This window comes from Gobio gobio, assembly GCF_949357685.1.
Source record: "Gobio gobio genome assembly, chromosome: 21".
NCBI classification, from domain to species: Eukaryota; Metazoa; Chordata; class Actinopteri; order Cypriniformes; family Gobionidae; genus Gobio; species Gobio gobio.
Genome location: NC_137117.1, coordinates 19,470,411 through 19,609,638, shown reverse-complemented (window position 1 = coordinate 19,609,638; position 139,228 = coordinate 19,470,411). Strand labels below are relative to the sequence as shown.

Sequence of the window (139,228 nt, the reverse complement as noted above, 5' to 3'; positions counted from 1 at the left end):
GTTTTCAGGCCCCAAAAACGCTGTTGTCATGTAAATTCCGCAGTGCTACAAACCACACACACCCCTGCAAATTACACCTACTAAAAGTTACGCCTCCTGCGAAGAAACAAGCGTGGATGTCATTGACTAAAACAATCTTTTAAAGTAAATTAGTTTATGTTTGACATTTTTGTAAGTCTAAGTTATATTGCTTTCAAATTTTGAAGTATGAAATAACCACTATTGGTAAAACATAAAATCAATTCTACAATAAAATGATTACAGACTCATGGTAATTTTAGCTAAAATCCTCCTGACCCTAAACCTTACCCTAAACCTACCCCTTCCATAAAATTTAAATGTACTGTAGTGTCAAATACTTAAAAACTGAGGAAAACAAACTGTATGCCTTTTCACAAGGTGGCGATAGTGAAGCTTAAAAAGCGAGGAAATGGAAATAGAAGAAGAGCAGTACTAGTGACGACATCAGCGGCTGTGTTAAAAATCGCCCCCTGTACCCTTAAATAGGGCATTATTTGAGAGGACAGCCATTTGTTGTGGTGTCCGAAACAATAGTTTCGACGTTATCGAGTGCACTCATTCTCATTCACTCAACCAATTGGATTTTCCCATAGGCTTTTGTATTATCGCAAAAAAACAAGCTCTGTGATCAACAAAAGTTTATGATACTTACATGTTTTGTCCATCAAGATAATTATCACAGATAAACACGTTTATTCATTTTGAATCCTAAATGCCTAAATTTGAAGCCTAAATGCAGTAGCCAGAACTACACCACGGTCACATGACTTCAACATCACCATCACTAAGCTTCCGACAACTCTTTCAGTTTTTATCTAAAAACATTTTCCCAGAACGTTTGAGTTAGAATAGTTTATAAGAGCACAATTATATGCATAATGAGGCTGTAAAAGCGGACTGAGGTCACCTGCTCGGCGTGACTAAAGGGGTGATGAATTGAGAAATCAACTTTCCTTTGAGCCTTTGGTATATAAAAGTTCATCGTGATATAAGAATATCCTGTAAGTTTCAGAGCTGAAAACGTCCTTGTTAGTCAAAGAAAAGCTTTTATAGACACCAGGCCCAGAAAACGAGAGATCTCACAATATGTCAACCACTGACGTAGTAGGACGCAGAAGCGCCGCCTCAAGCCCGCCCACCGACTCGTGAAGCTAAACGATGCGGAATCGATTGTATTGTAAACAAGATAGAGGTCGAGACTGGATTTGCAGACATATTTTTGATTAAAACACAATGCTGTGCCTTCTATATTGGATCCGACAGGAACGGTGCAACACACTTATGCGAGTAAAACATGTTTTTATATGTGTTAGTATTGCATTGTTACAGATCGTTTGATATCTATTGATTACATAGCATGCGGTCACAAGCTGGAGAAGGTGTTATTGGTTCATTCATGATCAGACTCGGACTTGTAACGCCAGCTATGTGCTTTTCAGACGGGCTCGTGTGTGTGTGTGTGTACGGTTTGCGGTTATATTCACTGATGATCGAGCAAAATGATACAGAAATAACATTCCAATCAATCGCGGGTGGATGAGAGATGAATCATTGTGTTTGTTTGATAAAGACATTTTGCGATCCCTGGCTGTGGGCTGGGCGATTCATTCCGGTTGCCGTTTGCCACATGCTGTCACTGACAGAGGAGCAGAAGCTCATTAAATATGCAAATCATATCCAATCCTAGCCGTGGGCGTTTACTTCCAAGTCTTCAGTGCGGCACACCCATCAAAACCGATCGTTTTTCAGAGAGCCTCAAAACCATGGCAGAAAATAGCCTATTACTTATTCATTATGATGTTTTTGAATGTAAAAACCACGCAAACGTCATAAGTTGACCACAGACAACAGTATAAAATGTTTTTAAAAGCCAGTTCACGACACCTTTAATCTCCTCGACAGCCTCTGCAGTCTTAACGAGTGGGGTAATACTGATGTATTTTATGTCGCAGAATAAAACGTGAAAATGTGAAAACCTCATTTCCGCCATTTAAACAAAATCAAATCAAAATTAAAAAAACCCCATTGACTTTCATTGATGGAACCGGCAGTGCTAAAATGCTAACTTGCTTCCGCATTTTGGCCTACAAAGGTGATGTCATACCTGCACCACTCTATGGCTTTAATTTTAGGGGGTGTAACTTGAGGTAAGGGGCGTGGTTTTTAGGGTGCGGCTTGTAGTACCGCGGGACGCAGACGACACACTTGAAATGAATGACCAAAACGCATAAAAAGTTTTCAGTTTTTAGCTGAAAACGGTGTTGTGTAAACGGCCCTTAGTCTTGAACTACAATAACCATCATGTTTACACAGCGCACACAACGCCTCTGCACTTACTGCTGATTTTTCTCAACATGGGGACAATTCCCAATAAATGGGAAAACAAAGTAATGTGCGTTACTTATTTGAAAAAGTATCTAATTGTAAATTTAAAAGTAATGCGTTACTTTACTCATTACTTGAAAAAAGTAATCTGATTACGACTTGCAAAACTTGCAGGGTACGCCCACTCTAAGCCACAAATCTGACAGGTAGTAAAAATGGCATAATGGCACAGTAGTTTCTGCAAATGTACAAAAAAAAAACCTGAACTGACTGTGGGCGAGTAACTTAATGTTTTTTTACCTTTTGTATGCATATGAGCAAATGCAATGAGAAAGAAAGATTAAAAAAAGAGCAACATAAAGCAATAAAACAATATGAAGTAAGTCGCCGCTTAAATGTGCTCAGCGATTACTGCTACGTTAGCCAGACTTCTCCTCAAGTACTGAAAAATGATGCTCCTGAGGGCCACATTGGGCCGTGTTTGACTGACACACTGTTACAGAAAGAAAACAAGAATTTCATGCTGTTGAGTGGAATGTAACTAGCAGGGGGCTGCTGTTGATCTGCAAGCTTAACTCCACATGTTGCATGAGAATTTGGCTCCATAAACATCAGGAAAGAAACAACATTTCCCCACTCTCTCAAAACACAGGGGAGAAGAACACACGCCTCAGCTCATGTAATTTTGAAACTGCTTTATATTTAAGAGCAACTTAGTGAAATCGGAAGTCGACTATTGAAAGCTACTAATTGAAAGAAAAAAATGCAATCAGTACTAAGGTCTTTAAGAGCAAGTGCAGGCAGGCAGGCCATACTTTTGGGTTAACATGCGCTCAGCGGGGTCTTATTTATAGACCTGTGCAAAACTTTTGGCTGCACACTGCACTGTGCTGACACGGTAGAACCAGAAGATGCCTGTCAAACAAAGAATAAAAATACACCAAGAGGGGCGCGAATGGGGTTGCATCTGGCATGCTGGCGTGAAGACGCACGGTTTATGCCCCCTCCCCCACAGCACGCACATAGGGCCATGTTGCCCAGATATTGTGCAATAAGTGCATGAAAAACAATAAGCACTGCATGAAATCTTCATTTACAGCCTCAGATATGTACTTTTTATAGCGATAGGAATTTCGATTAAAGCAACAGTGCACCCAGAAATGAAAATTCTGTCATCATTTACTCACCGCTCTTGCGAATTTCTCTCTCCGGCGGTTTAAAAAAAATGATATTTTGAATAATGTTTCAGCTGTTTTTCAAAGGTAACATGAAATTAAACTCAACTGATATATTCTAAGTCTAAAACATTATCACTTTGTGTGATAAACAGATCAAAATGTAAACCCTTATTCACTTTCAAATCAAATCAAAACATTGATAAACAAATGTGGTACATTCTACTTCTTTTGTGTTCCACAGAAGAAAGAAAGCACATGAGTTTGAAATGACATACGGGTGAGTAAATGGCCAGATTTGATTTGTTTTCATTTACATGTATTTACAATTTTATCCAAAGGAAATTACAAAATGTTAATGGCTAAAAGAAGTTAATGAACATTTCTTAAAGGCTTTATAGTGATTAACTTGGTATAATTAAATATGACTGTTTATCATCTCTAAAGGCTTACAGGTGTTGTGTAAACACGTTGTCTGAGTCTCATTTTTAATTGATGTACTGTGTCTTGACTGTAAAGTATAACGTGCACTAGTTCTCCTCTGCATTTTCAACAGTGATTCAAGCGTCAATGACGGACTGTAATGAAAAGACATTATTTAATAGATTTCATTAGTAGTTCAAGTGCTGTAACCAAACTCCTGATAAGTGCAGAGAAGGGAGACAGGGGAGGACTGTGGTCACTGAGCCCCAGAGACAGGCTCCTTAAGCAGGCTAATGAACTCGGCCCGGCCGTGTGGGCTCTGATTGTTCCAGCAGCTGCCTGCTCGGCGAACAAAGGAAATATTTAACACCTCATAAATTCTGCTAATACCTGAAGAAAGGAGCCCAGAAAATACGCTTACGATCCAAAGCACTTACAGAATGAATTCTGCGAGTCAGAAACAATCAACAGAGGCGGAGAGTGAAGAGGAGTGTGTGACAGAAATACTTTTGACATGTTTGTTATTTTAGAATTGTCGCTGATGTAGACGTCTTGGTATTGGGTTCCATGTGTCTTTGCATGTAAGGGGAGAGAGTGAAGTTTCCCCTCAGGAAATTGTTTACGACATTTCCTCATACAGTAGAATGCATATGCTTCTGTTTGACTCAGAACATTTATTTCTTGCTGAATGTCAGTTTAAAAATAAGCCATCATATCTAGGTACACGTGGGAGTGTGTGTATTCATGTGTTTGTGTACACTCTGACTACTGTTTTTTGCATTGAGACTGGATACTCTGGGTCAAATCATAAATATTTGGAACTCAACTAACAGAGTACAGTTTCATTTGCCAGGTTTTAAATACGTTGTTCATTAAAAAAGTACTACAGGCAAACAAAAAACACAGAGACAATAAAATATTTTTTGGAAACAAAGAATAAGAGGGCAAAGTTCAGATCACTTAAACATTTTCATTGTCCTCCTCAAGCTAACAGAAGTGTGGAAATAAAATCTGCGCCAGCGATTAGACTAATTTTATGTGAGGGGAGTATGTGAGGTCTGGAGGTCACAACGGCGATGCATGATCTACAGTTGCACATAAGAGTTTAGAGGGCACATCATATCCGAATAGCGAGACAGGGGAAGGACAGCGACAGAGAGGAATTGTGTCTGTGTCTGTGTGCGTGTGTGTCCTGTCCAGCACCATTGTTATTTCATTAGGGTGTAGGATTACTTCCATTAACTCAGCATGTCGGCTGGACCTAAAGAACCTCTCTCTCTCTCATGGACACATGGACTTTCCATTAAAGTATCACAAGGCATGCTTAGTGCTAAATGAATAAAGCGCTTGACATGCACCTTAAAGATGCATCAGGGCTCTAGACAAATAAAAATGACTAGGGAGCCATTGACTGCATTAAGTTGATTGTTCAGAATATGTGAACAACACATTGTACGTTCAGAAAATATTATATATTTTGACAACTTACAGTTTTTGTAGAAAAATGGAAAAGGTACTGGTAATTTTCCGCTAGGACATTATCCGTTAAGTTCATGGTAATTTCCTTCAACCTTAAAACAAAACAATGCATACGCTGGTGAAAAATAAATACGGAAAATTCATGCATAACGGTTATCGATTCATTTCGAAACTAACACATTGGTTCAAGGTTTATTGAGGGAGTCAGTTGTGAACTGACTGTGCGAGTCTGATTCAAACTGCTAACTCATGAGCGAGGTCTTAAACATTAAAACGAACCGATTCATAGGAATCATTGGACACCACGGCTTGCGCTGTTAATTGCGGCATGCATAAAACATTGATGTGTGCAGTGCACTGCACTCTATCGAGATATATGACGAAGCCACATATGGACACACACAAATCTTGCTCGACTGACTACTCTAAATGGTCACAAATGTTTATTTTTTGATGCATTCGGGATCATTTTGGTTGCATTCTGGAGCCAATGTGGTCTTTTCAGCAGGGAAATTTTGTTGAATGGTTTTGAGTCAGACTGTGACTCAAAGAGTAGTCAATAATGTACTGTATAATAAGGTGAATTAGTAACATACCTCCATGGCTCAGCAGCACTCCAGATCATTACTTCATGCCAGACTGGATCCTGACTTGTCATCTACGATTCGAAGAAACCCTCAGCCCACTGGAATTACACTGGCAATTTATTTGTCTCTGGAAAGGTAGCAGAAAGTTTATATACCAAAGCATGATGTCTTCATTATGAATTGGTATGTTTGTGTAGGTGGAGAAGAAATTATCTGACATAACCAACATCTGTACTGCCATTTTAATGACTGTTAGAATATGAATGCATTCCATTATATTAGTCTGGTCAATTGAACAAAACCACATCTTTGTCTGCCAATAGAGCCCCATGAGTTTGTGTCTGACTACTGAGCTGTTTTCTGGTGACTGAAGTCGGCGTGTGCGTGTCCTCAGAGTATATACAAATTACTGGGCTACCACAATTTAAAGTTTATGAGCAGTCATGGTGAAGAGCTAAAAAACTGAAAGCGAATTAGATGATTTGTTAACCAATGAGTCATGATCAGACACAGTGAACCCATCTTACCCACAAGCCCCAAAATGACGTGGATACAGTGGAATGCACGCAACTCCCAGCATGCTTTGAGACTGCAGCCCTGGCTTCGACGTCCTGGCAACAATGGTCATCTCCAAGGATAATACAGGACTGGCCGGTCTCAAACTCCGCCTCTCTCTGCAATCCCTGATAGAACTCACACACAAACACAATGTTCTTCTGTCAGTAAAAACGCGCCCAATGTTTTCATTGCTAATGAGTGCATGAGGGGAAATAAACACTAAGGGTTATATTAGCAAGGAAATGATCAGAAAAGAACTGCATGAAAGAGTGAGAAAATAGAGTGGTTCACGTTTCTATTTTCCATTAGAGGCACATTCCTTCAACATGCCTTAATAATCCAACTAATTAGCCTTCCTAGCTTTAATTATAAACTTCCAGCACGAATATCAACAGAAATGTTTTCATTTTGATTCTAGGTGTGGTATATCTCCACTGCTAATGACCTCATGTTTGAAAGGTCCCCAATTACTCTCAACTTCAGAGTTCAGTGCTGGCAGTGACAGAGAACAGGTCTGCCCGACCAGCTCAAAAAAAAAAAAAACACATTTCATACCAATGACCTGCACCTGCAAATATGACCGTAAAAATTTTGTGAAATGTCACTGTGAAATTAAATTGACAATTACAGGCCCTGTGAGAGTCTTGAGACACCAAATTAAGACAAACCCAGAGGCCTCAATAAATCAGTCTGACTAAAACGTACAAGCACACTGATTGCACAAATTTTGGATTCAGCTTTATATCATGATCAGCTTTTGTATGTTTTACTGCCTTTTTTTTGCTGTACAAAGTGGGAAACTGTGAATCATGATTATATATAACAATAAGTATAAACAGCATAAAATAGTACTCTGATTAAACAATAGCTAAAACAAATTTTTTTGTTAATTAAATCTTTAAAAACACCAGATGTTTCATGTTCACTCACTCTCTTGACAAAGGGTTAAGACAAACTCACCTTTCCTTTTTTATAATACTTTTTACAACTCAGTCAAACTTGTTCAAAAGGAAAGTAACTTGGCTTTTCTTCAGAATTACTCTGACATGTTTCCCTCTAGAACTTCGCATACATAAGTCAGAACAGCCATTGTGCAATTTTGGGGGGTGGGCAGGGGTTGCATTTGTCACTATTTATTCAGCAAGACAGTAGAGAGATGATAAAAAAATATGGGAGACAGTCAAATTGGGATTGATACACAAAACTCCCCCTCCAAGAAAACGGCTCTAACTTTGGTGAGATCTTTGAAGCACTTTAAAACATATCAGATTATGCACATTTATCGAGCATGCATTGAAAATGCCTCTCGAATGTCGCTTTCTAATTATACCTCTCTTGCTGTAATGCCCCCAAAATAATGTGTAATTCTTCAAGCTAGAAAAATTGCATAGGAACATCATTGAAAGATGTGCATTTACCTTCTAATCAGTACTTTCTTAATCCTTACAAGTCTCTCTTATAAGGAACTGATGTGCAAGAATCACATCAAAACATAATACATTTGAGAGATCTGAGGTATCACTGCATATGAGCACACAACGATGTTGTTGGACACTGTAATTTGGATCACTGCTTATGTGTCTTTGATGATGGCTCTGTTAGACAGTACTCATTATTAAACAAAGATCTGTAGCTCTCTTTGACTGGCCCAGTGTTTAACTAGTCACCGTCCACCAACCAACCCTGCTGCACTTTGACACCTGAATTCATTTCCTCAGTTGCATGTGTGTGGGTGTGTTTGTGTGTATGGAAGAGTAAGAGAAACAAAGATCAAGAGACCCCCCCAAAAAATACTAAAAACAGACTGGAAAACAGAGGACATCAACCCTTTAATTTACGATTACATTATGATTTAAACAAAGGGAAGGTTTTTCTGGGCGGGTTGGAATCGGCTAATTTACCATTGCAAATATAATATCCCATACTGCCCTCTCGCTGACTTGCACACATATATCTAAACATGCATACAAACACAAAACCAATCCCCCCAGCGATGGCGCCAGTATTGACACACAAACCAGAGAGGGAGTCAGTCTGTCATCGGACGATGCAGACCGCTGGACAAACACATTATACTTACCACTGATTTGATTGATAACCTTACATAAACTATTTCATTTGAAACCGCTCTTTTTTTAATGATTCAGTTCAACCAATTTGAGAAGCGTTGTCACTCAAGAAAACCTTTAAATAAATAACTTTTAACCTTATTAACACTGCGACAAAATAAATATTTCACTGTAATGTATTTTACTACCAAAAAGCCTGAAATGCAGCATGACAATCACCAAAAACATACAGTGTACCCATATTTTCCTTGTTATTTAAAATGGGGTAACTTGGTCATCATAAAAATTTCTAAAATGACAAATAAAACATCTGAAAGCTTTTGAAGGAGAACATTATTACTATTGTTATGATTTTATAGTAGAAGCAAAAACTGTAGTAACTAGTATTTTAGTGGAAACAATGGTATCCATTGACATTTTGTTATTTTTAAGTGAGAGACTTAAGAGAATGCTTTTGAGTGATCATTTTTTTTATCCAGCTCAGTAAAACAAACCATCAAAAAAAATTATTCACTATAATAAATTTTACTTCCAATTACCAATTACTGCCAAATACCAGTAATAACATTCAGATTGATGAGGGAGCGCAAAGCTTGTTTGAAGTCCATCATTATTTCTGCAATTCCGTTTGGTGCCACTTGAAGTGCAGAAATTACACACTTCATGGTAACAAAACTGAAATGCCATAAAATGATATTATTTGAGAACTGTGTACAAATATTTTTTACTTGAAGCTATAGTATGTAAGAACATTTCCACTATTCAAGCCATTTAAAGGGTTAGTTCACCGAAAAATGAAAATTCTGTCATTAATTACTCACCCTTATGTCGTTCCAATCCCATACAACTTTTGTTCAACTTCAGAACATAAATTAAGATATTTTAATAAATGTCCCTTTCTGTCGAACCATTGACAGCAACGCAACAACCACTTTGACGCTTCAAGAAAATTATATAGAAATCCGATCATATAGAAAACTAATCCATATGAATCAAGCAGTTTAGTCCACGTTTTTTTAAGGGACTTGATTGCTTTATATGATGAACAGATTTCATTTTATTCACATATAAATTTAAATCAACTCACATCAGTTGTGGTAAATGGAAGCTCAAGCATGTTCGTTGATGTGCGAGAACCAATGAGGTTCATTCTCATGTTACGCAACATGTTAGAGCTTCCTCAAGAAACAATTAGGTTCATTCTTGTGTGTTACGCAACACATTTGAGCTTCCTCAATAACCAATGAGGTTCATTCTCATGTTACGCAGCACGTTTGATCTTCTGAAAGAACCAATGAGGTTCATTCAAATGTTACGCAGCACGTTTGAGCTTCCTCAAGAACCAATGAGGTTCATTCAAGTTCATCAAAAGTTCTTGAACTTTGAAAAAGTACTACCTTGCAAGCAGGGACTTTTGGAGGGGAGATATTTACCCGGAACTTCATTTAGACCCTGGTTCCTGCGGTCGAAACACACCGAGTCCCACCCCAAAGTTCCTAGTTCCTGGGGAAAGTTCTTGCGGTGGAAATGCGGCTAATGAGGGTAATTCTCGAAGTGGTAGTTGCATAGACTGTCAGTGTCAATGGAGGAACAGATTCTCTCAGATTTCATAAAAAATATCTTAATTTGTGTTCCGAGGATGAGCGAAAGTCTTAAGGGTTTGGAGCAAAATGAAGGCGAGTAAATTATTTTTCATTTATGGGTGAACTAACCCTTTAAAGCTCAAAATAAAAAAAAGTTAATTTACATCTGGAAAAATGTTCCAATTGTGATCCAAAGGCCACTGTGATGGTCAAGTGTGCTAATAATGACAGAGTTGGCTGTTTTAACCCCAGTGAGGCAGTCGATGCACAGGCTCATATTTCAAGTAATGCCCTCACTTCTTTAACTAGGCTGCAACTGAACAAGTGTGACCTGAACCTGGCTGACAAGGACCAATCCATATCCTTGATTCAGGGGGTCATAGCTAATGCTATCAAGGGAGTGCTAATGATTTTTTCATTAGCTAATAGAAGCTCCGGTTTCTTTTATGCTTGTGTCTGTGAGTGAGTAAAAAAACTAGAAAGTTTTATTATTATAATTTTTTTTTGAAGATTATTAGGTCATTTAAGTGTCATGCAGCAAGTGGAACGCAAAAATGAAAATTGTGTCATCATTTACTCACTCCCGCAGAAAACAAAATAAAGATATTTTTGAAGGACGCTGGGCGTCTGAACAACATTGGTACATGGCACAGAAGACAGGAAGTCATACACATTTGGAACGACACAAGGGTGAGAATTTTCATTTTTGGGTGAATTATCCCTTTAATACAATAACCTAATTCAGATTTACCTGTATTTGTACTGTATTTGTGCTATTTATACAATGAGCTGAAACAGATTCTGTTAAGAATATATAAGAGCAGTACTTTTGGTCACAAAGTTCCTAGTTTTACTTATTTGATTACTTATTACTTACTTTATTGTCAAATAAATCTTAGTACACAGTCTTGTTAACATCACACATACTCTCACTGTGCACTTTTAAATCTGAAGCTATGATGTTTTCGTGCAGCCTCTTATTATGTTCTCTGCAAACTGCACAGAATCCACCTACAGTAATGTTACACCTGATGCACTGTCCTTCAACATGCCCCCCAAAAAACATGGGATCCCATGCACAAACAATGCACATGCATACACACACCCTGTCCCTCTCTCTCTCTCTCACACACACACACACACACACATCGTGCACTCATTCATACAGCAGTTCAAAATGATTAACTTGTTTTACCTCTTTTTGCCCTCTTGGAATTACCTCTCTCTCTTTCTCTCTCTCTCTCAGTCTCTGTTAATGCATTCTTTTATGTCATCTCGAGTTTCCTGGATTCTGCCATCGCCGTGGTAACCCCTCCCTCCTCTGGTCCCTCAGGTCCAGCCGGATGGGATGCTTTTGTGTAGCTGCCACATTTTTGGGGTAAAATGATCCCGTCCCCTTCACCCACACACACATACACGCTCACACAGTCTAAGTATTTGTACAAACTTGGCATCACTTCAAAATGTAGGATTTAAAAAAGCATAGAGAGAGCGAGAGAGATAACCTCTCGCTCACAAATACTTCAGGCATCTGTCCACAAATTCATTCGTTTAAATATAATAAATCATTACTTATATTCATGCAACCATGCTTGCGCCATCTGTGGTGCAGGTCATCCCAGCCCTGACTACCTCAACAGCTGCTAAGCACACTCACAGGTAAGGACAGGGACACCAGGTGTGTGAGAGACAATATGTACGCGTTTATAAAAGATGTGTGTGTGTGTTTCTTTTTCTCCTCTTCGAACGATATCGCTATAATCTCAAAAACCTCATTGTTATAAATATTGTATTTCAGGACATCTCTGATTGTGCAAATTTGTTTTTGTGCCTCTTTAAGAATGTAGGTGTGTGCTTGTGAGCACATTTGTGCACGTCTCTGGGGGGTCATACCGTAATCCTCCAGTGTCTCTACCGCCGAATGAAGGTCCCTTAACGTCTCTAGTTTCTCTTAGTAAATGATCTGATTAAAAAAAGGTCTTTTCAGCCTGGAACGTCCCAAAAACAGACAGCTTGAAAAGAACAGAAACAAAGGGAAAGAGTGAGTGAAACGAAGACTTGGAAATGGGACAGAAAAAGCCATACCAACGCCTGAAGCTAGAAACCACCAGACAATGGAAACATGGCTGCAAATAACACGCACCTACACGTTAATGTTTTACTTTATGTAAACAGGTAGTTAACATTTTATTATATTTTTTATATATATTAATGTTAATGGGGTTACATTTTATTACATTTTTTATATATTTATTATTTGAATACTCACATTTACTATTCTGTAGTCACTTCCATTTCCATTCAAACCATATTCAGACCTAAACAGTAAAGCGCAAACAGTACTGATAGTTATTTATATATTAGATTAGATACTATATTATACACCCAAGTCGTTGTAAAGAGATATTTTCAAAATATAAAACAAATTTCTCATTACATTTGATTTTGGTGATATATTTTAGTTCCAAACTAGAATGCATCTGATATGGCACTTAATCACAGTTCCTGGCCAAGCTCAGTATTGATTTGTAACAGGAGACTTGCCTGAGTTGTGACCTTTTTCTCCTCAGGCATCATGGGAAATGGAGTTTAATTGATGAGATGGTATAAGTGTGGATGACATCACTTTAAACTTAAAGCCACAATATGTAATTTTTCGCCACTAGAGGTCGTTTATTCAAAACAAAAGCGTAGCTTGATAACGCCTTGATTTCGCAGAGCTTTTATTTTGCTGCAGACAACCACTACCGCTCATGCGTATGTGGGGTAACGCAGGGCTGTTTTATCATAGTAGATACATTTGAGTGTGTTGAAAGTGATGTTATAATGCTACCCTGTGCGTTCACCCAGCGGCTACTATGAGACACTTGTTACACACTGAAGTAAGCTAGATCCATATTAGGCATGGTACTCGCAGTAAATCAAGAAAACAATGTTTAAACAATAAGACTAACTGTGTTGAGCTATATAACAATGATTTGTTTTCTGTCGATGAATGTATCCAAACAGTTGCTCACCTGTCTAATAAAACATCATATATTAAAGCGACTTTGGTGTGTCCATGGTTTCTACAAAATAATGGAAATCAAGGGTAATGCGGGTATGATTTAATTGATAGACAACGCACGGTCCGTTTCCTGGTTAAAATTGCTTATTTCTCTGGATTTAAACATTCTTGGAAACATTTGGGATAATGTAAGTAGGCTACACAAGTCAACAAAACATATAACTGTTCTACTAGTTTTTGGATACTTTAATCCAAAAATCTTACATACTGTGCTTTTAATACTATGTCCATCCTGACTAATAAGGCCCAACGTCAGCTGCCAACTTTTAACATGACCAATTTACCTCTCACAGATTTCACTAGGCCTACACATCTCCAATGTCAATGAACAGGCAAAGGGCATTAAGTGGACCTACTTTAATCCATACAAATTAGACGAAAAGTCTCCATAATCCCGAATTAATGAAACTGTCGCGTCCTCCTCGTGCGGTCAGCGCAACGCTTGATAGTTTTTGGCGGCAAGCGCGTGCACCGGCGTGGATTACGTGCGTCGTGCCAGAAAGTACTGGGGGGCACGAGGCTCGTTCCCGCGTCCAACCATTGGCTGTGACGACCGGCTGCTCGACGGGTGTAACTCGAGCCCGCGGCCGCCCGTCAGTCAGAAATAAAAAATCATTTGTCCGCAGCGGGCGCGCGGGCTTGATTAAATATTAATAGCGGGAGGGAGACTGTTATCCGGTGTCGCGTGAAAAGTGATCCTTGGCCGCTCCGGAAGGGCATCGTGGCCTCACGGGTGGACAAACGGAGACGCAGTGAAAGAACAAAGTATACTTGAAGCACTCACTCGAGGAACGAATAATGATAGTTTAGTTAGTAGGCTAGTCTCGCATCATTTTCATTGTGTACAAACTTCAATACATCAAAGTAGAGCCAAGGCTACTATAAGCCAACAATATTTAAACTATTTGACTAATCAGGGTTATATCTCATTTATGCAGGTAGGCCTATAGCTTAGTGGATAAACGTACACACAAAGGATCAGGAAGTCCAGCTGAGTTTGTTTTTCACACTGCTTTCAAAAGGATTTACAATTCTCTGGCTTGTTTTCTCTTCCCCTTAGTAGGCCTATCTCACCTCACTTCCCCTCTACCTCTTCTTCGATCCGTCTCTTTTGTCTTCCTCCCTGTCTGTCTGTCTGTCTGTCTGTCTGTCTGTCTGTCGCTCTTTCTCCCTCAGTCTCGATTTGACCTTCACCATCTGCTTTGAATGAGAGCACTGTTCACTTTTGTTTAAAGGAACGCTAAAATCAGACATTCTCCCTGTCTCAGCCCAAACACAGTCTTATTACAGCGTTCATTGCTGGAGAGTGGGAACCTCACCCGCTCCCAATTATCCTCAGAATTCCCCTCTCACACACACACACACACACACACACACACACACACACACATTTGCATGCTTATGCAGAAGTACTCTCAAACACATGCTGTCTTGACGCTTCGTGCACACGTATAAACACAGAGCACATGGTTGGGGACACCCTGGAATATCACAGAGGTGGGAGACGTGAATGATTCCAGTCTTTAGGTTGGGAATTCCAGCTTTAATTGGATCCGTGTGGCTATCAGGGAGGTGTATGCTTAGGCAGAGAGCAGCACACACCGTAACATATGCACACACACAGCTGAGCTTCAGTTAAAGAAAAGTGGGCGTAGAAACAGCATTGGTTAGTTAGGAAAGAGAGGGATTTTTACAAATGTTGATAGAGGAAAGAGGGAAATAGTCATGCAGGAGTTAAAGGAGTATTCTGGGTTAAAACTGTGAGGTACAATGGCAGGGGATGTGGCTAATCTGTAAATGTTAAAGTTGTTTCTTCCCTATTGTGATGTATATCTGAGTGAAACGGCTTCTCAAACAAGAAAAAAAAATATTTTGCCCATCGGGAATTGATCGGATTGTTGTGGTTTGCTATTACTGTAATGTCATGTGAGTGACAGGTTGTCCCATCCTCAGAGAATATGTCGCTGCAAGAAGGAGGGAAAGTTATTTTGATTAAAGATTTTTTTTTAATTATTTGCACAGATAAATCATTTATAATAAATACTGCAATATTCCATAAAAAAATAAGAAACGTCCATTTTGATTTCATGGTGACTTTAACATTCTATTTTAATAGTAAGTCGCAAACAATATAATGTTAATGATTTTAGTGTGATAAAGTCGTTTGATAAACTTTTTATGTGTAAAGTTATATCCAATTTTAAAAATGTGTTGCCATCACTAAATAAACACCCAACCCCTAAAACGACCAGGAAAATAATGAGAATTCAAGTTTATTTGTATAGCACTTTCACAATATCGTTTCAATGCTGCTTTACAGTGTTACAATCAAGAAGTATTCAGTTATCAGTCAGAGATGAGTGTGTCAAAGTAATGTCCATATGGCAGTAATATACAGCTTTAAGAAGTTATGTTAGTAAACATCTGCCCGGTTTCACAGACAAGGCTTAAGCCTATCTCAGACTAAAATGTAGCTGTTTTAACTGAAACCAACTTGTACTGTTATCTTAAAATGTCAGTGCCATTGTTTTGTCTCAAGATGCACACCAGTAATTTTTTTTTTTTAAAGTTACTTAAATGTCCTACTAAGGCCTAAGCCTGGCTTAATCTGACCCCTGTTTGTGGAATGATGTATTACGTTATTGGACATGGTAGAAGCAGGAAAGGAGAATAAGTGTAACTGCTGTTCATAACATTTCAGGCAAAAGATGACCATATTTCATCAGATATAATGTCAAGAGTATGAGAAACATCATGGCCGGGTTTCACAGACAGGACTTCGATTAAGTCAGGATTAGGCCTTAGTTCAATTAGGATATTTAAGTAGCTTTTATGAGCTTGCCTTAGAAAAAAACATTAATGGTGCATCTTGAGACAAAACAATGGCTAAGATATGCATGTGCAAGTTGCTTACAGTTAAAACAGCTCAAACATGCATTTTAGTCTGGGACTATCTTAAGCATTGTCTGTTAAACCGGGGTGTGAGAATGCTTGCCTAAAGAGGTGTCTTTAATCTAGATTTAAACAGCGAGAATGTTTACAAGAATAAATAATACACAAGTTATAACAGAATAATTAATGTAAGCAATTTTATAAAATTATAAGCATCACATTTCTGCTTATAAATCCTCTAAGTATTGACCCCCATTCACTTTCATTGTAAAAGCCTTGCGTAACTTGTTTATTTTTTTTGAGAAAACAAGGGACAAGTCTAATAATTTTTCATCTGAGCTTGACTTGTATTGAGCCCCTAATATTCCTTGAAAATCATATCTTGCATTTACAAACACCTGCTTATTCTCAAAAGACAGGATTCACAGTGAATTAGTCTTCAACCGCACCGCTCAATCAGTAATCACCCCCACCTGGACAAACATTTCACACCCTGTACACACGCACACGGTCATGTTCCTAACATTTACCTTGTGTGCCACTTATTCGCTGCACTTTCATCAGGGCAAAGTTTACAAGACTTTGCTATGACCCACCCCTGACTACACACTTATCCAAATGAGTCAAAACACAGACATATTCACTTCAATTTATACACTTCTAATGAAATACTTATGAGATGAAGGTCAGTCTTTGTGTGTTTTTAATGTGCAGTGGACTGGGTTGAATTTAAAGCCTAGTGCATATGGTGGCGGGGGCAGTTGGTCAATTTCACTCAAATGGAAGTAGTTTAGCATTGATTCACCAGGCACATGCACACACACACACACACACACACACACACACGCACATGCATTGCCAACACACTACATATAGACACAGCTGTGGGATGAAGTTTTGGGGGGCTAGATTCTCTTAGGCTTTTTGGGGGGGGGGGGTTACAGCTTTATCTTAGAGTGTGTTTTTATATTGCTTAAAGTATTCATTTAATAGCAGACACAGATGCATACTGCATGTATGCTTGCCATGGAAAGCCTCTGGCAGGATTTTATATGAAAGGGTTAAAAGAAATAAGAGCTCATACTGGTGTTGCCTGTAGTCTGTAGTCTTACTGCCACCCAGTGGCCATTCAAGACACATTCATGCACTCATGTGGTGGCACAGTTCTAATGTATTGTGAAGAACTGTATTATAGCTCCCCCTGCAGGACATGGTCGCTACATCAAGGACCCATGCAGTTTAAATATCAAGTGTGTCCAGCACTCGACCCATTGTAGTGAGAAATGATTTATTTAATACTTATTTTATTTTAAAAATGATTAAAATACACGTTAAGAAGGGAAAATGTACGATTAAAGTTTCTAAGGGAAAAATAGATAATTTTAACTCTGAAATAACTTGGTGTTGGATTTATTTTGAAAACATTTTACTTAGAAATTGCTAGTAAATTTCACTAATAATTAAAAAGCTGCAAGTAGCACATTGAATTAAACATGAATTTTGAATAGAAATACTGAAATAGTACTTTCTAAACGTACTCCAAATCTTTGTAAAAAACGTTTGTTTATATATATATATATATATATATATATATATATATATATATATATATATATATATATATATATATATATATATATATATATATATATATATATGACCTCAATGTTATGTGAAAACCTGAAACTTTTGCTAATAGTTAATAGCAATTTTAATTTGTAATCCCCATGCATTCAAACACCACTTAGGTAAAAGATAATAATAATAAAAAATCTGAGTATTATGTCATAACATCTGTTTCTATTTAATTTATAGACGCATAGAACAATAATTTATATGATTTTGTTAATAATTCAAAGCCCAAACAGCAAATCAACACCTCATGCAGGTTGTCAGCACTTTGGATGTATTAATCAACAATTAGTAATTAACAATTAGTTATTTTCTTTTTAAAACTTTTCAATTTTAGTGGGTTGAATTTTTTTAAGTACTATATAGGCTATAGGCTTCTCTTGAATCAGCATCTGCAGTGAAACAAAATCCTACATTTGTAAGTATTTGTGCCTTCCTTAGTCTGCATGTGCACTTGGTGCTAATCCAGCCTGTGAAATGAATGCATATCGCTGCAGTGTTGTTTTTCACGTCTCTGATGTAACAGTAGTGAGACCGATCGAGCTCTTCAGTCGCTGTTCAGTGTCTAGGTGCTGAAATTGATGATTGACGGAGTTTCTCCCAGACTGTAAGACAACATTGCTCTCAAAAGAGCATTTTAAATGTTCTTGGTCATTTAGTTTCTGTATTGTGTTATGTCTAGTATGAATAAAGTTGTTAAGCCACTGGAAAAACTATTAAAGGAACGGAGTTTTGAGTGAAGGGTGACATACCAGATCAGATACAGTCCAGATACGAGCAGTTTAACATGCTTTAAACCAACGTCTAATGCTCATCATAAAATGTAGCTGACACACACGCACTCTTATCTAGTTTTTAGAGTATGTGCATCTAGACTACATGCCAATGTTCCCTCTCAAGAGACTTTAGGATCTCTATAAAAGAGAGGTTTTGGCAGCCGTCCAACAAAACAATTAGCTATGGGAAACCGGGGTCCACTTTATCTTTCTAATGGCCGACCCTCCGGGCCTCCTCCTCCTCCTCCCGCTGCCGGGCAGAGCGCAGCTGACCCGGGCAGTGTTCAGTGTTCTCTGCGGTGGTCTTGCGGTGATGGAGCGACATGACTTATCCGTGCTGATATATATACGACGAACGTGCGCTTCGCACAGGAAATAAGGGGAACTTCTTCAAATAAAAAAGAAAAAGACGTTCCTTTGGTTTTCAGGTGATGACAGAAAAAGAAGACGAAGAAGGAGAGAAAGAATTCTGTCTTATTCTCTTATAGGGAGGTGTGGAGAGCATTCCAGCGTCCCAAGAGAAAAATATGTCCAATAAAACTAAGGCCTATTAGCATGAGATATAAATATTTTTACAGTGCCTCTAAACGTTTTTATGGAAAATGTCACTTTCCTGGTCTAGGCAGATTGAGACAATTATATAATAGAACGCTCCAAAATCAACACACGTGCGCGCGCACACACACACACACACACACACACACACACACACACACACACACACACACACACACACACACACACACACACACACACACGTAAGCAGTCTATAAGAATCTATGAAGAAAATCCCTCTTGATTGTCATAAAAATCGTCAAGATGCTGCAACAATTGTTGCTTAAAATTTGGCAATGGAATAAGAACAACATTATTAAGGTTATTATGTAGTCCAAAAGCCAAAGAGAGTATCATTTTTAATGTTCCCTCTAATGGGTTTTGGTGTTGAATTTGTCTTTTTTTTTTTTTTTAAATAAAGCCGGTGACTAATAACTTAAAGAGACTTTCATGCTTTGTTCTACAACATAAATTACAAAAAAAAAAAGGTTAAAACGTCTTTTTAAAAATACTTAAGCTCATATGAAGTAGGCCTAGATAAATAAGGGCTAAATAATCACAAGCGAGTTTTTCATGAAGAATTGCAAGCAGCTTAAGTTTGTGTGTGTGTGTGTGTGTGTGTGTGTGTGTGTGTGTGTGTGTGTGTGTGTGTGTGTGTGTGTGTGTGTGTGTGTGTGTGTGTGTGTGTTGCAACTATGTAATTTAAGTGAAATTTAAAACAAAAATCACAAATCATAATCCACCATCCCAAAAACCCATAGAAATGTTCTGAGGGAGCACAAAATTATCCTTGAAGGCGGGCCAACAAAATGGCGTCACAACAGCTCTATTTTAATCATTTTACGTTAATATTTTGTCTGGGTTTGCCTTTAAAATATGATCAAATAAATCCCAACATTGAGCGTCAAAACTTAACAACGAATTTAAAACAATAGGCTAAAGCAGGACTATAACCAAATAAACTGTGACAGTTAAAGTAACCGAAACATCACATTTAAGAACTCGTACACTGTGTAAGTAGGAAAGTATTCCTATAATCATATTTCATTTGAAGACTTATCAAAAGATTTCACAATGTTTAGAGCTGCTTTATTGCCCAAGCGTGCGTGCATGTGTGTGTGTGTGTGTGTGTGTGTGTGTGCTTAAGCCTCCCTCGCTCTCAGTCTCGCACAGATCACCCCTCAGACTCTCCTTACAATAACAGCGCGTGATGGATGGTGGCGGCGAGCTTGTTATTGTCTTGCGCCATCAAACCGTTTTGTCTCACCGCGCGCGGATTTCTGTAATTCTGCGAGAGAACAGTGATGACTAGTTTAATGTGGAATACGGTTATATGCGCGGGGGCAGTGTTTTTCTAAGCTGTAAGGCCGCGGCGTGGCTGTGACATCGGACGTCCCATCATCGGTAACTCCGGGTAACTCGCGCTCTCGCGCCCCTCAGAGGAGTGACGCATAAATATCTGTCCGCGCGCTATAAACATAACGGTCACAACCCCGCGCGAAATTAAACAACGGCTGCACAGTGAGATTAAGAGCCGCGCGATTTACTGGTGTAAAAACAACTGACCTTAAACACGGACCACGTCAGCCTAAATTTTGTTACGGCATGACTACTTAAAAAAAACAAAAAAAAAACAAAGACGAAGAAAGTTTTTGGAGAAATATGGTTCTAGATCACTATTAGAAGCGCTCTCTCTGATTTCCAAAACGGTTAAAATATGCTTATCTGATGACAGATATATCATGATAAAGAGAAGGTTTACGTTTCTTCCGATTAAGGGAATTAATCATGTTATCTCTTGCGGGCCGGGTGACAGGGTGACATGTCCCCTCGCCGGAGATCTTGAGAGAAAAAGGTGGGGCGAAATGATAACAAGGTTCACACAGGTCAAAGCAAAGTGAATAAACATGAACCCTCCTCGTCCATGCGCGATCAAAGAGGCAACTTGCATCATTTGAAACTATAACATCAGTATTTTTTATTTACAATTAGCCTATTCTAATGGCAACAGTAAATGCGCGTGCGTGGAGTCACGCGCCATATCACGTGTAGTAATGATTTCTCGTGTTCTTTAATAAAAAAAAGTGATGACAGAATATTTATTAAAAACAGCGGAATAAAAAACAAAAACACACATTGTTGCCTTGAACCAGCAAGGCCCAAGTGTGAATATTTAAATAGATATCAATTTCTCTTTACAGGAATGCGAGTGAGGATGTTGTCCCCAGTTATTCCCACTCGTGTGTTTGGATAGGAGATGACATGTTATTCTTTTTTAACTAAAATATTTTAAATAAGTCCATGTTTTAAGTCCATCTGTTGTCTCAGGAGGCTGTAGTCCCACATAAACGTGTAGAATTCAGCATTTCTTTAAGTTCATTTTCTGGTTTGCCCGCCACCATAAACGGCCACGTCTGTGTAAAAAAAAAAACATGAATGAAAGTTAAATTAAAATTAGTAAGCAGATCAAATAGCCTAACTGAAAAAATATACGCTTGCTTTTTAATTTTATATAGGCTATGGTAAACACACTAAGGATATTGCATAGCATTTTGTCAATACTGCAACTGTCTGTAAACTATTGAAATACAAATTTGGTCATGAAAATAATGTTTTCATATACATTTCAGAACATGCTATCATTTTAGGGCTGCTAAATTACCATTTATACACTATAAATAAATCAACACAAATAGAACACTTTTTAAAGTGGTGTCAAGTTAACATTTTCGACCATTTAAAAAAATTCTGAAAACTCAAATGGTTTGTTAAATGATTGGAAATAAATATTTTGTTAATGATGTAAACATTTTACATAGGCTATGCTACTAGGCTATAGGCCATAAAAAAAGTGTGTGTGTATGCAAATTTTCACAAAAGTCTCTCACCAGGTTGACCGGATGTATGTAGCCATTCTCGTATTTGTCATTGGCGAGTATCTGTCGCAGGTGCGCGATGTAGCTGGAGGCCAGTCGCAGGGTGTCCAGCTTGGAGAGTTTGGTGTCCGGAGGAACCCACGGTAAAGTCGTCTTCAACCGGGAGAAGGCTTTGCTCAGCACGCGCATCCTCGCCCTCTCGCGCGCGTTCGCCGCGTTCCTCTGGACCTGCTTGCCCTCTTGGGCCACACCATTGGGCGCTGACTTGCGCATGGCGGATGATTTGCGCCTCTTTCCCGTGCATTCTGTAACCGATGCCCCTTCGCAGTTGGAGCTGTCCTCCGTGCTCTCGTTTGATGTCCCCGGGTCTTTACCAGAACCGAATTTCAATAGACCATCCAGCAGCTCAGACTCGTGAAATTCATCCACATCGCTGATGGAGCCGGTGGACATGTTGAGCTGGAGACGAGGATGTAGTGGAGAAAACCAAGACCGAGGAGATTCGACGTAGTGGTTCTCTAAATGGACCTGGAGATAACGCAACTGCCTTCAGAAATTAAACGTGTCATGCGCGAGCTGAGGATGACCGAGACTTGTAACTCACGAGCTAAAGGATCTTACCATTTATCTCTCGTGCTCAGGGGCGTGCCCCCGCACGCGGCAAGATATACTCCTAGTGGAAGCAAAAACTAAACCTGCTCAGATAACACAATTATGCACCAGTTTTACTGCGATTTAGTGCACTGTTGTCATTTATCACGCAAAGCAGAAACAGAAAATCTCTGGTTCAAATTGTGGGTTTTAATTCACTGTGCAATAATTCAGATTATTCTGAATGATTTGGTATATTAGTTTGAGGTATACTAATTTAACATCATAAATATTTTAAAGTAAAAAAAATGTAAATGTTTCTACTAAAGATTTTTTTTAAATCCTTTGTATTTAATAATAACCTAATTTAAATTAAGGGAATGACAATGTTTTAAGAAAAAATGACAATAAATATAATTCTTACATTTTTAATTTCTAAGAAATAATTAGCAGCAGAGGACAACAACCGTTTTCTTTTTTCCTGTATAGCCAATTTACATTCACACTTATTAATGCAACTATGCCATTTTTTCAAAAAACGTCAACATAATAGCGATAATAATCAAAACAATTATTATTATTATTAATATAATTAGGCTAATATTAAAACGTAACATTAAAATATTTTTCTACATTTTTAAAACCAAAATATATATTTTGTATTCCTCAGTTGGAATTGTTATAAATGTACAATTTATAAATGTACAATTTATAACTGCTGACAAAGGTATTGGCAAAAAAAAAAGTTACACGTTAAGCATCTGCTAGGGGGATCCGCACATGCTCCCTGGATTTCTTGTAGTTGTCAGGTGGCATGTGACCGAGGATTTTAATGGTGGGTTTCTGACCGGAAATAACGATTGCGCGCACTGGAACAGTGGGGTTTATAAAATGGTACAGTGATGACCGCACGCGTAATCGCGCGTTGCTCATGGGACAGTCCGTGCAGCTTTCAGCACCGATGCCCTCTAATAGGATCCCACGAGAAGCGTCTCAAATGGCCCACTGGCGCCTCCGGAGGGGCACGTGAAATGGATACTCCGCGTCCCCAAACCCCATGTTTTGCTTTTTTAATGGTACCCCACACCGGTCTCTAATACAACCGACTAATTCAAGCCAAAACATCCCGATCTGGGCGAGCTCTAAGTGGCGAGGTTGAAGGCGACTCGAGAGTGGTTTTAAATCAGGTGATGATTGCTACGACACACGCGGGTGTATCCGCTCTCTCCTCAGCATATGCTAGTTAGTGCCCATCATCCTTATATATAGTGACGCACAGATTAAAAGAACGCGTAAAATTGCAAAAAGAAGAGACATTCACGTGCTAATTGCAATCTTGGAGATAACCAAAGAAGGAGAGAGAGGATCTCTAGAGATCTGCCCTCTGACACTACAGAGTTCCGGTGTCTTAGAAACAGCATCCTCTCCCTCTAACACAACAAATTACCAAAGGTATTTTAACCTTGCCATAGTTCTTATTAACCTGATGGATGAATGGACAGATCATGTTTCCTGCAAGAGCATATCACATTTTACAGAGATTACAGGTGTGGTAAAGTTTTTTTTTTTCAAGTATTTTAGGCAGAAGTAACTGAAAGAATTGAATGCTCAGTGCAGGTAGGTTTATTTTAATAGGGTCATATACAGTCTTTGTGACTCTGTGAGTCTCTCCCTCCCTCCCTCCCTGGTGGGTGGGCTGGTCAAAAGAAAATAAAAGTGGGATATAAGATTAATCGTCCTGTCCTAATGCAGCATTATGTGAAGAACTTAAAATAGCCTCTGTTTTCTCAGACTGAGCTCTCTCTCATCTTCACCGACACTAAAAACCCAGTAAGATGAAAAGACAGGCTAATCCAGAACAGTTCCTATACTGCATTCAAAAACATTATAAAAACGAACTCAGACATGACCTGCAGAAATAATAATTACACATTTATTTATCATTTTGATATATTATTCACATTTGGAGCATCCATAATCAAAATGTCTACTGTTAAAAATGCATAAAAACAGATGGGCATTACTGCTATGGATAATAATAACAATAGCAACAATAAACAGTGAGAGTGTATATGGCCATAATCATATCGTCTTGATTTTTATATGCACTGAGCAGTCATCTATACAAATCTTTAAATTATGTTTGTTAAAAATAATAAAACAAATATAATAAGAATATTGCATTTTATTTATTACGTAATATATGGAAATAACAACCATATATGATATCAATTTCAAAATTCTTTTGTAATCACTGTCTGCAGATCTCTCTGTCTTTCTGTTCCTCTGGTGTAACAGTGACAGACAGCAGCAGGTGAACCGCAGTCTTTGTAAATGAAAAATGAAGGAACAAATGTCACAGAATGTGATGTTCTCAGTGGTGTTAGTGGGGATATCACTAATTAGCTCTATAGGGTCAAAGGTTACTGGAAACTGGACACTCGCATGTCCACATCCGACTTAGAGCTCAAGCACACACACACACACACACACACACACACACACACACACACACACACACACACACACACACACACACACACTGACTCTTACTCTGAGACACACACACACACACACACACACACACACACAAACAGGAGTGACGGTCACCCAACTCGCAAGATGACAGATAACAGCAACTGCACACACGCTTAATCTTACATGTACTTCAACGACACACTCGCTACAACGTGGCGTCTAACAAATGGCGTTTCCAGGCCAGAACTATAGGAAGGGAAACAATTTTAAGTGACAACCTTGATAAAAAAAATAGAGATGAATTAGAATAACAAAACAAGACAAAAACGTTGATTTACCGGCTTGAATACAAATGATCCAGTTAGGCAGCACTTGGGTCAAACATTGTGGAGTCACTTAATAAAAACATAACACCTCATGAAAGACTTTATATCTGACAAACTGTTTAATATAGATGGATGGTGTGGTTATAAATGCTGCTTAAGGACTTTGTTTTTAAAAGAGGAAGCCTGACATGTACAATACTTTGGAATGTACCAGACAAATCTGTGGGTTAGCAAAGATGTAGCTGTTTTGTTTAGATAATCATATACAGTTAGGTCTGTGCATCTGACCTTGGATGGTTACTGGGACACGGACGCAAGCGAGGAAAGAGATGAGGGCATGGAGTGCAGTCTGGGATGAACGCTGACCGGGAATGGATCGGCTGTCAGATATTATCAAGATGTCTTGCAGCTGTGTATGTGTTGTATTTGTGTATGTGTGTGTGTGGCTTGTGTTTGTGTTTGTGTGTGTTTTAGGGTAGGGAAGCTGGGAGTGGTGGCGTTACTCCCCTGCATTGGAGCTGCTAACTGCCAAGGTCAATGTCCAAAGTCGGAATGCACAAGTGTTTTGCCTTGTCACAAAGTTTTAGGGAGGACACACAACCCGGACATGAATATGTTTAAGAGATGAATACTTTAAACAACACTTTGCAAGGGAGATTCTGTACATAGGAGATTCTGCAGTCTTGCTGGATGTCATTAGCAAAACAAAGCTTTTCTAAAAAGTCAAACAGTGATAGAATAGAACTAAAAACATAAATATAAAATTATAAATATGGTAACCTAATATTTCACCAAATAGTCTTTGTAAACATTAAAGGTCCCATGGCATGAAATTTTCATTTTATGAGGTTTTTCAACATTAATATGAGTTCCCCTAGCCTGAATATTGTCCCCAAGTGGATAGAAATGTTGATCGGTGTAAAACCGAGTTCTGGCTGTCTTTCTCTGCCTTTGAGAAAATGACAGGCCAGACTAGCCAATCCTGAAGTCTCCTGGTTTGACGTCCAAGCAGGCACGGTTTCCTCCCTTTCCTCCGCCCAGAGAATCTGGCACGCCCATGCAAACGCTCGTCGAGAGATCATTGCATCATTGCTTGTGAACGAGTGAACGCTGGCAGTTTCTCAGTGTTTGGATGTACAAATGAAAACAGAAGTCAGTTCCTTCTGATCTGTGATCAGTGATTTCTGATGTGTAGCTAATTATTTATTATTCGTGCACACAATGCGGCTTCTCTCTCTCCAGACAGAACGGTGTTTTCGTGTTTTATATCTTGTGAGTCAGTGTTTTTGTACGTCCTCGTCGCGTCTATCGGTTCTAAAATGTGCATACAGTCATGAGTTTCTGCTCAACATCAGCAGAGATAAACCTCACACACGCCGAAGCTCGGCCTTCAACATCCCCGACCCACAGTACTGCATCTGGCCCACAGCGGAGGCACCAAACGCGGCGTTAGATTAAGCAGAAGGGGGGTAAGCTTGAGCATATCCGGGCTAGCCAGCCTAGCCCCACAATAAACTGGATTACATCCGATTACTGCTGTTGTGTCTTTGTTTGCGCTGTGTACTCAACGCGCGTCACTGACGCTTTTATTTTATTTTAAAAATAATGCTATTATCAACACTTACTTTTAACTCGTTCATCTCGACAGCTGTAATGGTACTTTGCATGTGTTACAAAGTTGGTAGAATAATGATGAAGAGACGGACTCGGTGTGACTGTTTATTCAGAACTCTCAGATACAAACACAATAAACTCGCGCTGACTGACAGCGCTCTCATAACTCAGTAGTTACTATAAATAACTTTGTTAGCAATCGCTGAGCTCAGTCTCTGATACATTAGTGATGTCCGGTTCGCGAACGATCTTTCTTTTGAACCAGTTCTTTTTAGTGAACCGAATCAGTTCACCAAATCGGACTGAATCATTCTAAACGGTTCGCGTCTCCAGTCAGCGCTGATCCATAATTTACTAAAGTTACTAACTTTCTGACATGAGTGACAGTCCCTCCGACTAGAAATAGACTAATAACCTAAAGTATATGCTGTAACTAAAACAGTTCAGACATGCTGAGAACTGATGTGAAGTGAACTCAGGTCCATCCGTCTCTCTGGCAGCAGCTCGTGCCTGCTCGTGCCTCGATAAACCACGCCCCCTCCGCTCATATAAAATGCAAAGATGTCAGCCAATCACAACAGTGGGTGTTTTTACTGAAGTCTCACAGCAGACACGCCTCTTGAAGCAGGGCATTCAGCCACAGGGCAAACAGCAGTATAGAAAAAATGCCTTTTATTTCTAAATTATGACATTTTATGATGTAAAAGTCATACTAACAATATAAGTACAGCTCAGGAAACATTATAAAATAATAGAAAAATGCCATGCCATGGGACCTTTAATTAATCTTTGGGGTGTATTTACTCCTTTTTCCGAAATGTCAGAACTGTGAATTTTTCCAAGCAGACACAAACACAAACATTAATAAAAATAATAAGCCAAACACATTCCATGACAAAGTGCAAGGAAATACACATACATACGTGTACACACACACACACACACACACACACACACACACACACACACACATGGTGTGCCAACTTCTGAAATGAGGAGGCAAAGTCCTCACGTTTTTTTGTGTGTGTGTGTGTATATTTTATATTTTAACAAATCAAATGTAAATTCGTGTTTGACAAATTCCATTTCACATTTGATTTTGAAGTGACATAATGCGGTGCTTGATGTCGAAGTGGCTGAGCTCTCAACGCAATAATTTCGTTAATTCAGAATGATTGGCGAACGCGGAACACGCACGAAAACAAGAGGCGGGATATAGCGCACGAACCAATCATAGCTAATTATAACCAATCACATACAATCATAGCGCGATGGAGGCATTGCTCCTCTCAAGTGTTGAACAGCGTCACTTTAGAAAAACGAGTGATTTATACATTTTTTAAAGTCGACTGCCTTTTAAAACAGTATTGTATTACTTTTCATATTTTCATATTTGTGTAATAAGATTACATGGTACCAGTATTATGCCATGTATAAATGCTCAATAAAATCATGTGGCAATGAAAAAAAGTCACATTTTGTAATATTTGATCCATTTTATTTTTGTAATATTGTTTATTTTCTCAACTTATTTTATTCAGGAGGCACTGCATCCCTTGCCTCCTCAGAGGAAACACCCCCTGCCTGTTTGTTTTTTTTACCCTAACTACATTCAATCACAGGCTAATATGCACACACACACACACACACACACACACACACACACACACACACACACACACAACATTAATTTAAAATATGTGAATGGAATTTTTACACGGCATGCAGTCTGTGACCTTCAGAACTGTGAAAACAATGGCGGCCCATCCAATCAGGAGGTAGTAAAACAGTTCAAAATGTAATAATTCTCACCAGGCAGTTCTTTTAAAGCTATGTTTATATAAAAGGAAGGCAGGCTTTCTTACGCTCACACTCTATGGGTTCATCTTAAAGTTTTGCACGTGGGGACGGCCAGGTCGGACAGATGTTGGGTCACCCCAAAGCTGTGTTTATGGGACGGTTTGTGAGATTGAGCCGGGGGTCTGATAAATCGATCGCGCAGGGCTGAGGTTATTTACATTATATCTCTCACACGGCCAGAGATAAACGACTCTCTCCTCTATATGAGCTTCATCACACTCAACCTACTGCTCCTCTTCTCATCGATTAAAGTCTACGCGCACACACATGCTCAAACTCACCAGGTGCATGAAACTTCATACTATGTGAACATGTGTAACTATGATGGAGACGGAGTGGGACAAATAGAAAGAGAGAGACAGTAATGGAAGGACACAATCTTTGCATGAGAGTACTGTGGGAGGGAGTCACATGGGACATATTTTCATATGAGCAGAGCCAGCACAATCTATAAAACTAAAGGTTTCTGTGTCTACAGAGAGTGTGTTATCATCAGGATGAGAGTGCAGACCAGTGAGGATCAGACAGCTAACAACCCCCAAACATCCGAGCAAAACTCCAGTATCAAACTTCTTCATGTCTTCCCTATTAGGCTGTGGAAGAACCTTTTGGTTCAGATATATCTAGTCAATGAAATGTAGCCTATACTGGCAACCACCCAAAGCACTAATGCCCTTGTAATGCCCTAAAATTTGTTCGGAATACCTTAGCAACCACATAGTAACCGTGAGCCGTGATTAATTTTCATTCCTGAGATCTACCTGTTACTTAAACCCATCCTCAGTGTTTATCAACAGGAAATATTCCTTATATATTTCATGTTTGTTTGTTCTTAGACAGTGCACAAGTTGAAATAAGCCTAAAATGCGACACAAATAGCAGAAACACTCATAAACTTCTGTTTTCCACTCACACATACTGTACGTCTGATTTTTCCCAACATTAGTGGCTGTGTTTTTGCCAGTCGGCCCATTAGCGGGATAATGAGAGGAAGAGAGCTGTCTCTGTGCGGCTCGTTTCGTAATGCTGCATCTGTGACTCATGGCTCAAACACTACAAACACACATACAAAACTCACACTCCAGCATCATACTTCCAATCAGTCTGTTTGACAAGCCTGACACCACTTGTTTATGTCTACAAACAGGAATTAATATCATGCAATAAAAATATGAGGGAGATTCTAGAGTGAAAGATTTGAATGGATGAAGCCCTTTTTTTCTCCTCATCAGAGGTCAAGGGTCAGTTTCCCGATGGAAACTCTAAAGTCCTATCTTGATGTCTACCGTTTAATGTGATGGGTTCTGCGCTCATATGTGTCCGTATGCTCCCACATTCACTCCTCACACTGTCTTATCACCAAAAATTAGTCTGAAAGCAGTACCTGCCAAATATCTTTATGGTAATGAGCAGTTCTGGTTGGTTCTGACCCACTCCCAGGAAGCCTAGATATCAGTATGGCTCAGATGGAGCTCTCTTGGGCTTCTGCGGCGCTGAGCTCACGGCGTGGAGCTGATAACCAGGCAGAAAGGCAGACTGGAGTCCGCCGGGTGTCCGCCAAGCCGGAGAGAAGCCCTATCGCAGCAGTGATAGAGAGGACATGACGACTGCCTCTAATGCAATATGTCTCAAACTCCTACGTTATGATACTGCACAGGACTGCCTCCCTATTCTCACACACAAACACACATGGCTTTCTCTTTATTTTCTATAGATTTCCATTCACATGGCCTATCAGTTCATAAATGGAGCCCCTCCTTTAAACTGCTTCGCTCCATGCTCTATACATCTTAATTAAAACGTGTCTTAAAGGGTTAGTTCACCCAAAATTGAAAATTAGCCCATGATTTACTCACCCGGCCTCAAGTCATCCTAGGTCAGGTGTATATGACATTCTTCTTTCAGACGAATAAAATCTGAGTTATATTTAAAAAGCTCTTCCAAGCTTTATAATGGCAGTGACTTGTTGGTTAGTTTTTGAAGTCCATAAAAGTGCTCCACACGGCTCTGGGGGGTTAATAAAGGACTTCTAAAGCGAAGTGAAAATATCCATATTTAAAACTTTATAGACAGACCGCCATACACAAGTTCACTAATGGCAAAAGAACAACCCCCGACGTGATGTATGACGCAGGATGTAGCATCGCAAGCTTTGAATGGATCTTGCGGATAGGGCTGGGCAACAAACTCAAGCCCCTATTCTTATATCGAAATATATTCTCTTTAAAAATCGAATTTTCAAAAATTCTCATTTTAGACTTCTAATTCATCTTTTGTTTGGCTCTATCCTCTGCGCTTCCGCGTTCGTCAATACATACGTCAATGGTTCAAGGGTCAAGGGTTCCTCTTTCGGAAGTTAGTTATTTTAGTCTATTAAGTTTTAAATATGGATATTTTTCTTACACAAACGCATCACTTCGCTTCATAAGGCCTTTATTAACCTCCCGGAGCCATGAGGAGCCGTTATATGATGGATAGATTTAAGTTTCTAAAGAAGACCATCATGTGCTGGTGTTTTAAAATAACCACGGTTCCCTTTTTGCTCTTCACATTTTCTCTAAAAACGCCATGTCTCCTTGGTATGTTTATGAGAGTTCATGAGACATGTAAATTAATTGTTTGTGAATTAATTGGTGTTGAATGAACTGATGGTGAATGAATTGTTCATAAATGAACTGTTTGTAAATGAATTAATAAATGAATCATTTGTAAATTGACCTTTTGATTCAAATCTTTTCAATTACTCGGATGATGCAGCTAACAAATCAGATCTGGGCTGCGTTTTCCAAAAGCATCGCATTTCTAATTAGGTTGTAGAAACCATTGACACCAATGCTGTGTACGATCTACTAAGGCTTACAATGATTGGGAAATGCAGTCTTTAATTGGAATATATCACACAAATCACATAGACCACTTTCAGAATACTTACTGCTTCTGTGTCATTTTTAAGCTTGAAAGCACAGTCCATTCACAGTAACTACATGGAACACTTTTGAGTTAAACAAGTAGAAGGAGAGCCATGTGGGTCTGGAACGACATGAGGATGAGTAAATGATGACAAGAAAAAAAATGTGAATCTATGGCATACAGCTCTTGCCTATGGACTGCAAAATATGTAAATCTCTTTGGGAATGGATTGAGGGTCAGAGCAGAGACTGAACCCCCAGAACTGCCACTTCAAAATCCTTCATCACTCTGTCAGATGGGGTTGGTCTAATGCGCTCTAATGTCTTCCAAAAGGATGTTACTACAGGAAGGAACACGAGGAGAGAGAAGTGGTCCCTGGGGTGTGTGTGTGAACCCTAAACGTGTGCATCAAAGTGGGCAATGGTTCAAGGAGATGTTGCAGTAAACGGCAAAGTCTATTAATCAATAATGTACTTCATTACACACACACACACACACACACACACACGTTTCCATTTTTTATGGGCACATAGACATTGATTTTTATACCGTACAAACTGTATATTTTATCCCCCTACACTAAACCTACCATCACAGACAACTTTCTGCCTTTTTAGATTTTGAAAACATTTCAATAATAAATTCATTTATTATGATACACAAGCGGTTTTCTTCATGGGGACCGAAAAATGTCCCCATAAGGTCAAAATTTACTGGTATTACTATCCTTGTGGGGACATTTGGTCCCCATAACATGGGGAATACCAGGTACACACACACACACACACACACACACACACACACACACACACACACACACACACACACACACACACGTTTGGTTTTCATCTTTTATGGGGACTTTCCATAGGCGTAATGGTTTTTATACCGTATATACCGTATATTCTATCCCCCTACACTGCCCCTGCCCCTAAACCTAACCCTCACAGGAGACATTCTGCAATTTTACATTTTCAAAAAACATCACTTAGTCTGATTTATAAGATGTTTTCCTCATGGGGACCTAAAAATGTCCCCACAAGGATGAGGATTTCGGATATTGCTATCTTTGTGGGGACATTTTGTCCCCATAACGTGATGATTACCAGTCCACACACACACACACACACACACACACACACACACACACACACACACACACACACACACACTTGTCTGGTTCACTATCTTTGTGGGGACTCTCCATAATGATTTTTATACTGTACAAATTGTATATTCTCTCCCCTTACACTAACCTTACCTAAACCTACCCATCATACCAACAATTCAGCATTTTTACATTTTCAAAAAAAGTTATAAGCTTGTTTTTGCATGAGTACTAGTGTGCATTCAGGTTGAAGTCCCCACCGGGATAGAAAAACATGAACACACACCTACCTATCTAAGACCTACAATACCATTCAAAAGCCTGAGGTCAAAAGAAGTCTCTTCAATTCACAAATTTGCTGCATTAATTTGATCAAAAATACAGTAAAATGTGAATTTATTTACATTGGTGTACCATAAACTATTGTTTTACATAAAAGGTGGTTTTGTCCGATTTAGCTAACTTTGTCGCTTAGCTAAGTAAACCCACACACCATTTAGGTGTGGAGTAACTGAGGATTGAGAGTCATTAAAACACAATCACTGTCCTTTGTTTTCCACCCCTTTCATCCTCTCCAGTATTTCATCTCCATCTGTTCTTGCCATGGAATGCAATGTCATTAACAGTGACCCTAAAAAGCTAAACTGCTAGATCCTTTTCTTCCTTCGAACATATTTGTGACTATTTTGTTTAGTTGCCGACATTTGCGTTTTTATCTTTGTTTATTGTCCGTCTAGCACAGTGTTAAGTGTGTGTCTGCTTCTCAAGAGACCAGCTGCAGGCATTCTATGATACTTCCCATGTTCACAAACGCTCTCTCTCTATGAAACTGAAGCTACGTTCATTATATAGGCCTATTTAAGCTCTGTCGTACAGAGATGAGGTGAGCGATGACTGAAGATTGAGACGTTTTATTTAACGCCAACACTTTGGGATAGTCAAGACTGAGTGATTCATGTATAATGAGTCTCTCTCTCACTCCCTCACATACACATGCACTCAACATAGTCAGACAGACACTCGGATACATATAAACACCTTATACATTTTCCGATTCCTCCCCATGGTCCTTTCATCCTTCTCTCACTCTGTAAACATGACAGAATTTAGCTGATGAACGAAGTTGAACTCATACAGTGTGGAGTAACACTCATGCTAATGACATTCCTGTACACATTCACACACCTAGATCGGAGTTGCTGTTGTCTCTTAAAGGAACAGTTCACACAAAAAAAAGGAAATTGTCATTTACTCCCCCAGCTGACTTTTTTCTTTTGAAGAACAAGATATTTTGTAGACTGTCTAGGCTGCTTTTTTCCATTATTCCGTTTCCACCTTTTTTTATGGGAAAAGCACCATAAGTTGTGCACTAAAACTCTTCAAAATCAATATGATACATCATCTGTGTGTGCAAAAGGCAGAAATTGTCATTGTTATTCTCATAATCCACTGCTGTAGCTAAAAAATTGGATTCGGCCCAGATCCGTAATCCACATGATGTGGGCCGGATCTGGGCCGACACTATGTTGCTATCTGGGTTCGATTCAAACATGAGTACATGCTTGTCTATGCGAGTCACGCCAGGTTTGAAGTCGGTAGCTTCAATGCTGAGCTGATTGGTAACAAGACGTCCAACAACCGATGACGTGATGCTAAACTTGACAGAGTTGAACTCAAGCTCAAAGGAGATTTGAGAGCTGCTCCAAACATAAGCTTTGCAACCTTAAATGAATACACCAAAAATCATTCGAATAACTTGCCAAAACGTGAATTTTTCCCCTTAAACATCACTCCAGTTTCTCTTCAGCATAACCTCAGTATCCGCGAGGCACTCCCGCCAAATATTTTGATAACTGTCAGTGAATAACTTGCGCAGTAAATCTGCATCATGGCCAGATTTCAAACTTAGTTTATCTGATTCATCCACAAATTCACTCGCAGTGCAGCCGGTCAGAGTTTTTCCAAACAAGCACAAAAATGCTTGATGTCTCCAAAATGCATCAAGTCTTCCCATCAAGATGGTGGACAGAGTTCAGGCCGAGAGTCTGTGGCGGAAAGAAAACAAGTTGAGTGTTTGAGCTACACTTCTTAGGAAACCTCATAGGGTCAAAGGTCAAACTATCTCTCAGAGCATGTCTATTTCTATCCCTCTACGAGTTCTCTGCATCTTTTGCCTTGTTCCTTTTTGTTGCTCATGTTTATCTTGAAATAATGAAATATTAGCTATTTTAATCTAATTGAAATGCCTCATAGATTTGTATAGATGGGTTTGGCACACAAGACCTGTTTGACACGAAAGAGAAGTGTTTGAAAGGAAATAAGGAGTGTTATACAGTTGGAGTGGATGTGGTGTGTGTGTGTGTGTGCATGCACATGTATTTGTGGAAGAAAGCTTTGAATCCATCATTTTACTGACAGTTTGATGGTTCTTATCTCTTTTTCTCATGATTAAAGATAATAAACGTATATATGTGCTTCCCTTGTGTCTTTTTCCTTATACAGTCTCTCATTCATCTATCTCGTCTACACACACACACACACACACACACACACACACACACACACACACACACACACACACACACACACACACACACACACACACAGGTGTCTGAGAGGGATAATGCATATGTGCAGTCTTTCATCCATACACAGCTGTGCAGATAACTTTTAACCCACACACATACACATTCAGCGTGATGGATCAGTTATCAGAGACATTGGCTATTAAAGTGCAATTCTCTTCATTTAAAAGAAGAAAAGCTACTTAAATATGAGAGAGAAGGTAAAAACGAGGAGATGGTGGACAGGATGAAGGCTCAAGCAGGCAAAAAAGCAAGCAAGAAAGATATTATGACTACAGGTCTGGCTTTGATTGAGACTAAATTGGAAAATCCAACTTTTACAATCATCTTTTCCCATTCATTGCTCTCTAAACATCTTGTTCTCATTGAGAAAGAGTTTCTAAGGGAAGCAGATAACATGAATCATTTGTTTAGCCTATTTTAGTCACCTAAAACAAAACCTCTGCTAGGGAAGCTCTCTTGTAACAGAGAAGAGAGAGAAAATGGCATTATATCAAAGCCTGTAAAAAGAGAGTACTGTTCCCCCCTCTCCTAATGACATTTACACAGGTGCATTAATCCAGCACAAAGATAAAACAACAGTTATTCAAACTTAATAATTTACCTTGGTACTGTAGAACAGCCCATATACTTAAGTATACATATGCGGTTGCAACCCATTCTCACTCCCAAGGCGTCAAATTCCGAAGCATGGTCAAGTGCCTTCCGCGTCACATCGAAGACGCTAAAGTCACCCCTAGGCTTCACTATATCGACGCGCTGAGTGCTCCATTCATTTCAGTTGTTTACCAAGCGGCAACCTCCCGCAGTTTCTCTTGAAGCCAATACGGAAGTGCCTCAAACTGCAATTCATCGACTGGCCGCTAGGGACAGGATCCAGAAGGGAGCAGAATCTCATTGAGCCCCATGTTAAAATGGTCAACTTTAGAGCAGAATAAAACATGTTTACAGCCTGGTACAAATTGTGCTTTTGGTCTATACGGCTCATTTTGCCCTTCATGACAACTGTGAGGGGGTGAATTTTTTTATAGCTCATTCGTTTACATTATATAAAGCCTTAAAGTTCTGCATAATTAAGGGCGTGGCCACTTCGAGTGACTGGTGGATAGCCATTTATCTGCTGTCTGTTAGTCATCGCGTCACTTAAGCTCCGCCCACGTCCCGCCTTTTTGCCCATTTTCTGTTATCCGGGAGTGACGCGCGATGACGCGCTGCCAAGATGGCAACGACCACTTTGCGCTTCAGAACGGCTCATCAGAATCCTATGGGTGACGTCACGGACACTACGTCCATATTTTTTTACAGTCTATGTTGTTTACCCAATGCGTCAGATCAAGACGCATGTTATTCTTTGCATTTGTAAAAGCAGACATGATTTTATTCATATTTAAAGGTTACTTTTATATTTTGGAGCTGCTAACCCAACTCCTACCCTAAACCTACCCACTTCTAAACAATGTAAAACACATAACAGGCAAATACAAGTACAATCACATCTATTTATTGCAAAAACTGACCCAAAACAGTATAAAAGTATTAACTCATGTTGCATTCCAAGTCTTCTGAAGTCCCACGATGTCTTTATGTAAAGAACAGAGTTTATCTTAATGTTTTAATCGCTGAGATGATGATCCTGCCGCTCCGTTAACGCAAATAATACACACGCCTCTTTAGCATGACTCATTCGGTCACAAGACACACGAGAACCAATGACATTTTACAATCAAAGCTGACGTAATGACGCAATTGGTCATGAGACTTACGAGAGCCAATGCAATTTCACTATGAAACAGACGTAACGGGCGGCATTATTTGAAATTTAATGTGCTCGTGATCTTCTGCGGATGGAGACGCTGATCGCTTTTGGGGATTTCCTTTACACAAATCAATCGCTTGGCCTCGGAATATTTGGAATATTTGTACTTTTTGAATAAATTGTGCATGCAGTCGACTCTGCCTGTTATATCTGCGTTTTATACCACACAAATGGGTAGGTTTAGGGATGGAATGGGGTTGGGTTACATGTTAAAACGTGTCTAGATAGCGTAAATAAAATGATGCTGGCTGATTAAATTGAGAATCACAGTCCAACATGTCATAATGGCAAAATCATAACCCAATATATGATAATCATGACGATAACTTTCCCATGCCCAACGCGTCTGTTTCTGACGCCAAAGGTTTCTCATTGAAATGAATGGAGCACTCAGCGCGTCGATATAGTGACGCCTAGGGGTGCCTTTAGCATCTTTAAAGGTCCCATGGCATGGCATTTTTCTATTATTTTATAATGTTTCCTGAGGTGTACTTATATTGTTAGTATGACTTTTACATCATAAAATGTCATAATTTAGAAATAAAAGGCATTTTTTCTATACAGCTGTTTGCCCTGTGGCTGAATGCCCTGCTTCAAGAGGCGTGTCTGCTGTGAGACTTCAGTAAAAACGCCCACTGTTGTGATTGGCTGACATCTTTGCATTTTAAATGAGCGGAGGGGGCGTGGTTTAATGAGGTCTACGAGGCACGAGCAGGCACGAGCTGCTGCCAGAGAGACGGATGGACCGGAGTTCACTTCACATCAGTTCTCAGCATGTCTGAACTGTTGTAGTTACAGCATATACTTCAGGTTATTAGTCTATTTCTAGTCGGAGGGACTGTCACTCATGTCAGAAAGTTAGTAACTTTAGTAAATTATGGATCAGCGCTGACTGGAGACGCGAACCGTTTAGAACGATTCAGTCCGATTTGGTGAACTGATTCGGTTCACTAAAAAGAACTGGTTCAAAAAAAAGATCGTTCGCGAACCGGACATCACTAACGTACCAGAGATGGAGCTCAGCGATTGCTAACGAAGTTATTTATTGTAACTACTGAGTTATGAGAGCGCTGTCAGTCAGCGCGAGTTTATTGTGTTTGTATCTGAGAGTTTCTGAATAAACACGAGTCCCAGTCACACCGAGTCCGTCTTCATCATTATTACCAACTTTGTAACACATGCAAAGTACCATTACAGCTGTCGAGATGAACGAGTTACGAGTAAGTGTTGATAATAGCATTATTTTTAAAATAAAATAAAAGTGTCAGTGACGCGCATTGAGTACACAGCGCAAACAAAGACACAACAGCAGTAATCGAATGTAATCCAGTTTATTGTGGTATTGTGAGATAACCTCATGCTTACCCCCCTTCTGCTTAATCTCACGCCGCGTTTGGTGCCTCCGCTGTGGGCCAGATGCAGTACTGGGGGTCGGGGATGTTGAAGGCCACCGGCCAGTGCAGCCCGAGCTTCGGCGTGTGTGAGGTTTATCTATAAAGATGTTTTTCTCTGCCGATGTTGAGCAGAAACTCATGACTGTATGCACATTTTAGAACCGATAGACGCGACGAGGACGTACAAAAACACTGACTCACAAGATAGAAAACACCGTTCTGTCTGGAGAGAGAGAAGCGGCAGCGTGTGCACGAATAATAAATAATTAGCTACACATCAGAAATCACTGATCACAGATCAGAAGGAACTGAAAAAAGACTTCTGTTTTCATTTGTACATCCAAACACTGAGAAACTGCCAGCGTTCACTCGTTCACAAGTAATGATCTCTTGAGCGTTTGCATGGGCGTGCCAGATTCTCTGGGTGGAGGAAAGGGAGGTAACCGTTCCTGCTTGGACGTCAAACCAGGAGACTTCAGGATTGGCTCGTCTGGCCTGTCATTTTCTCAAAGGCAGAGAGAGACAGCCAGAACTCGGGTTTACACCGATCAACATTTCTATCCACTTGGGGACAATATTCAGGCTAGGGGAACTCATATTAATGTTGAAAAACCTCATAAAATGAAAATGTCATGCCATGGGACCTTTAATGTGACGCGAAAAGCACTTGACCATGCGTCGGAATTTGACGCCTTGGGAGTGAGAACGGGTTGCCTGTAATGCAAACATTTGCATTTGTACAAGTGTGGCGCACTGCTTAAAGGAATCCTATAATGCCCCTTTTTACAAGATGTAAAATAAGTCTCTGATTTCCCCAGAGTTTTCTCCTACCGATTATTTTTTATAGTATGTTAAAATTGTCACTTTTTGAGGGTGTGCAAAAATGTGCCGTTTTCGTGTGCGTCCCTTTAAAGGAACACGCAGACCTTTTGGGACATTAGCTTATTCACCGTATCCCCCAGAGTTAGATAAGTTCATACATACCATTCTCATCTCCGTGCGTGTCATAACTCTGACTGTACACATAACAACATGTAAATAGGAAAATGTTGGCGTTATTTTGTAGTAGGCTAGCTGGAGCCATTTACCTCCAGTCTTTGTGCTAAGCTACTAGCGGGGGTGCGTCAGACAGAGGGTGCGTTCTATTCGACAGGGTCCCTACGCACTGTTCACTGCTCCCTACTCCGTGAGCACGGTATATCAATTGAAGTGGACTTCGCTGACAATAATCACTCATTTGGAACGCCCTGTAACGTCATCAAAGAAAGGCAAAGAGGGGGTCGCGCAAATTATGATATAACATAAATTAATATTGCAATTTACTTTACTTTCAAATTTAAAACCATCACTCTAAAAAATGTTGGGTTATAAATAACCCAAGTTGGGTTGAAAATGGACTAATCCAGCAATTGGGTTGTTTTAAAACATTTCATTGACATTTAGATACACAAACAAATCCAAACCTTTGCATTCAACCTTCTACGCACACCGTGGCAATAGAATCGCCATTGGCTAGTAAATGTACGATTTACTGTATTCAGCAGTAAATACAGTACTATGTAGTTTTTGTTTAGTCGCCAGACTGACATACTTTATTATATTATACTTATACTTCACAATATCTTTGTAAAATGGAACCGCTTTTTAAATATCTGAACGTACACGCTTAACATCAGTCAGTCAAGCATTAGACTATTTTACGATATTATAATAATCAAGCTCTATTTAATGATAGAACTTCAGTAAGTAGAACTGAAACTGTTGGTAACCATGAATGCATATTTGTCATTTAACTGAACTTTGGACTGGTGGTGGTGCTTAAGATATTGTTGGTGTTTATGTAAAAAAAAAATTATAATATTAATTATATTATATTATTAAAAGATAATAATAATAATACTAATTCTACTACTAATAACAATATACAACGTACTAAGGATTGATGAGCTGCTGGGTTCATGAATATTAATCACATTGACAGCATTCGCTCAAACTGATTTGCTGAAATCAAAACAGGGACAGGAAAAGATGAGCCCCAGCCAATGAGATTGCCATTTGCGCAATTAGTTCCACCCACTACCGGAAAAAAACTGTATATCTTCTGCTTGTTCTTAAAAGCTGAATAATTCCAAATGAACTCCGTTATTTTGACAGGAAAATACAACAAATAATATTGTTAACATGTAGTGCGTCAATTTTGTGTGGTATGTTTGTGTGTGTGTGTGTGTGTGTGTGTGTGGACTGGTAATCCCTACGTTATGGGGACAAAATGTCCCCACAAAGATGGCAATATCCGAAATCCTCGTCCTTTTTGGTCCCCATGAGGAAAACATCTTATAAATCAGACTAAGTGATGTTTTTTGAAAATGTAAAAATGCAGAATGTCTCCTGTGATGGGTAGGTTTAGGGGCAGGGGCAGTGTAGGGGGATAGAATATACAGTTATACAGTATAAAAACCATTACGCCTATGGAAAGTCCCCATAAAACATGAAAACCCAACATGTGTGTGTGTGTGTGTGTGAGAGAGAGAGAGAGAGAGAGAGAGAGAGAGAGAGAGAACGCGCTCAGCAAAGCAACGGAGTTCTTCACACTAGAGTTTACGGTACGTCAGATGAGCTGATTTGAAATCGTATAGGCTATTAGATCGCTTGACGAGAGCGAAACTCTCAAGCGTTCATTCAGAGTTTTCAGCTAGTAAAAATATATGTATTAGCATCTAACACACACACCCTGCCGAGTAAAATCTGAGAATTTATTAGCCAATGGCTAGTGATAGATATTATTTAATGACCCAGAGTGACGATTTACTCGTATATGCGAGTGTTTTACTCGCATTGTAGAGGGTTGGTAGCCATCTAGATGCACCCTAGCGGAAGAAAATGTATTTTGCCGCGAGTGTAGTCTAGCAACTCTCGGTAGACCTGAGAGCTGGAAAAACCAAACTCTGGTCAGGCCAATCACAGCGTGTGTAGAGTCAGTGGCCGGGCTTAACATAATGACTGCATGTCACGGCAGAGTTGCGGAGGTTCTGCGTGCTACTTGTAAACAAAGAAGCTGACGAACAGCAGTCTTTTGAATCGGCTTTGGCCGCGACTCTGGAAGACTTGGAGTTTTTCTTTGAGAAAAGAACAAAGAACGACACTGAAGTCATTCTTAAGAAAAGGAGATATGTTCGAAGTTTTGCCTACCGGATACGGCGAAAGTCTATCGACTAATGTTAGCTCGGCTTCACCTTCTTCTTTGCTCTGGTTGGTTGTGGCGCTCATGACGCTATCCAATTGCATGTAGAGGGAATTTGAAAGACAACCGTTTATCCGGCCCCTCGGATTGAGCCCTGTCAATGGTGAGTTTCCAGACCCAACATCTTGATGTGGGTCTGGCTTGTCAGGCTAGAGGGTTGGCATTACACCATACATAGTAGTGTAAATGACATACATCTATATATGTATATTTTGCCTTGCCGTTTCAGAGATACTGACATTGCATCAGTATGCACAAATCATATATATATATATATATATATATATATATATATATATATATATATATATATATATATATATATATATATATATATATATATATATAAAACATTATTTGAAACTATTAAAAGTATTTAATTAAATTAATTATAATTAATTCAATGTATTTAGTTAATATATGAATATACGTCATAAATATATTCAATGCTAATAATTGTAAGTAAATAAAATGTTTAAATATAAATATATATATATATATATATATATATATATATATATATATATATATATATATATATATATATATATATATATATATATATATATATATATATATATACACAAATACACAGAGAGGGAGAGTGAGAGCTGAGGGTTGCTGAACTCATCCAGTCACCCACGCATTGTAACAGGATATGAAACTCAAGAGGAGAAATATAACTCTCATGTGAATGAGTCTGATGATTAATCTCTGCTGGGGTCAGTCACATATTTGACAGATTTTTATTGGTTATGGTTTTGAGTTTTAATAACATCCTCAGATCTAGGAGGTGAATTGTTGTGTCATCTGACCATTACGTTCGTTATGCTCAGGATCGTTATGGTTTCTAATGAGGGCTGCCATGACAATGATGAAGGATTCTTTTCTAAGAATTCTTTTCCTAAAACAGTCCAGCCTTTGGCTGACTTCCACAGACCATTAAAACACACACACACACACACACACACACATACAAAACACATAAACAAACACACAGAGAAAGGTCATAAACTGGAACAGAGACCAAAAATAATATTTCAGAAATTAACCAAGTATCACCAGCATTCATTATAAATTGAATTCTAAATCGTATGGGTGGAGATAAAACTCCAATACACAACCCCCTAAAACACAACACACTCTCATTTCATGTGCACTTTACGACAGCAGACAGTGATGCATGTGTCTGAGGTCAAACAGTCATTCACCTTCTTATCGTACTGTCTTACCTCCTCACTGGGGGAAATCAGACCTCAGATATTTTGGTACTTTCAGTACAAAGAATACAAAATCTTGTACAATCACTGCCAGAGAACACTTACACTTCATATGCGTGATGATCGTCACCTACTAGCAACTTGTATTATGTCATGACATGCAAACCATCTAACCCATTCATCTTTAATAGTGACTAAAACAGAGGTTGCATACTGGGCACGTACACACTGCTGCTAAATACAGTCATCACTCTTCTTCAGAGTGCTTAATCGCAATCTGTACACACAAACATTTTTCACACTACATTTAACCCAGGGTGAACATTTAAATAAAGACCAGGGTTCGCACAGGGTAAACACCACTTTTAACCCTGGGTTCCAAACAGGGTTAACAGTGTGAAACGAGGAGGTGCCACAATGTTACATCGAGTTACTTAGCAAAAAACAAGCAAAACAATCATGAACTGCCTTTGTACAGTCACAGACAAGTTCACATTTCCACATGTGCTGTACTTGTCCTATCAAAGTTATGGACATACACTACCGTTCAAAAGTTTGGGGTCGGTAAGATTTTATTATTTCTTTTTAAAAAGTATCTTATGCTCACCAAGGCTGCATTTATTTTAACCAAAAATACAGCAGTACTTTTGAGAAATATTATTTTAAATAATGTAATTTTTTTCATATTTTTTTAATGTAATTTATTCATGTACATCATCATTGCTCCAGTCTTCAGTGTCACATGAGCCTTCAGAAATCAATCTAAAACATTTCTTATTATTATCAATGTTAAAAACAGTCGTGCTGCTTAATATTTTCATGGAAACATTTATGTGATACATTTTATTTTTAGGGTTCTCTGATGAATAGAAAATAAAATCTTTTGTAACAAAGTAAAAATAACTTTTTTTTACTGTCACTTTTGATTAATTTAATGAGTCCTTGTTGAATAAAAGTATGAATTTATTTTAATAAAAAAGGAACATAGCTTGTTTACACATGTACATTGTGAATATACATTATTAAAACCTAATTACTCGTGATTAACGACTATAGAGATTGACAGATATTGCCCTTCTATGACTGATACAAATTACTTTGAGTGTTCGATAACCATTATTTATCATATTAAAACATAAACCGTTATTCAGCTAATAACAACACATTTTATTGTTATTTATGCCATTATAATTATGCACGTTTTGTGATCTAAATATTAATAAGCTACACATTTAAAATACTATATAGTGAATAGCTATCTGTTAAAAACTGTGATCAAACATCTTTTGGCCAGTGACAGGTCGCTTGAGGTATATGGTGATAAAAAAGATTTTACAGAAACAGCCAAAACTTTGCTATGCTAACTGTCATGAGTTTGGGAAGTCCACACACACATACAGAACATTAACTAATGCAGTTGTCACTCGCAAAACTCTGCAGTGCATACGTGGCACAAACTAATGTTTAGTTCCACTGTGCGCAAGATGTAGTTTACAAAAAGTGTCCAGCTCTGTTATTTTTTTTGAGCAGTTGAACTCAGAGGAGAAGTCCTCACATAAAACACTCCAGCCTGAGTGACAGCAGAGGTCAGGGAGAGCTGTGACATCACTCACAGTTTTAGGGGCCAGACTGACGTCATGGCCTTTCCCCCTCGCTTTTTTATCAGTTTATTTATCTCAAGGAGAGGATGAGATAAAGATAGAGAGGCAGAGAGAAGAAGAGAGAGGTGTTTGTGATGAGAGAGGCTAGTCTTTATAAACACATCTTCTCTGCCTTTCTTGCTCAGTCCAAACACATCCACAGCACCACACCCAAGCACTTCATCTCCATGGAAACCAGCTGACCTCTTCCCCTCCATCCCCACCTGTGCCAGGCCTGAACTTCCTGTTAATGGGAATCAAGAAGAAATGCACAGAGAAGCAGCGGCAGTGGCAAATATTTGCAGTGGTAGGTGATTAAAATGCATTTTATTAAAATGCATGTTGGGTGGAAATATTCAATAATATTCAGTGTTAAAACACTTCTATCCAAGCTTAATATGGCCAGACAACTATAAGTATGCAATTTACAGGCAGATATTCCGAAAAGTGTAAACACTATGGTGCTATAAAAACATTGCTCTGTTTGTTTTTAACATCCCAACCAGACAAAAAACAGCAACACTAAAAAACAAACAAAAAAACAACAGCAACATTAGCTCAACCAATGGCGTGAGTTTGGGGTGGTAACATCTGTTTGGTCAACCAATGGCAGAAACCTGTTTGAAAACCAAATCATTATTTTGCCAATTGACATATTTAAAAACAAATTGTAAGCATGTAAGTATTTTGGGATTCAATTAAGAAGCTGAATCCTATGCAAATGACTGAACTACATTTAAGCGAACACAGCGTTTATCGGCTGACTTGCGAACTTAGAAGTGTTATGTGTTGATGGTAGTGTGTGATTTAGCTGGTAAGAACAGATGATGTAAACACATGGAAGTTCCCAGATCGGTGTTTACTGCTGAGACGGAGTCTGTTCTCACACGCACACACACACACACACACACACACACACACACACACACACACACACACACACACACACACACACACACACACACACACACACACACACACACACACACACACACACACACACACACACACACACACACACACACACACACACACACACACACACACACACACACACACACACACACTCACACACACTCACGCACACACACAGACCCCATGTCTGCTCTCTTTTTATGGCTTAGTGCTGAAACACCAGACACTCTAGTGTGCATAAATCTACTGACTTTAAATCACTTGTAGAAAATAAACCAGTGCATAGAGCAGGTGTGTGGGGGTGTGTGTGTGTCTTTCTCTGTGACTGTGGTTGGTTGTGTCTCTTTCTTTTTTATCTCACTTTGTCCTGCACTGTCTTCCTGCTCAGATGGTTCTCTTTTCTGCATTGCCAGATGTGATAAAGATGCAGATATCTGAGAAGTCTCGCTCTCTACGAGTTTACGGCACAGTTGTTCACAAAGCTGGGAAGTTTTTCCATAAATTGCTTCTTTATTTACAAGCTATCAGGAAACATCACATTTTGGCAGACTTATACTGTATATATTTGCACAACATCAAAGAGTAAAAAGTTGAAATTATCAAACAGTTAAAAAAAAATTAAAGAAAGAAAAAATAAAAGAAACGTTGGTTGTTGTAATGCTAAGGTTTATCACAAATTTCCTTTTACATATTTGCCTATAAAAAAATTATACATTTTAGGCCTACATTTGCCTATACAAATACATTTCAAAGGATTTCTAATTCAGTTTGGGCAAAAACATGGTTTGGAATAAGTAAAGTAAAGTAAAGTAAAGTAAAGTAAAGTAAAGTAAAGTAAAGTAAAGTAAAGTAAAGTAAAGTAAAGTAAAGTAAAGTAAAGTAAAGTAAAGTAAAGTAAAGTAAAGTAAAGTAAAGTAAAGTAAAATTAAATAATAAAAAAATGAAATGCTGAGGTTTATCACAAATTTACTTTTACATGTTTGCCTGTCAAAAAAATAATTAATTTTACATTTGCTTAGAAAAAACTAATTCTAATTCATTTTGGGGAAAAACATGGCCTAAAATAATTAAATTAAATTAAATCAAATGAAAGGACAGTCACTGCACAATAACTATCTGATTAGCATCATGTTAACTTCATGTTACTGGATGACCTGCACCCACTTGATCTAAATATGTGAAACTGCCCTACGCCTATTCATGTTATGGTGGCCTAAAGGCTGATCTATAGTATACTTCTTTGTCGGATCTGCGCCATAGCCTCTACACCGTGGGCTACGAGTCCATATTTATTTATACTATTTATACCATAGGCCGTAAAAAAATTTGAGACAACGTGACTTCATTCTCTTCCGCTGAAGAAAAGTGAAGCCTCCGGAGGTCCGAATATGGTGCTGACATCTTGTGCAGATTTGGGACCGAGTCTGCGCAGTAGTGACCTCGGGACCGGAGTCTGCGCAGTAGAGAGCAGGAAGTAGAGGCGCGATATCAAAAGCCCGCCCACACTCTCGCAGATGCAGAACAATTCATTATGTCGGTGTGAAATAAACAGTTATGGAAATGTAGAAATTAAAGCTAAAGCTCCACTCTCCTCCCGAAAATCCCGAAAAAAGTCAGTTGGTGCCTCAGTGACAACTTCACTCAGAGAAGCCGTCAATCTCAGCTGTCAATCATGACCTCACACCCCCCGTTTTCTATAGCATCAAATAACTAACTAAAACTACATTTATTTAAAAAACGAATACTTCATCGTGATTAAAAAGTGCCTAAAATGACAGAAACCAATTTTGGGAAAAAAATATTTGAAGTGTAATTGGATTGATTAAGCCGCGTTTCCAACACAGGAACTTTCCCCAGGAACTAGGAACTTTGGGGTGGTACCAGGGTCTAAATGAAGTTCCGGGTAAATATTTCCCCCTCCAAACGGCCCTGCTCGCGAGGTAGTACTTTTTCAAAGGTTCGTTCTGCGTTCAGTTAATATCAGTCTTGCTCTTTCTATCCGATGGCGCACGTTCGTCTCAGCAATCGCACGGTCAATGTCCGTAATAGCTGAAAATAACATACGTTGTTTTATTTTAAATTTAGCTTTACGAGCTTTCAGAATACGCTTTAGTATCAGTGCTCATCTCTTTTCCGCCGTTTTGTTAATTACCTCTTTAGTAAACGAATACATAACCAGCAAAAGCAGAGCTGCTTGAATCTCCTCCATACTTGTTATTGTTGCAGACAGTGTCGCACAAAAATGATTACTTTCCGTCGCTGACTGGAGGAACAGTCGCGTGCAGTCCCACGTCTCTGGACTAATTTGCCTAATCTTCACGGTACTTTAGACCGCAGTGGAAACGCATAGAGTAGCAGGTCTGGGGGAAAAAAAGTTCCTGTAAAAAACGTTCCTAGTACAAATTGTTCCGGGTAATTTCGGTGGAAACGGGGCTTTAGTTTGTCTCGCGTCCATTAGAAAACACGGAGGGATGGAGGTTATGAACCATACTGGGACCAACCACCTGGGGGGCGATCGAGGCGCGTAGGCTTAAGTTTTTTACACGAGTGCTGCAGGCTTGGTGTGGATGTGCAGTTGCCATAGACTGTAAAAAACTATGGATGTTGTCCGTGACGTCACCCATAGGATTCTGAAGAGCAGTTTTGAAGCGTAAAGTAGGGACGAGCTGGCCGTTACCATCTTGGCAGCGCGTCACTCCCGGATAATAGAAAATGGGCAAAGAGGCGGGACGTGGGTCACTCAAAGTAGCCACGCCCTTAATTATGCAGAACTTTAAGGCTTTATATAATGTAAATGAATGAGTTATAAAAAAATTCACCCCCCTCACAGTTGTCATGAAGGGCAAAATTAGATATATAGACCAAAACCACAATTTGTACCTGGCTGTAAACATGTTTTTTTTCTGCTGTAAAGTTGGGCATTTTAACATGGAGTTCAAAGAGATTCTGCTCCCTTCTGGAGCCTGTCCCTAGTGGCCAGTCGATGAATTGCAGTTAAAGTCACTTCCGTATTGGCTTCAAGAGAAACTGGGGGAGGTTGCCGCTTGGCAGTTATACATGCAGAGGGAGCATGTGAACCCCTGAGGGAGGGGTTCTAGCAGGCCAATCACAGCACTTGCGGATCGCGTAGAATTGATGCGTTGTTACATTTTTGGAGAGGTGCACGTCAGGGTACGCCGTAGGCTACCCGTGCAACACACAGCCTACAACGTAGCTACGGCGTAAACTCAATGCAGAAGTTTAAATTGGTTTACTGGAAGTGGGTTTTATGCACATTACTTCATTTATTTCCTGAAGGCTAAAAGCATTTTCATCTGTAAAGAAGAGAATATCTTAGATGGCTGCTCCCCAAATGCGTCTCATTACCCAGAATGCATTACTGTAGCTCAGCAATCCCAGTGTTTGGTTCCTGCGATTTCTGCCCAATGTAAACATGGAGTGGAGGTCATGCTCCACCCCTCCTTGTTTACAAATCACCCTCATTACCTCAGCAACACGTCCAACCACACAAACAATGTTTAATATGACATGGCGTTTCAGCGTCTCTGTCTTCAAACTAGACAAAGAGTCGCCCAGATGCATTTGATTTTACTTTTACAAGGGTTCTAAAGGGCTCCAGAACTCACATCCTCCTGCAAGCGTACGCCGTCCAATGCCCCTCATCTAACCCCAAACACTTTCCAACGAAACCGACCCTTTCTTAACCTCCGACCCGAGTTCTGAGAACGATCTTGAACGCCCTCTTCACTAGCACAATATGCAAATGGTGCATCATGCTGGTTAAAAGCCATTGAGCCTTGTTTATGCTGTTTGGCAGAGGAGATAACAGTGATAGCACTTCCTTTTTCTGACCTCCAGAGCAGTAAACAAGAATGATGGTTCTGGAATCGACTGCAGTAAAAGCCACGGTTATTTTTTTTTTCCATCCAAAAGATGAGCGGATAGGAGAACAGAAGATCCGAGAGGATCTTGGTGGTCGGGGCTCACGGAGGAGCAAGGGAGTGATGGAGAATGTGTTTACTCTGCCTGTTCTGTCTGTTTATGTATCTTCTATCTTAATGAACAGTGCATTATTTCTCTCAGGAAGAGAATTTCAGTGATGCTAAGGTCTATTTTATAGTCTATAAACACACTTAAGTCTCTGAAGTTGCAGTGCGGCACAGGGGGCGCGGCGGACATCGCTTGTGGTCTGACACTGCTGTAACCTGCTTTAAATCTCAGGCTTTATAGTAAACAGCTCTGGACATCTCTACAGGGCTTTCCACACACAATTTATTTTATTTACTTCAGTATATTTCTGCCAGAGAGGCCCTTGAGATTTCACAAAGCCTATCTGGTAACCAAGGAGGAACCAAACAACAGCACTGAATCACTCTAAAGCTATTGTGGTGTTTTGCTTGGGAAAAATCCAGTTTGGAATTAGAGTCAAGGGTCTTAGAGTTCAAGCGAGCCCAAATTAGTAAATTCAGAATGTCTCTGTAAACACGGTGGAATGAAAAAAAAATATGGGACAGATAAAAGTAAACGCATTTCTGAGAGTATCATATCATATAAATTAGGACTATTTATCTGAGGTTGGTTCAGCATGTAATCTAGGTTTCATTGAAAGCACTGACGATCCATTCAGACAGCTGAAAACCCTCAGTTATATCCTTTTCTCCTAGTCATGCCAGAGTGGCTACTTCAATTCCGCAGTCACCTTTCCAGAAACCGCGAAAAACGCTAACAATGCATTCTGTCCAGATGTGTCCACTTCGGACAAAAGCTGCTGACCCCCATAAACCTGGACCAGAGACAGGACAAAATAAACACAGCCGTGGAAAGCTGTGGATAATATCTCCGAAAAAAAGGGTGTCGGACACAATGCAATGCTCACGGACAGATGTCCGATGTACAATTGTCCCTAAGTATAGAGAAGACAGTAAGAGTGTTTATGTATCAAGTAATTATTTTGGATTAATTAGTTCAACATGTTCAAAATAATTCACATATGTTGGGGTGCAAACTCCTGCTTCTTTCATTTTCTTACAAAACGTGTTTCTCCATGTCTATCACACTTAATATTCAACAACGTCAGATTCATAAAAAGAGTCAAACCATATGTCATCCATATATTAAATACAGCAGACATCTTAATTTTAATTATAAAAACAGCGCGATGGAGTTGACAAAGATTGTGACAAAGAAAATAAGCACAGAAACGTACAATAATTTTTTTTTTAACTACATAAAAGTCACCTGTTTCTTTGTGGTGGTGTTGAACTCGTAACAGGTGAAATGGAAAGAGGACCTTCAGAATGAAGGCTGACTTTGATATTGCCTGATTAAAGAAAAAAAGTATATCTGGACAAAACTTGCTGACAAAACATAAAAGCTTATTAGAACTTTTATAAAAAAATATCTTTGTTCTGTCATTTTAGTGTTTTAAAGATAAGATACATATTTACTTTGTTCATTTTAATCTAATTTCTAATGTATTAAATTTGAATCTACCAAATTTGAAATAATTGAGTTCTGGTGGAAATGTTGCCATTTAAAAAAATAACAGCGGATAAAGTCTGACATTATTTCCCATATCTCACGATTAAAGGGATAGTTCACCCAAAATAACAAAAATATGTCATCATTTACTCACCCTCAAGCTATTTCAAACCTGAATGAATTTATTTCATCTGGTGAAGATATTTTGTAGAATATAACCAAACAGTTGATGGACCCCATGTAAAATGGTGTTTTAAAAATGATGGACCCCAATAAAAAATACTATGGATGTCATTGGGGGCCCATAGTTACTGACATTCTTCAAAATATCTTTGTTTGTGTTCAGCAGGAGAAAGAAATTCATACAGGTTTAGAACAACTTAAAGGTGAGTAAAGGATAACAGAATTTTATTTTTTGGGTGGACAGAACTGTCCCTTTAAGAGAGGGCTATTTTTAACACTTTGACTTAATTTATAAAAGTTTTAAAATATTTAAATTCTACTATTGGCACAAATGAATGTTCATGTTTATAAATAGCCTGTGAGTTATGAAGGAAAATGTATGTTTGTTGTTATACCATTAAAATGATGTCGCTGTTGCCCTCCCATCCGTTTGGAGGCGCTGTAGTGTGTTTGAATGGCCAGTTTCTCATCTCGCGCAGGAACTGGCATCCTTGACAACAATCGCCGGTTGACTGTTGTTTGTGTGTTGACGCTTTTGTTTACTTTTGATGCTTTCCCAACGTATTATTTTACTCATATAGGTTTTTAAACATTCAAAATAATCGTTTTAAAAACATTTTACCACATTATAGTTGAACATTCTCTCGGACGCACCATTTTAGCGCCCCATATCCCTCAAGTAAGTGAAAGTTTTATTAGCTTAATGTGTTTGCTATTAATTTAGTAATCAACACACTCTCTGTTGTTAAGCCTAATTTATGATCACTTTTGCTTGGATTTTGACCTATAACGTATTTCTAACAGCGCTCTCTGTTATTTACTCTTTGAGCTGAAACAGCTAGCATGCACGTTTAATGTTATTATCTCCTATTGATAAATGTCATGTGTTGCTTTGTATAACTTAAATGAATGAATAAATGGTGCTAAGAACAAATATGACCATGAAATGAAGCTGAATTTGTTAGGAGTTGCAGAAATCTACTATGGTAGCATAACGTCCTGCAAGCGTATTATTTTGTATTGCCACTCCGTGGGCATCTTAATTTTGCGTTAAAAAGAGATTTAAACTTATAACGTTAGCTGGTTTTGCATTGTTCAAGTAGGAATCTCAGAGGCTAAATTGGCATGTTTCTTTTTTCCACGTAAGTGCATATATTAGCAGATTTTTTTGTATCCAAAGTGACTTACAGTGTGTTTATTACAGGGATCATTTCCCATGGAAAAGCTGTGGTAAAGTTCCTTTGTTTTGGGGACAATGATCTTAGTTAATGAATCACCACCTATTGTGGGTTTTAAACCTAGAAACCTTCTAAGACGTGCAACATCATACATTAGCTACAGCAAAATGAATAAATCTACATGAAATGTAAAACCACCCAATACTTAAAAACTATGTTTATGTGTTTTGCAGGTTGTGTTTTGTAACGTGACATGCATCTGTAAAGGGGTTGTCAAGCCTAAAACATCTACAGCGGCTCCATGGAACCCAGTAACGATGTGGCGCTTGATATCATCATTACCAATGTAGTATCTGTCTTCAGAACCAGGTGCCATCTAAACCTGCGTACCATCGGCCTAGAAGGGACTAATGTCATCTACAAGCCTGAAGTAGGAGTAAGTCTAGACAGTCAGATGTTTCAGATTACATTGTAAACCCAAATCCGTTGTCTCAATTGTAAGTTAAGAAATGTAAAGTTTAAGCAAGCAGAACTTGCTGATTTTTATTTTGTACTCGTACATTTTAATTGCTCTGAACTTGAAATATTTGAGTAAGCTAATTAACACATTTAACTTAAAAATATTATGTAATCTCACATTTTTATTAGTGGAAACTTGACTAGATTTAACAAGATAATTCAATAAATACCACCTTGCTAATTGGTAACACAATGCTTTGATATCATAGCATGGCACTTGCTGAATGAGGACAGCAATATAATACATTTACCTGTTCTCAAACCAAGCTCATGCTCCACTCGTCACCATGATGATATACCCCCCCCCCCCCCAAAAAAAAACAAGAACTAGCATAAAACATTAAACACTACTAAATCTCCCGCTTAACGTTAATCTTGCACAAAAAAACCTTAATATAACACTTAATTTTACTCTCCTTTTTATTACTTAAAATGTGTTAGTTTTGAGAACTCAAAAGAAAAATAAAGTTCTACATACTATAAGTTAATTTGATTGAACTCATTTGTTTAATTTGAGTTGGCTCTACTGAAACCAATGAATTATTTTGAGCATTAGGGTTTACAGTGTAGTATGGAACTATTAGTAACCGCATTAACAGGCCCTGAAACTAATATTTTTCATCAAATAGTCAGTTACCTTCTTACCAACATTTGAGATGTGTTTAAATGCATGACTTGTGTGTTTGTGTTCCCATAAATTAAAGACAAAATGTTTTTGTTTGATTGTTTTTCTTACAATAGGTAATAGTTAAATTGAGCGTGATATCATTAATTATGAAACAGTTAAAGTTACAATCAATTTGTGTAAAAATGAATTAGATTATATTTCTTCCTGCCATGCTGTAAAAAGAGTCCAACTTTGTTTTTGACCATCATGTCTGTTCTGTTTCATAATAGTTTTAACAAGTCTAGTTTTGCGTAACTACAAAAACATGCAAAGTTGTAATGGGACACTAGCATGAACACAATTCATGGAAAGTGTCATCAGCGTTGTTTTCACCCTTTGCCTGAGATTGTCAGTATCAGCAGAATGAATCAGGATATGGCCAATCATTAATGCATGTTGTTGCTTATGTTCGGTGTATGTTTTTCCAGAAAGTCCTGATGAAGCTGCGAAAACCACGTATCACTGCCTCTATATGGTCATCAGGGAAAATTATTTGCACTGGAGCAACAAGGTCTCACTCCTTTTCAGTTCTCAGAATTTCTAGAAAAGTTGTTGTCTTCTAAGACAGGGGTTTTCAAACTGGGGTCTGGGGACCCCCAGGGGTCCTCCAGAAGGTTCTAAAGGGTCCCCAGAAAATTTCAGAGAATAAAAAGACAAAGCAAAAATGGATAAAGTCTACTAAATATTCTAACGGTTTCATTTTTAAATGTTTCTCTCCTTTCTTGCCGTATACATTCCAGAATTGTATATGTTTGCTTTGTATATTCCTAGTGAGTTTTTATCACTATAATCCCCTTTATTTTTCTTAAGACCATATGTACGCTGCTTGCATACATTTATTTTGAAAGTTGCTTATACAAATCATTTTTAATTGAAAATATTCTTCTTCGGATTTATACATCCAACATTAATAGCCAATTTAAGTTGGGAAACAATACGTTTTATTTATAATGTCACACTTACTATTTATCTAACAGGTTAAATGTTTTTTTCGTACATAAAAATAGATTTTAGGAAGGGGGTCCCTCATAAAGGTTCATCATATTTGGGGGACCTTGGCATCGTAAGGTTTGAAAACCCCTGTCCTAGATACTGTATGTTTGGACAATTGTTAAATTTCGTGCATGTTTATTTTTGTTTAGTGAGGAGGAAGCCAAACTGGGTGCTCGGCGGTTGGCCCGCTGTCTGCAGAAGATTGGATTCAAGGTGCCTAAATGGATTAATAATTAATTGATCATTTTGTAAACTGCTTTGTAGTTGTCCTTAATGTTGAATACATGGTATTTTCTCATCTGCAGGTGAGGTTCTCGGACTTTAAGGTTGTCAATGTGCTGGCGGTGTGCTCCCTGCCTTTTCAAATCCGTCTCATTGAGTTCACTAAGAATAATCGGCCCATTGCCAGGTAAGACCTTCCAGGGTGTTCTACATCTACACATACAATTCATCATAATAGCCATTTTTAATAGTTGGTCAGTATTAGGTAGACAACAGACTGGTTTCTTAGACATACATTTTGTGCTTACGCCTGTTGATTTGGTTTTGGGGGGGCAAATTGACAAGTGGTCAGTGCAAAATACAGGTTTAAACACTACTGAACCACACAGAGCAAGTAATGAATGTAGTGATGAAATTGGAGACCTTCCTCTCTATAAAATTCAGTCGCAAGTGGTCACAGGAGACACATTTGAGATGCGTGTTAATACCAGCTGTGAACATTAATGTGCCTCGTCTGACCACTTGTGATCAGATCGCGAGAGATTGATGTTAACACCAGCTCCAAAGGAACCTTAAGAGCCTAAAAAAGGGAACAGTGCTCTCTAGTGGTGAAATGGTGTATGTGGCAGCATCGAGCAATCTCATGCTAGAAACATGTTCTCCAGCAGCTGGATTGCTGGGGCCTCATCACTATGTTTGTGTCTGTGTGTGTTTTTAGCTATGAACCCGAGCTCCATCCTGCTGCGTCATACAGAATCAAAAACCTCAGGAGTACAGTGCAGGTGTTTTCCACTGGCAATATCACTGTTACAGGTAGTTCACTCACACACCTTACGCTCAGTGTCATTTTTGCTTCCATAATCAGGATTTCGTCTGTAATGTACTGCAAAAGTTGGACACCGTTGTTGAAGGACCGAATATAATGCCAACCGTCCGTATTTAACGAATTCCTATGAAAAACACCAGAAGATGTGATGTGTGGAGCACCTTTTCATTTATACTGCATTAGTCACATACTTTAAAGAATTATTCAGGCACATTAATAGATAACATTGTAATAAAAATTATTTAGCCACATTATATTAAAGGCAGCCCGCAGGACCATGAAGGTCTGGAAATGAGTAAAAATAATGTTGTGAGCTACAATTAGACTCTGACGTCTGAGTAAATGTTTTATTCACTATACTAAGTGTTGTTATATGTGCAGAAGGCATCATTTAAATTATATTTATATTTTCAGCTACATTTGATTTATTTCTCATTCTTTTTGTAGGATTTTGCACTTAATAATAATACTAATATATTATCATAATATACAGTATATTAAAAAAAAGAATTCCGCTTCCATGTTCTTAAGAGTTTGTGATTACATTTTTTTTATTTATTATTATTTATTAATATTTTTGCATTGTTTGAGTTGGTTCAAAATTGTTCTGTATTGAAGTGCAAACTTTTTTTTTTTTTTAATTTACACAATTTAGATGTGGATAATAAATGTGACCTACTGTGTACCTGCTTTTTTGTGTTTAGCATAAAGAAAAGCTGAACAAATTTTGGATCTTATTGTTAATAACCATTTCCCCCTCTCTCTCTAGGACCAAATGTTCAGACTGTGGCTTCTGCCGTGGAGCAGATTTATCCTCTGCTGTTTGAGTGTCAGAAAACACTGTCATAAACCACACACACACACGTAGGCACCGGTTTGAAATTAAAAGCACCTTATCATTGAATGTTTTAAGGCTTGTAACTGTTGTACTGTATGTGTGTCCAAGGCAGCTTTTGCCATTTCACGTCCAAGCGGGTCTAGGTCGTGTGTTTTCAGAGTCATGCCTTTGAACGTTGATTTTGGAGTTCGGACCCCATTGCAATTACGGACGACCTCTTAAAGCTCAGAAGAGGACCATTAGTGCATTGACATTGTGTTGCTGGCATTGTGTAGTTTATAAACACTTGAATTAACTGTATTATAATGCATGGACACCAAAGTAAAAACTGGCAAGCAGTGACATTTAAAGATCCCATTTTAAGGAAATATCTCAGAAATTTTAACTAAGTTGATTCTAGTGACGTCTTTACAGCTCATTTAATGCTAGCAAGATGTTAAAGGGCAAACACTTCACATTTAAACAGCAGGTGATGTGTATCTGTTGTGGACAAGAACACTCTGGGTGGTTAAAGAGATTTTGGTCCATATGTTTATGTAATATGTGAAAACTTTTGTATTTTATAATAAACAAAATAAAAAATAACCCCTATATTAAGTCACAATTGTCACAAATTTTGTGTGTCTGTGTCTCTGAAGATTAATATACCAGCATTACTCATATTTAGGATCCCAGGTAAATTCACAAAGTCCTGTATATCTACTGCTCTTACTTAATCGTTTTTGTAACTCATGGTTAATTTGATTATGGTTTCGTTTTATGTTTAAATCCATTCTCCAGATGTTCCTCAAAATCAACACCGTTTAGGCCGCATCCAACGAAATTAGTCGAAAGTCGTAAAGGCCTTTTGAAACGTGAATAAATAAATCTCAAAAATGGTTTTGTGCTTTCTGAAGCCTCGGCTTTCAAGTTGTCAAATGTATTTAAAAAATAAATGTCGTTTTGATGCTCTTTTGTGTCATGACACGACTCATTATCAGTAAACTGATCATTTTGTCCTCTTTACTAGTAGTTATATAATGGTACGAAAAAAACATGAATAAACAGGATTTTTTACACAGTAGGGGACGCTATTACACATTGTCTGAAAGAGTACTGACAAATATATTTTCTTGTAAAATATGCGGTGTTATCACAAGGTTATTAATTAAACAAACACATAAACGCAGGTAATATGAATACCTGAAGTCAAATCACAATATCCAAGCACAACTGCAGGCTGCACGGCGACAACACATAAAAATGAACTCATAGACCTATCAGCCACAAGAGTTATATTTCCAATTAAGAAATATATATTTGTCTTTCTTACCTTACTGCGGGCCTGCATGTACAAATGCGTTTTTGCGCCATTTGGACTGTTGTTGTGTTTTGGTTATATCGCTCGACCTTCACTGAGGAGTGCGCGCTGTGACGTCACGAGACAACTTTCATGTGTCAAATAAATTTTAACGACTTGACGAATTTTTTTAACATAACGTTATTTCTTGTCTCTTTTTTTGTGTAGAAAAAATAAATAAAACAAAACATTTTGAACGTATGATTTTTTTCGCGAGCTCCAAAGGCTAGATGTCTTGTCTGCGCTGCTGGCCAATGGAGGTCAACGGCCACACCTGGCGGCCATCTTGTCACAGTCAGCTCGCTAATGCTAACTCGTAACATTGAGTTTTAACGGTGCATGTACTTTTTAAATAACCATAACTTGCTCAATCTTCTACTGATTTTCAAACTGTTTGGTTTGTTATAAATGTCAGAGATGTAGTTATGACACTGCATACTTATGAATAATTATTCATAATTTGTTCAAGTATACAGAATTATAGCCTCGTTAATAACTTTTGTAAAAAACCAAACCATTTGTAAATCCGTCAAGATTTCAGCGAGATAAGAGTATTTGTGTTCGTGCAGATCACTGGCCTTACATCAGGTAACGTTACCACAGAGCCCGCCAGAAAGCTTGCCTGTGAAAAGAGGGCCGCCGGTGATGACGTTAGAGACTTCGCCTTAAGACATCTAGCCTTTATTAGCCTTTATTATGTATATCTGTGGGTGCAACACCCTCCCGCGGTACTGAATGAAATGTCGACCCGCATTAGGGGTGTTGATTGACTCAATCTACTCCGTCTACGGTTTGATCATTGTTCTGAATCCGATATTGGTGTATTTTTTGACGTGATTTTCTCAGCTTCTTGCTCAAAATCAAATTCTTGCATTAATCTAGTGATATATATCATGTTCAGAAATTCATACAACAAAATATTCCGGGGGCCATGGAATTTTTTAACACGGGCGTGGAAAGATTTAAAAATTGCACAAGTTTCAACCACGGAAATAGGGGAGAGCGGGGCACAACCTAGCGCTTTTTGACTTTCTCAGTTTGTGTAAATCCACTTGGGGTTCAGAGTATTTATTTTTTCCCACATTAATTGCACACATGTCTAGTACATATATGTGGTTTTGTTTCATTAATACAGTGTATACTTTTTTCTTGATTTACCCCGAAAGAATTGAAGGGAAATGTGACAACATGCCTCATAGGTGGGGTACATTGTAACATGTGGTGGGGCATGATGTAACATGACCAAATGACAGCTTAAAATTTTATCTGATATAATCAAAAAAAATATACAAGACAAACTAAAATATTTTTTCAACAAAATACAATTATTAACTTTTTAAAATAAGATAATTGCTTTTTTTAATCATTAAAAATATAAGCATTTTTGAGTTTGACTACAAATACATCGCTAAAAACAGCTATACAGCATAGTTCAAAACATAATAATAATTAATAATTTCTGAACATTGACTCCCAGTCATTATTCACCCTTTTCTCATGGTTTCTCAAAAGAATTCATAAAAGTATAGAATATAATGGCATATTTCTAATAGGGGCTCATTGTAACACAGTGTTACAACACACCCCATCTGCGCAACTGGGATTTAAAATCGCAGTTTATGTCTTCTGCTGGTCAGATCAGCATTAAAGAACCATCTCAACTTTTAAATAACAGATATAAGATTAAAATAATATTGGACTTGTCTTATTTTAAATAAACACAAAAACCAGATGAAAACTAAATTTAAGGAAGAAATTTACTTTTGCTATGGTTAAATACATGTTCAGTAATATCTTTCAGAGATTTTGTAATTTTGGCGCTATTTTTTCTCTAAATAATGTTGATAAGGCAACTAGTAAATACACTGAGTTTCGTCATTCTGGCATGTGTGGAAAGGGTTAAAACGTGCGTGTTACAACTAACTCCCCTACGTAAATAAAACAGTTTGCATGCAAACAATACCACATTTATCTCAAGAAAGTCATGTAATCAATTTACCTAACTATAAAAAACAAACATATTGCTACAACCATAACTATATTTAGACACATTTTTTATTTAATTTATAATCAGAAAATGTGTTTTAATACATTTAATACTTTCAAAAATGTATTTAATTAATATGTTTGATGGAGCAGGACACAAATATATATATTTACTAAAATCACATGCTTTTTAAATGAACCAAATTCCATTTCGTAATATTACATATGTCGATTTGTGATTGTGTAATCTGATGGCATGAAGCAATCTCGTATCAGTGACATCTTCAAGTGTTGCCTCTGGTAGTGCTCAGCACACAAATACTGATATGTGTCTGGGCCACAGAACTTGGCTTTGACTTGACATAATTATGGTCATGATTGCACATGCACAGCTTCCAAAACATTTCATAACAGTGAGTTGTAAAAGCTCTAAGTCCAAAACTACTAAAATGGATTTTAAAAACGTATATATCAATAAATCAGATTGACATATTATTTTAATCTCAACTGACCCATCGTGCCATGGGAAGGTTTAAGCAAAATTGTTATCATCATGACAACATTCATTAGGTCATATCTCTTCTACACAGTAGATCAGTGTAGTCACAGATTTGGCTGTCCTGTATGTTGTCCGATGGCACCAAGAACAATGTGTTGCTTGCAGATATCCTTGTGCTCTTCCACTCTTCATCTAGGTAAAAAGTCAAATGGTTGCGAGAGCTTTTTCCTCCAGTGAGGGTTGTGCTGTAGCCTCATGTTTTCTTCTATGACACAGCAGTGAGCTGCTCAGGTGATTCCTGCAAAACAAGACATGTGTCTCATCGTTATGTAATGCACTTTAGCACATAAACTCTCTGATCCATGCAGAGTGGGGAAAGTGCCAAGCACTGTAAAAACACATCACTCCTGCAAAAAAGTATGTTTCAAAATATTTAGCTGAATGGGGGGTGTGTGCCTTTTATAGAACAGGTTGCTGAAAAAAACATTGTTCCATACCAAGATATTCTGGATATTCAAGACTCTCCTTCATTGTAAATCTATGGGAATTTTTTATTTAATAAATAAAATTGTTTTAAAAAATGTTAACTAATTTATCGCACATTTTTCAGTAATTAATTGTGATTAATCACACCTATAACAACGTTTTTATTGTACATTTATACAGCAATAGTTCCACATTTAATCTCCAAATTAATGTACAAACAACATAAAGACATGCAGTATATTTTAAATAATTGTTTAATGACATCTTTTTATGAAAGAAGGCCAGTACCACCAATACACCAATACTGCTACTCTTTATTAAATGTATTTATTTTCTCAATGCTAGCCATTCAACATTACAGTATAATTGAAAGCTATCGATTTGAACATTTATTAGGCTTTAAAATCTTTTAACAATTTTTTATTTAAGTGAACTTAAAACAACCATTGTAATAAATGTCAAAGTTAGCTGTGCCTTTAATATATCAGGGCTGAACGCTAAGCATATTTTCTATTGGCCCAGTCAGACCGGTTTAGATTTTTAATTGCCCTGCCAAAATGCACAACAAAGTTATTGTTTTCATTGTTTTTGACCCATGTAACCTTGCACACAGTGCTTTAAGATTTTTGTAGGTTGGTCTAAGAGGTAGGAAATATAAACAAATTGAATAAAGTAAAGTCTTCACTGCATAAATATAAATTAAACGTAGAGCTACAAAGGTAATAATTCAGTCAAGAGTAGTGTGTTTTTGTCCTTTTCGTTTGTTCTTTGATTGATATAATGACAGACAGCAGCAGGTTTATTAGGCTGCTGTCACTTTAAGACCTGCCTCACTTGACACGGATGGATCTGACACGTATCCGATGTCCTCACAACTCTTTAACGTTCATTTAACACTGTTGAACTCATTTAAGACTGTGCTTACAAGAAGGCATCATTTTGTGTGTTCTTGTCTGTTCAAGCATGAAAGAGAATTCACTGCGGGACTGGCATTTCTGTGCGTACGAGAGTGTGAGTGTGTGTGTATGTGTGTCAGTGTCACACAGAGAAGAGTGTGTTTTCACTGTGTTCTCTTTAGTCTCCTAGGTTACTCATTTCAATCTTGTTTGTTACTATGGTTACTCATCAGTTCAATCATTCTTGTTTGTAGTATTGACCTGCCTTTCTCGTCCCTTTGTCGGTTATCGTTAATGTTTAGTTTGAGTTTGGTTGTGGTTAGTTCTTTGTAAATAAAGTACAAATAATGTTGCATTTATCTTCTTTGTCTGTCGTTTACCTACACCACACACGTGACACATGTATTAATCACTTTTTTTATTGCCAATGGGCCTCATTCATGAAACTTTCGTAAATATATGAGCAAATTCTGAGTAATTTGCGCATAAAATGGACATTTACGAAAACTCTCCTCCAGATTCACAAACGCTTCGTATACCACGGATTCAGTAGTTAAACGTGTGTATATTACAGTTTTTCTCAAATGCTAAAACACAAAAGCCAATCCTCTAAACCAAGGGACCAGTTGTCTAAACACATTTACTAAATCTGGCCATCATTTTCCAATATCATAAACACATTTCACATGAAGACACAATTCACAAAACACAATCCTCCGTTCTCATAAATCTTAACACATTTTTCCTTGCTAAAACACAAGTTTCAAAAGAACTCTGCTCATATTCTCAAATGAAAGCTCATGTGATGCAAAATGCTTGCCACAGTCAGCAATATTTGAACACAATGAACACACCTGGCATCATTCATTACACACAACGACTCAAAATTGAAGACACTTGTTGCTAATGCTGTGACCCCATGTATAAAAGCAAGTTCAGAGTGCACAGTTTGCTGAAGATTCCAAACAAACACAATGGATTAAGGCAGTGTCAGGGGAAGAGGAATTTGAGTCAGAGGAGGGAGAAGAGCTGGCCATGGAAGAAGAGGAGCAGGCCAACAAGGGAGAGGAGAAGGTCCAGGAGGGAGAGCAAGACAACCTCGCACCATCATTACGGACGAGATGCGAGCAACAGTCATTGTCCATGGCATGACAATGGCTGAAGCAGGACTAAGCGTCCGTCCAAACCTGAGTAGGTTCACTGTGGCCACCATTATCAGGGCATTCAGACAACACAACAGGTATTGTACTCTATTGCTTTCTTTGTCATAATACAATTACAAGCCTGTGAAAGTAGTCTATTGGTTTCAAATCAGTTGTTACTGTATTGTAAAACATGTCAATTGACAACACATGTTTCTTTCTTTAGAGTTGAAAGAATGCCACATAGAGGTGGGAGGGTTGCCATCTTTACAGCGGCACAAGAAACCCTCATTGTGGATATGGTTCGTGAGAACAACCTCATCAGACTCCGGGAGATCAGAGACAAAGTCATTGCCGATAATGTCAACTTTGAGAGCATTGATGTCAGCTTGGCCACAAGAGACCGAGTTCTCCATAGGGTTCCCTTTGAGCGCAACTCTGCGCGACACAAAGACCTACGTTACGAGTATGTGCAAGTAAGTATACATCCATGTTCACAGTACAGTTAGTGGACATACTGTGTTGCTCAGTGGCCTACATTACTTCTGGACAATACTGTGCTACCTGATTGACTGTTGTTCTGAACACCTGTGCACTTTCACATTTTCACAGAGGATATTACAGTTGGACGCGATGGCCAGACCTCATGAGTACCTCTTCCTGGATGAGGCTGGCTTCAACCTGCAGAAACGAAGGCAAAGAGGCCGTAACATCATTGGCCAAAGAGCCATCACTGAGGTTCCTGGCCAACGGGGGGGGGGGGGGGGGGGGGGGGGTAAGAGTAAAAATATTACTCTTTGTGCGGCCATGGGTTTGGAGGGGCTTGTCCACCGGCATGCTGTCCTTGGGTCTTACAACACCCAACGTCTCCTCACCTTCCTAGAGGAGCTAAAAGACATCCTCCTGGACCGCCAACAACACCATCCTGGGCCCGCACATCACATTTATGTGATCATTTGGGACAATATACGCTTCCACAGAACAAACCAAATCAGAGTGGTTCACCACCAACAGTAACCACTTTTTAAACGTCTGTCTGCCACCCTACTCCCCTTTCCTGAACCCTATAGAGGAGTTCTTATCGTGGAGATGGAAGGTTTATGACAGACAACCATACACTAGAGAGAACCTCCTAAGGGCAATGGAGCTGGCCTGTGTTGACATCCCAGTGGAGGCCTTCGCAGGATGGATTCGCCATTACAGGGCGTTTTTCCTGCGGTGCCTGGCAAGAGACAATATAGCCTGCGACGTGGATGAGGTGATGTGGCCCGATGCAGCTCAGCGACATGATGCCGCACAGTGATTGTGGTGTGTGTGTGGTGTGAATAAAGTAAATAAAAAAACTTCACACCCTGATCATGTTTTCAAGAGTACTGTTGTGTGCAACAGATTCTGTTTTTGCATTGAGTTGTGTTACAGTAGTGTACATGCATAATTTACTATAGATTTATACTATTCATATGAAACTCACAAATCTAAATGCCTAACCCTCTGCAGAGATCTAAGAAGATCCATTACTGTAAAGTTTCTAAAAATATGCATTGGCAGTTGTGAAACAAAGAACCTTCTCACAAATTGAGCATTGTGTTTTCAATTGTTTTGCTGTAGTGTGTAATGATGTGTATAGTGTTTACATTTTTGAAAGCTTCGAGCTGCTCTTTTGGTGTGAAAGTTTGAGTTTTGAAGTGAGAAGGTGTGGTTGTGTTTATGTAGCTTTAGAAAAGGGTGTTGTGTTTAGACATTGGGGAACATGGAGGAAATGTTTGTGAAATGTGTTTTAGCATTTGAGAAACTGTAATGAATTCCAAACATTCGTAAGGACGCGGGTGCACGCTCATTCATAATTAGCATAATCCCCGCCCACGAGTTACTACTACAAATGACGTGGCCAGGACCGCTGTGGAATCTTCAGGACTTATTTCTCAGGTTTGGCTCCAGTATTTTGCATAAATGCTAAAGAGACTATTGGCCATATGCCTAGCAATAAATATTACATTATCTTGTGTCCATCAAAGCATTTTAGCCAGTTGAAAAACACCTGGTGCTCTTCTGAAAACGGCCAGATGGTGGCGCTTGGGAACGCTTTGCAAGGGCAGCGTTTTTCCAGCTGAGATACTTTGATTGCTATGAATATATGATACAGAATATCCATGGCAGTAATGTGTTACTAGTATCTAATTTTGAAAAATATTACAGAATGTAAAAAATGCAGTAAAAGCAGTATTAACTTCTCCATTATTGTTGTTCAGTCCGTGTACAAGTGGGATGATTGGTCGGTGTAGTTTTTGTCCCGCCCCTCCTCCACTGTGATTGGACGGCCGGGTAAAAAGTGACAGTGACGAGCGCTGCCGATTACCCAACGTTGAACAGTAAAAAAATATATATTATATGAAATATTATTATGGTACATAGTGCATCAGAATGCAATGTCATCAGTTTGCCTAAATCAGAACACAGAACGTTCAAATGTTTTACGCACCCTTTACACGTGGTAGGGAGCAGGTGTACATTTTTTCCGTACCAACTAACATTTTGAAAATACGAACATTTTCGTGAATCCGAAAATTTACGTCAGAGCGGCTTTACGAACGATTTACACACAATTCGTTCTGCTCATGTTTCATGAATGAGGCCCATTGTGTGGACAGCTTGAAATTTTAAAAATCAAAAGCATGGGAAAATCAAAGGCATGTGACTGCTACGTGCACTTCCAAGAATCTCTCTTCCGTTCAATTACACATGAAATGATGCAACTGTAGTTATACGCACGTATGAATATCTATATCTGCAAAAAACTTAAGCAGGCATTAGCTAACATGACATAAAAAAATTACCATAGTTTAAAAACTTGTGATATTGGGTTAATACAAATAAATAAATACACAAACCAAAAACATTCTGATCTGTGAAAAATTATACCATCAGGAATTTAAAGAGGCAGCGCAATGTTGTGTCATCTTGGAAAACTCATTGTTTTTACAGTGAGTGGCGACAGTATCCGAAATGTTAACGATGGCAGACATGCGACAAATGGCGCATTTGCTGAGAGTAAAGCGTGCAGGACATATTGACATATACATCTAAACGTCGCTCTCAGCAGTGTGGACGGCAACTGGATGTTCATTAACAGTATATCGCCACAAAGTATTTCCTTTTACTTTGAAGTGAAGCGTGAAAAAGAAGTTTGCCGTGAGAATATCGGGCCTTTGAATCACATTCAGTCTCTTGTACGGTACTTGTGTACGATTGCAAGCAAGAGCAATCAGTTACTGGCTGCAGCTCACTTATTAACTTAATTTGAAAACAACACAAGTGAATATGGGGCCATTAACATGAGACACATTTGTGTGTGTGTGTGTGTGTGTGTACTCACTTCATGGCAAGTTCCTTAGAGATCTGTTCCAGTGATCGGCCTTTCGTCTCTGGCACGAATACAATCACAAACACCACCAACACAAAGCTCATAGCAGCATAGGAGAAGATCACGGTGGGCAGGCCGATCCTCTCTGCAACCACAACACATTACAGTAAATAACCTCTGCAAAACAATCTTTTCTGCTACAAAAACTTTTTTTTGTTTATTGTTCTGTGCGAAACTTTGTACGTTTCTTTGTGAGTTTGTGTTTCTTGTGTTTTCATTCCATCTCTGCAGGAACATCCCCACAGGTGGCAAATGATTGTTTGGCAGACTGCCTCTAAACACACAATCCTAACTCAGTCCGCACTTAGCAATCAGTTTCTGAGAACATAGTCTATACAGCCTTCAATGAGTATGATAGTAACAGTATTTCATACAAATAAGTCTACAGTCTGATATATATATATATATATATATATATATATATATATATATATATATATATATATATATATATATATATATATATATATATATATATATATATATATATATATATATATATATATATATATATATATATATATACATACAGAGATCAGGCATAACATGATCACTGACAGGTGAAGTGAATAACACTGATTATCTCTTCATCACGGCACCTGTTAGTGGGTGGGATATATTAGGCAGCAAGTTAACTTTTTTAATACATTTTTAGTTAATGCTGATTCTGAAAGAAAGGGTGTGAGAATACACAGTGCATCGCAGGTTGTTGCATATAGAGCTGCATAGCCGCAGACCAGTCAGGGTGTCCATGCTGACCCCTGTCCACCGCCGAAAGTGCCAACAGTGGGCACGTGAGCATTAGAACTGGACCAGAGAGCAATGGAAGAAGGTGGCCTCTACATCACGAGGAGGGCTGGGTGCGTCACTTACCTGGGTAACACATGGCACCAGGATGCACTATGGGAAGAAGGTAAGCCGGTGGAGGCAGTGTGATGCTTTGGGAAAGGTTCTGCTGGGAAACCTTGGGTCCTGCCATCCATGTGGATGTTACTTTGACTGTCTGGTTACCAAAAGTCTTCTAAATATCTTATTTTGTGTTCAAAAGAAGAAAGAAACTCAACTTGAGGGTGAGTAAATGATGACAGTTTTTTGCATCTATCTATCTATCTAATGTTAGCTAGAGCAATGATTGAAGGCTATGGGAACAACATGCTGGGTTAAATTCTAACATTAATAATTGATCCACTGTTTATCCAGAATAGTAACTCGACTCAAAACAACTCATCCTTTTTTACCCTGTTAGATAATGATCTATGGCTAAATTAACTCTTACATAACTCCTGAAGGGACACAATCATGGTGTCTTTGTCAGACAGGTATTAAAATTTAATATTTAGGTTTCGAGATTTGAACAAACCACTAACCACAAGTATGAGGAAAATAATAGTGATGCTCACTAATTATAATATTTTCCTCCTCATAGTGTCAGAGCAAGGTCCCAGAGTAAAAAAAAAGCATCAAATCAGCAACTGTTGACCCCATGAGAAAGGACAAATTAACCACTTATCTAAATTGAGAAAAAGAGCATCAATCTTTATGGTTTTATTGGATGACCTTCAGAAGCCAGATACTGATAAATACACTGACTCACTTCACCCTGCAATATAACTGGGTCATGATCTACTGATCTCATATCTGTAAATAATCTCCTCTCTGTGCTTGTGTGTGTGTGTGTGTTACCTGTCATGGTAAGGAAGGTCATCGATATGAGTAAATTTGTGGCCCAGTTAAAAGCAGAGATGACGGACACAGCCTTTCCACGGATGCCAGTCGGGAAGATCGCACTCAAAACCACATGAACCACTAAAGATGATTGCACAGACAGAAATTTATTTGGTTAAAAAGTGAGAGAATGTGCTTATAAAAATTAAAAATGCATTACATTTTTTTAAAAATACATTAAAAGAATAGCTCAAATCCGTCATATTGGTATGGAATGACATGAATGTGATTAAATGATGACACATTTTTGAGTGAATTATCCTTTTAACAGGAATGTTTGTTTTTATGTGACAAGTGTGAACAGTGATTTGGTCACTTACTTGGTCCCAAGCTGATGGAGAATCCAGCTACATATACTAGCAGGCTGACCAGCGAGATCCATTTTAGAGAGGGCGACACCTCATTAACATGAAGAGATTGAAGAGCAATTTTTGAACTGTCTTTCACCAATGCTGTCCTATGATCATAAGTGTAGTTTAAAATCCAATGGCCCTTAGTGTCATTAATGCTAGTGAGGAAAGGATTTGATTTGTGCTTGGTTTGAAGTTCGTAATCAGAAGGCTGGTATAAGCCCAGTGGAGTGTTCGTCTGGGTCTCAGTCTCATCTCCCATCCCAAGTACCGTGAGGTTTGCTTTATTTATGGGGCTTTTGCATAGACTGGAAACATGTGTGCGGCTCTGCATTGTAACGGCCCCCAGAGTTGCCGTTGACAACGTCATAATGACGGCTCCAACACACAGAAGGGCTTTAGGCCCTACTTTGTCCACTAGAAAAACTGCAGGAATGGTCCCACCCACTTTAACCACACCAAACCCTGTGGACGCAAGAGTCGCTGCCTCGTTCCCGTGGAAGCCCACGCTGCTGAGAACAGTTGAAGCGTACGCCAAAATGTTGGGCTGTCCCGTAGCCTGCTGCAAGAAAACCAGTGCCACGCCAACAAGCAGTCTCTGAAGCATGTTATCACGGGAACGGAAGAGGTCCAGAAAGCCGTGCAGGCGCTCCGCCCCCAGTGCCATGCGAATCGCCCGAAGTTCATCCTCCACCGTGTCCACCCCTTTGATCCCCGCACGGAGACGGAGGAGAGTGGCGTGAGCTTCTTTCTCGCGCTGCTGGCCAAGCAAAAATCGCGGACTCTTCGGCAACAGCGGCATGATGCTGGCTTGCAGCAAAGCAGGGAGCAGTACGCCACCGAATGTAAACCTCCATCCATCCGGGACCCCTGCGAATACCCAGCTCAGTCCAAAACCCAACAGCATCCCTAAAACTACCATTAACTCATATACACACACGCACCTTCCACGCCAGGTGGCTGGTGCTACTTCCGCCGCATACAGGCAAGACGCTGTGCCTGACAGCGCTACCGCCATGCCAACCAACATCCGCCCGACCACTAGCGTCCAAAATGATACCACACACACACTCAGAAGCGTGCCTAACACACACAGCAGCGCCATGAGGATGATAGTGAACCGCCGTCCGTAACGATCCAGGAGGGTGCCGCCACCCAGGGACAGGAAGAAGGCTCCAAACAGAAGAGACCCAACGACTTGCTCTTGCTCCGGGCAGGAGAGAGTCAAAGCATCCCTGAGTTGAAGCAAAGCTCCAGATATCAGACTCATCTCATAACCCATCATCAACCCACTCAGGCAGGCCACAGACACAGAGCACAACACCAGCGCTGCACCATTACCTACAGAGAAACAGAGAAATGTATCATATAATATACATTATAAAATGAAATATATAATATCCACGCATCATATGACCCTTAAATTACTACATAGATTCAACAGTGCCAGTATACAATCAAAATGACCCATGGATATGGAATGTTAAAGTATGCAACAAAACTCACAGAATCACTTGACTGATTGTGTTTACTGCAATCACTATACTCAAACACATGCTCACATGGCTTTGGTTTTCAAGGTTTTTTCCATGCCATCCTACAAACAGTTATACAGTAAGCATTGGCAAGCGTATGAATTGCTTTATTGCAGAACCTATAATCATCTCAGATAAATGCACACTAATCACCTGTAATTACCTACAATATAACTGACTATCAAACTAATTATTTGACTATATATGACTGATTGATTACAACGTCACAGCTGTTGCAAGAATAGTACAGTAGTAACAATGGGGTTCCATTAGTTATGATTTGGATTACATAACTGTTACACAACTAAGGCAACATGTTCTAGATTAACTTTATAATTTCCATCCATTTTCTTGAAAGACTTATAAAAATGTAGGGTTTGAATAATCAGACAAAATTGTGAGTCATTCATTTCAATCATTTGCTTTTTAAAGGGGTGATGAATTGAGAAATCAACTTTCCTTTGAGCCTTTGGTATATAAAAGTTCATCGTGATATAAGAATATCCTGTGAGTTTCAGAGCTGAAAACGTCCTTGTTAGTCAAAGAAAAGCTTTTATAGACACCAGGCCCAGAAAACGAGAGATCTCACAATATGTCGATCACTGACATAATAGGATGAGCCCGCCCACCGACTCGTGGAGCTAAACGATGCCGGTTCCAGTTCACGTGCGCAAGACATTGCACGTTTGTTCGCTTAATTTCGCCGCGGAATCGATTGTAAACAAGATACGGGTCGAGACTGGATTTGCAGACATATTGAGATTAAAACACAATGCTGTGCCTTCTATATTGGATCCGACAGGAACGGTGCAACACACTTATGTGAGTAAAACATGTTTTTATATGTGTTAGTATTGCATTGTTACAGATCGTTTGATATCTATTGATTACATAGCATGCGGTCACAAGCTGGAGAAGGTGTTATTGGTTCATTCATGATCAGACTCGGACTTGTAACGCCAGCTCGCAAAGCCCAAAGTCCCGGGGCTATGTGCTTTTCAGGCGGGCTATCACCACCCTGCCGACGGGCTGTAGTGAAATAACATTCCTTTCTTGTGCGCGCGTGTGTGTGTGTGTGTACAGTTCGCGGTTATATTCACTGATGATTGGGCGAGCCAAGTAATACAGAAATAAGATTCCAATCAATCGCGGGTGGATGAGAGATGAATCATTGTGTTTGTTTGATAGAGATATTTTTCGAGCCCTGTGAGCGTTTTCCCACACGCTTTCAAAACAATTCCTCACGTGTACTGACAGGGGAGCTGAAGCTCATTAAATATGCAAATCTTATCCAATCCTAGCCGTGGGTGTTTATTTCCAAGTCTTCAGTGCGGCACACCCATCAAAACCGATCGTTTTTCAGAGAGCCTCAAAACCAAGGCAGAAAATAGCCTATTACTTATTCATTATGATGTTTTTGAATGTAAAAACCAGACAACAGTTTACAAAAATAAAAAAGCCAGTTCATAACACCTTTAACTTTAAAACTAAAGCTTCTAAATCTAACTCATTGCCAAACTAATCAGTAATTATCAAAAGAACAGGACATTTAAAAAGAAAATATTCAAGCCAATATTCAAGCCTATATTAACATTACAGTTTTAGTAAAGATTTAGATACGTTTAAGTACATTTTGACTGGACGCACAGACTTTGACATCAAAAAACTGTTAGCTATGGCCTGGTTTCACAGACGGGGCTTAGATTAAAGGCACAATATGTCGTTTTTCGCAGCTAGAGGTCGCCTATTCAAAACAAAGCGCACTGATTGGCGACGCGCGGACACGGTCCATGTCCTGGTTAAAATTGCTTATTTTTCTGGATTTAAACATTCTTGGAAGCATTTAGAATTATGCAAGTACACATGTCAATAAAATATATAACATTGTTCTAGTGGTTTTTGGATATCTTAATTCAAAAATCTGACATATTGTGCCTTTGGGCCAGGATTAGGTTTAGTTCAGTTAGGGCATTTAAGTATATTTTATAAACGTGCCTTAAAAAAATCTTGAGACAAAACAATGGCAGTGACATATTTTAAGAAAAGTCAGTGCAAGTTGCTTTCAGGTAAAACCGCCCAAACACGCATTTTAGTCTCAAGCCGCCTTGTCTGTGAAACCAGGGGTATGTGAGGGTGGGGGAATACTTACCTGTTTTTTCAGATGGGCTTTTCTCTAGATATATGTGTGTGTCTGGACTCTGTAGACATGTTTTGCTCTGGGGGTCAGAAGTCATTCTTATGGACTCTTCAGATGCTTCCATGTTCTTCAATGGTTGTGCAACTACAGTAGGTGGACAGTAAACAATGATTACTTAACAATAGTTTCATAATAAATATTTGATCATGCATTTCATCAGCGATAAAATAAGTATTGAAAAAGGATACTGAGGAAACTAATGTGTAAGGGACCTTCAGAACTCTCAGAGACACCTATGACCCATTCATAACACTGGAGATATTCATTTGGACCAATATAAACTTCTCAAACAAAGTCTGTCTCTTAGTAAGAAGATCTGCATTGAAACATATGTAATCAGCATGCAAATAACCACTGAACTAAAAAACACAAATAGGTTATCAAGTTCATGGAAGCTCATACTGACTAACAAAGCAACCAATGAGAGCAGCACAACATTCATCAATACCTTTATTTACTGCTCTTAACACATTTACAGCATGTCCCAATCAGGAATGCACAGCCATTGACCATCTTGGATTTCTCAGTGCCATTGCTCTATGCACAAATCAACAAGTAAAAGCTCAAGATCATTCAACCAGAGCGTTTGCGTTTTAAAGCGCCCGTTACCTCTTTAATGTCAATAATGGGGAATGCTGTCCTTGAATTCATTGCAGCTCTTCTTCGCCTCTCTCCTCCCGGGTGGCAGTAACTTATCTGTCCTTGTTTCTTTCTATACACGTTTCTTGTTTTGGAAGGCACAGTGGCTTAAACTCCGCCTACATTAACCAGTGCAAAAACAGCGAGACTGAAAGTGTCAAGTAAGCAGAAGGGCTTGAAGAAATTAACCGGCTCTGACTGGACTGTGTTCATAAAGCATTAATTATTAGACGATGACATTATTATTATCTTTATTACATATTGGTTTGGACTTAGCGATGTGGTGATCAACACACACATACACCGCGTGTTGTTGTCAGCTGTTGCGGTGACCGGTTTGTTCAGGAGTCGGAGTTCAGTTCCTTTAAATTGAATCTTTTCCATGAATCAAGGAACCGGTTCACAAAACCTGAACGATGCAGAGTGAATTTGCATTTCTCGACCCATATTTTTACGCAGCATAGCCAACACGCAGTTGTTAACAATAATTTTGACTTTATTTATCTGTTTATTTGTTTTGAATCAAACCTGTATTTGAACGCGAATGTGTTTAAATCATGTTTTACAGTAATTTTACAGTTCTTTTTTTTAAATCATGTTACAGATAGGCATTTTGAGAAGAAAAAAATCATCGTAAATGTAACAAACAAATAGAAGTGGTCTACATAAAGACCCCTGCAATTTTGAAACGTTTACAAATATATTAAAAGTTTGTTTACACTTTATTTCAATGTGTGTTTTACACACTGTAATTATACATTTAAATACTAATAGTAGGCTACTTACTATATGGTTAGGATGGTTTGGTTTAGGTTTAGTTGCATGTCATTAAGCATAATTTATATAAATACATATTAATACTATAGTAACATATGTGCCATATGTAACAATGACACTGTAAAATAAAGAGTTACCAAAAGTTTTAACTGCTTTTTGCTTCATAGAAAATCATATTGAGTCAATATAGCCTAATGTTCAATTTATTTCTTGAAAGATATAAAACAGTTTTATAGCTATATAAACCTGCCTGTCTCCACAGTTCTCCAAAATACCAAATAATAAATGTTTCAATAACAACACAAATTATCCATCAATATTTTTTGTATTAAAATCCATTTAAAAATATATATTTAGCCAAAACAGTTTTACGTATTGGCATTGCCAAAACAAATGAACCACAGTTTCAGGGCAACTGTCACAAAAAGTGCAATTCAAATCAATATCACCTTTAACGGTTTAGCATGTTGCCATAGACATTGCCCTACCCCTTTAGGGGTACAACAGCTTGCCACTGAGGCAGTACCCTTAAAAGAACATATTTGTACTTTTTTTTTTTTTTACCACAAAAGGTTCACATTAGTAGTACCTTAAGGTACGTATTTTTACTCAAAGGTACTAATATGCACATTTTAGGAGTACAAAGATGTCCTTTCAAGGGTACTGCCCCAATGACAAGCTGTTGTACCCCTAAAGGTATAACTTTGACACCCTTTTTTCTCTGTGTGTACATTTGCTGTGCAATAGCTGGAACTGTCATAGGCCTAAAGCCTAATCCCAGCAAAGTGAGTGGAACACAGAATGCTCCTATGTAGGTTCTTTTTTCTTTTTTTGTACCCAAAATCGAATTATTTCCAGAAAGATGTGGCCTGGCAACCAACAATTGTTAATTTTATCTAACTACATGTAATGTGGTGGTCTGTTGTGTCACAGATAAGCTGAGTTCAAATCAACAGACACTGTATAACCTGCTGTGGTGTGTACGAGTTGCTGAAGCAGCTGTGTACTTTCCCTACATATAGACGTACATATATGTTATGCAGTAATGAATTCAAATGAATAATAGCTCCACCCAACATGTTTTTTTTTTTCAATTTGTGAAAAAAAAAAAAAAACTATTTCCAGAGCAGCTTCTCTTGGTGATATAGTGCCATCTACTGGCCGGAGAGCTGCAATTACATGAACGTGTGACAAGTTCAACGGCACACTTTGACTCAGATGTTTCTTTTTTATTATTTTAAAATTAAGTGCAGGTGAAAATCTTTACAAACCATTACAATCATACAATAAAAAATACAAACTTCCCTAAATGCTGGAAACCCAAAGCAAATGCAAACCCACTGATGGAACACAAATCTAAACACAAAGTGACGTTTATACATAATTTGGTGCATAGAATAACTTTATTATGTGTATTTTTGCATGTATGTATGATATCAATACATTTAATTGAATTTTGTTAACGGTTTGGCTTCAGAGCATGCTTAGTTAAAAAATGTGGCCACTTTTTAAAAGCAACATTGGGGGGCGCTAGTGGACAAGAGATCTCAGATTGTAAATCTATCTATCTATCTATCTATCTATCTATCTATCTATCTATCTATCTATCTATCTATCTATCTATCTATCTATCTATCTATCTATCTATTTATCTATCTATCTATCTATCTGTCTATCTGTCTATCTGTCTATCTGTCTATCTGTCTATCTGTCTATCTATCTATCTATCTATCTATCTATCTATCTATCTATCTATCTATCTATCTATCTATCTATCTATCTATCTATCTATCTATCTATCTATCTATCTATCTATCTATCTATCTATCTATCTACACTGTATTGGTACACCATCACACCAACAGGGACTTTAACGACATTGCATTCTAAATACATAGTCATTAATATGGAATTGGCCCTCCCCTTTGAAGCTATAACAGTTTCTGCTCTTCTGGGAAGGAGTGTTTCTGTTGGAATATTTCTTTGCCTATTTATCCAGTCGAGATCATTCATCCAGTTCATCCCAAAGGTGTTTGACTGGGTTGAGGTCAGGGCTCTGTACGGGCCAGTCATGTTCTTCCACACCAAACTCATCCAACAGCATCTTTATGGACCTAGCTTTGTGTACTGGGGCGCAGTACTGCTAGAAAAGGGTCTTCCTCAAACTGTTCCCACAAGGTTGGAAGCATATAGCATTGTCCAAAATGTCTTGGTATGCTGAAGTTTTAAAATGTCCTTTCACTGGAAGTAAGGGATCCAAACCCCTGAAAAACAGCCCATACTATTATCCCTCCTCCACCATGCACAATGCAGCTCACCCATCAGACTGCGTGATTTGTCTCTCCACGTTTGCACTGCAGTCCAGTGGCAGCGTACCTACTTTACACCCCTCCATTTCGACTCTTCGCATTGTACTCGGCCATGGAAACCCATTCCATGATGCTCCCGCCGCACAGTTTTTATGCTGATATTAATGCAAATTATGAAATCAGCAGAGCATTGGCGACTTTTCGCACCTCTGCACTCGGCGACCTTACATGCTTTTCCGCTTTGTGGCTGAGTTGGTGTTGTTCCTAAACGCCTCCACTTGGCAATAATACCACTTACACAGTTGACTATCTAGCAGAGATGAAATTTCACAAACTGACTTACTGCAAAGGTGGCACCCTAACAGGGTTGAACATGCTTGAATTCATGCTCTTCAGAACGACCCATTATATGAGTGCAATGCAATGTAGTCCCATATAAGAAATAAACAAATTTCTATTGTGAGATTTCATGATACCACATCTCATATTTGCATGTTATTCATAAGTGTTATATTTAGTAACCTTTCATTATCACAGTCACATGGCCATGCTGGCCTGTTGGAAGCCAAAGTATCTTTACAGCAAATAATTTCCTGTGTATCTAGCATAGGATGTCTCTAAAATCTGAGCATTTAAGCGATGCTCAGGGCAGGTTTACCTTTAACAAACTACCAGTCATTTCGCTGATGCGTGGCCTAGTTTAAGGCCTTAAGTACAGCATTTCTGGTGAACTTCTCAGACCATTACACAGGGTCTCAGAAAAGCAGTTCCAGGAGCCGCAGTTAATATAATGCAAACATTGACAGCTGCCAGAGAAATTAAAATTATGCTAGGTTAAAGACGGAGTTCAATGTGCAGGGGTGGCGTGAGCACTGGGTTGGGAAAGAAAGACAATGACGCACATCACTGTACTAAAAGAGACCTTTGATCAGCTGAGGCAAACGATGACGTTTCATTTCAGCTTTACACTGTTCCCAGTGTTACAGTTTCATCTACTTGTTGTCTTCTACAGAAAAACACAGAGATGCAAAGATTGTTTCGGGGAAAAATAACCATAAAGTTTTATTGCGAACCAAACAAGGTCACATGATTCAAACATTTTACAATTTTACAGTACATTTATAGTTACATATAAGCATACATTAGGTTTTTGTTCCATATACATTAAAACTAATACATAGACCTTAAAATATACAAACAAATTTAAATAACCATAGTCTTATTTAATGGAATGTGATGTTCAGACAAACTGGCCCATTTCTGAGCTGTACGATTTACTGTACATCCTAGGAAGACTAAGGTGGGACAGAGACGTCGTATTCCTTAGTTCAGGTGCGTATATCTACAAACACCAGCAGCACATTCCTCTAGCACCTTCCACTCAAGTCAAAAGAACGAGAAAAACACAAAAAAAGGAAGTGCTCTTTAAATTAGGAAGATAAATGTGCAATTTGATCCCAGATGCTTAACTGAAAGATCACAGAAACATCCGATGCTGATCAATTTTAGTGGTTTTAGCGTCATGTCGACTGCATTTATATCTGACACGGACTGACATGCCAGATCACATGGTTTCGATTAAACAAACGTGTGAAGGGCTGTTAAAATGAAGGCACATACACATTACACACACATTCAATCCATCCAAAACAATGACGTCTAGCACAGACGATCCTATAAAAGTAAATAAGATGGAAATAAATCTCAAGAAAGGAAAAGTACATATCAAACGTCCATCATCTTCAGTCTTCTCTCTTTCTTTTCCCCCATCTGTCTGTCTGACACAACCTGGGGTGAAGGCAGAGGAGAAATCGTGCATTTGGCTGCAGACGATGAAGATGACGAGTCTTTTTTTAATGTGTAAAACTCAGGCCTTTTAACAAAGGCCTTTTGAGCTGCCATATGCCATGTGCAAATGCCCCCTATCTGGAGGCAGGGAAATGAGATGGGGGTTTCTTTTCTCATAGTGATGCACTACAGGTGTGATTCCATGGGACAGTGTTTCCATGGTAATGAGCTACAGGTAAGAGTCTACGGGATGGCGATTCTGCTTCAATGGGCTACAGGTAGGAATCCATGGCAGGGGCGTAAGAGAATCCCAGGAAAGCCTCGGCCGCCTCAGTGATGCTGGCTGTGACTAGAGCACTGTCCGGGGAGCAGCCGATTGAATTTGGCACCGGCTCATCTGTGAACTCGGGGTCGAAGTGTCGCAAGTCATTAGGCCCCGTCTGAAACCACAAAATTGCAATAGATTGATTAGAAGTTGCAATATTTGCATTGCATTGCAACTGCATTCTCTTATCACAAATTATGCCAGCATGACTAGGTCCTTTTTATCTCTAACATCCAGTGCAATGTGGTCATAACCCAAAGTCAACCAGGAAGAGCAGTGGAACGTACCACGTTAGGGTTGAAGGGCGGCGTGAGCTTCTTGGCGTTTAGATCATCCCAGTTTATGGGAGAGAAGAACATGTGGTTCTTGATCTCAGTCTACAAAAGTGAAATAAAAGATACATTAGACATACAAGCAAAAAAACTGCTATTTAGTCTAAGGCAAATTATTACATACACACTTACAAAGTCATCGGTGAAGCCCAGTCTCTTGGTTCGGTCTTTTTGCAGCAGGCCTTCCAGCAGGTGTCTGGCAGCGTTGGATATGTTGGGTTTGAGTTGCAGTGGCTTGTTCAAGATGTTATCGTACATTTCCGCCGTGTTACGGCTGTAGAACGGAGGCTGTGGAGAAACCATAAAAACAGTCACAAATCATGCAAAAAAGCCAAGTGCTCAATTAAGCTAAATTAGATAAATAGGCATGAAATGCATTTATTTAGCTGAAATAACTCACCAGGCCATATAACATTTCATACAGCACTGCGCCTAAACACCACCAGTCCACTGTCCGGTCATACGGCTGCTTGTGTAACACCTCCGGTGCCAAATACTGCAAGACAAATAGAGAAACATCAAGACGAGTTCGCATACCAACTGCAGACACCATGGCATTGTGTGAAGAGAGCACAGCATTTACCTCTGGTGTTCCACAGAACGTCGACGTTGTTCCATTGGGTTCTATGTTCTCTTTGCACAGGCCGAAGTCGGTCAGGATGATGTGTCCTTGTGAATCCAAGAGAATGTTCTCTGGCTTCAGGTCCCGGTACACAATGTTCAGCGAGTGCAGGTACCCCAAGGCGCTTGCGATTTCGGCTGCATAGAACCGCGCACGTGGCTCCAGAAAGCATCGCTCCCTTTGCAAGTGATAGAACAGCTATGGAAAGACAAAGAGGAAGAGGAGACAGATTAGGTTCTGAATTCCATATCCTGAATGGCATACTTAATCAAGGCTTTCTAGACTCTGCAATTCTGAACAATGGCAGGAAATGAGAATGCACCCCCCCCCCCTCTCCTTTAGAGATGTCTGTGGAGTTAGACCAAGCCTAAAGCAGCACAGCTGCTAAATCTGGCTCCCCCACCTCACACACTTTCCCCTCCCAGCCATTTCCTGAGGAGAGTTTCCTATTCAGAGCCCTTTGCTTCTCATGACAGGATATCCTTTTTCTGTCTGCTTCTACCTCACTGTCTCCTTCGACTATTCTATTTTCTATCACTCTCTCGTCAATATTGTTCTACTAGAATTACACAAAAAGTTGGCACAACACAGCTCCATGAATAGAAAAATAATTCATAGCATGTTCTCATCAAAAGTAGTGTTTCACGTCATATAAATATTCAGTAACACTTTAGTTCAGGGTCCAATTCTAATTGCTTATTAGCGTGCATATTACTAGGATATTGGCTGTTTATTAGTACTAATAAAGCACATATTAATGCTAGGGCTGTGCTATATCCTTGTTAAATAATACGATATTCGATATGCGATACGATATTGCGATAGTGTGTAATATCTATTTAAATTAAATTATATTTTAAAAACTGAGAATGATACCATTTATGTGTTTCACATTCTTTCTAGGAAAAGAAAGCATTGACAGTTCGAGTGTGTAACAAGACACGAAAAAAAGAATGGATTGTGCGCACATTTGGGTGTGTGTGTCAGACAGCAGACAGCACGGGCATGCAAGGAGTTGTTTATTATTATTAACATTATTGTGTTTAATAACTCTTTTTAACATCAAGCAAGTCACATAAGTAACAGTCGTGTGCTCAGTCTATTCTCTGCTATCTAGTTGACCTAAAACATAAAATTTTCACAATGTTGAAGTAGCCTATTAAAATCATTCAGATATTGCGTGCCCTTGCGATATGCATATTGCAATATGTACATTTGCGATATTTCGATATATTGCGCAGCCTTAATTAATGCCTTATTCTGCATGATCATATTCTACATCCCTTAATCCTACCCAATACCTAAAGTAATTAGTCAGAATTGGACCCAAAGCCTGACCATAGTCTGTTTTAAAAACCATGCAAATTTAATGACGTACCTCTCCGCCATTGATGTAGTCCAGCACAAAGTAGAGTTTATCCGTAGTCTGAAAGGAGTAATGCAGGCCCACCAAGAAAGGATGCTTGACGTTCTTCAGTAACACGTTGCGCTCTGACATGATGTGTTTCTCCTGAGGTTAGAGGTCATGATAAGAGGTCTAACGTACTTCAGGGTGCCTATGCAACCAACGCATTCTACATTTTACTGCTTGACAAAAAGCCTAAAGCAATTAGTTTGTATGATCACGTACCTCTTTTTTCTTCAAGATGGCTTTCTTTTGCAGCACCTTGACTGCGTAGAACTTCTCGTCGCTCCGGTGGCGGGCCAGAAGAACTTTGCCAAAGCTGCCTTTTCCGATGACCTTGAGGAAGTCAAAGTCAGACGGTTTGGCGGTGGGGTTGGAAGAAGGACCAAGGTTTATCTGCTGAGAAGGACTTGGCTGGAGAGGAGAGAGAGATGATTAGACAAATATGATTCAGACATTGTTTTGTAGAAAGATGCATGAAGCACATACACACATGCTTTCAGTGGTCAAACAACATACCGGTGGGGAAGGGTTGCTGTTCATCAGTTCAGCATCTTGTGGAGGTGTCAAGTTCAAGATGGACTGGACCTCAGGACTACAAGAAGAAAAGATTAGAGAGTGAGGATCAGATGCAAAGTTTTAACAATTTAGCAAACAAAAATAGGAAAAAATTAAAAAAGAAATAGTAATTATCCTTAAAATAATTTGTAAATACTTTAATATATGGTCTGGTGAGTAATTTCAGCAAAAATAAATGCATTTCATGTCTTAAATTGAATGCATATTAGCGATTATCGTATATTTTTTAAATATTTATAATTTTGGCAACAGAAAATATCAAAGCAGAAAAAAACCTTTACATATAATAAACATACATAAAATAAACTTACTGCTTGCATGCGTAAGAGTTTGTGGAAAGCTTCTGGATAAAGTCATTGAGTCCCATCTTTCTCTGTTTCATAAAGGCTGCACATAAAAAGAGAGAGAGAGAGAATACATTTAAAAGAAAGATCACTTAATATTCTTCCCTTACTTTACTAAAGTTGGCTCAAGAGATTCCATTCATCTGAAAAACAAAGCCTACCACTGAGATTAGCTACTAGTCCTCTTGTTTTAGAGTAGGTCAAGTCTGGAGCTGGAACGCTCGTCTCCGTTTGGATTGTCATTGCAGTAGTTTTCCACTCCGGGCCCGAAACCAAAAAGACACAAAGCGCTACTGAACTCCTACACTACTGTTCCAACTATTTAAAAAGGAAGGGGGAGGAGGCTAGAGATCGCGTTCCGTTAAGAGGTGTGGCTTTGTGTGTGTTCTTAGAGAGGAGGCGTGTCCTGACGCAAGTCTCGGCTTGAGGGGGCGTGATCTGGCGCATGCTCCGCGGCTCATTTTGACAGGTTTGAACTGAACGGAGTCAGCCGTGACGTCTATGAGGGGCCAGCTGTGAGTGAAGGGTACACGAGCACGCCACTCCCTCAAACCTGATGTAAACAATTGAAAACAAGATCTTCCCGGATCAAATAAGCTGACCAGGACTAAATGTTCAGTTGAGAGAAACGCCAACGGGTTCAAAATCGATACAAAACTTGAGCCAATGAGTCACTGCACCTTTCTTTAAACTAAAGGGTCATAAAACGTGATTTGTTTTTGTACTGTGGAGCATCGATGAATAATCAGTGTCAATATATTTACCGGTATAAGACAGCGTGTACTTATCCTATGATGAGATAAATAAAATAAAACAGTCTAGGGCACATTCCACTGTTATATCTCAGTATAACACACAAAGAGGGTATTCCAGAAAGCAAAGTTATCATTGAACCATTGCTTACTCGAGGTATGGTGGTTACAAAAAGGTGTACATTCAGCCAACACAGATTGAGTATGTTCACGGTTAACACACAAGACACTCAACAGAGCGACGAATCGCCATGGAAACGGACGCTAAGAAAAAGCGCACCAAAAGACTTCTGGGGCCAGTTGCATAAACTAAGCCATTATGTTAAGACAGTGTCTTAAGGTCTAGTATGACCCACTAGTTAGTTAAGGGGCATTCAGTCTTACTTTTCGTATCAAATTAGGCCAGTCTATGTTTTTATGTAACTGATTTTAAAAAGTTATGAACAGTCTTAAAGAAAAAAATTGATGTCTAACTTCTAAGACTAGTCTTAACGGTTTATGCAACCAGCCCCTGTTCTGTTGTTTGATGGCTATTTACATAGGCTACTTACATACATATTGCCATCTATTTGGTGGCTGTGCAATCATTTGCACGGAACACCTCTAAACTAACCATGGAATAGAGCCTGCTCCGGAGCAGGTTAGGTTTACATACCCTGAAAGTTACCTCCGTTTTTGGAACCGAAAGTTGAGGTTATCCACGTACTTACCCTTAAACATACCCGGGTATGTCAAATAACCTGCTTTCTGGAATACCCCACAGGAAATCTCGGGTTGATTCATCATTCAGACCAAAAGCAACCACTGCCATTCACAAGTGCACAAGTCATATGAACCCCACTGCAGCTCTATTTCACTCTTTACCTCAAGTTTTCTCTCAAAGACCCATTTTATTCGTTGTGACAGATGACGCATGAATGAGACAAAAGCGCATGAATGAGACAAAAGCAAATGGATTCGAGCCAAACTTCAGAACTCACTGGAAAACTACTAACTGGATTAACAGTGAATGAACCATTTTGAATGAACTTTCAAATGTCGTCGAATTCAGTAACGAATCAAACTGAATCAGTCTGAGCCATTCGGTCAACTCATTAAACGAATAACGAGTTCTGTCGACATGTCTAAATTATGAGAAGTGATGTGATGTTGACATGTGAGACGAAAAGTAAGTTACTGGCACACATGCAATTATAATAGACATTTTATAAATAAAACGTAATAAACGTTAAATATGTTAAATGTTTGAGGTAGTAGCCTATTCTACACAGCGTAATGACGTAAAAGCGGCTGAATCTGTTTTTGAACGGGTGTTCAGTGAAATGAGTCGGACTTAACTTGCTTCTAGGAAAATTCAAGCATTCTTCTGCATGCTTTCCTTCTGTCATTTAGTAAATGTACAAAAGATCTTGAAATGCCCTGTTTGCCAGTTACGCAATGTCATACCCCAGCAGAATATTAATTAACTTAGTCACTCATACAACTCATTACGTTATAATAAAAGCTCAAAACATAAGCCTCAAAAATATTTAAACTCATAAATGACTGGATTAATGGTTGGGTTGTGGCAAAAACATCTCGACTTTCCCGCTTAGTTCAGTAGCTAATGCTTGTAATCTTATTTTGCAACAGATCTCTATTACAGTAGCTCGTGGCACTGTCCCAAAGCTAAACAAAATACATTCGAGTCACCAGCTGTGTTATTAGTAATACAGCCTGCACTGAACAATTGAATAAAGATAGCCTATAATGCATACATCCCAAAAAGATTATTTTATTGTGACACTTTAGACATCATTCATGATACAGTTCAAGCATGAAGTAATACAACATGAAGGTTATAACAAACATCCATAATATGCATTTGTACGTTGCTTGTAAGTAAATAAGATAGGCTACACTGTAACCATCGCAGAAAAAGTTTGAACGCTCGTTGCCACCTTAGACGTTTGAATAAATCGCATTATTAGCTATTCATTGGACTATTGGGTAATATACACATATCACAGAGTTATTATGATTAATATGGTCTTGAAAAAAAATGCAAACCTTTAATTTCCGCTGAAGTTCGCATTGTGCTGTAAATCCAGACAAGTCTCTTATGAAAGCCGAGACTGACTAGCGTTTTATATATTTGTCAAAGACAAAGCCAAGTGGCCTTATCAGACTAAATCAATATAGATATGAATACAGTGTTAAAACCGGGTCATTGCCCCCAAGGTAACGCACCTAGAGATCCCTCCAGCACAGCCGTCGTTTATATTAAAACAGTTCCATTATACAAACTTTCCGCGACATATTCGGTGAGATACAACTTACATGTGAGCGGTGAAGTTTTGTCTTTCATAGGGTCATGGAAGAGAGCAAAGAGCCTGAGACACGCTTGATGAGGAAGTTTGGAAGTGAAAGAATTTTCTCTAAACGCCGCATTCCACCAGGGCTGATCTGACATCGGATATCTGCGGGGCGGAGCTTCTCCAGCCCCCCAACAATGTGCTTCACTAAATGAACTTGGGGGCTGTCTGTCAAAGCCCAGTCAGTTGCTGCCTACCTCAACAGAGTTTCTGTGCATCAATGGCGTTTGCAACACAATTAAGACCAATGAAAAAACTTTCAATGCCTGTAATGGAGTGTGTACCAATAGTTTTGTATTTTCCTGTCTAAATAAGAGAATTCTGATGAAGCAAACATGATGAAACACACCTCTCACACACTGATTACAAGTTATTAGAAGAACAAAGAATGAAAATGATCACACAAAAAACACTGAAACACACAATCTTAAAGGGATATAGTTCACCCAAAAATGAACATGTGTCATTACTTACTCACTCACCCTCAGTTCCAAACCTGCATGCGTTTCTTTCTTCTGTTGAACACAAAAGAAGATATTTTGAAGAATGTTGGTAACCAGACAATTGACGGCACCCCTTGACTTCCATAGTAGGAAAAAAAACACCAACATACTTTCAAATATCTTCTTTTGTGTTCACACGAGATGTGACGCTGCGGCGCGATAAAAGGTATCTTTTCCATGTTAATTCGAGTTTTTGTTCACGCAATGATTCTATTTTAGAAATGGTTTCTATTTCTGCGACGTCGCGGCTGGAACAACACAAAACATGGATAATCTCAGGTAAACAGGTTTGTGCTTTATTTAATGTTTAAAGCGTGTAATGTGATGTGCTCCTATCTTTGTAACATAGTCGTACTAAAAGCAACAATGGATAATTCACCTCAGATCTTGAAATTAAACAAATGGAAACAAGAACGTTCAAACTGTGAACAAACAAGTATATTCTATGACAAAGATTGTTTTAGTGACTCAATATGTATTTTTAGTAATGTTTAAATGGAGTAATATTTGTGATTTTGATTATGAATCCATTTCCTTGTGAATGCCGTCAGGATTAATCTCTGGTGCTGTACACTTGTCGCGAGAGCCCGCCCACACACTGTTCTGATTGGCTGTGATTTTTGATTGCTTTGTTGCATCTCGTAGTTGCATCACATCTGGTGTGGACAGGCAAATTGCTTGTCGCTGGAATTGTATCGTGTCGCTTGTAGTTAGGACATGGTGTAAGGGTGAGTAAATGATGACTATTTGGGTGAACCATTTTTGGGTGAACTATCCCTTTAAGACCGTGGCTAGTTGTCACATTGAATGAGTTAAGTTGTCACAATGGAAAAGATAAGTTGTAATATAATACAATATCATATAATATTAGCTTTTCAGCTAAATGTTAACACAACAATTATGAAGAAAATAATTCACAATGCAAAGAAATATCAAAACGTGTATAAGATTCTAACATTTAAAACATGCAACAACTTTCCTGTGTGACAACTAGCCCTGGTTTCCCCTACCATACATCATATATGTCACCATGTAGTTGAAGTTCACTATTTTTCGCAACAGTTTTATGCAATGTTTAGAAACTAAGTTTGCATTTCAATACTCTCTATTTTGATTCTCTTCCCCTTCTGTCTCCTTGTGCTCATCTCATCCAGATCCTCATCTTTTTCAATCTCTCATTCTTTGTGTAAATAGGAAGTGTATGAGAGAATAGAGGTCTGGGAGAGGATAGAGAGACAGAGGGAGCACACAGAGGTCAATGGTGCTTCAGTACTAAGTGTCCAAACACTTTGTTTATTTATGTTGGAGGTTGGAGATTACGTAAAATCTTTTTTAAATGCAGCTAAGAACTCAATACAGAACCCCAACATTATGCATACGAATGTGGACTTGAATTATACGCTGGTTTCAAGAGCATTATGCAATTTCCCTCAGACACACATTCACATGAATACATACAAATATGTGCGTACACAAACACACCTGCAATGACTCCATCAGGAGAAAATCTGAAGCTTATGAGATAATTTAGACAGATTTAGTGTATGAGCAATGTAATGTGAACACAAACGAATACAGATGTACTTTAGTTACAGTGTCTTCATAGGGATTGTACTAAATTACACATTTATGAGAAAATTCCCTCATTTCTGGAGTCATATTCTGGCATGTTTTGTTTAAAATGGAAGTACATTTAATCCAGCTGACTGGTCCCAGGACTCTCTGTACCTGTCCTAGGTTCAGTGTTGTGATATAACAAAAAGGCACTTCTACTTTCCACAGATACAAGATAAAGGTAATAAATCAATTATGTTCAGTATTTTTCATTTGCCCTTTTTCAGATAAGCTTATCACCGCCCATAACCTTTAAATGACTGGTATTATACAACCATGTCATGGTTAGGGAATTAAAAAAAAATCTTCTATTCACAGTGTCAGCAACAGACCGTTTATGGGTGAGCCATTAATTAGGGGCCTTTTTGACTACTTGATACAATGGAAAATAAAACAAACAGTAAACAACTCCTATGTGACTTTTGATTTACGTCATAACCCAATATAAACTTTTTTTGGAAAAAATGTACACTACTGTTCAAAAGTTTGGGGTCGGTAATATGTTTTTATGTTGTTGAAAGAAGTCTCTTATGCTCACCAAGGCTGCATTTATTTAGTAAAAACAGTAATACTGTAAAATATTATTACAATTTAAAATAACTTTTTTCTATTTTAATATATTTTAAAATGTAATTTATTCCTATGATGTCAAAGATGAATTTTCAGCATCATTACTCCAGTTTTCAGTGTCACATAATCCTTCAGAAATCATTCTAATATGCTAAAACTTTTCTTACTATTATCAATGTTGAAAATAGTTGTGCTACTTAATATTTTTGTGAAAACTGTTTTTCAAAAACAGCGTTTATTTGAAATAGAAATAATTTATAACATTATAAATGTCTTAGGTGTCACTTCTGATCAATTTAATGCATCTTTGCTGAATAAAAGTATTAATTTCTTTCAAAGAAAATGTACTATATATACTAATAGTGTACTATAATGTATACTATTCATTCAAAAATATACTGTATGTATACACTGATCAGGCATTACATTATGACCTATTCCTAATATTGTGCTGGTCCCCCTTTTGCTGCCAAAACAGTCCTGACCCATCGAGGCATGGACTCCACTAGACCCCTGAAGGTGTGCTGTGGTATCTGGCACCAAGATGTTAGCAGCAGATCCTTAAAAGTCCTGTGAGTTGTGAGGTAGTGCCTCCATGGACCAGACTTGTTTTTTCAGCACATCCCACAGATGCTCGATTGGATTGAGATCTGGGGAATTTGGAGGCCAAGTCAACACCTCAAACTTGTTGTAGTGCCCCTCAAACCATTCCTGAACCATTTTTGCTTTGTGGCAGGGCGCATTATCCTGCTGAAAGAGGCCACAGCCACCAGGGAATACCGTTTCTATGAAAGAGTGTACATGGTCTGCAACAATGTTTAGGTTAGGTGGTACGTGTCAAAGTAACATCCCTAGGATGGCAGGATCCAAGGTTTCCCAGCAGAACATTTCCCAAAGCATCACACTGCCTCCGCCGGCTTGCCTTTTTCTCATAGTGCATCCTGGTGCCATGTGTTCCCCAGGTAAGCGACGCACACGCACCCGGCCATCCACGTGATGTAAAAGAAAACATGATTCATCAGACCAGGCCACCTTCTTCCATTGCTCCGTGGTCCAGTTCTGAAGCTCACGTGCCCACTGTTGGTGCTTTCGGTGGTGGACAGGGGTCAACATGAGCACCCTGACTGGTCTGCGGCTATGCAACCACATACGCAACAAACTGCGATGCACTGTGTATTCTAACACCTTTCTATCAGAACCAGCATTAACTTCTTGGGCAATTTGAGCTACAGTAGCTCGTCTGTTTGATTGGACCTCACGTGCATCAATGAGCCTTGGCCGCCCATGATCCTGTCAGCGGTTCCCCACTGTTCCGTCCTTGGACCACTTTTGATAGATACTGACCACTGCAGACTGGGAACACCCCACAAGAGCTGCAGTTTTGAAGATGCTCTGACCCAGTCGTCTAGCCATCACAGTTTGGCCCTTCTATATATATATGTATATGTGTGTATATGTATATGTGTGTATATGTATACGTGTGTATATATATATATATATATATATATATATATATATATATATATATATATATATATATATATATATATATATATATATATATATATATATATATATATATATATATATATATATATATATATATATATATATATATATATATATATATATATATATATATATATATGTGTATATATATATATATATATATGTGTGTGTGTGTGTGTGTGTGTGTGTGTGTGTGTGTGTGTGTGTGTGTGTGTGTGTGTGTGTGTGTGTGTGTGTGCACATTTTATCAATTTCCTACATAAGAAAAGTTAAACAAGCCCAAAATAAAGGCTAATTTAACTAAAAAAAAGGGTAAAACTTCTTAAAAGGACAATGCAAATCCATTATATTCTATCCTTTAAAACTAGATTTAAAAAAAATCATCCTAGGGCAAAGAAAAGTTCATCTTATTGAATAAACCCCCTTATATAAAATCATCCTTTGTTATCTGTCAGGAACGGTTTAGCAAATACAATGCATGTTCACAAGTACTTGATAAAAGTGTGTGGTGCATTTGTTCCATTATCAGGTGACATTGGGTGTTCATAATCGAATAGTGTAGGAGTGTTTTATTCACAGAAGTGCTGTTTTGAGCACTTGCCTAAAAATACTTATTAAAGGTTCAACTCTAAGCCTACATGGATCAAGGTGATTATGGGTTATGCTTATACCAGCAAGAGAGAAAAACAGAGAGAAGAAACAAAGCAACTCAAAAACTAAGAGAAGGAACTCAGCTGTACTGACCAATCGAAGAGGGATCCTGAAGGAATTATGTAGGTGAGTGAATAATGAGAAGATATATAAGAAAGAGAGAGAGTATGGAAATAGGGCAATGAATGAAAGAAAAGACTGGTTGAAAAAAAGAAAAGAGAACTTACTGGTGTCAGAGGGGCAACAATAATCAGACTCGGGGTCTCCATGGTAGTAGAGGTCCATTGCCTGGGAAAAAAAGAAGTAATGTAGGTCAGTGCAATGTGTCTTCAATGAAAACATTCTTTTGTTGTGTTAATATTGCATGCCTCTTTAGACCTAAACACAAGTTTAATGATGAGCCTTGGTCCTTAAGGAAGTGACATCATTGAATGTGATGAGTTTCCCTAAATGTTTTTAAGCGAAACCGCAATTCTAACAATATTAGAAATAGGACTTTGCTAAATTAATAATGTGCTTTAGATTTACTAACTGAGAGACGTGAGACAGTGGGAAGATTGAAGCTGACAGTGAAATAATGACTTTCAGATGGATTGTCACATCGGTCTTAATTTGCAAAAAATTAAATCATGTGTCATCTGGCACACAGTTTTCCACCCAAGCAGCAAGCTTTCTGTGTGAAGTGAGCGAGAGACGATGAGAAAGAGCTTGAGAGAGAGAGAGAGAGAGAGAGAGAGAGAGAGAGAGAGAGAGAGAGAGAGAGAGAGAGAGAGAGAGAGAACGACAGAAAGAACAATTACCCATATCCACTTCTTTAATAACCTCCCTGGAGAGCCGGCTAACAGAATGCTGAAATATGTGAGGCATAGTATTAACATCTTTGCACATGCACCTACGCTAAGCTTTCCTGGCCCATGTGTCTCACTGCTCTTTTATCTTGTGTAAACAACTAAGTGGCTGAATCAAGCTCAGTCCAGAAAGAATGAAGAGAAATGGAAAATAAGCACACATTTCAACAAATAATGCTTCGAGAAATGTTTCACTAGGTTTGACAACCAGAAACCATCCAAATGGAAAACTCTGTTTCAACCCATTTTTGGGTCAAATATGGACAAACCCAACCATTGGGTTTAAAATGTAATAAAAAAAATTTAAACCAACGGAAGGGTTTGCCCATATTTGACCATTTTTAGAGTGTTTAGAGAGTTTTTTTAGAGAGTTATATATATATTTTACAATTTATCTCATGTATTGATAATAATACATTTTGCATGAGACACTGTTCGTTTGTGTGCATGTGTGAGTGTTTATGTGCTGACCTGTGTGCGCTGACGTGGTTGCCATGCCTCCTCGTGCCCGTAAGTGATGAAGGGCCCGTTACAGATGCAACATTCCAGTAGTACGGGGCTTCCCAGCAAGGGTGACATCGCCCAGGGACAGATCAAATTCCCCTCTGACTCTGCCTCCCTCTCCTTGCTATCATTGTGATGTCGACTGAGCATCTTCCATTTTCTCACCTGTTGAAAAACACAACCGAGGAGGTAAGCCATTGTACTGACGATGGCGTAAAGCGAGTAAACAGCTAATCATTTAGTTCAGTGGTTGTCCAACAATTTGACGCCAAGGACCCCCATATGATGAAAATATCCCCTTGCTAGGAACCCCCTTCTTAAAATCTATTTTCATGTATAAAGACCTGTAAATACTGCAGGTCACAGCGATTTTGCCAAATAAGACATGATCCTGGATCAACATATTTTGTTGATCCTGGAACAACATTCCTCTTCCTCTCCCTACCCCTGAACCTAACCCTACCCATAACTTATCAGGAAATGATAGGTGGATAACACTGATGTAGAAGCACCTAATCCTGGTTGTAAACCTAAACTTGACATAAACTGTAAACTTGTCCCTCAAATCTGATTGGTTGAATGGGATGTTGTCCCAGGATCAACAAAGATGTTGATCCAGGAACATTTTGTTCTTGGTGAAATCATGTTCACACTAATCCTACCCATAATATATCTCTAAAATCAGGGGAAATGATAGGTGAATAACACTGATGTAGAAGCACATAACCGTGGTTGTAAGCCTAAACTTGACAAACTGTAAACTTGTCAAAAGTTCAAAGATCAAAGACGTTGATCATTTTGGAACATGTTGCAAATCCCGTTCACCATATACAGTACTGTGTGAGAAATATACTGTGATACTGTAAAGACAACAATAATTGTTTATAAATAATTGATTGTATACGTTATCTCACTAAAGCCAAAAGAAATGATTATATATTACGATTCAAAAGTTTGGGGTCAGCAAGTAAGCATTAAATGGATCGTCTTCTTAACCCTAGGATACTTCTTTCAAAAAATAAATAAAAGTCTTACCCTCCACAAAACTATATAATTTTTCCGCGGACACCCTAAATTAGCTGATGCTTTTACCAAAAGTGACTCAGCAGAGAAACATTCTCTCTGAAGCAATCTGAGGTTAAATCTTGCTTATGCCCACAATGATAATAGTTCAAGGATTGACTATTGTGGGGTTCAACCCCAACTATGACTTTAACCACTATGTCACACCACCCCATGAGTAAGCATTATAAACAACACAATAAGTAAGACAGTGAAGTATAATGTCAAAAATAGTATAAAATCAAAAATGTCACCATCACTGCTGTAACTTTTGTCATGTGCTTTCTCACTAAATAAATAACCAAGTAAATCAAGATATAAATCATCTTGTGGATCAAACCTTTAGGGGGGAATTCACTAAGAATATATTATGCTGACAGTTAATAGCAATGTTTATTTGCATAGCCTTCCTGCATTGCTTTAGCACCCGATTCATTATCGGATAAAATACTGATTCAAAATTGTCTTTTTAGCACATTCACCCTAAAGGCCAGAGTTATAACTAGATCTAATTTAGACCGTAATTGTGTTGCTAAAAGCTCAAGGGTCATTGAAAGACGTCACTGCAGCGACTCAAATCTTATTCTATAATCCACAATAATCAGAAGGACACACACACTTTGCTCTTTAGCCTTTGAAGCACAGATTCCAGGGAAAGGTGATCTAGGAACTGTAGCTAGCCTTTCTTAAGGGCCTAGTCTAGTGCACACACTCCGCCTGGCCCAAATATTTCAACATCAAAAGCTGCCGATTATGTAAGTGCACTTACAGGAAAATTCTAAGATAAAAAATGGTTAATCAGCAACTCTTCCCTCCCTTCGCTCCTCTCCTCCAAACAGTGTGTGAGTTGGCATTTCTCATGCGAGGCTTTGCGCTGCTATTGTTATCTAAAGTCTCTCAGACAGTATTTACCAGGCAGAGATTTTCTACTCAATACAATGTCATTATATATTTGAAGACCTGGGGTGTGTTTATGTCTGTTTATGTGTGCATATGTTGCCATGGAGGATAAATCTCACATTGTAGCCCTGTTTGAGGAGATTAGACCCAAACCCTTGTATGGGATCAGCCTACATTGAATTCCCAAAAGTCTTCCTCCCTCTCCATCCCATCATGAAATCCAGCTGGGAACAAAAGTTACTGAAAGTCTCCAGTCCTTCACCTTCTCAGCATGAAATACTTTTGGGAAGTTGTCCTGTGGTGTGTAAAATGTTCCTGGCAAAAGTATTATTTAAAGCTACACTGTGTGATATTTTCCCCCATCTAGTGGTGAAAAGGTATATGACCATCCAGTGAATTTTAGTTTCTGTTCCTCTCAATTCCGATTTCGTTTCAACTCCTACGGTGGCCGATTTAGTCCAAGATTAACATGGCTTCCAGTTCGACCTCGTCCACATTCGACACGGTGCCTGTGGGATATTCTGTGCGCAGTGGGATGGTTGGAACTCAACTGGCCTAATTATTCGGCTAGAAAGAACTGCAGCTAATCCAGAGTGAACTTTGATGATAGTAATGTTTATTCAGTCATCCAATTGGAAGGCATAAACAGGTTTGCGTGGATATGTACATAAATGTGGTTTCTGTGAGAGAAATAAGGATGGTAAATATACATACACAGTTAAGAACTGTATAACTATACTTATAAGTTACATTTGTATAATGTAACCGTAAACCAGAGCTTATTGTACCATATATAGGCGCTAAATGAAGCTGCATTAAAAGGAGCGGAGCTGCCGCTGCTAACAAGCGGTGTCCGGTTACAAAAGTGTGTGTGGCGCTTTAACGTTAGCACTGCAGTGCGCTCTGTATAACAATTGTTAATATGCCGATCAGACCTGATACATATTTCCATCAACATACATTACAAGCAAATATTTTCTATACACGAATAAACATTGTTGATAACAAAATAACTGAATGATTATTCAAATAGGTGAGCATTACGCTATTGTATGTTGACACAAAAATACTTCTGAGGTGACATCAACTGAATTACGCGATGACACACTCTGAAACACATCTACAATGACAATAACTATTATTACTCACGGAGTTATTAACGCACAGAAATACCACACAAGGAAAAACAGACTTTTGAGGAATAAACAAGCCAGGAAAACTCCGTATAACTGTTACTGGACGCTGCTGAGATGAAAACTCTCTGCACATGTACCAGACAAGTCTGTACAAGTTGACGCGCACACGCGCGAGGCAGAGAATTTTGTACAGTGCCATCGAGTATTAAAACCGGTTAAAACGCGAAAAGCGAAGCTTGAATTTACGGGTATGTCCCTCTTTGGCTAATGTACTTTCAAGATGGAGGGGCAACATGGCGACCACCGTTAGATCCCATTACCTTATGTATTTTCAATGGCATATTATAAACTTACGAGAATACTTTATTACTTGAAAGAAGTAAATATACATTAATGAGCACATATATTTTTGAAAGAACTAAGTGTTTTTAGCTAAGAATAGACTAAAAAAGTTACACAGTGTAGCTTTAAACAAATGGTTTAAATTATATTTATTTATATGTTTATCTTAAGCATAAATGCATTGAATTTAATCAAAACTTATAATTAAAATGTACTTAAGTTCATAATGTATTGTGAATTCATAATATGTATAAACATTTAGATACTTAAACTAATCCTACTATATATTTATACGCTGGGCTATGCCGTTGAAAATACTTTTTAGTTTTTGAAAGAAGTTTCTTATACTCACCAAGGCAGCATTTCTTTGATGACAAATACAGTAAAAACTGTAAAATTGTGAAATATTATTACAATTTAAAATAACCGTTCTCTGTTTTTAATATATTTTAAGATGTAATTAATTCCTGTGATGCAAAGCTGAATTTTCAGCAACATTACTCCACTCTTCACACTATAAAAAATGCTGGGTTAAAAATAACCCAAGTGGGGTTGAAAATGAACTAACACAGCATTTGGGTTGTTTTAACCCAGCGGTTGGGTTAAATGTTTGCTTAAAACAACCCAATCGCTAGGTTAAAACAACCCAATTGCTGGGTTAGTCCATTTTCAATCCAACTTGGGTTATTTTTAACCCAGCATTTTTTAGAGTGCAGTGTCACATGATCCTCCAGAAATCATTCTGATATTCTGATTTGCTGCTTATCATTATCAATGTTGAAAACAGTTGTGCTCCTTAATATTTTTGTGGAAATCCTGATTTTACCCTTGCTGAACAAAAGTATTAATTTCTTAAAAAAAACAAAACAAAACAAAAAACTTACTGACCACAAACTTTTATTATATTACACTAAATATTATATTATAATAAAGTTTTTTTTATTGGATTCATGTAGTTTTATGCCCATATTAGCTAAGAATAAAAATAATTTGCCATATCACTGGACCATTTAAAATGAACTATTGGAGGCAAAAAGTGATTAAAAACTGAAAAAAAAGAAAAATGGTGACCAGTCACAACAACTAAGATTTAGACGTTCCCTTATACATTTATATTACATTTCACATAACATCTTGATGTTGATAACAAATAGTTCATGGACATGTCATGTGTCAACTACCATTTATCAGTTTCCATAAAGGCTAAAAATATTTTATGAGTGCTTTATCGTGCGAGTCTAAATAATGACATATCATAAACATCTGTTGTTTTCATGTACTATTTTTAATAAATGCAGACAAACCCTGTAATTAAAATAAAAAACAGTTTACTCATGAATCATTTTTACCAGTAGAGAACATCTTCAGATGTCCCTAAGGCAGGTTTTCTGCGATTTAGCTAAATTCTGAGGCCCTTTTTGTCCCTGAACAATAGCTACACACTAAACCCGCTCTATAGGAAAGTATTCCATTCCTACTAAATAAATATATTACTTTCCTCTAAAATCTATTAGCCCGCTGTGCTTCTTTGTAGCAGGATTGCAGAACGATTCAGGAAAGATAACAGGATGATTCAGGCCTTTGCTGCACCAGTACAAAGCTCTCTAAAAATACAGTAATAGCTCCTTCAACTTGATAGCGGAAAATACATAAAGTAGGTGAAGGTCACAAACTTCCTTAGAAGAACTTCTACCCAGCTGACACCACTAGCCCACGCTTGGAAGGTGAGAGGAAATTTGGCCCAGAGCCACCCTCGCCTGGCACAGCACCAGAGAGTTAGCATGCAACGGCGTATAAGGGCTGCTGGAGAAAGACATGAGGCCCAAAACAGAGATAAAGAATCACCAGGAGGTCTGACTGGAACCGACACTGATGTTGTCACTTTAAGCTCTCTGGTGAAAGCACTTCTGTGTGGTGTGTTTTCCCTGAAACCTACTAACCATTAGCCTCATTAACCCCAACCAGAGATTCACACGGGACAAAGGGTTACGAGATGAGACGCGTGAACAAACAGATAAAAATAGTACTTTGCTAATTGGCCTCCAGAAGCCATGATTGTATAATCCTACTTATACAACAGAAATGTTGCTTTGTACTAAAAAATAAAATATGCTTATCAGGGTTATTAAAGTTAACTAAAACTACCCCCCAAACTCCTAAAAAAACACACATTGTTATTACTTGAAATAAAATTAAACTTGAAATTAGTTTTACTTCAGAAAGTTGCCAATAAAAAATAGACATAAAAAAAAACCTAATAAAAAGGACAAAAGCACACAATAAACTGACTAAAACTTTAACTAAATTTAAATGAAAACAGAAAATACAAAAATAAAATATTATCGGGGTTCAAACGGTTTAAGGCATTTAAGCACTTATACATAAAAATATATTATGTTTTATTTAGAAAGCATGTAGCCACTTAAATCATAGAAGTAAAAGACCATTTACAGCCAATACATGCAATTTACCATATAGGAAATATATGTTTTTTAATGCTTTTTAACAGTTATAGCCCCACCTATGGACCGGTCTCCATAAAAGTATGCATGCTTCTTTAGAATCATGTGCCGTGTGTGCTGCACGTAATGAAGCTGAGTTCTGAGTTTTTGTTTAGAAACGATAGGCATTTTGGTTAGACTTGGCCACGTTTTTTTTTTTTAAATGGCTCTGCTATAGCTATCCAAAGGCCAAAGATAAATTTGTTGATGATTATTGACCTAGAAAGTCCCGAGAATTGTGCCGCAGTGGTTTTATCAAGATTGAGCCAAAAACCTAGGAATATTTCGCCAAAGTTGGTTTTTGAAATAATAACAAACGATTCGATGGACAGCGGCGGTCCTGGAGGAAGTTGCTCAGACTGAGGAGTTCTACCATGTGGTATGAATGTCGTGGTTGTGTGCGAAAAATACGATACACAATCCTTTACGCATGCGAAAAACCTGAAGGCGCCCCCTCGAGGCTGATTTTTTTTTTCTTTCTCACAGGCCTCTAGGGCCGTGAGTCAAACAGGCCCAGCGAGTTTCGTTCCGACTGGCCTCTGTTAACCTTGTCTGAGAGCCGCTCAAACTTCATTGGCCAATGACGGACATGTTTTTTGAGATATACGTTTTTCAGATACGCATAGACAATGATGACACCTCGGACAAAGACACTGCATGCTGATTTTCACGTCAGTCGGACTAACTGTGAAGTAGTTATAGCCATTTTCATGTTTTTTTTCTGTTATAGAGCCACCAAGTGGCCAGTCCCCGTATCCTTTTTCACACGACCACAGAATGAGCTCTTACATAGGTGTAACTATCTCATTCTGTTCACGAGTTATAGCCATTTTAGTAAAAGTGGCTCCTCCCACTTTGAAAGTATTGGCGGGACCGTGAACCTAAATTTTGCCTTTTTTGTTTTTTACTATTGACAATCAGACTTCAGAGAATCGGGGCCAGCCTTGGTAACGTTGTAGGCTTTGTGCCTACTACCGGCCCCCAAAGTTTCAAGTCTCTACAACTTACTGTTTAACAATTACAAGGGTTTCAGCTCAATGTGCTTGAACCCCTGAAAATGATATATACACACACACAAACTATAATAGTATCCCAATGATACTAAGACAACACTGGAGCTAAAGTCCACAACATCTCTCAGCAGGGTGAGGAAAATCGTTGTTTGATCCATTTAAAAGCAGAGTCAAAGCTCTGGAATTTAAGTGACTGACATCAAAACAGCTTTGAATTTACGGGAACTAATGACACATGCTCTGGATTGTGGACAGACGATGACAGAAGTGTGTTTTTGTGGTTGTGTTTTATAGCTCAGAAGTTGCTCTTTCATGGCTCAGGAGACATTTTGAGAGATGTATCTCCTTATGAAAAATAAAAACAGAAGAGTATAAATTGATAAAACTATAACGTGGTTAGCATGCCAGATCATTTGTTCCTGAGAGAACTTATTGAGAAATGTTTCAGTTCATTTTGACTTTTGAGATTACTGGGATCTTCCCAAATTCCTTATCTATGTAAACATTGGTTAGTTTAGTTTTTTTGTCATCCATGCAATGAAAGACAATGGAGTCCAATGTTGTTTTGAACCCCATTTACTTTTATTGTATGGACAAAAAAACAATTGACACATTCTTAAAAATATACTATTTTGTGTTCTGTAGAAGAAAGAAAGTCATATAGGTTTGGAACAAGAAAATTATGCTATAAGCAAAAGTCTTCATTTAATTATGTTACTAAGAGAAGTGTTAATGAGGTATTAAAAAGGTCTCATTTTGTCAGTTTACTTTAAACACTCTACAGCAAAGAATTTAATAACCAATGATACAGTAATTATTTAGCAGAGACTTCACATAAAACATCTAAAATCTCATCCCAGGCTCACAGCAGCCTCCTCCATCTGAAGGCCAGTGCAATGTGGTCAATCAAACTTTATGCTCATTTCAACCCGGTGAAACCTGGCACTATAAAAACTCGCCCTGCGTGTGTGCGTTTGTGTGATCCACAGACCTCATGAGCAATGAGTCATCGACACAACCGCCCGCTTCTCGCATCTTTCTGCCACATTAATTCCACAAACACAAACAAGCACACAAACCCTCATGCAGAGCGAGATGGAGCCCCACTGCTCTCCATATTTTCACAGGGCGTGAAATAAAAATCCTTCCAGGCAACATCTACTGTAAAACACGATCATGTTCCTCCTAAAGAGTCAATAAAGCAAAATGAATGAAACAGAATACAGATTCATCACATGCCCGGGTTACTGCACGGGGAGAGTTTGGAAGTACTTTAACTACAAAATCAAAATGAGCTGTAGCTTTAGAATAATCTTTAAAGCGATGACTGATTAGCAAAAGACCCGAGCTGACAGTGATGATGAAGGCAGGTTATGAGTATGAACAGAATTAGATAATACTCTCAGGTTGCTGAATAAATTCAGTCATGTATAGACGCTGCTTCTGTGGCTCTTGCGATTCCGTCATTCTCACCCTGATATATGTTACATAACTTCACCCCGAGGACCGACCGGACACAAAATGATGTGTCATCTCTCTCGCTTTTTTTCTTTCTCCTATAATATTTCCTCTTCTCCTCTCCCATTCTCCCTGTCAGGACACATATATTTTTAACCCAACCTAACCTTGATATACAATGCAAGCCGCTCATTGTAGCTCCTACACAAAATTCATGTATAAAACAACTCAGGCATTAGTTCTGTGGTTATTTGAGAACTGTTTGTGGCAAAGCAGAGGAGAAGCAGGCAAGAGGTCATCAAATCAATCATACACAAAATTCAACCAACCTCAGATGGCTAGGTTTAACCATCGTTATGTAATTGACACTGTCTGTCTGACTATCTATCTATATAGTGCTGCAAATAAAACAACATACTAAGAGAGAGCAAGGGATAATACAACTGGGTTAATATATTTGTAATATATATATATATATATTTCAAAGATGCAAATCATGTTCAGGGGTTTTCATATCGAATGATACCCAAATATGATCCAAGGGACCCCATCCTAAAATATAAAGATGGATATATATTTTCATGTTTATAGACCCATTTATGCTCTGCGAGAAAAATTGTAATGTCAAAAACAGTACATTGTTTCCAGAATTGAATATGTGACTTTTATAAATCATGAAGTAAAGCTAATTATTAAATAAAATATATTATCTAGACAATATTTACTTTGTAATTTCATTCGAAAAAATGTAAGAAATCTGTATAAAAACTTTGTATTAAATATACTTATTTATATCATATATCATACATTATATCTCATTTATTACAGAAAATGGTTCAGCTCAATTAAAATTTATTTGCATAGCTCTTTTCACATTTTTTTTTCATTTGTTTCTGTTAAAATGTGTTTCATAAAATTCTTACATTTTTTAAAGTTTGTTTATTTATCACTGTATCACTGTATTTAAGTTAACATGCGGGTGAATTTTAAATATTTAAAATATTGCAGTGTATATAGGGATTTGTCATGTAAATTAAAATTGGCAATTTATTACAGAATATTCCTTTCCTTTCTCTGATTAAAATATTTCAAACAAATGTTTTCTTGGGAATACAATTTTATAGATTTATGCTGAGTAACATCACTTTCCATCTTTTGCAGTGCCCAAACAAAAGCCACTTCCTGGAAGTTGATGCAATTAGGAATTGGCTAAACTATTGGCAATGGACTGATGTTATGTGGTTTGTCTCACTGTAAAGCATTTCATCATGTTTAATAAAATCACAGAAATAGTATAATATTGTAAATAATGACTGAATTGTTACGTAGCTTCTTGGCAAGTTCAAAAAGAGTACATTATTATAAAATGTAAAAATGGTTCTTTAAAAGAAAGGTTTAACGATAAGCTTACAAGTTTAGTGTGAAGCTGACGTATAGGTTTTTCGTTTGACATCAACATTTTCCTCCCTGAGCAATAGCTAACTTTAGCACTTAATTTCCATCCTGTTAGGTTCCATATTCATTTTTAATGCCATTGTGTAAATAATCAAATTACATACTAATACAGTTAATGTGCTAGAGCTTGACCACAGCACTTTTCTGAAAGTTTGCTATACAAATACATTCTAAAATAACAACACAATAGAATGTCTTTCAAACTGTCTGTCTGTAACATAGACGGTAACAGCACTGAGGCTTCTTCAAGCAAGCAGAGATGCTGTCATGTGTGATCTCTCTCTCTCTGTAGGGATGACTGAGATACAGACTCCCACTGAGCTCTGTGTCATCTTTCTAATACTCACTGTGACTGAGAGCCAATCAAACATTCAGAATAGCAACTGTGGAAAAAAGTAAGAGAGCGCTCAACTCATCTAACCTAGGCCAACCCCGAGAAGCTGTTTAGCATTGCTAAATGGAAAGACAACATGCTCAGCCTCTTATGCATCCCTAGGGCTCGCTAAGATTAAAAGCTTGCTCCGCAAGGGATCAGAATAAACATGCGAAATAGGGAGAAATTACATCAAGAGCTTTGTTTTGTAGGTCCTGCAGTATAGATGGCATAGCCATTACTAGACCCTATTTAAAATTGTGACTCTCTTCATGTTTGCTGTAAACTGCGGTAAGCCATCTGAGGTTATTTCAATCGGAATCCTACAACAGCCATTTAAAAAAGTTAATTAATAATAACTATTACCCTTCCACCTCATTTCTCCAATTCATGCAAAAGCTCTTTGTACAACATTTTAATACAAAAATATTTGATACATTTAAATGTTATGTGTGAGTGTGTGTATGTACACACACACACACACACACACACACACACACTCCTTTGATCTCCTTTTATTTTTTTCTCAAATTGTCCATGGACCATGGAGTTTATTTCTGTCATCACAACTCTCTGAGTATTTGGCATGGAAATGGATATGCCAATGTTGATGGTCTTGGCGTATAATAGATCTGCAACGCTGCTGATGCTTTTGGTTATTGCTGCTGCAGAGCACATACATACACAACATGCTGCTGTGAGAGAGTAAGACATGCTGCTGCTGCTGTACAATATATTGTACATGAATTACCGTAGCAGATCTATGCAGGTGGAGCTGGGGAGGGTGGAGGGTTTCTAAAAGCGTGCTGCACTACTACAGCAAATGCTGACCAAGTATTTTAAGGTTGAGCACACAAGCTCATTGGCTACTGATACAGCAGGTACCAATCAGCTGTGCCCCATAGAGAATGATGTGATTGCAAGCAGATTGAGTTAAGGACCTGTCAGCCTGCATCATCTAGAGTTTCATGACAGAACTTTGTATGCATCACAATATCAGATTTAAGCGAACATGTGGGTGAATTAAAAAAAAATTCACAAATATTTTTCAAGTGTAAGTAGGGATTTTGTTATATACCTAGATAAAATAAAAAATAGGCAATTTATTAAAGAATATTCCAGGTGTTTCTTCATGTTTTCCGTTCTCTGATTAAAATGTTTCTTGGGAAGAATTATTTCAATTGGTCAAAAACTTTCCTCAGTTTTTATCTGAAAGCTCTTAGTTCCAATAAAATACCAAAAAAAAAAGGCAACCAATTACGACACTGTCTACTGACAAAAAAGCGCCATTTAATTTATTTTATTTTATAAAAGTTGCCAGTCAAGCAAGACTCAAGATGCCTGAAATCTTAAGAATCACTCCAGAAGGATGAATAGATGCATGAATAAACAATTAACAGATAACCGAAAAGTTAATAAACAGACAGTTTCCTGACCTTGCATGTCTTGCTCTTGTCTGGCTGGCAAGGTGTGCAGGGGGCACAGGGCTGACAGAGAGGACTGGGGGGGTGAGGGAGGTAGTATCTTCCAGGACTGTAGTGGCAGCAACCGTAAGGTGCTGGGAAGTGTGTGTACCACAGGTCCTGCCCCTCCTGACATTTCGGACATGGAGACAGGAAGCCCTTAGCCTGGACCTTCTCCACATTCACCTTCGGATTCCTCATCCACCTGCGCACCTGAGGCCAAAACACAACAGAGTTTTGCATTTATATATTATATAATGGTAATTCAAGGCTCAGGGGTGGTAACCAGTAGCTTGATGGTTTAACTTGACCTGGAGTAATTCCAGGAAACAAATTCCACTGGTCATGCAGTAATAAATAAAGATCAATTGATTTCCTTGAAATTATTATAAAACCATGAGTTCAACTGACAACATCTAGAAAGAGTATGTTGGATTTGGATATAAAGTCCCAGAGGAAAGTGTTATAATCAAATGTTGCTCTTTCATAGCTCAGGACATTTAATGGCATTCTCAGCATTGTTTCATTAAGAGTCAGCTTTGTGTCTGATATTTCTCTTAAAAAACCCTAAAAATGGAAATAAATGAGATTGATGACCTTTATTGCAAGAGTATTGAGTTAAAATTAAATAATGTAAAATATAAGAAATAATATGAAATAAAATAATGGGGAAAAATATAAAATAATAAATAAAATATAAATAAACAACAATGGTCAAGAGTATTGAAAATAACATGTAAAAATAATGTGAAATAAAATAATATATATATAATAAAAATATAAAATAAAGCTTAAGAGTATTGAGTTAAAATAAAGTAAAATATAAAAATAACATGAAATAAAATCACATAAATGAATGTAATAAAATACATGGTGATGAGAAATGTTTGATTTTTGATTGCAGGCAGTTTGTGACAATTGTGAGATATGATACTGTAGAAAAGGCATGTGAGATTGTAAAAGTTAAAAGTAAAAGTTTCCAACTACAGCCCATCTAATCTCCTCTGGGAGAAACAATTGAGATATTGAAGAGATTTGGAGCATTTTGTTATGTGAAATCCAGTTGTCAAATACCATGGTTTTCAAAGTAACTAAGAAAACAATATTTTGTCATGTCAAAACATCTTGAATTGTTAATTGTTTGAGGCAAACTGTGAATATGAATTTTGGATTGGTGCATTTGCTCCTGTACAAGCAGATTAAACAGGACACGGCATCTCAGGGCCGTACCCGTGTATGTCTTTACAAGCTAAACAATGAAATCTGAAAGGCGCCCTCCAAATCACCAGCAGTGACTGACTAAAAGAGGCAGGGCACAGGGTCGTATGTCTTCTTTGTAGTTTACAATGCATTTAATGACTTCAATCCCTTGAGTGAAAAGCAATTTTCTATGCCCCAGGAAATCCTGGAGCTCACGGCGAGCACAGGCTGAGAGATTTCCACTTCTCACTTCATTTCATACAGCTTCCAAACAACCGGACAAAAAAAGAATCTCAAAGCTCTATATGATCAAACTTTTGTCTTTTTTTAGAATGAAGAAAACAATGGGAAAAATCATGAAATTAATGAAAACAATGCTTCTCAATGTCCTACATACATAAACAATCACACTCTACAGTCAAGAATCCCAACAATTCACTGCTCCCCCCCCTCTCTCCTTTGATCGGATTTTCAAAGTTATGTCACCGTGTGTTGTCACTGTGGCTGTACACAAGCATTCGGGAGTCTTTTTGCTTTAAGCTTCAAAGACCTTCCTCCTTTTCTTTTCTTTTCTATTCTTTTCTTATCTTTTCTCTTCTCTTCTTAATAATATATAAAATATTTTAAATGTTTTCAAAAATATATATTTTTGTTAAATTACATTTTTATTTATTATTTCGTCATGCCATATTCATTCAGCCAGTTTTAAATTTTTAATTGTAAATGGCATGTAATTTTAGTCAACGAAAATAATATTTTGGTTGGTAAGAAAATGCAAAATTAAACCAAATATTTAAACATTATATATATACATATACACTATATTGCCAAAAGTTTTGGGACGTCTGCCTTCACATGCACATGAACTTTAATGACATCCCATTCTTAATCCATTTAGGATTTAATATGGAGTTGGCTGACCCTTTGCAGCTATAACAGCTTCAGCTCTTCTGGGAAGGCCTTCCAAAAGGTTTAGGAGTGTGTTTATGGGAATTTTTGACCATTCTTCTAGAAGCACATTTGTGAGGTCAGGCACTGATGTTGGACGAGAAGGCCTGGCTCACAGTCTCTGCTCTAATTCATCACAAAGGTGTTCTATCGGGTTGAGGTCAGTCAAGTTCCTCCACACCAAACTCTTTATGGACCTTGCTTTGTGCACTGGTGCGCAGTCATGTTGAAACAGGAAGGGGCCATCCCACAAAGTTGGGAGCATGAAATTGTCCAAAATGTCTTGACATGCTGAAGCATTAAGAGTTCCTTTCACTGGAACTAAGGGGCCAAGCCCAAAGCCTGAAAAACAACTCCACACCATAATCGAACCAAACTTTACACTTGGCACAATGCAATCAGGCAAGTACCGTTCTCCCGGCAGCCGCCAAACCCAGACTCGTCCATCGGATTGCCAGACAAAGAAGCGTGATTTGTCACTCCAAAGAACACGTCTCCACTGCTCCAGAGTCCAGTGGCGGCGTGCTTTACACCACTGCATCTGACACTTTACAAAGCACTTGGTGATGTAAGGTTTGGATGCAGCTGATCGGCCATGGAAACCCATTCCATGAAGCTCTCTACACACTGTTCTTGATCTAATCTAAAGCCCACACAAAGTTTGGAGGTCTGTAGCTATTGACTCTGCAGAAAGTTGGCGACACTGTGATACTTGTTCCCAATTGCTTCCACAAATGTTTGTAGAAACAGTCTGCATGCCTAGGTGCTTTTTTTTTTACACCTTTGGCCATGGAAGTGATTGGAACACCTGAATTCAATGATTTGAAGGCGTCCCAATTATTTTGCCAATATAGTGTATATAGTATATACAGTATAACAATATAATGTTTAAATATTTGGTTTAATTTTGCACTTTCTTGCCAACTAAAATATTATTTTTGTGAACTAAAACCTTGTCTATCTCATCTTTGACTGTGCATTAGCCATGTGAATGTTTTTGTGAATGTTATTGTTATCTGGACTGTTAGGCACATGAATCATTTCTTACAGGAATCAAACACTGAACAGCAACTCAATAAACCACTGCAAACACAGGCTTAATGATGACTCAGCAACCATAAAACTTTTAGTCACTAGAGAAAAACATCAGTGTGTGTGTGTTTGTTTGCTACTCAGTGCAAAGACACAGCGCAAGTTAACAAACCCACAACAGTCAAAATACACAGTACACTCCGGTAGTGTTAATGCTACACATGTACGAGACAACGCTGCAAGCTGACCTACAAAAGACAAACATCAACCTTGGCACTCCAGAAGATTCTTTCTCTCTCTGTCTCGGTGTACACATAAATACATAATAATCCAACAAAACCATCTCACTGAGTCACTCTCTGACACTCCATCTGCTGTGTGCGTCTCTGTGTGTGTATGTAGGAGTCTGGACTCAATCCCAAACCACACACACACACACACACACACACACACACACACACACACACACACACACACACACACACACACACACACACACACACACACACACACACACACACACACACACACACACACACACACACACACACACACACACACACAGCTTCTCGTCTATAACCAAAACAAATACATCATATTTAAATAAATAATTCAAAATGTTCACATTGGCCATTGCAACAGTCACAAATCAAATCTGAATTAGTTTCATTTTTTGTTTCTTAAAATTTATTTAAATGCAAACACAATAAATAAATAAATATCCTTGATCTCAATATGAATATTATTTGAATATTCACAAATAGCGTCAATTCACGTTCATGACACAAACAGCCCATTGTGTATATACACACCTCACAAAATAAGAATATATCACTACTATATTGGTTATTGGCTAATGTTAGAGATTTTTAAATTTGCTGTATTGGTTGATATTGAATATTTAATCGTGTTAATTAAACAAATTTTTACATTTAGATTAAAAATGTTATATTTTTACATTTAGATGACAGTGTTAAATGTAATATTTAGCATATATCAAAATGAATATCCATGTTTCATACTGTACATTATAATGTTGTGATATACAAATTAATTTGGTATTAATTTTAAAATGATCGATTTTAGGTGTTCATTTTAGGTGATATATATATAGTAATATATCATATATATATTTATATTTATATATATATATATATATATATATATATATATATATATATATATATATATATATATATATATATAGTTAATTTTTTTATTTATTTAGACAAAATATTATATAATTTTACTATCCGCAATAGCATGAAAATAATTAGACATTGTTTATGGACAGAATTTTTATGTTGTTGCATCCCTATCCAATAATCAAAGACAATGTTTGCAAATAACTACATACATGCACATATTTTGAATCAGTGGTATTTTAGTTTTATAATATTTTTAATTACCTGTTTTTTTTTTTTAGATTTCATGCTCATTTTAGTTTAATTTTTAGTCATTTCCTTTTGTGCTTTTGTCATTTTATTAGTTAAAAAAAAAATATTATTGCTATTTAGGTTTAATTTATTCTTATTTCAGTTTTAGTTTTTATTTCAGTTTATTTTATTTCAAGTTAATAATTTTAGGTACTTATGTCAGTTTATTGCCAAAGCAACATTTAATTTTGTTTAAGTTTTCCAACTTATATGTATATATTATTTTATTTCAGCTTTATTTAAATTAAAGGTATGCATTTCTTTCTTCTACTGAACACAAAAGAAGATATTTTGAAGAATTTTGTAACCAAACAGTTTGGTTACCCATATTCTTTAAAATATCTTCTTTTGTTGAGTGAACTTGAGGGTGAGTAATGATGACAAAATGTAAATTTTTGGGTGAACTATCCCCTTAACATAAATGTTTTTAATAGTTATAGCTAACGTTAATAACCCTATTTTGAATCTTCATTCATAGAGAAAAATACTTTTAAAAACCTTAAAACATCCACATTTCTGTGCTTTTGATGTTTATATTCAGTGGAGCTGATAGAAAAAAGAAGCAAGTATCAGGGAAACGACTTGAACCTGATTCAAACTAAGTTTGTCCACATAAGCACCACCATGCAACATGTCAGAGCATGTGCACTATATCCACCAGACCAAGTCACTGTTTGAACAGCACTTTTAAGTCTCCACCAGCCAAAGAAGTTCTGCAACCAAAATACACATGCTCAAACACTCACCTTCCTCTTGACAAACTGGAAGGCAGAGCATTTCTTAAAGGAGAAAGACTGTTTCTCTGCATTAAGGACCAGCCTCATGGCCTCTGGCCGGCCCGCGCACTCTGCGGACCCCAGCGTGATGCCTTTGAGAGGGATGAGAAGGTTAAAACAAGATTATGAGATGTTTGTGTTGCATGACGCAAGTACGACAACAGAAATCTGAGATATCTGTTGCCTGACGAGCACGTGTGTCTGCGGTTGTACCTGTGTAGTTGTCGTCCCTGCTCCTTGTTATTATTGTCAGTGCTGACCGATGATATCAGCGCTGTGCTGGTGTCGTGAGTCCGTCCCGATGATGCTGCTGGATTTCACAGAATGTCTCTGCAGCGCCACTGCTGTATGTGTTTGTGTGTGAGAGAGAGACAGAGATGAAGCCGAACACACACCTTGTCAATGTGACAGAGAAAGAGTCTTGTAATCGGAGAGAAGCGCACCTTCTTCCCTGCCCTCCCTCTCTCTTTCTGAAGCTCTTCGTTCTTCTCCGGCAGCACTGATACACTCTCTCTCTCCTCCTCCTCCTCCACTCCTTTCCCCCCTCCGTTTTCTGCAGCGGCAGATGCTCTCTCTATCGCAGCATCTCTCTCTCCATCCCTCCCTCCCTCCCCGCTGCTTTGATTGTGTGAATGGAAGGATGGGCGAAGGATGAATGAAGGCTGATGGATTGGATGGGTGTGTTTAGCCTGACCACTGTTGTTACAGGAACCGCTGCAGTGCTGCAAGCCTCTTCTGACTCACACACAGAGCATCTCTCATGCTCCCTTTCTCTCCTACCTGTCTGTTTTTGTTCTGGAATTCTCTTGGTCAAGAACCATTTATGAATGAGCAGGGGTGAATGAGTCAACAGGTTCGTCATCCTGCGAGCAGCGGATGTCACACATCTGCAGAGAGAGGGAACGGAAGATAATGAGGGAGAATCGATGTACCGAGTTAAAGATATAATGATGGACAGATCCATCAACTCTTTGTCCTTCTGAGTAAGTCGTAAGTACATCAGGAGGTTGACAACACTCAAAGAAAGATACAAGATGGCTGCATTTTAGTAAATATGTTAATCTGCTTTAACAAAATAAAATAAATGAGGTCTGAATGGACATTTAGGATTTTTCCCCAATAGATGTTCACAAAAAAATAAGAAAAAAATATTCCAAACTATAAACTAATAAAATATAAATGATCAGATATACTATTATTATTTTATCATTAATTACTATTATTAAAGTATTAATAATACAATTAACAATTAATACAATACATTGATACAAAATAATTAAAATACCAATTAACAATTAAATAATACAAATTGTGTACTGTATTGTATTAAAAATGTATCCAATTAAAAAAATGCATTCCTGTACATCAAACAGGAGTTGAGTTTGATTCCCAGGGAATGCGTGAACTAATCAAATGTATACCTTGACAGCAATTTTGAATGCACTTTGGATAAAAGCACCTGCCAAATGCATAAATATAAATGCATTATTAGAATAAATCTAATATAATTAGCCAAAAAGACCATCAAAGAGTTAATAAACAGACAAGCAAAAAAAAAATAAAAAAAAATAAAACTGCGACTAAACAGTCACAGTATTAATTAATTGAGTGCTGTTTATAAATTGACAGTTTCAAGTAGCCTGGCACTGTGTAGTGACTAATTTTTATTCATCGTGCAAACACAGCGGGCAAAATAATTTACTGAAATCTCAGTGGTCATTTACTTGATTAGTGTGGATGGCAAACCTTGTGTAGACTATATGACTCATAACTCTAAACCAACATCAAAGATATCTGAATCACACACACATAAAAATAGAAAAATATTTTCTTCTTTTTGGAGATGACAGAAAGATAAAATCCCATATAGAGGCAATTTCACAAATTACAGATAAGGAGAAAATGCATTTCCCCATCTTGACTGTGAGAGCTGTCTGATTCACAATAACAGACCGGGTCCTTTTATTCGAGAGCCAACCTGAGAAAGAGAGAAAAAAAATGTCTTTCATCCTGGACAAAAGAGGTATTCATTTTATGCATATCACTGATCTTGCTGTCTGCTCTGCTCTGCCCAATCAAAACCAAAATACCTCGCAAGAAACCACCAAAGAATTAACTGCCGTTGGAAAATAAGATTATTACATGCGTTTCATGGCTCACTCTCTTCATTTTTCATAGTACGACTGGTGTTGCATCAGTTTGAGCAGTGAAAGGAGTCTCATATAATCTGTCTGATATAATCAGTCGCTCTGTGAAATATGAAATATACAAAAGATGAGCGATTTCAAATATCCACAAGTCACAGATATATGTTCGTTCCTAATGTGTTGTTTTGAGTAACAGCTGCTCCACATTGTACAAGAATGACCCATAGTATATCACTGGAAAACAACATCTAAGGCTGGGATTATTATATTTTTTTAAGGGGACAATAATATGAATAAGATGATTGCACACACATTCTGGGTCAACTCCACCCATCAAAATGCAGATAAAGTTTCTGCATAAAGCAAATATCATTGCTTTTGGATTGTACCTTTAATCAATCGATATCTGTATGCATATATTTAGTAATCAAAGCACAGAGCAGCAGAGGACATCTATTATTTATAGAGGCGTTTATTCATCAGCACACTGGCCAACTGTCAGGCACACAGCATACAACCCAAGCTAAGTTTTTCTTCCAGCAAGTATGCAAGATAAGACATTAAAACTCATCATTCTGACATAAATTGACACGGAATCTATATCTCTCTCTCTCTCTCTTCTGCCTTTGAAGTTGGTTTCTCACTAGACTCAAGTTGTTAGTCAAAGGATACAACTCTGAAGATCAGAACTATACAGAGCAACATGATTTGTTTGCAATTAATTTAGAGCACATTTCAGTTATGTCTCATTTACTACCGTTTAAAAGTTTGGGGTCTTTCAAAAAAAAATTTGAGTTGTGTTTTGTGGAAAAGATGAGATCACTGTTGGAGCATTTTGGCCTTAGTACCTCAGTCCAAAAAATCCACAGGCACCACGATACCAACAACATCATCTGCCCCCTTCTCTCCTCTCATTCCAAATGCTCAGCTTCTTTTCAAAGTTACACTCTCTCACACACAAACACACACACATAAAAGAGAGCGTGTGAGCCTTATAAAATAAACATGATTCTCTGCTCATCTCTCTCTATGCTACAGGGAAGGCAAGGTATCTTTGGGGACACAGTCTCTCTCTCTCTCTCTTTTCTTTTTTCTCTCTCAGAATAGCTTTTCCCCTCACGTGCTGATGATGCTTCAAAGCCAAACAGAATAAGTTACACGTGAGAGCGTGAAATCTCACATTTTACCAAAGCTGAGATGTAAAATGCATGAATTCAGGCAAGACAGACGGGGGTGTTTTGAGTCAGACAGATAGATTGACACAATTATGAATACAAAACAGATAGATGTACAAATCTGCTCCAGTTTTCCCTTTGAAAAGTTTATAGTGGTATGCCAATAAACCACTGAGACTGAGAGAAATAGAGAGAGAGATGGCAAGGATGGAAGGTTGACAGGTGGAGTGGGAGGAGTAGCTATGACTGATGCATTGCTACATCTTGGTACTAAGTGTGTGTGTGAATGTGGGATAAAAATGGCTGCAACGAGTGACATTCAAGGCCACTGAGAGGAGGTAAAAAAGAAATGTGATTTCCAAGCCACAATACGCATATTTTTGTTCAAGCATTTGCACGTTTTCATAGAAGACAATTGCAGAATGTGGTTTAGGGCAACTAGAAAACTGATGCCACCGACATCTTTAGCTGAACAGTCCGTATGTGTCAGCGTGTCAGATTTTCAAACATGATGAGTCATTAGGATTCTGAATCTCCCAGGATTCAGCGTTTCTCAGACTTCTGCGGCGAGAACGAGATGTGTGGGAGTGAAAAGAGTAGAGACATATTCATGATGCTTCGACAGGGGCATCCGTGAAAACTGTGTGTTTGTGTCTGTGAATTGAGAGGCGTGTATGGGAGAACTGACTCTCACACACATATTTTAAGCTCATATAATCTTTAAGGGTGGTAAAGATGAAGTTGCTTAATGGGGCAATATGTTTTTACAAATAAAATGATATAATTCAGTAGAACAAGAATGAGGTATAAGAATGAATGAACAATATCAATTAAATCAACCGATTCAGTACAATAAATCGGACTGACCGAACACAGATCCAGACTGAATAGGACTTTTGTATACACTATCGATTTAATGTTTGGAGTTAGTACGTTTTTATTTTTATTTTTTTAAATAAATGAATACTTTTATTCAGAAAGGACACATTAAATTGATCAAAAATAACAGTAAAGACACATAATGTTACAAAAGATTTCTATTTTAAATTAATGCTGAACCTTCTATTATAGTTTTCACGTGACGTCACACCATTATAGGAATGCCCACCTGGAGAGCAAAACAAGGCTTTCCTCCATTGTCCGCCAGTCATTTTTACCAGGTTTGTAGTCAGTTCTAATGTAGTAAGACAGTGATACTAAAATACCAAATTCAATATACACCTTATTGATTGTGCATACTTTGCACAGGCAAGCAAACGAAGACAGAATATTAATGCAAAACAAGGTTTCTCGTTAACTGTTTTTTCCATCAAAAAACATAAAGAAAACACGTTGCATTCATATTCTTGGCTCATCTAATCGCCTGTATATAGTTAGTAGTATGCATCATCAAAAAGGTGTAAACTGAATTTGATCTTTTAATATCACTGTTTTAATACATTAAGGCACTTTAAGGGTGGGTTGCTCTAATAAGGATTCAAGCTCCGCCTATGCTACTCGATCAGCCCTTTAAGTCTAGTCTTAATGCATAATGTTTAAAATTAAGTGGTGCAACACAATTCGATTTAAAATAAAACTCAGATCAACAAATCCTTGATTAGCGTTAAACTTTGCTTAATTGAATCGTTATTGCTGCAAGTTTTTTTCACGTTAAGCGCTTTAAAAATGTCCGGCTTTTTTAAAGTGATTGAAATACTGCAGCAGGCGCTGTATTTGGATCACAAGTGCCCAAAACTTGCATCTTGTTCACTTTTTTTTTTTTTTTAATTGGCAGGCTTGTGCTGCAATTCTATGGCTGTTTTGGCCTCCAGGGCTCCGCGACAGTCCCGTGACTGAAAACTATGAATTCATCAAAGAATTCTGAAAAAACAACCACAAAATATTTTCAACAAAATATTTTCAGCACAACTATTTTCAACATTGATAATAATAAGAAATGTTTCTTCAGCACCAAATAAAGAGGAATCATGTGACACTGAAGACTAGAAGTAATGGCTGCTGAAAATTTAGCTTTGCCATCACAAGCATAATAAATATATATTTCACAATATTACTGCGTTTACTGCATTTTTGATCAAAAAATGCAGCCTTGGTGAGCAGAAGAGAATCTTACCGACCCCAAACAGTATAGTGTATTAAAAATTGGACTGTCCAAACGAAACAATTCACTAGAATTAGGTGAATCATACATTAAAAACTGTGATGTGCTTGGTCTTTCTACACTGCAAATCTTTGGAAAAAGTTGTTTGTTCTAGAAGGCACTTGGTTTGATAAATTGTTATCTAAAGCAATTACATTTAGGCATTTTTAAGCTAGTCTAAATATTTCTTGGGAAAACTGTATAACATGTCTTTGTGCAAGACTATGCTCCTCCTAAACATAAATTTACAACCTCATTTCATTTACACTCATTAAAACCCATTTTGAACAGTACTGGCTTAAATGACAGCATATGTGTGCAACATCTGTTTTATCTTAGTGAGCAGTGGGAGGATTGTATATGTGCTTTCACATTCTCTGCACGTGGAGAGAATGATTGAGGGACAGATTGAAAATGCCCTGACTGACACAACAACAGACTGGATGCACGGCATCAGTGTGCTAGTGTGTTTGAATGCATTTCATGCTTAAGACCGTGAAAGTGACCATGTCAAATATGACATGAGGTTAAGCTATAGACATATGCTGTTCACAGACATTCTCTCTCACACACACACACACACACACACACACACACACACACACACACACACACACACACACACACACACACACACACACACACACACACACACACACACACACACACACACACACACACACACACATGTCTGGTGCGCTATCCTTCTGGGGACTCACCATAGGCGTAATGGTTTTTATACTGTACAAACCGTATTTTCTATCCCCTTACACTGCCCCTGCCCCTAAACCTAACCCTCACAGGAGACATTCTGCATTTTTACATTTTCATAAAAACTCATTCTGAATGATTTATAAGCTTAATCAGTTTAATCAATTTAGGTCCCCACGGTGACACGAGTCCCCATGAGTCTGTCTACAGTCAGGTTGAAGTCCCCACCAGGCTAGAAAAACATGTACACACACACACACACACACACACACACACACACACACACACACACACACACACACACACACACACACACACACACACACACACACACACACACACACACACACACACACACACACACACACACACTCAGGGTATGTGTGTATCATGTGTGTCTCTAAACTCGGCATTTCTGAAAAGGTCAAAGCATAGATAGAGAGAAAGAAGGAAGGAAAGAAACTATGAATGATTTAAGCGGCAGAGATATGGTGAGGAGAATCCCATTATTTTGGTAGTCTAAATTAAGCTCTCTCACAGTTTAGCTCTAATGTATTTTGGTAAATACATAAAAATACATTTAGAATTTTCTATATTTGCACAACTGTCTTGTTCTTATTCTCACCAGTTAACAAGGTCATCTATTCAAACTTAATTTAAGGCTAAGTCAATACAAAGATGATATATAAAAAACTATATAATTTATATATATACAGTGGGGAGAACAAGTATTTGACACACTGACGATTTTGCAGGTTTTCCTACTTACAAAGCATGTAGAGGTCTGTAATTTTTATCATAGGTACACTTCAACTGTGAGAAATGGAATCTAAAATAAAAATCAAGAAAATCACATTATATGATTTTTAAATAATTAATTTGCATTTTATTGCATGACATAAGCATTTTGATCCAACCAGTAAGAATTCCAGCTCTCACAGACCTGTTAGTTTTTCTTCAAGAAGCCCTCCTGTTCTCTCACCTGTCCACACACTCAATCAAACAGACTCCAACCTCTCCACAATGGCCAAGACCAGAGAGCTGTGTAAGGACATCAGGGATACAATTGTAGACCTGCACAAGGCTGGGATGGGCTACAGGACAATAGGCAAGCAGCTTGGTGAGAACGCAACAACTGTTGGGGCAATTATTAGAAAATGGAAGAAGTTCAAGATGACGGTCAATCTCCCTCTGTCTCCCTCGTGGGGCATCAATGATCATTAGGAAGGTGAGGGATCAGCCCAGAACTACACGGCAGGACCTGGTCAATGACCTGAAGAGAGCTGGGACCACAGTCTCAAAGAAAACCATTAGTAACACACTACGCCGTCATGGATTAAAACCCTGCAGCGCACGCAAGGTCCCCCTGCTCAAGCCAGCGCATGTCCAGGCCCGTCTGAAGTTTGCCAATGACCATCTGGATGATGCAGAAGAGGAATGGGAGAAGGTCATGTGGTCTGATGAGACGAAAATAGAACTTTTTGGTCTAAACTCCACTCGTCGTGTTTGGAGGAAGAAGAAGGATGAGTACAAACCCAAGAACACCATCCCAACTGTGAAGCATGGAGGTGGAAACATCATTCTTTTGGGATGCTTTTCTGCAAAGGGGACAGGACGACTGCACCGTATTGAGGGGAGGATGGATGGGGCCATGTATTGCGAGATCTTGCCCAACAACCTCCTTCCCTCAGTAAGAGCATTGAAGAGGGGTAGTGGCTGGGTCTTCCAGCATGACAACGACCCAAAACACACAGCCAGGGCAACTAAGAAGTGGCTCTGTAAGAAGCAGCTCAAGGTCCTGGAGTGGCCTAGCCAGTCTCCAGACCTGAACCCAATAGAAAATCTTTGGAGGGAGCTGAAAGTCTGTATTGCCCAGAGTCACCCCCGAAACGTGAAGGATCTGGAAAAGGTCTGTATGGAGGAGTGGGCCAAAATCCCTGTTGCAGTGTGTGCCAACCTGGTCAAGAACTCCAGGAAACGTATGATCTCTGGAATTGCAAACAAAGGTGTCTGTACCAAATATTAAGTTCCGCTTTTCTGATGTATCAAATACTTATGTCATCCAATAAAATGCAAATTAATTACTTAAAAATCATACAATGTCATTTTCTGGATTTTTGTTTTAGATTCCGTCTCTCACATTTCAATCCGAGTTCCCACACGAACATATTAAGTATTCAGTCCATTTTATCACGAAATTCAAACGATAAATGCTGTTTTAACGCTCTATTATGTGACGTGACATATAGACGTATCAGTTCAACTTCAAGTGGCAGCGCGCGGCGCGCCAGTGAACGCGATCATCTCTTCCTAAAGAAATGAATATCTAAAGGTATGTTGAGGATACATTACAACTTACTGAAACGTATCATATGTTGTGTAATCGCTCCATCGGTGTTTCAACCGCGGAAAGACAATAAAACGGCTTGTAAACAATGTCATGTAGAATCACATTTACCTCAGAAGTCATTCAGTGTCCACAGCTGTGAGTTCACTAGAGAGATTAACTCTTTCACTGAATACATGCACTATATTAGCCTATATATTCGTTATATTAGCCTATATATATTGATTATATACCACTTAGCCTGTTAGTGATGTTTTGTTTATTTAATGTATGTTTAAATCAGAGCTCTGAACCGGTTCAAGGAACGAAAACGAAAACCGGAAACGAACGAAATTTTAAGAGGAACAAAAACGGAAACAAAATCAAAATCAATTTGAATCGTTCTGAACAGAAACGTTCATTTGAAATGACCATTAACCGGTTAATAACGTTATTTTATCGTTCTCTTTAATATTTTAATTTGGCAGTGACCAATCATGAAATCAGCATGTGACGTTGACGGATCAAGCGTGAGTGAAATGCCCGCGCACCATCATCTATGAATCTACCGTCAGTGCAGAGCGCGCATTTTCATGCCTCAATATAGCTATAGCATCTATCAAACATTTGTCCTATAGTCTTTCAGATTGCCAATACAGGACAGGTCAATGTTTTCTATATAGACGGTTGATGCTTCGTATTAAATGGTATGTTATATTGCATTAAATGATCGAGCTTTATTAGCTGACTGAATTTGATTATGGGATGCAAGGACGTTGCGCAGTGTTTGCTTTGAAATTACCAGTTGACAGTGCATTAAAAGAGCAATGGTTATCCAGTTTATTTATTCTTTATTCATGCAATTTTTAAAACAAGTCGTGTTGAAAAAAAGTTATGTAGGCCTACAAAGAATGTTATCACTCTTCTGAAAATAATTCGGCATAAGAGGCCACTTTAGATTTTCTAACGCTCCATTAAAACAGGTCCGCTGTTTATGCTTTGTAATTAATGCATGTATTTCTGGTTTTAAAAATGTTATGAAATAAATATTCAAGTTTAATTACAATGCGTTATATTATTATCGAGTGAAAATAAGTCTATTTATAGGCCTACATATTTGTTTAAAGTATAGGCTAAATTAAAATAACGTTATTAACCGGTATTTTTTCATATCAAACCGTTTTCGGAACAGTAGCCTAATGTTTATTGAGGAACGCAAAAACGGAAACGCTATAATATCGATTCTGCTCGGAGTGAACCGATTGATATTTTTTTCCGTTTTTAAGCCCTGGTTTAAATAAACCTGTCATGAAATTACAGCCACTAAATGATTATATTTCAACAACGAATTGGAGAAAATAATCATTAGATTTAGATATTAATGCAAAAACTGCCTTATGTGAAGCTTATGAGTGTTGATTATTATATCTAAAAATAAATAGCAAATGAATTTAGGCTAATAGTTTGGGCTCTGTTGTTAATCTTTAATAGCAATATGTAAGGGCTCCCTATATAGGCCTAGTTTACAGCATTATCTTTAAGAAACTTTTAGTTATAACTGAATTCATTTAAGGACAGACACATTTTTTTTTCATTAAACCACTGTTGAATAAAAATTAATAAAAAGCAATTTTGTAAAACTGCTGTACCAAATATCGAATAATTTATATAATTATATTTACATGTATATTGCATATTTCAAATAATTATTATATTATACAATTATATTAATTGTAATATTACACTCTAAAAAATGCTGGGTTAAAAATAACCCAAGTTGGGTTAAAAAAGGGCTAACCCAGCAATTTTAACTCAGCGGTTGGGTTAAATGTTTGCTTACAACAACCCAATTGCTGGGTTAGTCCATTTTCAACCCAACTTGGGTTATTTTTAACCCAGCATTTTTTAGAGTGTAAAGTAAAAATGTTTATTTATTTATTTAAAATTGATAATTCCATTTCTGGATTCTGATTGGTTAATACAGCATTCCAGAAGTGCTAAAATACTTTAAAACAAAAACAATAAAAAAATTGAACATTTTGACACAAAGAAACATAATTAACATCTTTTTTTGACAATTTGTGCGGTTAATCCACAAATAAATTTTTTTTTTACAAAATTAAAAAACACAAAGAAAACACAAAAAAACTTGCATGTAATGTTCAAAGTTATTTTCCCGATTGCCCAAAAAGGAGTGGGAAGAAGAAAACTTTTTTGATCCCACCCCCATTTCTCATAAATCATATAACATAACATAATAAGCTTCCTTTTTGTTTTCATTGGACCATTACTTCATATCATTACACTTGAGGATGATAAGTAACTATTTTATCTTTGCTAACTTAATAATTAGATTGCAATAATAACTATAAGATACCAACAATGGTAAGGACATTTTACAGATACCAACACTGGTAATGGACAGCAAATACCAACAATGGTAAAAAAAAAAAAGAAAAAAAAAGAAAAAATGCTAAATGACAAGCACAAACCAGCACTGCAGGATGGAATATTGAGATCATGTTATGACAATCTCTCTATATATTGTGACCAGACCTTATGTTTGTATTGCATCTTGAATATATTGATATTTTGGCATTGTTTGCAGTGTATATCGAGACTGTTCCAAAGTTTCACACCACGTATAGACACACAAAAGCTTTTACAAGTGGTTCGGACATTAGGTAATTTAAAATCTCCATATCCTCTTAAATTATGAATTCTCTCTTTGATTGTAAACAAGCCTTGCAAATTACATGGTAATAAATTGTTGAATGCTTTAAATAAAATGATTAGTGTGTAATATTCTACAAGGTCAAGAAATTTTAAGAGCTTGGAGTGAAGAAATAAATTATGAGTGTGTTCTAGAAAACCAACTTTATGGATGATTCTCACAGCACGTTTCTGTAAAATAACTTGGATTAACTGTGGATTGGTAAGTATTTCCCCACACCTCAACACAATATGTGAGGTAAGGGAGTACCAAGGAACAGTATAATGTACGTAGTGAATTTTGATCAAGATCATATTTTACTTTATTTATTATTGAGAGGCATTTTGAAATTTTTGTTTTTATGTGTCTTACGTGGGCTTTCCATGATAATTTATTGTCCATTACAACTCCCAAGAATTTATTCTCATTTACTTTCTCAATTTGGACACCTTCAATCATAATTGGTAACTCTGAGTTCATTTTTAGGTTGCCAAACATCATTACTTTGGTCTTACTTAAATTAAGCGACAATTTGTTAGCATCCGTCCACTTCTTTATATTATCTCTTGGACATTTTTGGGTGAATTTTCCTTTAATATCTAATCCAATTTTGCTCCTCATGACTGTGCAATGTGATATTGATGACAAAATGATTTTGCAATGTAATACTGAGTGTACTCTGTATGCAGTGAATGTGAAACTCTTGTAAACTAGATAGCGGCAGTTGACTGTAAGAGGACTGGAGCTGGACAAGCATGTTTCTAGGGATGAAACGGTATGGAAATTTAACATCACGATTATAGTGACCCAAATTATCACGGTTATCAATATTATCACGGTTTTGTTCAAACGAAATGAAAGTGTTCAAAAAGAACAGATGCACACACTTAAAACATTTCAACAAGTTTTATATTTGAAATTCAACAAACAACAAATAACTAAAGCAGCTCTAAGCACTTTTTTAAGCTAGATTCTGTGGGATTTCCTTCCTTAATGGCCGTCATCAATAGCAACGCATAACACATAAATAATAATAATTTGTCGTAAATATAATCTCTAATATTATCACTGTAAATATATTCCCAAGCAATATTCTCATCAGTGTTCTATCAGACACATTTAAATCTAGCATATTTTGTGTTAGAGCCCAAACAGTATCCTAGTGAAATAATGCATATCCATATTTCAATATGATTTGACAGTTTATTTTATTAAATATCAAAATGTGTGCATCATACCTGACACCTAAATGAACACTTTACAGTCTTTTTATGACTGTCATTCTCTTCAAATGCTATTGAAGTTTGAAACGTGTATAACGTTACCAATGTTGTGTGTAACTTTACAGACGGTCCCTAAATTCGCCTGCGTTATGCCAGTCATATCAGATGCGCTGTGGTTCTGCTGTGTTTTTTTTTAAACCATTTTCGCTGCTGAAATAGAACAAAAACAGTCATCCACTGTATGATGAATGAATCTCCTGCGTACAGCACACGTTTATCTCTGCTTTGAGTGCAGATTTCAGCGTGTGAGAGCGGCGCGCGCTCCGAACAAAACTCCGCTAATCTGAACGCCTCTGATTATGAGATATTGCATTCATAAACTCAATAGAAGCACGTGTAAGTGCTTATAATGCGCAACGCGATTATAACAGATGGCTTTTGAGAAGACTATTATAAGTTCAACAGCCAGAGTGGCTAGTGTGCAGCCGAAATAACGTTACACTCGCAAATGGCGGTTGTTAATGTCAAACCCTGATTATTATCCCTTAAATGTCACCCTAGTCTTGTCTGAATTTGTTCGTTCGCTTCACGTTATTATTTCCCAGACGTAGGTTTGGTATTGAGGTCAAAGTCCACTTGCCTTGCGTTCGTAGTTTTGAAGTGTTTTCCCTATTACAGCGACTTTCTTCTGGCATGTTTGCAGACAGGGTGACCATCTTAGATTAAGTTTCCCTCAGGACTTTTGTAAAAGCCAAAATATGACCACGCCTCAGATTTGGTCCTTTTAGAAGGCAGAACAATCCCCCGAGTGCTGTCACTGCTTTCTGCCATTTCTCCTCATTCAGAAAACAGCGGTGCGCCAGACTGACGCTGACTGGACAAGATTTACCGCGAGTTTTCACAACCGTGATAATCACACGCGGTTTTAATGATAATAAAATTTTATACGATATTACTAACCGTCACTAAATTTTATCGTGGTTTATCGTGAAACCGGTAATCGTTTCATCCCTACATGTTTCACCGCTCATTTGTGAAAATGCCTCCACTTACTTACAGCTAATGACAAGGAATCACTCACAACCCAGACAAGACCATACAAAGAGAATATTTAACCATGATAGAAAGGAGAGAAGAGTCAGAGAGATAAAAAAACAATAAATTTGAGACAGAACAGAAAGGACGGCTTGTGTTAAAGTGAATTGGATATGAGCAGAGAGATCCCAAAGGACTTGGCCTGGATTCTCACTGTTGGAAAAAAAGAGAAACACACCTCATTCTCACAGCTGATTGGTCCAAAGTCACCCCCCAATTCATCTGTTCCACAGGCGGCTCTGTCCGAAATGCTAAACTGCTCAATAATGAGAATAGTTAATGAGAACGTTAATGACACAAAGACTGATAGAAGTGAACATCTTCTCAACAACTCTCTCGCTTCCACACAAAGGCACAGGCACGCACAACAAACCTGTCAGATCTGTAGATTTTGCAGACAGCCTGAAGTGGCATCTTAACCTAGTTTCACTTCACTGCTGCAGTTTTGTGGCATCAGGTTAAGAATGTAGAGGATTTCACACATGCATACACAGTATACACGGCACACACACCCTTCATTGTTTCCTGGAGCCTTAGTGGTCAATTTATTGTCCAGTGTGTGGAATGCCATTGTACCGTTACATAACTCAAGAAAGTCTTCCTGGCATTAGAACAAGCGCTGATAACATTCCACTGCCCTTCAAAATGACCTTCAACACACACACACACACACACATTTACAGACCTTCACTCTTTTCTGATCCAACTTCCTTTTTGCTTGAGTACGGTCTGAATGTGTTTGAATTTGTGTGAATATGCTAATGTGTGCATGAGTTTTTATGCACTATGTATAGTTACATTTGATTTGTATGTGCACAGCCGAGTAATTCTGAAGAAATGCAATGAAGCACACACCCCAAAATGACTAATACAGGTACACAACAAAAAACATAAAGCAAAATCAAAACATGATGTTGCTCGAAAATATTTATCCATTTTTTCCACCAAACAGAAGTTTCAGGCCACATGCTCTTCTTCAGACTCTGGCTTGAAATGTAGCGTGAAAAGTTGTATTTTGTTGGCAGAAACAGTTTACCAACATCATGTTTCATTAATAGAACTGAAAAAATTGCTTCTCGCAATTCAAGATGCGTACGTGACGTCATGAAAAGTTAAAATATGGATATTTTTCTTACACAAACGCATCGATTCACTTCAGAAGGCCTTTATTAACCTCCCAGAGCCACGTGGAGCACGTTATTCGACGGACAGGTGCATTTTTTATGGACTTCAAAAACAGAGCAACTATTACTGCTATTATAATGCTTGGATTAGCCAGAACATTTTTAATATAACTCAGATTTTATTCGTCTGAAAGAAGAATGTCATATACACCTAAGATGACTTGAGGGTGAGTAAATCATGGACTAATTTAAATTTTTGGGTAAACTATCTCTTTAACTTACAAATGCTCAGAAGCATTATTTCTTAATTAATTTTCTCAATTCACTGTGTGTGCAAAACAAGGTTTACGTACTTCACAAAAATCATCTTCTTTTATCACTCTGTCCATCAGACAAGGATGTCAGCTGCTGTAGAGTTCCAGCAGGATGACTCATGAATTTCCTTCATCATCAGTGAAGATCCGGCATAATTGACTCCTTGATCCCATCCGGAGTTCCAGCTTCAGGCTGCATAGATCTTCATCAGGTCCCTCAGGACACATTGGACCCCATTTACACCTGTATTAAATGTAATCCACTTCTAATCAGATCACCCAAAACAGATACTATAAAAAATCTCTTTGGGCTTTTTGGCTCACTATAACAGCTAAAATGAAAGCAGTTAGTGATGTCGGGAGTGTTGTCAGCCAAGTTTTTTTCAGGGGGTTGGGGGATGGGAAGTGCATTGTATATTTTCCAAGACAGCATGGCTTTGAGCTTTGAGTTGTTTGTTTTCAGTGAGTGACTGAAACGTGTTAAAGACTTGAATGGTTATTCATGTGCTAATGAAGATGTGAGTAAGATTTCTCTCATCCACACACACACATGCAGGCTACACATAATTAGAAGTAATAGTTTGTATGAATGAAAGTTAATTAGTTAATTTCATTCTTTTGTTACAGCTGAAATTTCTAATTCAGGGCAGCACTGTTGTGTGTGTGTGTGTGTGCGTGTGTGTCGACTGATCATTATTCAGTCTGTGTGTGCACACTAAGTTAATTTGTATGCGCCCTGTATGTTCTTACCTCTTGCGTAAGCACCCCTTAACTCATCCTGCATGCTGATTGGCTGCAACTTTACGTCATGACTGTAGGAGTCTCATCTGACCACGGAAAGATACAGGCCACACATGGAAACAATGGAATCCAGGCAACAATATCCCAGCAACAGCATCCGCCTCTCATGGGACAGAGTAAAACAGTCAACTTTTCTAAAGTGAAGGACTACATTGAAGTACATTCAACAATTATTGAAGGGATAGTTCAGGCAACAATGAAAGTTATGTAATTATTTACTCAACCTCATGTTGATTCAAAGCCATACATGTTATTTTATCTGTGAAAAACACAAATGTAAATTTTTTTTAAGGTTTTCATCGATTTTTTTCAATAAAATTACCATGAGCTATCAAATATGTCATCGACATCAAACATCATTGATTCATAAGTTATATAGACCACTTTTATAGTGCTTTTGTGACAGCCTGAGTTCACTATGAATTCTTGTTTGGAATGACACGAGGTTGAGTAAATGTTTGAAAAAAAGAAATAATGGGGTAAAATGACTGTTTTCGGAAAGAATCGGTACAGCGTATCTGTATTTTATAAATATGAAAAACTAAAGACTCTTCGGAGATATGAAAGATGCAATCCTACTCTACAGGTACTCAAGATTAACATGAGACTGGCAGAAACTGTATGTGTTATGTACTCTTTAAAGATGTATTAATCTCTGGTGACAGCATCATTTAAGTATTTGCCATTTTCAGTGTTTAGTCCGCAAATTCAAAAAACATTACAGAAAATACTAAGGCAAAGGAAATCACCAGGTGTCTAATTTTTGTTCTCGGCCATCTTTCACTTTATTTCTCTCTTGCTCTTCTGTTTTTCTTTTTCTACAGCCTTCTGATATTTTAATCTGCGGAATATCATATGTATAAACAAAATAAGCTAGTAAAATAAATAAAAATGGTGGTAAGACAATTACATTCTAATATCACATCAAGTACCAGACATCCAGGGCTTAAGGCTGATCCTAAAAACAGAAGAATTACCGCTGTGAATCATTGCTGGTAAAGATCCTCACATAACCTGTGTTTTTTTTTTGGGGGGGGGGGGGGGGGGGGGGGGGGGTGTTGTGCTTGTTAAGGGGGCTGAAGAGACGGTAAGTCAGCCGGTTCCCTCCGCCCTGAGGGCTGTGAAGCAGGAGGAGACAGGCTGTCCTCACTATCTCTCGGCCTGGCTTATGTAAGACTGACAATCAGCATCGCCTTCATCGCCTATCTGATGCTAGTAGAATGTGGCATATGTGCCAGTATCTCAGTTCAATCTTGAAGATTCTGCTCTAATTAATCTTCCCAAAATTAATCTTTGTGCTATTCTTTTACTTAGCTTTCTCTTGTACTTACCCTTGACTCACTTTTATGCACTCTATGCACAGTAGTGCCTATGATTTCAGTTGCATTTAGTCCACATTGACGGTCAATGGCCTCTTAGACCACTAGAAAAGCAATCCTCTCTCCACAACCATATTACACAACAGCAAGGTCACTGCCTCTCTTGTCAAAACATTTGTATGTATCAACATTGAGGTAGAAAGCGTTGGGCATGATGAAACATTTCATCTAACATAATGATATGTCTATTGTTCATGTGTGTTTGCTTTAGGGTTACAGTTCTTATTTGTATATATATTTTGCAATGCTTCTGCTTATTTTTCTGGGGGAAAAGTCTGTTTTAATTTTAAGGGAGATTTTTCTTGCTGGGGACAAGTGGTCTTTTTGCTGTGACATTTTTATTGTGAAAAATGAAGAAGAAAAAAAGAATGAAAGTTTTCTCTCAAAAAAGTAAGATTCATTTTTCTGTCTAAATGTTATATGGGTGCCAACATTTTTCTAACGAATTATCCATTATCCATCATGTTGCATATTTCACTTCATAATCAAACAACACACTGGCTATGAAAGTAATTTTATACCCTGACGGCAGTTACAAATCAGAAAGATCTACACAATACACAATCTTCCCTCTGCATTTCATTGTGAAATCACAGTGACTGTTGTTTATCACACTTTATCATCATTTCTCCATTCTGTACTTTCCTTTCTGACTGATCGTTCCAAATAGATCATGTGATGCATGAATGTGATTGTTCTGTTAGTGTGCAAAGCATGATTTCTACACAACCTTAGTAAACAAAATAAACCCACTTTACCTCAAACTAGGAAGAGAACAAAATCTCTCTAGTATGAATTTCTGTATAAACACTTACCTTAAAATCTCTTCAAACAGTTATTGGACATGTTAAATATTAATGCCTAGGAAAAAAGATAAAGTTAATTTTACACAAACTGGAATTCTGTGACAATATTGGGTCATGTTAACACAAAATACTTAAAGTGTATAAATATCAAGCCAATTATATCTAGTAATAACAATACAATTTTTACAAAACAGTTAAATTGGTAAAGCACGAATCACAACATACTGTACCCCAAGCTGACATTAAAAAATGCCCTTTCCTAAGTACACAGTTTAATATTTTGGTCAAAAGATATTCATTATGTAGTTGATACTAACCTTAATGTACGCCAGTGTGACTTTATTGTGTCGACAATATTTGTTGTCTCTGATGCTTCTTGGCACTGCAGTTTTCTTCACTTCATTCATTAATATTTTAAACCATAATTTTTTTTTAAAACTGTTTAATAATTAGTCATTTTTATTAGTCTACAAAATTGATAATAAAATATGATAACAAAATTATTTTTGTTAAATCCAAGGAAAAACTATAGGCCATCTCTATATTTGGTTCATTTAGGTCTTTGTCTTAGTAATCAACTGTCTCATATCCACAAATTAAAAAAATTATCATTTGAAAAAAAGCTGTAATTTCCTTATTAGAAGAGGATTGAGGAAGAACAGTGAGATCATTGTTCTTGTCCTCTCCTGATTTCCTCAATCATCACAGCCATAAAGCTGATGGAATCCTTCCTCACACACACACACACACACACACACACACACACACACACACACACACACACACACACACACACACACACACACACACACACACACACACACACACACACACACACACACACACACACACACTGTCAGCAGTCAGCAGTCAGTGTGTCTCCACTCTTGGCTTCTTTTATGCCATTCCAGGCCTTCACTGGCTTTAAAATAGCTCCACTCTATGGACAGGAAGAGGGGTGTGTGTGGACAGGAAGTAGCTGAGAAGCGCTGGAGACGGTCGTCTGCACAGCACAGCACAGCTCAGGGTCAAAAGTCACACACAACTCTACTCACAATGCACAGCTCTGCAGGACAGTGGGGTCTAAAAGTCTGATACCACAAGTGGAAATGCTATTCTTTTCCCCTTTATAAATGTATCACTTTTTTACTTTCATTACAAATCAGCAGAATATTTTTTACTAGTGAAAAGTTTTACATCATAACTTTATAATTGTACATCATAACATTAACATTTATTTGGTTCGATTTTTTTAATCCTAAAACTTTTCTTTATTTGAAGGTTTTACTTTTTAATCCTAGTGTGCTCTGCAAATTTCGACCCCACTGTATACACACATAAGTGTAAACACACAACTTGTAAATGAGATACACAACAGCTCAAACGCAGACTTCAATAGCAGAATATATCCAATAGTAAGCATAAAACACAAACATAGACACCCACAAATGGAGTGTCATCTCTCTTCCCTGTCTCTTTCACTTACAGATTGTTATTATTTTTAGTGCCTCCTTATTATTAGATGCAGAGAGAGAGATTGACAGAATTATGTACAATCCTGTTATCTCTTTTGTAGGGAATATGCTGGGAATTATTCCGGAAAACAGCCTCTGACAGCTCAATGTCTGTTAGCAGATTTATGAGAGCTCTGATGACCCCATATATGCAAGGTCAGGCTTGTGTGTTTGATGAGTCAAAGACCATCAAGGGTCATTAAGTGGTGGGGTGAATCTTACAAATAAATGTCCTGAAAGGTCATGTATTTCATAAAGACAATTAAGTCTATTTTAGGACAATTAAGCTTTTTGCATTATTGTTTGCATTTTTATGGCATTATAGTCAAGACAAATAAGCATATTGCATATTTACTCCTAAAGTTCTCATTACTCAAGTAAAAAAAAAAAAAAAAAATATATATATATATATATATATATATATATATATATATATATATATATATATATATATATATATATATACAGTAATGAAAACCATCCTATTGTCTGGAGTATGTTTTGTTTAGTTCTCTTTTCATTCCTATGTGCTTGTTTATTGTGCTTCTATTCAGTTTAGCCTTGAGTGTTTCCTAATTTGTCTCCTTAGTTAATGATTACATTCACTTGTCGCCTAATTAGTTCCCTTGTTCCCTCTGTGTATAATGCTGCCTTCTTGTGTCTATCGAAAATGTCATAATTCCCAGAAATCGTGATTACGTGCTTTATTTTGGTCAAATGCAGGCTATTTTCGCTGTGTATAAAACATACAATAAGCTTTAAATAATTACTTGTAAATGTAAATATGCACTAATGACTAGACAAGATGATCTAGCTGTTTTAAGGAGGAAAACCTAATAAATCATACCTGACACAGAAACAGTTCTATGTTTAAAGTTTATGACGCCCATCTCAGGAATTTGGGTATCAAAATTATTTCCAAACTTCCCAGTGGTAAACACAACATCAGAGGGCGTTCATGTGCAATTTTTACCTAGGAGACTCGTATTTACGATAATTCGGATAGCATGTGAAGGCAGATTAAAGGGATAGTTCACCCAAAATATAGCAACCATTGACTACCATAGTAGGGAAAAAAATACTATGCTAATCAATGGTTGCTCTATCTGCTTTATTACAAACATTCTTCAAAATATCTTCTTTTGTGTTCAGCAGAACAAAGAAATGCATACAGGTTTGGAACAACTTGAGGGTAAGTAAATTATGACAAAATCTTCATTTTTAGGTGAACTATCCCTTTAACTACTCCCTGTTTTGTTCAGTGCCTTGTCGGTGTTAGTCGTTATTAAGTGTGGTAAGCGTGTTTATACTCCTGAGATTCTTCCGTGTATTCCTGTTTTGTGGATTAAAGACTATTTAGATTGGATTCCTTTGTCATTTGTGTTCGATTGCAACCACAACATCTTGGCACAATTCATTGTTCTTTTTTTATTTTTATTAAAATGATAATTTAAAAATTTAATTTCGTACAACAAATAGTACAATAATCCATAAAAAATTACAATAAATTACGTTTATAGAAAACAATATTTACAATAATTTACAGGTATGTATGTTTTTCTATTTACTTTTTTTCATCTATTGATTATTTGCATAATGAAAATAAGATCATATTTAATGTACAGACACTTTTGTGGAGAAAGGTGGTCATGAAAATAGTGTCAAAATGCAAAAACAAATCTTAAAATAGGTGTTTTGCAAACAAAACATTTTTTTCTTCTTCACATTTTTCTTTTGATATTAGGGTGAAATGTTTTTCTAACATTTAAATATTGACCTTGTTAGCAAATAAAGGAACCGGCAGGATCTTGTTTTCTTCTAACCAACAACACGTCTGTCTCTGCCCATCATATGTGATTAGTTACCTAAATTTCTAACCTCTAATAACCTTCAAAACACTTGACCAGCATGTGCTTGCCTGTAAAATGTGTGTAGGCGTGATGTGCATTTGCTCACATGATAACGTAAAATCCAAAAACAGAAACCAAAATAAGGTCTGGATGGAGATGACATCTCAGTGAGGTCCAATGACGCACAGCACTCACAATACACCCAAGCACTGAAAATCAATACAAACATAAAGAGTGAATTAATGATTCCTAGAGGATCAATGAACAATTTTGGAAGTGGATAGATAGTATACACCAAGATATGGGGACAGGGAAGGTTAGTTTCAAAACAAATGTAAAAATTCCTGTCATGCTGATATGGCTTACTACAGAACAGGAAAGCATTAAAGCATATATAGACCACGCATATAAAGAATAAAACCATCACAGGGCAGCATTTGAGAGCTTTAAAGAGCCTGTGCCAGTCTAAATTGACGTTTGCCTGTAGGAGGCCCTCTGAGATGCCCACTCATGCTCATGGGTCAGGTGACTAGGGTGGAACAGAGTGCCTTTTGTTCACTGGTGTCTTTTGTTCACTAAAACCACCTCCGTTTACAGAGGAAACTAATGACAAAAGGCTATGACCAGTGTTGGTGATGGGTACACTCTGTACTCTGTGTAGTTTCCGGAGAAAGAGTTACGGGGGCAAACTTTCTTTCTTTCGGTCTTCACTGTAAAATTGAACTGGTTTGCCATATAAAGTGAGCAAAATGATTGCCTTACAAAAAGTAAACATAGGCCTACTTATTTGACTTGGAAAACTCGGAAGACTGGACAAGGAAACTCATTCAAAGTACTTCTAGAAAGAACTTAGCACGTAAAGTTAAAGGAGCTGTATGTAGGACTGTGGCCAAAACTGGTACTGCAATCACTTTCAAATGACTGTAGAGCGGTGTATCCCCTCTCCCCCTCCCCTGACTCGAGGTTGCCAGATAGGCTGCAGGATCCAGCAGGAACGTAGGCTGCTAGGAGCTTTCAATGGCAAGTGACGAGTCGTACACAGTAAGATTTTTTTATTTCTGTTAATTATGTTTATGCTTCAAGAGCGATGTTTTGTGAAGTAATTATGAATCGCAAAAATATGCTAATGGCGATTAGCCAAATATAATCGTAAATATGAACGCTCGTATGTGACAGTAACGTACATTCCCACATGAAAAAATACTACAGTAAAATTACAGCAAAGCTAAATTACATTAGCAATGGTCATACAGGTCAACTTGCAGCATGTTTTGTCCACTATATATGCGAAGAACGAATGAGGAATAATTTTTACCGAGGTAACGTTAGGCTACTGTCTCAAATACGTTTTCACATTGCCATAATGGCGTGCTAATGTTGTTTTCCTCAGCGTCCCAGCATAATGACAGAGAAACGGGCTCTGATAATGCATTACTAATGTTAGCAATGACGACTCGCCGTTTTTATTTACCAAACAATTCCTTAACGTTACCTTTTCAATTCAATGACCCGCCTCCTCCATCTGCGCTAACCTAACGTTACTTTGCACGAACATGCATATCTTTGTTCGACTGTCATGAATATTTGAAATGTCCATTTACATTAAGTACAAATTAGCCAAACATAGATGAACCTTACCTGTCCAGGAGAACATTAGCAACGTTGGCATCAGTCTTCAAATTATTCTCCGTTTTCAGCCGTCTCTATCTTTCAAAGGCATCTCTTATACAAATCCTTGTTTTATTTCGGACACTGTCACAACGTTTTTCTGATTCATAACGAGGTCGTTTAGGTTTCGTAAAGTTAGACATTGTTTATCCAAAAAGTTTGTAGCTGCAGCTGTGGTAACTAGAGCAGAGCTGGCAACCCGAATGCAGAAACACTACTGACTTCGTGATTGGTCGATAGGTGGAGGGTGGCGCTTCAGGCATGACACAACATGTCAACATCAACATCAGTTGAGGGCTGCAACTTCACTTTTAAAATGACAATATCTTGGCCGGACAACCGTTGTCAGTGATATAAATATTTGAAATTAACATGATTTCTTAATGTCTAGTGACATATCAGGGCCATTTTATGATTAATTGAAATACATTTCTTACATACAGTTCCTTTAACAGGTCAATGGTTAAAATATAATTGTTTACTCAAACAGAATTAGCTCAAAATGTATAATTTATTTATTTAAAAAATAAAATAATCATCATCATTATATGTATTAAAGGGAAATTATGGACTGTCTGCAGGGCCGGCTCTAGCTCTTTGGTTGCCCTAGGCGAGATTAAGTTTTGCCCCCCCCCCCCCCCCCCCACCCCCTAATTGTTAAGCCCACCGGCAACTATAGTTGCCAGTGTATAGTTGTCATTTTGTCATTTTCCTTCTGTAAGTATTTTTCTAGATATTATCCATGTTTTATATCTTAATGACACACAAGCAGACAACCAAATAAAGGATTTCAAGAAAAGAAAAAAGGTATTAACTTCCAGGGAGCACAACGAAGGCAAACCCTCCCAAAGAAAGGATATTTTCATGTTACTAATAAGTATTTTTTGTTGACATATATTTATCAACATAATCATGAAGGTCTCTAGAATCATCCAACTATAGTTGCCACAGATTCAAATACGATTTTCAAGAAAAAATACAAAAACCTGGGGAAAATAAATGCAGAACATGCTTTCAGAAAATATTGGGCACAAATGGGTTAAGTATTATAAAAACTATACAAACAAAAATGCTCCTATATTTACTCCAAGACTTAAAAAGCTAATTATGACTTAAATGATACACTCTAATAAATTGCACATACAAAAATGCTACAAAGAACGTTGGAGGATATTTAACAAATTATGACTCAAACTATGGATGAACAAACAAAAAGGCTTTTATAGTCACTCCAACACTTAATCAAGAAAATTAAGACTTAAAGGATCAACTGCAATAAATTGGTCATACACAAATGCTAGAAAGAATGTTCAAGGATATTTACCAAATATTAACTCCATAAACTGTGCAAAAACTCTATTAAGCACCTGTAAAGACACTTAAGCAAATTATGACCCATAAACTGGATTAACTATACCCTCTACAAAAGTGCTATTATGGATACACTGTACTTACCACTACAAAATTAAAATATATAAGTTCTTGTAGCTCTATCCCTATCTTAAATAATAAAAGATGAACAGTTGTTTCTGGCATTTCTATTCACCTTCAAAATTGACGCAGCATTAAAATTTGGCTCGTCTGGATTTCCTTATTGTCAGTGAAATGCGTAGTAATATGTAGATAACTAGCTAGCTAGTGATAGCTGGGTGACAGCAATAAAACGTCCAATGCCGTCCAATATTAGTTGATAATATCGATAATACGAAGTACATTTATTTCGTTTGACACCTTTATGGCTGAGATGAGAAGACTTACCTCTATACTGGGCTTTCTTTTGATCGTCTGCCTTTCTCTTTTTCCGTCCCTGTGCACTCGAGGGTTTAGACCGCTTCATTTTTAAAGAACGCGCCAGTGTGAACACTTGCCTGACCTAACGTCTGAACGCCTGTGCTCGACAATACTCACCATCAATTCAATCTAATAATCAGGTTAAGTAATTAAACGTGCGGCTGAGGGGGCGCCCAAGGATGATCATGTTTATTAATAAACAATATGTTTTATTTCGCTTGTTTTAATTCTATGCTTAATGGGAAGTAAGTTTAAGGGCGCCACTAGAGGGCGCCTGGCTGCGCCCCCAACACATTTGTCGCCCTAGGCAACCGCCTAGCTCGCCTATAGCAAACGCCGGCCCTGACTGTCTGAATACGAAATTGTCTCCTATACCCTCAAACAGGGCATTATTTGAGGGGACAGACATTTGTAGTGGTGTCCGAAACCATAGTGGACGTCATTGAGTGCACTCAATAAGTACACTCAAAGTGTACAGCTGATGTAACGTTACACTCGAAAGGCTGTCCGCACTCCCTCGTTTTCATTCACTCCTTCAAGTGAACTTTATTAGTAGAACTGACGTAGGGAATAGTGAGGGTTTAAGGGGCGATTTCGGATTCAGCCTGAGTCAGTCTCACTAATACTTCATAGTGTACTTCCTAGTGAAGTTTAGCTTACATGTCATGTCAGTCGTTGTAACGTTATTTAACTAACGTTAGACACGCCCGGTCGCTTTGGCGTAACCATGGTATTTTTACCTGTCAAGCAGAAACAAATCAAGTTCGACGTCTGTTTTCACGTCCCATTTTGGTCTCTTTATATTCGTTTGTTCTTTCCTTTACTGTCTTTATATTCCTTCACGGACGTTTGACTGTGCAGGCCGTTATTGACCGACAGGAACTCTCTCACCCTCACCCTTGCTCGGAGGACGCTCTCCGGCTGACCATATATGGACCTCCTGCTGTGACGCGCGGAAAATACGGAGCCCCATGATGACTTATTAACACGTAGGCACGTTTAAATAATTGGTTTATTTAACTAAAAACGTTGAAAATAATTAATAAAACCTGTTCACGTATAAACGGTCCTGGGCAAATTCTTAATTCGTGCAACAATACCATATTTTTTCCCACGTGTCAGAAAGCGCGCATTAGAAGTTTTCTGATTGGCTAAACGAAATTGACCGCGGCCCGCGCCCAGTTAACAGTGCTGTCACGGAGATCGCCATGAATGTCTCAGATAAGTTAATATATAATATATATAGGCCTATTTGATAGTATGCTAATTTTCTGTATACCATTCTACAAGAAATCAATTATAACACATTTAAAGAATGCAAATAATCTGAATAATGAGTGAATAATGAATAATTTTATGGTTTTACAGGCTATGATGTAACTTGATTAAAAATTAAGTTTACATTAAGTTTAAAATTTCTAATCAGTTTCAGCTTTTTTAGTAGCTCTACTAGAACTATTTTTTTTAGTTTGGAGTGAAGCATGGTGTAAATTCATCCTTTGATTTGTCCTTTTTTTATCATGAGAATAATAGAAAAAAAAATATTTGTATAAAATGTCCGTCTAATTGGCTATGATGTTTCAGCAAAATACTTAAAAGTCAGTTTTCTCTCCCTTTTTGTCTGTGGCGTTTCAGGATGCTTTAAAAAAAAAAATCTTCCCTGTAGTGTCTGCGTCATGTTCTTTTACCTGCTATCATCGTGTGTTGAAGGGACAATGTGGGCCGAGAAGAATCCAAGGAAATGCTGCTTTCTCTACACGCTTTGTTCAGGTCAGGAAATCAGCTGTTGCATGCTTATTGACTACAGTAATAAGACAGATACACAGTAATAATACAGATACACAGACATATGGACTCACACACACTCTTGATACACTCCCTGAATGGCTGACAGAGACGCCTGTCTGAAGCGGAAGGAGTATAATAGACTGAAAGACACGACAGTAACACAATATACACACACGCACAGGGGAAACACAGCTGTAGTTTTCCGCCTCAAGACGTCTCCTTTGTGTCTTATGAACACACCTAAACACACCCTTCCAGCAATGGAGTCAAGACGTCTGCCTCTCTCAGGGTCCTTTATCAGACATATCTTCAAAACGAACATGCCTTCAATCAATCAGCCAGATACATCAATTGCAGGCACAGACATCCAAGAGATTGAACTTCCAACATTTGTGTTTTCAGCCCAAATCACAAACACATCTAGCTGCAGAACATCTGATATCTCCATGGATTTGTGTGTCATCCTGTCCCTGGGCCACACTAATCTTCTCTGTGCAGATTAAATATTGGTACATGTGACGCCAAAGCAAGCACAATGCTTCTAAGACTTCTTCTTTTTTTTTGTCATCAAGCACAAACATGTATTTCAGTTCTATGGCTATTATTTTAAACTGACTCTTGAAAAAATGCAATAATAACTGGCAATGTGTAAAAAAGGCCTTTACATTAGACATGATATATTTTTAATCTCTCAAATGGTGAGTAAAATAAACAATGTTTTTCAAAATGTTATATAAATATAATTCAAACATTTGTCATTCAATTTAAAGGGGTGGTAAAACACATTCTTTTGAAGGCTTGACTGTGTTTGTGGGGTGCACTGTAACATGTGTTCATGCTTCGTTTTAAAAAAAATTGCCTTATTTTTCATATATTTGACCTTTATTCTACACTGCTCTGTCCCTCCTTGTAAAACGGTCTGATGCTTTCCGGGTTGTATGAACCCAGTCCCTCAAAAATACGCAGTGGGCTCAGATTGGTTAGCTGGCCCAGTGTGTTGTGATTCGCTAACCGCAGTGCACGTCGGAAACGTCACGCCCCTTACCGGAGGCTGTTCAGTATTAGAAACAACGTCGTCAATAAAACCATATGAGCTCGAATCAGACCCAGAACATTTGAGTGAAGATGATCGAGCAGAACCTGTTCAGTCCTCGAGAGTAAAGACTGCGGATCTATAATGATCGCTACTGAATGGCACTTTAACTTTTGTATTTTTAGAACGATTATAGCCAAATATCTGTCGCAAGAACTAACCCAAAACAAACACTAAGCACTGGCTTTAACTAGTAAGTTAGCCAAATCACACACAGAACCATGTTTAGCATGCCTGTAGATAAACAATACATAAAAGCTCTAATCAAAGAATCATTTACACTAATGCCAGGTTCGCTGTTGAGATTTTAACGTTAGTGTTTGTAACGATAGGTGTTCGTCGGATAACGTTAAGTATGAATGAGCATTTAACAGACTGGTTTGCAGAACAGAGTTGTCATCTGTTTACTTCCTTGCTACAACCTATTACAGGAAAACACATCGATGAAAAATAAATCAGACTTACAGGTTGTGGCCCGTAAACAGCTTCTGTTTGTAAATCCAGCTTTCAGGACAAGCCGTTGTGCATATCCTGCATTGAACTCGCAAAGTTTGTGGAAGATTGTGTTGTCCTCCGTGAAATGTGCAGCGCGCGCGTCGTGCATCCACGCACCGGCAGTGTTTTTTTCACGCAGCTGACGTTGTGCAAATCTGGTATTGAAATCGCGAAGACGGTGGATGCAGGGAGCCCTGCGCGCGCCTGATTCCCCGCTGACTCAAACACACGTGCATATAACATGTTGTATGTTAAACTCTGCAACGCACCCCCGTCCCAAGGAAGGCTGAACAGAGCAAGTACCCCAGACCTGCAATCCGGATGAAAATAACAGCGTTTCTTCGGCATTGCGGCAAAAACACAGCCTACTAACGCTTCCCCGCGGCGATACAAAATTGCCTCGCCCCCCTTATTTCATATTCCCCGGAGGAGGGGTTTATGTAAATATTGGGCCTGGTGATGTCAGCAAAACCTGGGTGAATGTGTAGTAGTCCCTAGCGGCCGTTTGCTGTAGTCCTTAGAAACTGATTTCTTTAAAAGCAAATATCTCCCTTTGCTTTAAACTTTGAACGTTGTAACTTTGCAGATGTTGATTATGCTCAAGCAGCAACATTACACGTTAGCTAAAGTTAGAATAGTGAAATCGTGGTTTACCACCCCTTTAAAGCCAAATGGTCTGAGCTACTATCCACAATCTTAGTTTATGTACACAATTATCTCAATCATTTCTGTTTAATAAAATGAAGCAGGCCTAAATTGACACTAAGAACTCCTATGAATTTTAAAAGAATCACCTCTGAGCAATAAAATTTCACTTTGAGATTATATAAAAGAAAGGATAAGCCATTTGAGCACTTTTCCCTACAGAGAATATGACTTTTTACACAATTTTAAAATTCTAAATAAAAAAGATGATCTATTTTATTAGTTTACCTGCCTGTCATATTAACCAACATCAGAGAACTGTGAGCATGCAAAGGTCTCAACTTCAAGTAAATACTTGAAAAAGTTTGGGAATCCATGGTTTACCGTAACAAAACTACTTAAAGCAGACTCTATTGAAAGTGTTGTGATGCATAAGAGAGGCAAAAAAAGTTAATGAGAAACCATCCAAACATTTAAAATAGGAAAGGACTGGAAAACCCATTGATAAAAAACATTAAACATTACTAAATCTCCCCACAAAGTTATTCTTGCACAAACAAAACAATATAACACTTAATTTAGGCATTTACTGTCCCTTTTGAGTGCCGTGGCAAAGCATGAATCCCAGCCCAGTTTCTGTTAAATTTAAGTTGGTCTAAATTAAAAGATACAAGTTCATAAAACTCAAAACAAAGAAACAATTCAGATTACTTAAAATGTGTCCGTTTTGATAACTCAAAAGAACAAAAAGGTCTAAATACTCATAAAAATTAATTTGTTTAAACTAATTTGTTTAATTTGAGTTGGCTCTACTCAAACCAATGAATTATTTTGAGCATCAGGGTTTACAGTGTAACAAGCTTAAAGCAGACTGTTTAGTGTTGTGATGCATAGGAGAGGCAGAACAAGTTAAAGAGATTACATCCAAACATGGAAAACCCATTGATCGACCATTATTCTGAATTCTATTCTGAACTCCATGTAAATAAAAGCAATGACGCACTCAGTATCTAGGACAAGGTCAGCCAGTCCACCTTTGTGTTTGCAGTGGGTGGGTTTGTGTGTTGGGAATGTTAAGGGAGGTGTGTCACTGTCCACCAATTCAGAGAGGTCTAGCTGTCTGCTTGTATTTACTCACGAGCATTTATTAGCGTGACCTCAAATTATGTTTGCGTTTATTCTATAGTTCATCATCCTATTCTGTGACTATTCTTTGAAGGATCAAAAATGCCTTAAATTGCGGTAATAACTTCCCCTATCAACAATGGGAATTACGCACAAGCCGTTATCATTTCATCATAATTGCCTGTATTGTTTACAAATCCAGGACAAATATCCATTCATCACAAGTGTGTAAGTGGTCCAATAACTGAGTCTGGAATCGGTGGAGAGCATTCAGGATGCTAACAGGCCGTCTCTCTGTCTTCAGAGTGCTGTGCTGATTCGTTATGACGCAGGACTATAATAGAAGCATTTAGATGTAATTTCATGAGATCAACTGTGTGCAAGTGTCTTCATGTCTCACGACTAAATGATTTTTTTGAAAACTGTAAAGACCCATAGTAAAGAAAATAAAAATATATATTTTAAAGGTGAGGGGGGGGGGGGGGCACACTCAGTTTCAGTCAATCTCATGTCAATCTTGAGTGCCTATAGAGTAGTATTGCATCCTTCATATCTTCGAAAAGTCGTTATCCTAAATAAACCATGGAGATTAATCAGATTTAACCATACATATGATCCAGAATCAGATCTAGAGGCTGAAATTGAACAGGAGAAGCAGGAACAACGACTTCAGCAGGACGTCTCAATGGTATGTACAGTAACTGTAAAGTATATATATTTGCTAAGCGGCTTGTCACGCGCGAGTATTACAACATTCGTGTGTGTTTACTCATGGTTTATGAGGACATAATTTAGTTTATGGACTACTGCATGCGATTTAATGTTAGCAGTAGCAAGCCGAATGGTTTTGCACGTCAGACTAGTGCGTGTTTACATAGAAAAACAATGGAATAGTAGCGCATTTTATGATAGCTAACAACACAAAGACATTTGAAGCAGTTTTACTCACCGCCTGCTTCCAACGCACGACCATGATCCCTAATCGCTGGGACCGTTCCATCTTTCAGCATTACACCCACAAATCCAGCGTCAAACTTGGCCCTGTTTATAAAACAATAGACGCCGAAATGCAGGGAACAAACAAAAACACACTTCTTTGGTGACATTGTTGATTTTGTGAAGTCCTGTGACTGCAGCGCAGCCGGCTTCCCTAAAGCAGAGTATAGCGCGTTAATGGACGAGCGTTTGCTCTTTTGCTCTTCCGGTAGAAGAGCCCGTACGGCCCGTACAAGGACATTCCGCACTTGTTGACGTCACGCAGACCCATATTCTAAAAAAAACTTTACGAAACTTATCAGAAACCGTAAGGAGTATTTTTGGCACAGAAATTTTTGGTGAAAAAGTCTGTATTTCGAACTTCAACATTTGTCATCTAATTCAAAGCCAAATGGTCTGAGCTATAGCATCCATATTCATTTTATAGGATTATGCTATTACTGTGTCAACACTGATCTCATTGGGTCATTTTTTATCTTTCCTTAAGAATTTAAGGAAAAACATCAGAGAAGGTATTTGAAACTCTTTGACAAAATTGACCATTATCATGGTTTAAGTCAGATGAAAATCAGTCAAATGTCTATGAAGTC

The 139,228-nt window shown here is 38.0% G+C and overlaps 4 protein-coding genes across 8 annotated transcripts; 1 reads left to right on the top strand and 3 right to left on the bottom strand.

The window, feature by feature from the left end:
* Positions 1 to 21,098: 21,098 nt before the first annotated feature.
* tcf21 (transcription factor 21) lies at positions 21,099 to 22,655 on the bottom strand. The gene is made up of 2 exons (XM_079801950.1): positions 22,031 to 22,655; positions 21,099 to 21,556 (listed from the first exon to the last, which is right to left on the bottom strand). Exons 1-2 carry the CDS (start codon positions 22,469 to 22,471, stop codon positions 21,467 to 21,469), a joined length of 531 nt encoding a protein of 176 aa, XP_079658076.1. The 5' UTR covers positions 22,472 to 22,655; the 3' UTR covers positions 21,099 to 21,466.
* Positions 22,656 to 51,848: 29,193 nt separating this feature from the next.
* tbpl1 (TBP-like 1) lies at positions 51,849 to 57,604 on the top strand. 2 transcript variants are annotated; one of them, XM_079801949.1, is made up of 7 exons: positions 51,849 to 52,059; positions 52,792 to 52,988; positions 54,173 to 54,255; positions 54,887 to 54,950; positions 55,043 to 55,146; positions 55,678 to 55,772; positions 56,555 to 57,225. In XM_079801949.1, exons 2-7 carry the CDS (start codon positions 52,860 to 52,862, stop codon positions 56,632 to 56,634), a joined length of 555 nt encoding a protein of 184 aa, XP_079658075.1. In that variant the 5' UTR covers positions 51,849 to 52,059; positions 52,792 to 52,859; the 3' UTR covers positions 56,635 to 57,225. The 2 variants fall into 2 exon arrangements, with proteins under 2 accessions (XP_079658075.1, XP_079658074.1); XM_079801948.1 differs by having other exon boundaries at positions 51,859 to 52,059; positions 52,792 to 52,994; positions 56,555 to 57,604.
* A 2,098-nt stretch (positions 57,605 to 59,702) lies between these two features.
* Positions 59,703 to 73,185, bottom strand: slc2a12 (solute carrier family 2 member 12). The gene is made up of 6 exons (XM_079801932.1): positions 72,809 to 73,185; positions 72,152 to 72,283; positions 68,438 to 69,808; positions 68,076 to 68,198; positions 66,345 to 66,477; positions 59,703 to 60,745 (listed from the first exon to the last, which is right to left on the bottom strand). The coding sequence occupies exons 2-6, from the start codon at positions 72,261 to 72,263 to the stop codon at positions 60,652 to 60,654; spliced, it is 1,833 nt and encodes a 610-aa protein (XP_079658058.1). The 5' UTR covers positions 72,264 to 72,283; positions 72,809 to 73,185; the 3' UTR covers positions 59,703 to 60,651.
* A 3,770-nt stretch (positions 73,186 to 76,955) lies between these two features.
* On the bottom strand, positions 76,956 to 108,314 carry sgk1 (serum/glucocorticoid regulated kinase 1). Of its 4 annotated transcripts, XM_079801934.1 has the most exons (14): positions 107,933 to 108,314; positions 107,690 to 107,811; positions 102,301 to 102,540; positions 90,592 to 90,789; positions 89,500 to 89,560; positions 81,287 to 81,362; positions 80,916 to 80,991; positions 80,622 to 80,810; positions 80,370 to 80,501; positions 78,953 to 79,189; positions 78,770 to 78,865; positions 78,502 to 78,657; positions 78,325 to 78,414; positions 76,956 to 78,152 (listed from the first exon to the last, which is right to left on the bottom strand). In XM_079801934.1, the coding sequence occupies exons 2-14, from the start codon at positions 107,765 to 107,767 to the stop codon at positions 77,985 to 77,987; spliced, it is 1,797 nt and encodes a 598-aa protein (XP_079658060.1). In that variant the 5' UTR covers positions 107,768 to 107,811; positions 107,933 to 108,314; the 3' UTR covers positions 76,956 to 77,984. The 4 variants fall into 4 exon arrangements, with proteins under 4 accessions (XP_079658060.1, XP_079658061.1, XP_079658063.1 ...); XM_079801935.1 differs by lacking the exons at positions 89,500 to 89,560; positions 90,592 to 90,789; positions 102,301 to 102,540; positions 107,690 to 107,811; positions 107,933 to 108,314 and adding an exon at positions 84,391 to 84,525; XM_079801937.1 differs by lacking the exons at positions 89,500 to 89,560; positions 90,592 to 90,789; positions 102,301 to 102,540; positions 107,690 to 107,811; positions 107,933 to 108,314 and adding an exon at positions 84,121 to 84,227.
* Between the last annotated feature and the right edge of the window lie 30,914 nt (positions 108,315 to 139,228).

What these genes read in the sequence shown, in the direction of transcription:
- tbpl1 (XM_079801948.1), top strand. Translation starts at nt 52,860, where the DNA reads ATGGAACCCAGTAACGATGTGGCGCTTGATATCATCATTACCAATGTA. An exon ending in AATAATCGGCCCATTGCCAG is followed by an intron (nt 55,147 to 55,677) that starts GTAAGACCTTCC and finishes GTGTGTTTTTAG; the next exon opens with CTATGAACCCGAGCTCCATC. An exon ending in TGGCAATATCACTGTTACAG is followed by an intron (nt 55,773 to 56,554) that starts GTAGTTCACTCA and finishes CTCTCTCTCTAG; the next exon opens with GACCAAATGTTCAGACTGTG.
- slc2a12 (XM_079801932.1), bottom strand. Translation starts at nt 72,263, where the DNA reads ATGGAAGCATCTGAAGAGTCCATAAGAATGACTTCTGACCCCCAGAGC. An exon ending in CTCCATCAGCTTGGGACCAA is followed by an intron (nt 68,199 to 68,437) that starts GTAAGTGACCAA and finishes AATCATCTTTAG; the next exon opens with TGGTTCATGTGGTTTTGAGT. An exon ending in GACCTTCCTTACCATGACAG is followed by an intron (nt 66,478 to 68,075) that starts GTAACACACACA and finishes TTGTGGTTGCAG; the next exon opens with AGAGGATCGGCCTGCCCACC.
- tcf21 (XM_079801950.1), bottom strand. Translation starts at nt 22,471, where the DNA reads ATGTCCACCGGCTCCATCAGCGATGTGGATGAATTTCACGAGTCTGAG. An exon ending in ACATACATCCGGTCAACCTG is followed by an intron (nt 21,557 to 22,030) that starts GTGAGAGACTTT and finishes TTTTTTACACAG; the next exon opens with ACGTGGCCGTTTATGGTGGC.
- sgk1 (XM_079801934.1), bottom strand. Translation starts at nt 107,767, where the DNA reads ATGAGGCTGGTCCTTAATGCAGAGAAACAGTCTTTCTCCTTTAAGAAA. An exon ending in TTGTTGCCCCTCTGACACCA is followed by an intron (nt 81,363 to 89,499) that starts GTAAGTTCTCTT and finishes TTTTATGTGCAG; the next exon opens with CCTTTATGAAACAGAGAAAG. An exon ending in CCATCTTGAAGAAAAAAGAG is followed by an intron (nt 80,502 to 80,621) that starts GTACGTGATCAT and finishes CTCTAACCTCAG; the next exon opens with GAGAAACACATCATGTCAGA.